This window comes from Pseudophryne corroboree, chromosome 5 (genome assembly GCF_028390025.1).
Source record: "Pseudophryne corroboree isolate aPseCor3 chromosome 5, aPseCor3.hap2, whole genome shotgun sequence".
NCBI classification, from domain to species: Eukaryota; Metazoa; Chordata; class Amphibia; order Anura; family Myobatrachidae; genus Pseudophryne; species Pseudophryne corroboree.
In genome coordinates, this window is record NC_086448.1 from 80,931,478 (window position 1) to 81,075,656 (window position 144,179).

The 144,179-nt window shown below is 46.9% G+C and overlaps 2 protein-coding genes across 4 annotated transcripts in view; one reads left to right on the forward strand and one right to left on the reverse strand.

Annotated features, from left to right (window-relative positions):
- The window catches only part of PPP1R9A (protein phosphatase 1 regulatory subunit 9A), a 367,558-nt gene extending 354,763 nt beyond the window's left edge, over nt 1-12,795 (forward strand). For both annotated transcript variants that reach the window (XM_063921405.1, XM_063921406.1), the window contains exons 16-17: nt 6,164-6,346; nt 7,200-12,795. In XM_063921405.1, coding sequence (XP_063777475.1) covers nt 6,164-6,346; nt 7,200-7,406 — 390 coding nt within the window. In that variant the 3' untranslated portion in view covers nt 7,407-12,795. The remainder of the gene's footprint in view (nt 1-6,163; nt 6,347-7,199) is intronic.
- Nucleotides 12,796-25,938: 13,143 nt separating this feature from the next.
- On the reverse strand, nt 25,939-114,615 carry LOC134927232 (serum paraoxonase/arylesterase 2-like). Of its 2 annotated transcripts, XM_063921407.1 has the most exons (9): nt 114,330-114,614; nt 89,066-89,136; nt 88,626-88,681; nt 85,719-85,887; nt 68,594-68,720; nt 54,265-54,465; nt 40,713-40,794; nt 31,839-31,967; nt 25,939-26,343 (listed from the first exon to the last, which is right to left on the reverse strand). In XM_063921407.1, the coding sequence occupies exons 1-9, from the start codon at nt 114,392-114,394 to the stop codon at nt 26,182-26,184; spliced, it is 1,062 nt and encodes a 353-aa protein (XP_063777477.1). In that variant the 5' UTR covers nt 114,395-114,614; the 3' UTR covers nt 25,939-26,181. The 2 variants fall into 2 exon arrangements, with proteins under 2 accessions (XP_063777477.1, XP_063777478.1); XM_063921408.1 differs by lacking the exon at nt 54,265-54,465 and having other exon boundaries at nt 114,330-114,615.
- Between the last annotated feature and the right edge of the window lie 29,564 nt (nt 114,616-144,179).

Below are 144,179 nucleotides of genomic sequence, written 5' to 3' on the forward strand. Positions count from 1 at the left end.
ATTTCTATGTAGTCCTGTTATCTGTCCCATACAATATGCAGTGGCTACGACATCCAGTACACCATCCTGTACTCTCAGCATTCTTCATGTGTTACCCCATCATCACTTTTCTTTTACACAATATCCCAATATTTGTTATTTCTCTAACGTCCTAGTGGATGCTGGGGACTCCGTCAGGACCATGGGGATTAGCGGCTCCGCAGGAGACAGGGCACAAAAAGTAAGCTTTTAGGATCACATGGTGTGCACTGGCTCCTCCCCCCATGACCCCCCTCCAAGCCCCAGTTAGGTTTTTGTGCCCGTCCGAGCAGGGTGCAATCTAGGTGGCTCTCTTAAAGAGTTGCTTAGAAAAAGTTTTTAGGTTCTTTATTTTCAGTGAGTCCTGCTGGCAACAGGCTCACTGCTACGAGGGACTTAGGGGAGAGAAGTGAACTCACCTGCGTGCAGGATGGATTGGCTTCTTAGGCTACTGGACACCATTAGCTCCAGAGGGAGTCGGAACACAGGTCTCGCCCTGGGGTTCGTCCCGGAGCCGCGCCGCCGACCCCCCTTGCAGATGCTGAAGATTGAAGAGGTCCGGAACCAGGCGGCAGAAGACTTTCAGTCTTCATCAGGTAGCGCACAGCACTGCAGCTGTGCGCCATTGTTGTCAGCACACTTCACACAGCGGTCACGGAGGGTGCAGGGCGCGGGGGGGGGGGGGGCCCTGGGCAGCAATGTATAATACCTGTATGGCGAAAAATACATCACATATAGCCCTTGAGGCTATATGGATGTATTTAACCCCTGCCAGATATCACAAACTCCGGAGAAGAAGCCCGCCGAAAAGGGGGCGGGGCCTATTCTCCTCAGCACACAGCGCCATTTTCCCTCACAGAAATGCTGGTGGGAAGGCTCCCATGCTCTCCCCTGCACTGCACTACAGAAACAGGGTTAAAACAGAGAGGGGGGGCACTGATTTGGCGATATGAATATATATTAAATGCTATAAGGGAGGAACACTTATATAAAGGTTGTCCCTGTATAATTATAGCGTTTTGGTGTGTGCTGGCAAACTCTCCCTCTGTCTCCCCAAAGGGCTAGTGGGTCCTGTCCTCTATCAGAGCATTCCCTATGTGTGTGCTGTATGTCGGTACGTGTGTGTCGACATGTATGAGGAAAATGTTGGTGAGGAGGCGGAGCAAATTGCCTGTAATGGTGATGTCACTCTCTAGGGAGTCGACACCGGAATGGATGGCTTATTTATGGAATTACGTGATAATGTCAACACGCTGCAAGCCGGTTGACGACATGAGACGGCCGGCGATCAAATTAGTACCTGTCCAGGCGTCTCAAACACCGTCAGGGGCTGTAAAACGCCCATTTACCTCAGTCGGTCGACACTGACCCAGACACGGACACTGATTTCAGTGTCGACGGTGAAGAAACAAACGTATTTTCCTTTAGGGCCACACGTTAAGGGCAATGAAGGAGGTGTTACATATTTCTGATACTACAAGTACCACAAAAAAGGGTATTATGTGGGATGTGAAAAAACTACCTGTAGTTTTTCCTGAATCAGATAAATTAAATGAAGTGTGTGATGCGTGGGTTTCCCCCGATAGAAAATTATTGGCGGTATACCCTTTCCCGCCAGAAGTTAGGGCGCGTTGGGAAACATCCCTTAGGGTGGATAAGGCGCTCACATGCTTATCAGAACAAGTGGCGGTACCATCTACAGATAGGGCCGTACTTAAGGAGCCAGCTGATAGGAGGCTGGAAAATATCATAAAAAGTATACACACACATGCTGGTGTTATACTGCGACCAGCGATCGCCTCAGCCTGGATGTGCAGAGCTGAGGTGGCTTGGTCGGATTCCCTGACTAAAAATATTGATACCCTTGACAGGGACAGTATTTTATTGACTATAGAGCATTTAAAGGATGCATTTCTATATATGCGAGATGCGCAGAGGGATATTTGCACTCTGGCATCAAGAGTAAATGCGATGTCCATATCTGCAAGAAGATGTTTATGGACACGACAGTGGTCAGGTGATGCAGATTCCAAACGGCACAAAGATGTATTGCCGTATAAAGGGGAGGAGTTATTTGGGGTCGGTCCATGGGACCTGGTGGCCACGGCAACTGCTGGAAAATCCACCGTTTTTTACCCTAAGTCACATCTCTGCAGAAAAAGACACCGTCTTTTCAGCCTCAGTCCTTTCGTCCCTATAAGAGTCATATCTGCCCAGGGATAGAGGAAAGGGAAGAAGACTGCAGCAGGCAGCCCATTCCCAGGAACAGAAGCCCTCCACCGCTTCTACCAAGTTCTCAGCATGACGCTAGGACCGTACAGGACCCCTGGATCCTACAAGTAGTATCCAAGGGGTACAGATTGGAATGTCGAGACGTTTCCCCCTCGCAGGTTCCTGTAGTCTGCTGTACCAATGTCTCCCTCCGACAGGGAGGCAGTATTGAAAACAATTCACAAGCTGTATTCCCAGCAGGTGATAATAAAATTACCCCTCCTACAACAGGAAAAGGGGTATTATTCCACACTATATTGTGGTACTGAAGCCAGAAGGCTAGGTGAGACCTATTCTAAATCTGAAATATTTATACACTTACAAAGGTTCAAATCCAGATGGAGTCACTCAGAGCAGTGATAGCGAACCGGGAAGAAGGGGACTATATGGTGTCCCGGGACATCAGGGATGCTTACCTCCATGTCCCAAAATTTGCCTTTCTCACCAAGGGTATCTCAGGTTCGTGGTACAGAACTGTCACTATCAGTTTCAGACGATGCCGTTGGATTGTCCAAGGCACCCCGGGTCCTTACCAAGGTAATGACCGAAATGAGGATTCGTCTTCAAAGAAAATGGACGACCTCCTGATAAGAACAAGGTCCAGAGAACAGTTGGAGGTCGGAGTAGCACTATCTCAAGTAGTTCTACGACAACACGGGTAAATTCTAAATATTCCAAAACCGCAGTTGTTCCGACGACACGTCTGCTGGTCCTAGGGATGATTCTGGACACAGTCCAGAAAAAGGTGTTTCTCCCAGAGGAGAAAGCCAGGGAGTTATCCGAGCTAATCGGGATCCTCCTAAAACCAGGAAAAGTGTCAGTGCATCATTGCACAAGAGTCCTGGTAAAAATGGTGGCTTATTGCGAAGCGATTCCATTCGGCAGATTTCACGCAAGAACTCTTCAGTGGGATCTGCTGGACAAATGGTCCGGATCGCATCTTCAGATGCATCAGCGGATAACCCTATATCCAAGGACAAGGGTGTCTCTCCTGTGGTGATTACAGAGTGCTCATCTTCTAGAGGGCCGTAGATTCGGCATTCAGGATTGGATGCTGGTGACCACGGAGGCCAGCCTGAGAGGCTGGGGAGCAGTCACACAGGGAAAAAATTTCCAGGGAGTGTGATCAAGTCTGGAGAATTCTCTCCACATAAATATACTGGAGCTAAGAGCAAATTTATAATGCTCTAAACTTAGCAAGACCTCTGCTTCAAGGTCAGCCGGTATTGATCCAGTGGGATAACATCACGGCAGTCGCCCACGTAAACAGAAAGGGCGGCACAAGAAGCAGGAGGGCAGTGGCAAAACTGCAAGGATTTTTCGCTAGGCGGAAAATCATGTGATAGCACTGTCAGCAGTGTTCATTCCGGGAGTGGACGACTGGGAAGCAGACTTCCTCAGCAGGCACGACCTCCACCCGGGAGAGTGGGAACTTCATAGGGAAGTTTTCCGCATGATTGTGAACCGTTGGGAAAGACCAAAGGTGGACATGATGGCGTCCCGCCCGAACAAAAAACGGGACAGGTATTGCGCCAGGTCACGAGACCTTCAGGCGATAGCTGTGGATGTCCTGGTAACACCGTGGGTGTAACAGTCGGTGTATGTGTTCCCTCCTCTGCTTCTCATAACCAAGGTATTGAAAATTATAAGACGTAGAGGAGTAAGAACTATACTCGTGGCTCCGGATTGGCCAAGAGGGACTTGGTACCCGGAACTTCAAGAGATGCTCATAGAGGACTAATGGCCTCAGGAGCTAAGAAGGGACTTGCTTCAGCAAGTACCATGTCTGTTCCAAGACTTACCGCGGCTGCGTTTGACGGCATGGCGGTTGAACGCCGGATTCTAAGGGAAAAGGCATTCCGGAAGAGGTCATACCTACCCTGGTCAAAGCCAGGAAGGAGGTGACCGCACAACGTTATCACCACATGTGGTGAAAATATGTTGCGTGGGTGAGGCCAGGAAGGCCCCACGAAGAAATTTCAACTAGGTCGATTTCTGCACTTCCTGAAAACAGGAGTGTCTATGAGCCTCAAATTGGGGTCCATTAAGGTTCAAGTTTCGGCCCTGTAGATTTTCTTCCAGAAAGAATTGGCTTCAGTTCCTGAAGTCCAGACATTTGTCAAGGGAGTATTGCATATACAGCCCCTTTTTGTGCCTCCAGTGGCACCGTGGGATCTCAAAGTAGTGTTGGGATTCCTCAAATCATATTGGTTTGAACCGCTCAAATCTGTGGATTTGAAATATCTCACATGGAAAGTGACCATGCTGTTGGCCCTGGCCTCGGCCAGGCGATTGTCAGAATTGGCGGCTTTGTCTTACAAAAGCCCATATTTGATTTTCCATTCGGACGGGGCAGAACTGGGACTCGTCCCCAGTTTCTTCCTAAGGTGGTGTCAGCGTTTCACCTGAAACAACCTATTGTGGTGCCTGCGGCTACTAGGGACTTGGAGGACTCCAAGTTGCTAGACGTTGTCAGGGCCCTGAATATATATATATATATATATATATATATATATATATATAATTCCAGGACGGCTGGAGTCAGAAAGTCTGACTTGCTGTTTATATTGTATGCACCCAAAAAGCTGGGTGCTCCTGCTTCTAAGCAGACTATTGCTCGTTGGATTTGTAGTACAATTCAACTTGCACATTCTGTGGCAGGCCTGCCACAGCCAAAATCTGTAAATGCCCATTCCACAAGGAAGGTGGGCTCATCTTGGGCGGCTGCCCGAGGGGTCTCGGCTTTACAACTTTGCCGAGCAGCTACGTGGTCAGGCGGGAACACGTTTGTAAAATTCTACAAATTTGATACCCTGGCTGAGGAGGACCTGGAGTTCTCTCATTCGGTGCTGCAGAGTCATCCGCACTCTCCCGCCCGTTTGGGAGCTTTGGTATAATCCCCATGGTCCTGACGGAGTCCCCAGCATCCACTAGGACGTTAGAGAAAATAAGATTTTACTTACCGATAAATCTATTTCTCATAGTCCGTAGTGGATGCTGGGCTCCCATCCCAAGTGCGGATTGTCTGCATTACTTGTACATAATTATTGTTACAAAAATCGGGTTATTATTGTTGTGGGCCATCTTTTCAGAGGCTCCTTCGTTGTTATCATACTGTTAACTGGGTTCAAATCACAGGTTGTACGGTGTGATTGGTGTGGCTGGTATGAGTCTTACCCGGGATTCAAGATCCTTCCTTATTGTGTACGCTCGTCCGGGCACAGTACCTGGCTGGGGCTTGGAGGGGGGTCATGGGGGGAGGAGCCAGTGCACACCATGTGATCCTAAAAGCTTACTTTTTGTGCCCTGTCTCCTGCGGAGCCGCTAATCCCCATGGTCCTGACGGAGTCCCCAGCATCCACTACGGACTATGAGAAATAGATTTATCGGTAAGTAAAATCTTATTTTTACCCTACACTGCTTTATATTTTATTAATCTCCACTGCATTGCTCTATCATCTCTTCTACATTCCTTCACTGATCCATCATTATGTCTAATCTCTTCTTTCTTATTCCATCCGGCCCTGCTCAATCACTACTGTTACTGTCTAACTCCTCTCCGCCACCTATTATAATTTCATGCACTGATTCATCATTAATCTACACTCCTGTGCTGCTGCTCCATCCTGCCGTCTACTCTCCTCTTCTTCCTTCCTGTCTACCATCTTGTACTGCTCAATCATTCCTGCTACTCTCTTACTCCTCTCCGCCACCTATTATAATCTCATGCACTGATTCATCATCCAGCTATGCTCCTGTGCTGCTGCTCCATCCTGCCGTCTACTCTTCTCTTCTTCCTTCCATTCTACCGTCCTGCACTGCTCAATCATTCCTGCTTCCAAAGTATCAAAATTGCTTCATGACTTTGTTCCAGATTCTCGATGAAGGACAGTCTCCCAAACATAACCCGTGGCAAAGCCGTACTGCCCTAGAATGGAGCACGCAGCAAGTGGCCAACTGGTTGACGACTCTTCACCTGGAACATTGTGTTGCTGAATTCACTGCCCACAATATCAACGGGGAGCAGCTGCTCCAGCTGGACAGTGCCAGACTGAAGGTAACAAAGTAGCTGCATCAAAATGACCTGGTGGCTTTGAGAAGCACCATTTAGTAGATCTACCCCGATGTCTCTTGCCTAGTAGCATATTTTGTCTGTTTCAGGGGAAGTTTTCAGAGTTGGTCACATATTTTGCAATCTTAACAAAATCTGTGACCACTAAAATCACATGCTGGCGGTCGCCCAGCATGTGTGGCGCCGCCCTGCGATACGGCGATCGCATTGCAAAAATCTTACATAGAGGTTGACCCCCGCCTATGCAGCACGACTGCGTACGCAGGCTGTTCAGCGTCATGTTTCCTATTGCAGGAAACGCAGGTGACATTATCGGGCCGCCCTGAAAATGGCTATGACGTCACTGCGTTTCCTGCTCTCCTCCCTTCCCCCAACGCCGTTCGGCGTCTTTGTACGCAACCGCTTTCAGCAACATGCCTGCAACACGCCCTTAAGCCTCAGCATCTATATTTGCCTGTCTAGCCACCCCTCTGTTACCTCCCAGCCACCATTCAAGGGCTCCCCTTACTTTTCTACTTCCGTGAATCTGTATTTGTTCTGCGACTCCGTACGAACAGAATTAGGACGTGCGACGCGACTAAGAGGCATGCACATACGTATAACATCTCTCCCCTGCGTCCGACATCACCGCTGCATCCGACTCGGAATCGGGCCACTACTATACATATAAATCACATATTTTCTGTTGAAACCGACACCAAGAACTTGTCCGTGTTACTTTTACATGTACTCATACAGAGCTTACTATTCTACCCTTACAAAATAATGAAAAAGTGATATTCACTTTAACCTGTGCCATCTAAGTAACCCTCGTGTCACAAATGCTGGTTTTCCTTAGGCTCTCGGGGTAAATTCTCAAGAAAGAGCGATCATAAAAAAAAAAATCAAAGACATGAAAGGAACAATCGACAGAGTCCGAAAGGCCAACGAGAAAGCGGAGAAGCAAAGAGAGCGGCTTCGGAAAAAGGAGCAAGACCAGCAGTTACTGAGAGCGAGGCGAGAAGATGGCTCAACGGAAGGTGCACAGAGCACTCCTGAGCCATAGCTAATGTACTATAAGTGTGAATAGGACAATTCCATGATAAGAGCTCAGTGTGCATCTCCAGGTACTGCACAGGCCTACTGAGATGCCGCTATTGGACAGGTGGGGAAGAGATTTCTGTAGTTATCATATCAACGTTTTGATGAACACCCTGGCACCATCCTGCACATAGCTGGGTCCTGCAAACATTATAGTATTGGGAGCTATCTGTCGCTGGGCGCCAACTCCTCTTCTTTCACTGATTTGTTCTTCATTCTAGCTCTGTATATTCAGCGTGGTTGCTTTAACAACCAGTGTTACTGTTTACAGGATGTTTGCTTGGTAAATGAATGAGCGTTTTATTTTTATGGATTAAGAAACTGGATAGAAGCTCATGTCTTTTATCGTATCTGTCACTGCCTATAAGCGGGAGAAATGGTCTCATTCTGTTCTGGAATAATATATGATATAATTTATTTAAATTTATGCAGTTCATTCACAAATAGATGACATTACGTTGATGATGTTACATAGTTTCTTTAGCACTTGGACAATTTGCAAGGGAGGCAATCAAGTTGACGGTTGCCAGGATCCTGGCGGTCTGGATACAGACGCCGGAATCCCGACACCCGGTGAAATACTGGCGGTCGGAATCCCGCCCGCCACCCGGAATCCCCACTCGGGTGGTGTTCCACGCCACCATCCATGCCACCGGGCCAGAAGCATGGCGTGGGGACACACTGCGCTCGCTGCCGGTATTCTGGCTGTCGTGATCTCAGCGTTTGTCTCCTGACCGCCGGGATCCCGACAGTCCACCTCTCTTGGGAAACGGTACAGTCCGTCTCTCTTGGGGAACGGTACAGCCCGTCTCTCTTGGGGAACGGTACAGTCCACCTCTCTTGGGGAATGGTACAGTCCACCTCTCCTGGGGAACTTTCCACGGAGATAGCCATCAAATAGGTGAACCATTGATGGCTGATGTTTTTTAACCATCAGGAGGAAGCCATGGATGATTGAACAGGCAGACTTGGGCTTTAATCTGACATCGGACATACGCGGGTGATGCTAAAACTATTTACCACTGGTGTCATCGATGGTTACCAATCATAAGTAGTTGAAGGCCATCCCCACTTGGAGATTGACCAGCATGGACAAGCGTGAACTAGGCCCTGGCCACCCCAGTAAGGTAGTGTAATTGTGAATGGGATTTTATTCCTAGTATAATACACATGCCTTTATTGGGCAGTGAAGAAAAAGAATAGAGGGCTGTCACAGTATTCCTAAACTGTCTATAACCGATGAAGGGATATATCCATTATTTGGATTAAAATTAGCATATTAATCAGGTATCGCCGTTTCCTCTTTCGGTAGATCCCATGTAGAGATTGGCACCATCTACTACAGGAGACAGGAGACACAGTGGGAGATGTATCAAACCTGAGAGAGAGAGAGAGAAAGTGGAGCATGCCATAGTAGCCAAGCTGATTGGTCACTCTGGATAACGTCTCCACAATATCTCCTCATGGCCTCCAGTCATATGACGCATTCACTCCCCACCACCTGTACTAGCCAAGTTTCTAGACTGGGGTGAGTCCTCCGGTGACCTCTCTTGCTCCTGCCAAGCTCTGAATTTTACATATGTTACAAAACCAAGATAACCTGTGTGTGGTTACTTGGATTATATAGGCCTAGCAGGACAATGCAGAGATAATTTATTCTAGGCCTAATATCCATTGACCATACATGTTCTTCAGCTGCCCCCATTCTCTGCCCAGTTCCCTGAGCCTGATGCTGCTGATGCATCGGCTGATTTTCCCCTCGCAAACCCCAAATACACATTGGACAGCGTCATCCTACTGAACTGGGAGTAGTAGCATTTGACTGCAGGGTACCATATAGTTTTCTCTGTATTATATACGTCCATGTAAAGTTGCTGTCTCATCTGTGTTTAGATTATTTTTGTTATTATGTGTTTTGTGAGCATTGGCATTTATTTCATGATTGGACAAACTCGTGAATGTTTTTGATACCTGTACTGTATATATTCATCGCTAAGGGATTCTCTGCATATCCTGTATATTTATCTTCATTGTCCACTGCTACTATATATAGGACTGTATTAAAGAAACGTGTGAAACACTTCTAAATCCAGCAACACCTTACATTTAGGGGCAGATGTATCAAGCCTTCTAAAGAGGACATGTGGTAACGTTCCCCAAAGCAACCCACCAGCTGGCATTTTTTAGAATGTACTATATATGATATATGATAGCGAGAACTTGTTTGGTTACTATGGGCAACTGCTCATCTTTTCCTCTTTAGAAGGTTTGCTACATCACACTGTAGCAACGGTTGATTTCTAAGCATATCTAGCATACTTGTGGTATCTAATTTAACTACACATCACATCAGTATTAAAGGACATTAAATAAAACTTGGACAGAGATAAAGTACCAGCCAATCAGCTCCTAACTGCCATGTCACATGCTGTGTTTGAAAAATAACAGGAGCTGGTTGGCTGGCACTTTTATCTCTCTACACTTTCTTTCTCTTTAAGGCATAGGGGGTCATTCAGATCTGATTGCTGGGCTGCGTTTTTTGCTGTCCTGCGATCAGATAGTCGCCGCCTACAGGGGGAGTGTTTTTTCTCTGTGCAAGTGTGCGATCCTACTGTATGTGTAGCAGAGCTGCTAAAAATCAGTGTGTGCAGCCTCTGCGCAGCAAAGGACTTATTCTTCCAGTGTGATTAAATCCTGCTGATTGGGGCCGTAGCTGACGTCGGACACCCTCCCTCATAAACGCTTGAACACACCTGCGTTTTTCCGGACACTCCCTGTAAACGGTCAGTTGCCACCTGCAAGTGGCCTCTTCCTGTCAATCACCTTGCGTACGCCCGTGCGAATGGATCCTTCGCACCATCCCGTCGCTAACCGGCGAATCCCGTTGCAGCTGTTCGATGCTCCTGCGCATTGCGGTGCCTGCGCAGTTTGGACCTGTTTGCCCACTGTGTGAAAACCCACAGCAACGATAAGATCTGAATTACCCCCATAGACCCCTAAATACTATACACTATTGTACATTTATGTTGTTAGAAGACTGCTCCTAACTGATACATCTATTGGAAGTTATAATCACTCATTTTACTGTATAATTTCTACTTGTGATTTGGTCTTTCATATTAATCCAATTTCATCTAATTTATGACTACATACTTCCAAAATGCTTAATTATATTGCAATCCCCCCGCCCCGAGCCCTTTTTTTTTTTTACTGCCTCACTTCTGCTGTAGAAGGTGCAGTCAGGGGGGGGGGGGGGGGATAATTCCAAGTTGATCGCAGCAGGAAATTTTTTAGCATTTGGGCAAAACCATGTGCACTGCAGGGGGCGCAGATATAACATTTGCAGAGAGAGTTAGATTTGGGTGGGTTATTTTGTTTCTGTGCAGGGTAAATACTGGCTGCTTTATTTTTACACTGCAATTTAGATTGCAGATTGAACTCACCACACCCAAATCTATCTCTCTCTGCACATGTTATATCTGCCTCCCCTGCAGTGCACATGGTTTTGCCCAACTGCTAACAAAGTTCCTACTGCGATCAACTCAGAATTACCCCCATTGTCATTAGTGACTAGTATAATCACAGTACTGCTGATATCCTTTACTTTCTGTCTAAACCTCTATTGGAAAAACTGGGAGCTTCTGACCCAGAGACGGCAGCCTGTATTAGCGGAGTCAGGGATTAACATCATCATTTATTTGCAAAGTGCCACAAAAGTCTGCACGCTGGACAGTCAGAATTACAAAATATAGACATACAATCACACATATAATGAGATCAAGAACAAATGAGGTTGATGAAGGCAATGCAGCATGAAACAAATGGTGGAGAGGGCCCTTGTCATAAGAGCTTACTTACTAGAACAGTGGTAGGCAAGGTGTGGCACTCGATCAGCTGTGGAACTACACATTCCAGCATGCCCGGACGCGTTTTTAGCACGCTATAACCGCAAACCTGTGGTATGGCATGCTGAAATGTGTAGTTTCAAAGCAGCTGGAAGGCCACACCTTGCCTACCCCTGATCTACAGGGAAAGGGCAATGCCGGGGAGCTAGTAGGACATGTAGTGGACATGGGTCTGGTGCTGGCAGAAGACGCAAAGGGAATGGTATAAAGTGGTGTGGAATAGGCTAAGATAAAGAGATGGGTTTTGAGACAGTGCTTGAAATATTTATGGTTGGGGAAGTGAGGTCAGGTGTGGTAGGGAGTTACATAGGTGGGGAGTAGTCTTGGAGGTGGGATTGAGAGAAGGAAAGGTGTGGGTCACAGGTAGATTGAAGAGATAACAGGGGACTGTGTATCCTGTGATGAGGTCAGAGGAAGTGGAGGAGTTAGTGAGGGCTCTGAAGGTGAGGGTGAGATAGGAAGCCAGTGGAGGGATATGCAGAGTGGTGCAGTTGAACAAGTTGTAGAAGGGAAAGGTGGGGGGCCAGGCCAGATAGTAGGAAGTTGCAGTAGTCAAAGGGGACAGATAGTCCTGGCAGATTCTGTACTGACCTGTTGTGATAAATTCAGTGCCAGTAATTATTAGGGTACTGTTATTTACCTTCATTACAATCCCTGTCTTAGTGCATCAAATGTTACACATGCCCTAAGTCTCCAGGTCAAGGGTTTCCACCTACAGTATGATGATGAGGCAATCTCAAGTTCTACGGGTCAGCAAAACGAAGGGAATTTATTTTTTCCCCACATGTTGGCGGGCACACCGCTGATTCTACCTTCTTGTGAAAGCAAGATGTTGCCCCACCCAGTAGAGGGAAGACAAAGTTCACTTAAGTACTGAGAACCACCTTTACAACTCACTGGTTTCCAATAAGAAAAACACTGTGTGATGCTAATGACCGTTGCAACATAAAGTAGTTTCCCAACAGAATTGGCTTTGGTTCCATTTGTTATGACATAGAACAAACCTGCCAAATCCCGCCACGTGCGATGAACTTGCAAACTCTATGTGCAGGGATCACCTCACCCAGCAGGTGCTTTATAGGAAAGTCATCACCGGTAGCATTCACATCATTCTGAGCGCCCTGTTAGAGATACAGAGATTAAGAACGACGTTGCGATTTTGCTGGCAGACTCTCTTTCATTAAAGTATAATAAAAGTAAACACATCAGCTGTAGCTCTGTGAAAGTCATTGCCAATGCCTAGTCGCTGACTTTGATCAACAAATAGACTGTTGCATGATAGCAAATTATTCTTTTAACCTTGATTCGCATCATCATTGCCACGCGCACTTTGCAAAATCCGGGGGAGGGTCACCTGTAATTCTGGCATCTCGGGATCCCCTGACATTTTGAGAGAGTTGGCAATAAATAGTCCTGGTTTATTAAGAGGGCAGCTGGGGCCCCCAGAATGACGGGGGGGGGGGGGGGGGGGGGGGGCACAGATAGCTTCATCACCAGTGTAGAGGGGGGCACTGTGGAATAATGTGAACACGAGGATTTCTATTCGGCATAATGTGAACATGGGGGCACTGCAGTGTGTTCAGCACAATTGTGGTGCTTGCTGCATTTGCACATTATACCGGTTAATAATATGGCCAGTATATCATATTGACAGTTGCATTGGGAGGAGCCCCCAGATGTCTGTTGCCCTGGGGCCCCCACTAACCTCAATCCAGCCCTAGCAAGAACACTTCCACTGTGAGTAGACGACAGGAACACTGTAATACTATTTTGTATATAGTGAAATAAAGCAGCTTTTCCATTAACAGCCATGTAGTCTTGGTCGTACTCAATACAGAATCCCAATTTTGTGACCAATAAACTTCATTTTCTGGGTTTATATTTATGATGAAAAAAATACTTTGTTTCAGAAACAAGTGTGCAATGTGAACAATTTCCGGTGCTTCTGTTTTTTGTTGTATATTTTATTTGCATGACTGAAACAGTCCGACATCCAGGATATTTTATATGTGTCTGATTATTATAGTGTTTTACTAGTTCTTTTATGCCTTTTAGGCACCCATCCCTATGATTTGTATTGGGTTTGGTGACATTTAAAGACCAGCCACCTGCTGTCATCTGATTGCTCTGCTAATGCCTGTGATAAAATGCCATTTGTTAATGTATATAAACCTCTTGTTAATGGGTATTTATCCTTGTTGGAAAATGAATGCAATAAAAAGTCATCCTGAGCAGTGTTTTCTTGTTAATTGAACGGCAGGTAATTGAAGCTTGTAGGCTTTAAATAATCATGTTGTATGTAGAAAGCAGAAATGTAATGTAATGCAGCAATCCCACATAAAAGAAGTTTGGCCCTCATTCCGAGTTGTTCGCTCGCAAGGCGATTTTAGCAGAGTTACACACGCTAAGCCGCCGCCTACTGGGAGTGAATCTTAGCTTCTTAAAATTGCGAACGATGTATTCGCAATATTGCGATTACCAACTACTTAGCAGTTTCAGAGTAGCTCCACACTTACTCTGCATCTGCGATCAGTTCAGTGCTTGTCGTTCCTGGTTTGACGTCACAAACACACCCAGCGTTCGCCCAGACACTCCCCCGTTTCCCCGGCCACTCCTGCGTTTTTTCCGGAAACGGTAGCGTTTTTTCCCGCACGCCCATAAAACGGCCTGTTTCCGCCCAGTAACACCCACTTCCTGTCAATCACACTACGATCGCCGGAGCGATGAAAAAGCAGTGAGTAAAAATACTATCTCCATTGTAAAATTACTTGGCGCAGTCGCAGTGCGAATATTGCGCATGCGTACTAAGCGGAATTTCACTGCGATGCGATGAAAAATACAGAGCGAACGACTCGGAATGAGGGCCATTGTTTTTTTCTTTATATAGCATGTTAAGTATCTGTTAAGTATGCATCTGCTGGTATTATTTTCTTATAGGCCCTACACACTGGCTGATAATCCTCAAAGATATGAACGATCTCGTTCATTATTGAACGGGATAACGTTCATATCTTTGAGTGTGGAGTCACCAGCGATGAACGATGCGCGGCCCCGCGCTCATTCATCGCTGGTGCCCCGTCGCCTATGCATGCTGGCCAATATGGATGATCTCGTCCATATTTGCCTGCACTTCAATGGAGCCGGGTGACGGGGGGAGTGAAGAAACTTCACTCCCCCCGTCACTGCCCGCCCGTCGGCCGTATCCGCCGTCGGGCAGCTCGGTGGCGGATCTTTAAATGTGTAGGGCCCTGACGCTGTCCTTCTACAACTCGTTATCTTTCCAGAATCTCTCTGGACAGAAAAGGCATGGCTGCCTAACACAGGCTCCCTGCATGCCATGTGATGGTAGTGGAAGGAGAAGGAGGGGGAGGATGTCACAGTGAAGACATTGGCCCTCATTCCGAGTTGAACGCTAGCTGCCGTTGTTCGCTGCGTAGTGATCAGTTAAAAAAAGGCAAAATTGTGCATGCACCGCAATGCGCACGCGCGGCATACGGGCACAAAGAGCATCTTGGTTTTGCACAGGTTCTAGCGACGCTTTCAGTCGCACAGCCGATCGCAAGGAGATTGACAGGAAGAGGGAGTTTCTGGGTGTCAACTGACCGTTTTCTGGGAGTGTTTGGAAAAACGCAGGCGTGGCCGGGCGTTTGCTGGGCGGGTATCTGACGTCATTACCGTATCACTCGTCGCAGCAATCATCGCACAGAATAAGTAACTACAGGGCTGGTCTTGTTCTGCACAAAATGTGTTTGCAGGCGTTCTGCTGCACAGGCGTTTGCACTCCTGCAAAGCGAATATACACTCCCCCGTGGGCGGCGACTATGCGTTTGCATGGCTGCTAAAAGTATCTAGCGAGCGATCAACTTGGAATGAGGGCCATAGTTCAAAGGGGTGTTCTGAAGCCTCCGCTCATGAAACCATGTGCCATGTGCATGTGGCTGCCAAGCTAGGCATATAACACTGTAGAAAATCTGCAGAATTATCAGTCATTAAAAGCAGCAGAAGAAACAAACCAAGGGAAAAGTAGCCACCAAGCTGTTTCTTATAATGATTTATGTAAAAAATAAAGGGATTGCTGCTTTAATTATGAGGTTTATGTTTGGGAAAAAAAATGGGTGCTAACTAAAAATCTGTATTATTGCTTACCACCAAAAACCCCACCACCACTGCAAGGACTATCTCGATTTCACCGGAAGCCTGAAGATGGCCTTACCTAGCGGAGGAAAGCCAAACTTTCAGCCTCTTGTTAAATTGAGCAATCATCGAAGACACTATAGCAGGCTATGGGATTGCAGTAGGTATAATGGTTAGCATTACTGCCTCACAGCACTGAGGTCATGGGTTCAATTCCTACCATGAGTAAAACTGTGTGGAGTTTGTGGCTTCTCCAATTTCCTCCCGCAACCCAAAAATATGCTGGTAGTGACTGTAGGGTGACCATATGCCCAGGTGTGCTATTCCTATTAGTCAGCATCCGTGCTCCTCATAGTGACTGTAGGGCAGTGGTTCTCGAACTCGGCAAGTTACCATAGGTGCAGGGAGTGCAGCTGCTATGGGGCCCAGAGCTGAGAGGGGCCACCTTCCCTGTCACAGCTACATGTGTTATATACAAGGGCGTAGCTACCATAATTGCAGGGAGTGCAGCTGCTATGGGGCCTAGAGCTGAGAGGGGCCACCTTCCCTGTCACCGCTATATGTGTTATATACAAGGGTGTAGCTACCATAGGTGCAGGGAGTGCAGCTGCTATGGGGCCCAGAGCTGAGAGGGGCCACCTTCCCTGTCACAGTTACATGTGTTATATACAAGGGTGTAGCTACCATAGGTGCAGGGAGTGCAGCTGCTATGGGGCCCAGAGCTGAGAGGGGCCACCTTCCCTGTCACAGTTACATGTGTTATATACAAGGGTGTAGCTACCATAGGTGCAGGGAGTGCAGCTGCTATGGGGCCCAGTGCTGAGAGGGGCCACCTTCCCTATCACAGTTACATGTGTTATATACAAGGGCGTAGCTGCCATAATTGCAGGGAGTGCAGCTGCTATGGAGCCCAGAGCTGAGAGGATCCACCTTCCCTGTCACAGTTACATGTGTTATATACAAGGGTGTAGCTACCATAGGTGCAGGAAGTGCAGCTGCTATGGGGCTCAGAGCTGAGAGAGGCCACCTTCCCTGTCACAGTTACATGTGTTATATACAGGGTGTAGCTACCATAGGTGCAGGGAGTGCAGCTGCTATGGGGCCCAGAGCTGAGAGGGGCCACCTTCCCTGTCACAGTTACATGTGTTATATACAAGGGTGTAGCTACCATGAGTGCAGCTGCTATGGGGCCCAGAGCTGTAACGGGCCCACCTTCCCTGTCAGAGTTACATGTGTTATATACATTTTTCACCATCAGGTGATCCATAGAGGCACTTGCAAACTTTTGCCTTGGGGCACAGAATATAACTAGTTTTGCCCCTGGACCTGCTCATTGTAATGTGGCATACTGTACAATTAACTGGAAGGCATTATCATATTACATAATATGAAGTGGGGCATTGTAATGTGGTCCAATATGAAGTGGAGCTAATATAGTGTTGTATAATATGACTGGGGCACTGTAATTTGGTATAATATGAACTGGGGACACTGTATGTCATAATGTGAATTGGGGTTACTATGTTGCATAATGTACACTGGCAGCCCTACAGTGTGGCATTATGTAAACTAGGGCTCTATGGCTCATAAAATAAACTAGGGCACTACTACGGGGCATGACATTAACTAAGGCACTACCTAGGTTCAGAAAATGAACTAGGGCACTGTTATGGGGCATACAATTAACAACTGCTGCAGGGAGGTGTCTGTCTAGGGGCATTGAGAAGCCCCTTCAAAATGTTGCTATGGAGCCCACAAAGTTCTAGCTATGTCCCTGATCACACGCCTACAAGAATTGCAAAAATTTTACTCTGGGATCATATCCACATTGTCCAAGTGGCTTCATAGTACAGATTAGGAACAATTCACAATTTCTGGAAATCATTATCATCCAAGTACATTTATAAGGTGCCACAGATTGCGCAACACCCCGCAATACATGTAGATTAGGGACAAACAATACGGCAACGAGAAAATAGCCCAAAACATATTTGAACCACCCTATTTAAAGTATTTAACTACACAATGAATTCACAGAATATTAAACGTTAAAAGCACTTATCTGTACAAATATATTTGCATAAAGGCATACCATCTAACTGTCCAGCTTTTGGCGAGGCAGTCCCGTTTTCCCACAGCCTGCAGGGGGGAAAAATTGTGGGGAGCGCTGCTGCCGCCGCTCAGGTGTGCTATATGTCCAGCATCTATTCACAATGCAGGGAGAGCCCGTGGGCAGCATGGCATCTTAGAGAGTGATGGGTTCGCCCCCACAGTGATGCAAGAATAGCACTTCCTGCTTTGCCCCTTTACTGAGGCGAAGCAGGAAGCTACATCGACAAGATGTATGAACATCTTGTCTGCCAACGTGGGGGAATAAAAATCCCCCCTCCAGCGATCCCCGCCAGACCACACAGCACATCATCTTAGTGCCGATGCACTGTGTCTCCCTGCCCGGCAGCTGCCGCAGCCAGAGACAGCACTCTCCCTGCTGTGAAGATAAGGCAACGCAACCTGCAGCTGTTGGAATCAATAGCTGCAGGCGTCGGAACAGTCAGTGCCACTGACCGTTATTACATTGCCCGGCATATCGGCGTGCTATCTTTTACATACCAGCGCTGATATAGACAGGGGCGATACATGGGAGAGAAGCGGTATCAGTCCACATATCATACACGGGAACTTCTCCCCTATAATGACACAGTTTTGGTGTGTCCTATGATACAATAATATTTTTTGGGGGATATGTTAAGAGACATTCGGTCAGTTATTTCCCCCTTTTTTCCAAGTGGGCCAGTTCATTGCGAAACTCATTTTTTATTTATTTTTTCTTCTCTAATGGGAACCCTGCGTGTGGGCAGTAGCCACTCTGCCTCAGGCAGTTATATTAAACATTTGTAAGTGAAAGTGAGCTGCGAAGCACCAGCCTAAGCCCCTCCCCCTCCACTCCCTTATAGAGCAACTATGGGGGGAGGAGTCTCGTGCCAGATCCTAAGCGCAGGAGACATCCGGGTTCTTAACAGAGAGGCAGATAATAAAAGGATCCCGCTCTAGCGCCCACTTGGCTGGCTCAGTAGCTCTCTCCTGAGGTAGTGCTCAGCAGGGAAAGGAGATGCACTGCACTGAAGAGAGACCCCTGGGGCTGTGAGAGGAGGGCTAGCCAGAGCAGCTGACTCAGCTGCAGTACCTCAGGACCCGGCCATTCAGAGTGTAGGCGGCTGTGAGGATTTGCATAGCAGAGCTGTCTGGAGCTGATGGCTGCTGATCCTGCCCTGAGGACGTCTGAGGTGTGTCACACCTTCATAGCATAGCCCAGTACCCCAAAAGGGACAGATTTACTGACAGCCCAATAAACAGTCTATGATGCATCCATTACCAGCTAGGGGCACTTCAGTTCAGACAGTATACCCCTGATCAGGAGGAGGAGATAAATATCTGCAGACAATGGGGTATATTTACTAAGAATCGTATTTACCCGTTTGAGGTCAAAGTTCAATCACGAATGACATCGAAAGTGTAAAGTTGCAACTTTTTGAATTTAGTACAACTAATTTACTAAGCTGCCGTATTCTGCATTTTCGGTTTTACCGATGTCGATGTCATTCGGGTTTTTTGGCAGTGTTTTACGTGAGTGACTTGTAAAACACTGCCGACTTTAATACAATGAATCTCGGCCGGATCTGAGAGATCCGTGCTGGGCTTCATTGTGCACCTTGTAAAAAAAAAAATCAGTGTTAAAATAAAAATAAAAATTGCGTGGGGTCCCCCCTCCTAAGCCAAACCAGCCTCGGGCTCTTTGAGCCGGTCCTGGTTGCAAAAATATGGGGGGGGGAAATTATAGAGGTTCCCCCATATTTAAACAACCAGCACCGGGCTCTGCGCCTGGCCCTGGTTCCAAAAATACGGGGGACAAAAAGCGTAGGGGTCCCCCGTATTTCTGAAACCAGCACCGGGCTCCACTAGCCAGATACATAATGCCACAGCCAGGGGACACTTTTATATAGGTCCCGGCGGCCCTGGCATTACATAACCAACTAGTCACCCCTGGCCGGGGTACCCTGGAGGAGTGGGGACCTCTTCAATCAAGGGGTCCCCCCCCCTCCAGCCACCCAAGGACCAGGGGTGAAGCCCGAGGCTGTCCCCCCCATCCAAGGGCTGCGGATGGGAGGCTGATAGCCGTTTTGTCAAAAAATGAATATTGTTTTTAGTAGCAGTACTACAAGTCCCAGCAAGCCTCCCCCGCAAGCTGGTACTTGGAGAACAACAAGTACCAGCATGCGGAGGAAAACCGGGCCCGCTGGTACCTGTAGTACTACTACTAAAAAAATACCCCAATAAAAACATAAGACACACACCTTGAAAGTATAACTTTAATACATACATCCACACCTCCATATACACATACTTACCTTATGTTCACACGAGGGTCGGTCCTCTTCTCCATGTAGAATCCATGGGGTACCTGTTGAAAAAATTATACTCACATAATCCAGTGTAGAAGGCTCTTCTTGTAATCCATTTGTAATCCAGGTACTTGTCAAAATAAAAAAAACGGACACCCGACCTCGCACTGAAAGGGGCCCCATGTTTTCACATGGGACCCCTTTCCCCGAATGCCAGGAACCCTCTCTGACTTATGTCTAAGACGGTTCCATCAGCCAATCAGGGAACGCCACGTTGTGGCATCCTCCTGATTGGCTGTGTGCTCCTGTACTGTATGACAGGCAGCACACGGCAGTGATACAATGTAGTGCCTATGCGCTCCATTGTAACCAATGGTGGGAACTTTGTGGTCAGCGGTGAGGTTACTTTCGGTCAGCCGCTGACCACAAAGTTCCCACCATTGGTTACAATGGAGCGCATAGGCGCTACATTGTAACACTGCCGTGTGCTGCCTGTCATACAGTACAGGAGCACACAGCCAATCAGGAGGGTGCCACAATGTGGCGCTCCCTGATTGGCTGATGGAACCCTCTTAGACATAAGTCAGAGGGGGTTTCTGGCATTCGGGGAAAGGGGTCCCATGTGAAAACATGGGGCCCCTTTCAGTGCGAGGTCGGGTGTCCGTTTTTTTATTTTGACAAGTACCTGGATTACAAATGGATTACAAGAGGAGCCTTCTACACTGGATTTTGTGAGTATAAATTTTTCAACAGGTACCCCATGGATTCTACATGGAGAAGAGGACCGACCCTCGTGTGAACATAAGGTAAGTATGTGTATATGGAGGTGTGGATGTATGCATTAAAGATATACTTTCAAGGTGTGTGTCTTATGTTTTTATTGGGGTATTTTTTTAGTAGTAGTACTACAGGTACCAGCGGGCCCGGTTTTCCTCCGCATGCTGGTACTTGTGGTTCTCCAAGTACCAGCTTGCGGGGGAGGCTTGCTGGGACTTGTAGTACTGCTACTAAAAACAATGGGGGTCATTCCGAGTTGATCGCTCGCAAGGCGAATTTAGCAGAGTTGCTCACGCTAAGCCTACGCCTACTGGGAGTGTATCTTAGCTTCTTAAAATTGCGACCGATGTATTCGCAATATTGCGATTACAAACTACTTAGCAGTTTCAGAGTAGCTTCAGACTTACTCGGTATCTGCGATCAGTTCAGTGCTTGTCGTTCCTGGTTTGACGTCATAAACACACCCAGCGTTCGCCCAGACACTCCCCCGTTTCTCCGGCCACTCCTGCGTTTTTTCCGGAAACGGTAGCGTTTTTATCCACACGCCCCTAAAACGCCGTGTTTCCGCCCAGTAACACCCATTTCCTGTCAATCACACTACGATCGCCGGAGTGAAGAAAAAGCCGTGAGTAAAAATACTATCTTCATTGTAAAATTACTTGGCGCAGTCGCAGTGCGATTATTGCGCATGCGTACTAAGCGGAATTTCACTGCGATGCAATGAAAATTACAGAGCGAACGACTCGGAATGAGGGCCAATATTCATTTTTTGACAAAACGGCTATCAGCCTCCCATCCGCAGCCCTTGGATGGGGGGGACAGCCTCGGGCTTCACCCCTGGTCCTTGGGTGGCTGGAGGGGGGGACCCCTTGATTGAAGGGGTCCCCACTCCTCCAGGGTACCCCGGCCAGGGGTGACTAGTTGGTTATGTAATGCCAGGGCCGCCGGGACCTATATAAAAGTGTCCCCCGGCTGTGGCATTATGTATCTGGCTAGTGGAGCCCGGTGCTGGTTTCAGAAATACGGGGGACCCCTACGCTTTTTGTCCCCCGTATTTTTGGAACCAGGACCAGGCGCAGAGCCCGGTGCTGGTTGTTTAAATATGGGGGAACCTCTATCATTTTTCCCCCCCATATTTTTGCAACCAGGACCGGCTCAAAGAGCCCGAGGCTGGTTTGGCTTAGGAGGGGGGACCCCACGCATTTTTTTTTCATAAAAATAACACTTTCCCATCCCCTTCCCACTGATAAACATGCACGGATCTCATGGATCCGTGCATGCCTATCCAAACACGGGATAAAAAAGCAGGTCTGTTTTTTTTTAGCACTTTTTCACGATTTGTATTTCAGCACGGCAGTGTTTGTGATTTGCACTTTTTAGTAAATTACCGATTTCTACCAAATGGCAGGCGTATTTGACCGATGGTGTATTGATTCGTGATTTTTTCCTAGGACTTCCAAAATATTACGAATGCCCTCATCACTGCCGAGATTTTTGCTTAGTAAATTACCGACATGACACTTTGAAGAAAAAACGGCATCTCGGTCAAAATCGGGACCTTAGTAAATATACCCCAATGTGCGGGATTCAAATCCTTTATCGCCCCTGATCTCCCATCTAAAGTGACGGGAGATCGCGGGACGATATTCTAATGACCCCCGTTTTCACGCTGATCGCGCCCACAAGAGAAGGGTTTAGCCGCGTAAAGCAGCTAAACCCGACTAAAGTCATGGGCGCGATCGCGAAAAGTCCCGTTTGGGCGTGGCGAGCTGAAATGCTGATATCGCGCCCATCGGCAGTAACATTTGAAGGGCGGGATTCAAATCTTCTCTGCTCCCTTCCGCCCCCGTCGCGCCCGCCGGCAGTATTCAAATGTTACTGCCGATGGGTGCAATATCAGCATTTCAGCTTGCCACCCTCAGGGTGGTGAGCTAAAATGCACGAAAAGTGACCCGTTTGGACGCCTAAACGGGACTTTTCATGATCGCGCCCATGACTTTAGTCGGGTTTAGCTGCTTTACGCTGCTAAACCCGTCTCTTGTGGGCGCGATCAGCGTGAAAATGGGGGTCATTAGAATATCGCCCCGCGATCTCCCGTCACTTTAGACGGGAGATCGGGGGGCGATAAAAGATTTGAATCCCGCCCGAATACTGCCGGTGGGCGGAAGGGGGCAGAGAAGATTTGAATCCCGCCCCATATCTTCCCTGACAGCTATGAACAGAGGGGATATTTGGAGATCTTTCTGACCATGGGGGGTCATTCCGAGTTGTTCGCTCGGTATATTTCTTCGCATCGCAGCGATTTTCCGCTTAGTGCGCATGCGCAATGTCCGCACTGCGACTGCGCCAAGTAAATTTGCTATGCAGTTAGGAATTTTACTCACGGTTTTTTCTTCCTTCTGGTGATCGTAATGTGATTGACAGGAAGTGGGTGTTTCTGGGCGGAAACTGGCCATTTTATGGGTGTGTGTGAAAAAACGCTACCGTTTCTGGGAAAAACGCGGGAGTGGCTGGAGAAACGGAGGAGTGTCTGGGCGAACGCTGGGTGTGTTTGTGAGGTCAAACCAGGATCTTTCGTTCGCAAAACGAATCTTTCGTTCGCAATTTTAAGAAGCTAAGATTCACTCCCAGTAGGCGGCGGCTTAGCGTGTGCAAAGCTGCTAAAAGCAGCTTGCGAGCAAACAACTCGGAATGACCACCTATGTTCTTATGTGCATATTATTGAATAGAAATATACAGGGCAGGATTAAGGGGGCTAGTCAGTGATGGATACAGCCGCTCCGTTCGTATGCAGCGGCCGCGTCCATAAGGATTTTGACCCTTCACCATGTGACCGCATCCTGGAAAGATGTGATTGCATAGTGATTGACAGTGGCGGCTGTCGGGGGCAGGGTGGCGTTTGTTGTGCTGGTCCGGACTGTTTACGGGGCGGCTGCATGAAGTCACACGCAGCTGCTCCAAGAAAAGAAATGGTGCTGGACTGCCTGCCAGCGCAGCCAGGGATCCTCCTCAAAGCAATGCATTTGCAATCACATTGCGAATGCATTGCGGGGCGGCACAACACACATGCTGGGCGGCTTCCAGCATGTGAGTAGATGGACGCAGATCTTGCTGCCGAAGCAAGATCTGCCTCCATCTCTGAATAACCCCCTAAGTCTAATGGGGACCAGGGGCGACTTTAGGGGTCATTGCGCATCTAGTCACAACAGTATTGGCTACCCCTGCCATCCAATTTTGTTATTTTTATTACTAATTTTGGTGATTGGTAGTTTAGCATAATATAACAAAAACCAAGTCATGCACTATGACATTTATTATAATTTTTTTATTATGTATATATATTTAATAAGTAGGACAGGTTAGAGGGCGGTCTGCACATGTCCGACCCATTTAAACTCAACTGAAGATGGTGTACAGCACATTAGAGAGGAAATATTTTGTAGTTGTTGGTAATTTCCGCCCCCTAAGAAGTGTCGCCCCTAGGCATGTGCCTAATGGGAAATTCGCCACCTGTGGGAGCTCCCACTACTGAATTTCCGTCCCCCCCCACACACACACACACACACACACTCAGTACCTGACAGTCACGGAACAGTGCCAGAACAGCAGGCGGCTCACAGTCACTGTCTTACTTGTCACTAGTCACTATCGCGCACGACTGAGACGAAGGAGCTCCTCGACGGCCGCTGTTAATAAACAGCTGAGCCGCTGGAGGGAGACTTCTCCAATAAAAACGCACTGTGTGAGGACCCCAGGACGGCCCCCCTGTCTTAATCCAGCCCTGAAGTTATATCAGTCTGTGGCTGATCACATACAGTATACAGTATCAATGAGAAAAAGCTGTGAGGCTTTTGTAAAAGTCTGATATAATTCAGTTTGTCATAGCTGACAATTAGCATTGGCGTTTCTGTAATGGGTGCAATGTATGCGGTGCGCACGGACCCCTTGGTCCAGGGGGGGACCACACTGTGTTTTATTACTTACTTTTCCAGAGTCCCGAGTCGGGCACTTCAGCAAAAATCTCAGGCAAAATGGCTGCCGCGCATGTACTGTAGTGAAATTAGTCTCTGGAACATGGCGAGCGCCATGTTTTCGGAGACCTGCGCATGCGCAGTAGACTCTGACCCAATTCCAGAATCTGCTGCACCGTGGAGAGGAGGGGACCCACCTGGAGTCTGCACATGGGCTGTCCTCTGTTAAAACACCCCTGCTAATTAGTAATCAACCAGAGTTGATTCCATTATATGAGACATAGGGGTATATTCAATAAGAGTCGGGTCCATTCCAACATGCAGTTGTCGGAATGGACCCGACAAGCCCTATTCAAAGAGCGGCCAAATCCGACTGTCGGACTTGGCCGTTCCCGGTTTCCTGACCTGCTGCTGCTGTCAGCGGCTGCGGGGGGAGCTGTTAGCTGCGCCGGGGAGGGGGGGGATGTCTGCGGCGCCGGGGAGGGGGGGGGGGGGGGCAGCGGAGAGAGCAGCAGAGGAGACGGATCGGACGGGGGGGGGGGGGGGGGGAGAGGAGGAGACGGGGTATAAGATGTGCAGAGAGAGTTAGATTTGGGCGGGTTATTTTGTTTCTGTGCAGGGTAAATACCGGCTGCTTCATTTTTACACTGCAATTTAGTTTTCAGATTGAACACACCACACCCAAATCTAACTATCTCTGCACATGTTACATCTGCCTCCCCTGCAGTGCACTTGGGGCCTAATTCAGACCTGATCACTAGGCTGCGTTTTCGTACAGCCTGTGATCAGATCTAAACTGCGTATGCATTGCAGTGCGCAGGTGCGTCGCACGGGCACAAAGCGCATCGCCACTCAGCGATGGGTTTGTGCGTTTTCTGGGAGTGTTTGGAAAAATGCAGGCGTGTCCAAGCGTTTGCAGGGAGGGTTCCTGACGTCAATTCCGGACCCAGACAGACTGAAGTGTTCGCAGCGGCTGAGTAAGTCCTGGGCTACTCAGAGACTGCACAAAATCTGTACAGCTCTGCAACACATGCGTTCACACACTTGCAAAGTAAAAATACACTCCCTATGGGTGGCGACTATGCGAACGCAGGACTGCAAAAAAAACCTAGCAAGCGAACAGGTCTGAATTTGGCCCATGGTTTTGCCCCACTGCTAACAAATTTGCAGCAGCGATCAGGTCTGAATTAGGCCCTTTGTGCATCAAAACTCGTACATATTAGAAACACAGGGATTACATCAATCAACGTTCTTTTCCCCCTTATGACCAAATCTGTGTGTTTGGATGAACTGATAACTGACTGCAGACATTGATGCTTTATATTGTTTTTATTGGTTCAATATTGCATTAAAAAGATTTTATCGAAGGTCAACAACAGTCCTATCCCTTGTGTCCTCAGTAACAGCTGTTGTACAGTAAGCGCAGAACCCCTCTGAGGACCAGCAGCCGCTGCAGGCAGACAATACCACATTACCACATAGTGCATTTTGTACGTTGTAATTCACAGAACGAGGTTCCGTTTGCCCCTTGGGCAGCGTCTGGGCTTGTTAAATTAGTCTAGCTCACAGAACAGAGCCTTATGGAATACTGAGCCCACAAGGAGCTTCTTCTTGTATCTAGCAGCGCAGGACGACGCCTGAAGCACTGACCCGTTGTTGGCATACACCATGGTCACGATGGGATTGTCAGAGTGAATGTTCTGTACGCGGATAACCTGCAACAGAATAATGTGTGTATTTGTTATATACAATGTGGTTCACCAAATGCATCACAGAAATGGATTAATAGGATTCTTAAATTGTACAATGTATACTGTATTCCCTACAAGACACACACACACACACACACACACACACACACACAAGCCATTAAACCTAGCAGTATGTTTTTTGATCATTGGGGGAACATGAACACTACATAAAGATTGTGTGTGTGTGTGTGTGCGCGCGCGTGTGTGTGTTGTGATGAGAGTGGTTGTCTCTCACCTGAATTGCCCACATTCCTGTGGGATCAGCTCCCTCCAAGGGAGAGGAAAGCAAAGACTGTATTTTGCAGCAGCAATAGTGGTTTGGAACTCTGGGTTTTCAAGGTTGCCCAGAGTCAGGAAAATGAACTGTAGGAAAATGAACTGTAGAAACTTTGGTGCTAGAGACTTTGGTGCTGGGTTGTTTGAGTACACCTGTTTAGTTAATTACTAGGCCTGTTTTCCATGCTACTATCTGTGTTTGCTGAAGTACAGTGACCGCTTCCAGTAAAAGACGCTGTTACATAAGGAACGTGCCTGTCCCTAACCCTGTTACAAAATATGTAGAAATATGTATATACAGATATATTTCTTGTCTTTTGTTGGTGCTTGTTTCTGTTTTCATTGTTATTTCTTGCTCTGATGTTTTATATTTGTGTGTGATATGGAGATACAAAACTGTATAATAGGTCCGTTATATATCATTCTATATGTGCATGGGAACTACTAATAGAAGTATTAATAGCAAAAGGAAGTGGACCATTATAGGTAATGAAGTGTCCACTGCGGTCTACTTCCGCCAGATATGTACAGAACATTTGTTACATTGGAATCTCTATAACAGAAAATATTTCTAAGGCGGAAGTGACATTAAACCGCCTTAAAGCACTATCCAAACTAAGGGTGGAAGCTACTATATCCTAGGGCAGAAGTGATGTTTGACATCTGCTGCTGAAGTTCCATAACCAGGGCGGAAGTGACATAATGAATACTGAACACAAGGAAGCGTGTCCTGACAGCACATCGAACCCTGCAGTAAGGGCGGAATTGACGTACTGGCAAAGACCGGCGGCGGGTTTAAAGAGAACAAGGAGATCATACACCCTGCACAGAAAAAATAAAAATGTATTTGCTCCCCTTGCATGGTCACATGGCCCTACTGTATATACACAAACTTTTTTCATGCACATAATTATTTAAAATATAGTATAAAATTACCTTCAGGCTATATGTGCAGATGCGTCTGTGTTACTCTTACCCACGAACAGGTCGCAGGTGCAAATTTGCAGTGATTGCGACTATTTGCGGGAGTGCCCACGCATACCCGCAAGCATGCTAATCATGGCCTACGAATAGGATGAGCAGGAACACATCTAAGGTGTATATGAAACAAATGCATTCTGAGTCTAGGCTTGGGTCCCATCCCCAAAATATCTTAATACGGTAAACAAATATTCCTCATTAGGAAAAATCTGAAATACAAAATACTCCTGGTCCCAAGCATTTTGCATATGGGAGACTCAACCTGTATTTATGTTTATGGACCCTCATTATTACCAGCCTTTATTTGCAGGGCGCCACTAAGTTCTGCAGCGCTTTACAGAGCTGGTAAATTAAGTAACAAAGGGGGTGATTCCGAGTTGTTCGCTCGCAAGCTGCTTTTAGCAGCATTGCACACGCTAAGCCGCCGCATACTGGGAGTGAATCTTAGCTTATAAAAATTGCGAACGAAAGGTTCTCAAAATTGCGAATAGAAATTTCTTTGCAGTTTCTGAGTAGCTCGAGACTTACTCTTCCAGTGCGATCAGTTCAGTGCTTGTCGTTCCTGGTTTGACGTCACAAACACACCCAGCGTTCGCCCAGACACTCCCCCGTTTCTCCAGCCACTCCCGCGTTTTTCCCAGAAACGGCAGCGTTTTTTCACACACTCCCATAAAACGGCCAGTTTCCGCCCAGAAACACCCACTTCCTGTCAATCACATTACGATCACCAGAACGAAGAAAAAACCTCGTAATGCCGTGAGTAAAATACCAATCTTCATAGCAAATTTACTTGGCGCAGTCGCAGTGCGAACATTGCGCATGCGCAATAAGCGGAAAATCCCTGCGATGCGAAAAAAATTACCGCGCAAACTACTCGGAATGACCACCAAAATGACGTGGTGACTGTCCTGCACGGACATAATTCCATGCAGGACGGGGAAGGGATGGAACAAGAGAAGGGAGGGCACAGCTTGTGAGACACAGAAGACCGCTGGGGCCGCCGCAGCCGTCGGGAGATGGTAAGTCACCACTGGTTCACCAGGGATGATATGTCGATATTCTAACATGTCATACCACACCCTAGCGACATACTGTAGCCTAAAATATTGGCTCTGTGCGCGGCTGTAAAACACTCTGTTCTGCTACTGGTGACCAGCTGAGCATGGCTAGGTGGCAGGGAAGGAAGGAGAGGTCTAACGTAAGCAGAGACGCACATATACCATGCACCTGTCAAAGCTACATCAATTACCGCCGGGGCCAGAGGCTGGTGCAAATACTCAGTGATAATGGCGGTTGTCAGCAGTAGCTACCTGCTCCTGATTGGCTGATTGCAGGTTTAAGGGGCTATTCAGGTTTGTTAGCAAACCAAAAAAGTAAGCAATTGGGGCAGCTGTAACATGAATAGAGTGAATACTGACTGCTTCATTTCTGCACTGCAATTTAGGTTTCGGTTTGAACACACCCCACCCCACCCAAATCTAAATCTCTCTGCACATGTTACATCAGACTTGCCTACTCTCCCGGATTCTGCGGGAGATACCCGGTTTCTCGGGTAGTCCCCCACAGCCCCGGAAGAGTGGGCACCCCTCCCGCATTCTGCCCACTTCCTAGGAAAGTGGGCAAAGTCGGGAGCTAAACAGTGCCGTATCGAGGACCCGACAGAGGGGGCGGAGCTTAATGACGCGATTATATTCTAATTGCGTCATTGAAACTCTGCCCATATGCAAATACCGGCCAATCGCAGTATTTGCTTGGACAGTGGGTGGGGCCTAATGACATCATTGGCCTGGCCCTGCCTCTGTCGCCGCCCACCTGCTTCTCCTCTCCGAGGATCTCCCAGAGAGGAGAGAAGAAAAGTAGGTAAGTATGTGTTACATCTGCCACACCTGCACTGCAGCATGGTTTTGCCCATTAGCATACCTCCCAACATTTCGTCCATGTAAAGTGGGACATCCACGCGGCGAAGACCGCGCCCAATTTTGAAAGGCTGCATGGCCTGTGCAAAGGGGGCGTGGCTTTGTTTCCGTCTCTGAGGGGGCATGCCCAGCGCTCTGTGAGCCGCTGGCATGCTGCCTCTGGCTTCAGTGAATAGACGCTGAACAGCACTGCCCGCGGGTGGGAGTCGGGACAGTCCCCAAAAACCGGAAATCGGGACAGTTGGGAGGTATGCATTAGTGTGCTTTTTTGCTTTGCTAACAGACCTGAATAAGGGTCTTATATCTGAAGTTGATAGGTGCTTTGTGCTACTCATACACATATTATATGATTTTGGCAGTGTATTGCTTACATGCAAGGGAGGTAAAGTTATACCTGTTGTCAGGGGCGTATTAAAAGAGTAGGGGGCCCGTGTGCAGTCTCCAACTGGGCCCCCTCTTCTCGCTCTCTTGCTGGCACCCAGGTAGCATAGTCAGTGTCTGGCTTTGCGCACTAGTAGACTCTAAAGTGGTGCTATAGTCTATTGCACATGCGCAAAATTCCGGGAAAAGAGCACGGCGACCATTTTCCTGATGATTCCCCTACTGCACATGCGCAAAACTCTGGGAAAAAGGATGCCACGCTATCTTCCCAGTGATTTTGCAGGGCTGCCATAGAAGACGCTGGACACAGGAGAGGTAAGTACTTAAGAATACTGCTTATTCCATTGGGGGTCATTCCGAGTTGTTCGCTCGTTATTTTTTTCTCGCAACGGAGTGATTAGTCGCTAATGCGCATGCGCAATGTCCGCAGTGCGACTGCGCCAAGTAAATTTGCTATGCAGTTAGGAATTTTACTCACGGCATTATGAGGTTTTTTCTTCGTTCTGGTGATCGTAATGTGATTGACAGGAAGTGGGTGTTTCTGGGCGGAAACTGTCCGTTTTATGGGTGTGTGTGAAAAAACGCAACCGTTTCTAGGAAAAACACGGGAGTGGCTGGAGAAACGGAGGAGTGTCTGGGCGAACGCTGGGTGTGTTTGTGACGTCAAACCAGGAACGAAACTGACTGAACTGATTGCAGATGCCGAGTAAGTCTGGAGCTACTCAGAAACTGCTAAGAAGTGTCTATTCGCAATTCTGCTAATCTTTCGTTCGCAATTTTGATAAGCTAAGATTCACTCCCAGTAGGCGGCGGCTTAGCATGTGCAATGCTGCTAAAAGCAGCTTGCGAGCGAACAACTCGGAATGACCACCATTATTCGCACAAATACAACTGGAAGCAACAAAACTACTTTGCTAAATTACACTGGTCAGTTTGATGTGTGGCGCTTGTATATCTGTGTGTGAGTCTGAATCTGTGTAAGAAGTGCTGTGATGCAGCAGCCGCGGCTTTTCCGTTGTGCTTCATCTGCAACTTCGTACATGTTTAAAACTAATTTCTGTGCACTTAAAATCGAATAAATGCAAACTTAAAGCAAAATCCGGTATGCTAAACCTCTGGAAGCGTCTCAGTCGCACCGTGTGGCATATTGAGGCTAGATGTACGAGCACACATCTGTATTGTAGAAACATATCATGAAAGGTAACAAAACACAGCACAGATAAATACAAAGCTGAAAAGATCATTTATCCCGATTCCAATAATCACATTGCACTATAATCCCAAAAACTGAAAGTAGAAACGCGATTCCTGATCAGAGAATAATTGGCCCTCATTCCGAGTTGTTCGCTCGCTAGCTGCTTTTAGCAGCATTGCAAACGCTAGGCCGCCGCCCTCTGGGAGTGTATCTTAGCTTAGCAGAATAGCGAATGAAAGAGTAGCAAATCTGCTACTAAATAATTCTTTGCAGTTTCTGAGTAGCTCCAGACCTACTCCTAGACTGCGATCACCTCAGTCCGTTTAGTTCCTGGTTTGACGTCACAAACACGCCCTGCATTCGGCCAGCCACTCCTGCGTTTTTACCTGGCACGCCTGCGTTTTTTTAGAAAACTCCCTGAAAACGGCCAGTTTCCACCCAGAAACACCCACTTCCTGTCAATCACACTACGATCACTCGAGCGATGAAAAAACGTTGCTCGAACTTGTGTAAAACTACTAAGTTTTGTGTTAAATAACTTAGCGCATGCGCATTTTTCACCTAATCGCTGCGTTGCGAAAAACGGCAACGAGCGAACAACTCGGAATGACCACCATTGCCCTTTACATGGAAAAACAAAAACTTGTAAGTGGAAACACTGTATAAGATTGTTTTTTTATTTATTTTTGTATACTGTCTCTAATACTGACCTCTGATCCAGGGAGATTGTCTTCATCATACAAAAACACACTATACATATTTGGATGCCCCGCCGTCCAAATATCCCCGGTAACTGGGTCTACTGACAGGTTATCCACGATTATATCCACATCAACCACCTTGCATAGACATCAGAAAATCAAATTGTTATTGCAGCATATAAAGGCCTAACACTATAATAATAATAATAATAATTATTAATAATAATTTTATTTCTATAGTGCACTTTCTCCAAACAGGACTCAAGGCGCTTTACAGACATAAAAAAAAAAAAAAATGCACATAATACAGACAATTAATACAGCAATAGACAAGCCACACAGACATAAAAATGAAAACATCCATCTTGGGTGCACCACGTTGGATTACGCTGGGTGGAATAGTCTACCCCTAGATGAGATGACACAAAATGGGGGTGATTGTAGCATCCGAATGCTCAGAGTAGGGTCCCAACATAACTATCGGGTCCATGTATTTTTCATCCCATCCACAAGCGTACTAGATGAGGCCGCCATGTTGGGCGCACTATGAAGGTTATACTGTGGGGATGCGGTCAGGATGCCGCCGGACGGAATCCCGGCGGTCGAAATACCGACGCCGGAATCCCGACCGCCACAATCCCGACCGCCACAATCCCGACATATTCTCCCTCCGTGGGTGTCCACGACACCCATAGAGGGAGAATATAATAGTGTGCCGAGCGTAGCGAGGCACCGTGCCCGCAGCGTGGCGAGCGAAGCGAGCCCGCAAGGGGCTTCGTTCCGCTCACCACCCCTGTCGGGATTGTGTGGTCGGGATTCCGGCGTCGGTATTTCGACCGCCGGGATTCCGACCGGCGGCATTTAGTACTGATCCCATACTGTGGGAGGTGAGCCATACAAAGGCCCAATGCATGTATGGGAAAACAGACCATTTTGTAGTAGTATGATATAAGCTGTATGAAAAAATCCACGTGAAGAACATCCTACCCGCGGAGGAGTTATCCGAGGCACCCATCTAGGGTGCACTGTGTAGGTTTCTGCTGGCAGGGTGTGCAATCAGTGAAGTTACACATTACAGGAACACCACCCAGCAGGTCACATGTTCCAGACCACCCAGCAGGTCACATGTTCCAGACCACCCAGCAGGTCACATGTTCCAGCTCACCCAGCAGGTACACAGGGAGAGTTCACCAACTATCATATTTTCCAGAGCACAATGGTGATTCATTGTAAATGGCAGCTGGATGTTTTGCCACATAACTCCGAAAACAAAGCAACCAGTTACAATGCCATATAATTCTGCAAATCTATGGACCAATACCTAAAATTTGGTATATGATGTGCCCAACTCAGGCAATGGCATCATAGAAATATGTCACTCATAAAAATCATCTTACTGCTTTTAATATATAGATAACGTATATTTAAAGTACAATATAGGGCGTCACAGGAGATCGTGGGGTGCAATTCAATTGATCTCTTTTATTGCGTAGATTGCAGCCATAGAAGTCAGGCTTAGCTGCGTAAAGCGGGTAAACCCGACCAAACTAATTGACATGATGCGAAAAAGTTCTGGTCACTTAAAGTTTTTGCACATTTAAGTTAGCCATCCCCGGGGGTGCGAGCTGAAATGCAGACGCCGGCGGCCTTCGCGCCTGATCGGAGTAACAATTGATTTGTTCCATTGGGCTCCATCTAGTGGCTGCTGGCACGATAACAATTGAATTTCGCCCATAGTCTTTAAATATTCTTTCTGAAGCGGGGTACAATGGTATTCCACAGGGAATAATATTGGGGGTGTAGAGTTGGATCTTGATCCGAGGCACCAACAGGCTAAAGCTTTGACTGTTCCCAGGATGCACTGCAACGCCTCCTCTATAGCCCCGCCTCCAGGCACTGGTGCTCAGTTTGTAAGTTGGTGCATGCTAACTGGTTGGGCTGCGCTAGGCAGCCCTAAAAAGAGCTTTTTAAGAAGAAAGAAGACTTCAAGGGCAGCAGTACAGGCATGTCAGGCTGACATTCTGTGCTGCAGCTCCATCACCTCCCCCAGCGGTGCTGCATACACCCGCGCCCTGGTTGCCGGGTACTTGCAGCGGAGGCGCTCCGGTCATCAGGCACACATCAACGCTGCTGCTCTCCCGGTGCACGTGGCCGCACTTCAGGGAGGAGGTAAGAGGGCCCCCTAGGTGGGATCTGCCAAAATCGCGATCCGTTCGTGGTCCCAGGAGACGGACCGCACCGCTGGTGTGGATACTGTGGCTGTGCAGGGACCCCAGTATATCCACCAGGGCAGAGATCACAGGTCGGATTTACAAAAATCCGTTTATTATAGGCTCCATAGTATCCGGTGGTGAAGTCCAGCAGAGGGAATAAGGCAGGGCCGTCTTTTCGTATGGGCTCAATGGGCTCTTGCCCAAGGGCCCCAGGAGTAAAAGGGCCCTATGCTGATAGCTGAGGGTCCCCTCTTTCCAGGGGTACCAGATTTTTGAAAATCGGCCGTGGGGAACCGGAGATATCCGACTTCAAAGCATTGGTCCCCATCCAAGCCTGTTAATTGTTCTTCCCAGCCAGATATCTCGGGTTCTGTCTGACATAGAGTTTTTCTGAGGGTATACTACAAAAGCTGGGATTCTCCCCTTTCGGTGGACACTGGCAGCTTGTCTCTACTATGCCCAGAACCAGAGATATCAGCCTTCAAGCAGCTGGTCCCTGCTCCAGCTCCACACGCTTAATATGCAGTTTTAGATTTTTGTTGGTGAATTGCTCTGGCTCCTGAAGTCTGATCCCCAAGTCCCCAGAACCTCCTGAAAGGTGAGACTCTCTAGTTTTTTTTTTATCTCATTAAAGCTAAGAAATCTATTTCCAGGAACTGAAGATATCTGCAGTAAAGCCAGCTGCCCTGGCCCCCGGAAAATGATGAATATTAAGCCCACTCCACTATCCACCCCTCCCCTGTGTAATAAACAGCCCCTACCACCCTGGAAGTCATGTACCAGGGCCCCGTCATTCAGCACAGTGTCCCCTTCTACAGTTTAGGGTTCTCCTTCCCGTCCCATTTGTGCAGTAAAGGAGTAATTAGCAGAAATTATTTCTCCAGGTCCTACATGCTGAGCGAAAGATAGAACCCCCCTACCCCCGCGTGACATCAAAGCTGCCGCTGATAGCACCCCCCACCCCTACCGCTGATGGATGGGTAGGGGCCCCAGTGCATTGCTGTGCCCAGGGGCCTACACTGCTGTTAAGACGGCTCTGGAATAAGGCGCTGATCTGTAGCCCCTCCCCCAGTTCCAGGCGCCATCTACAGCAGGTGTTCCCGTCCTGGAGCTGCATCTCTCTCTCTCCCTCACTCCCTGTCAGCGTTTGGGCGCCATTTCATATAGCTGCGCTGATCCTGGGACTGCTGGGCACTGTCTCCTCTGTAAAGCCACCTGCCTCATCAGCGCTGTACATTTACAGGACACTTAAGTATTCTACATGTCGTTCAGACAAAGTTAGTTAAGAACAAGTGCACTCTATATAAATATTTAGTACAAGTATTCTGTGATATACACCCAGTGTTTACTGTGCATTGTTATATCTGTATACATACATATCTCTATGTAGTATTACTAGTCCAGTGCAGTCTTATTGTTTATATGTAATAATTTCTGCTTTGTACCTGTGACTGTGTGTGCCTATAGCTGCTGTGTGGATTCTATTCTGTGTATCACACATATTGCTATCACTATATTCTGTACCCTGGGGGTCTAAGTGCGTCAGGTTCTCATATACCATATAGCGTTCCATTGGATATACTGTTTTGTATTTTTCACTGTGTGTTTCAGTCACCTCATACCACTTAAATCCTCTGTTTGTGCTCTGCAATTGCAGTCACATATCTTAGGGGTTTTTTGTCAGGTATTGTGTTTGTCTGGCTATATTGTACTGATATGCCCTGAGGCTACATTCCCAATAATGTCTGCTGCACAGGGCAGGAAATCCGCAGACGCTCCTGCATCATGCAGTGCTGGCAACACGGATTTACCTGAGGAAATGATTTCTGCTGAGGGTCCAGGTACTGGGTGTTCTGCACTCCCTAGTCAGCCCGCAGCACCTGTGGCAGATCCACCTTGGGCTGCATTTTCGAATATGCTGACTACGAAGACTTATGCCCCCTGTGGGACCTCCTGTGCCAATACAGCCACATATTGTACCTGTAGTTAATCCACCATAGGCGGATACTCTGTCAACACAGTTACAGCAATTAAATCATTCCTTGTTTAAACAAAAACCTAACCCTCGCCCTACTGGGACCAAAGGTCATCTAAGCGGTCCATTTCTTCCACACAATCCACTAATATTTCGGCTGATTCTTCTGATTCGAATGGGGAATATACTGATCCATCAGATGCTGATACCGCTGCTTCTGATGAAGATTCTACAACACAGGTTGATGTTCCTGACCTAGTGGAGGCTATCAAGCTGATTCTTCAGATTGATGATGAGATTGACCCTCCTGATACAGTATGTCTAAGAAACCTGATAAGTTCAAATGTCAGAAGGTTACTAAATTAGTCTTACCACATTCTGACCATTTAATTGACATACGTCAGGAATCCTGGTGTTCTCCACGAAACAAATTTTCCCTGTCTAAAAAGATGCTAGCTCATTATCCTATTTCTGCAGAGTTGAGTAACAAGTAGGAAACCCTGCCACCAGTGGACTCACATGTAGCCCGTCTCGTGGTGTCATCTACTCTGCCTGTCACCTCTTTGAAGGAACCGACGGATAAGCGTGTGGAGGGTTGCTTGAAGTCTATTTACACTCTTACAGGTGCTGTAGCTAGACCCACTATGGCTGCCTCTTGGGCTAAAAAAGGCATTGAAGCATGGATTCAAGCAATTGAGGAAGAGCTACCTCTGAATTTTTCTGACACTGCCAGACAATATCTGACCTATATTACCATGGCCTCCCACTATATTCAAGAGGCGGCCTCTGATGCAGGCATTATGGCGGCCCAGGCATCTGATACGTCTATCCTGGCTCACCGGATTCTGTGGTTACGGTCCTGTTCGGTGGACCTGGACTCTTAAGACGACCTTGGAGGTACTCCCTTATAAGGGAGATATACTATTTGGAGATGATCTGAACAAAATTGTGACCGACTTGGCGTTGGCCAAGACTGCGTTTCTCCCAAGTACTAATCCTTCAGTTCCGAAGGCTAAGAGTACTACTTTTCGTTCCCTTCGACTTCCAGGTAAAGCAAAGGGTCAGGCATACCTGAGACAGTCTCGCACTTTCAAATCCTCTAAGCCCAAACCTAAACGTTCTTGGGCCGCCTGTCAGCCTGCCTCTAAACCGGACAAGCCTGCTGCATGAAGGGGTAGGCCTCCCCCTGGGGAAGTGGGAGGCCAACTTCTGCGGTTCGCCCAGGTATGGTTAAAGACCAATTCGGATGCCTGGGTGCAGGAAGTGGTCTCTCACGGGTACGCGATCTCTTTCAAGAGACGTCCCCCTCACCAGTTTTGCTCAATGGTTATCACTTCAGATCCGTTAAAAGCACAAACTCTACATTTGGTTGTCCAATCCCTCCTGGATACAGGAGTGATAGTGCCGATGCCTCTGTCTCAGAGAGGCAGGGGATACTATTCAACGCTGTTTCTAGTTCCTAAACCGAATGGATCCTCCCGACCTATACTCAACCTCAAATCTTTGAACAAATTTGTGCCGGTGTCCAAATTACGTACAGAAACTCTGCACTCTATTGTACTGGCTATGGAACCCAAGGACTATACGGTATCCCTGGATATACAGGATGCTTACCTACATATACCTATTGCCATGTTGCATCAGCAATATCTTCGGTTTGCTATTGGCAACCTTCATTATCAGTTCCAAGCCTTGCCTTTTGGACTGACCACGGCTCCTCGGATCTTCACCAAGGTCATGGCGGTCATGACGGCCCTTCTCCGCCGTCAGCGTATCAGGATCCTGCCGTCTCTGGGCGACTTGTTGATCCCGGTGAACTCCCCAGAGGTTCTCCTCCGTCATCTGGAACTGATGGTCCAATTCCTGCAAGCCCACGGGTGGCTCATCAACTGGAAGAAATCCTCACTGGTCCCCGCTCAGAGCATAGTACACTTGGGGGCATTACTGGACACACACAACGAACGTTTGTTCTTTTCTCCAGTGAAGGTCCTGGAACTTCAGGACAAGATCAGATACTTCCTCTCTCACCAAAGAGTGTCGATACACTCGGCGCTGCAAGTACTAAGCCTCATGGTGTCGGCTTTCAACATGGTAGAGTATGCTCAATTTCATTCCCACCCTCTGCAGAGGTTAATCCTTTCCAAGTGGGATGGCCTGCCTCACCGGATCAGGTCTCAAATTATCTCCTTGACTCCGGAGGTTCGCCTGTCACTGAGTTGGTGGCTACAGCAATAACAATTGAGCAAGGGTCGTCCCTTCTGGATCTCCAACTGGGTCCTCTTAACGACGGATACTAGTCTGCGGGGTTGGGGGCGGGGTTGGAGCAACACTCTCTCCAGTGTTGGTGGACCAGGGAGGAATCTCTCCTCCTGAGAAACATTCTGGAATTGCGGGCAGTGTTCAATGTGTTGACACTGGCCCTGCCTTTCGTACAATTAGACAATGCCACCACGGTGGCATACATAAATCTTCAAGACGGCACACGAAGCCGCATGACAATGATGAAAGTGTCAAAAATTCTTCAATGGGCGGAATGCCATCTACCAGGGTCTTAAGGTCATTTTTCTGTTGGCTATTGCCTCTGCTAGGAGGATGTCTGACTTAGGCACTTTGTCCTGTCGTCCACCCTTTCTGATTTTTCAACGTGACCAGGCAGTTCTTAGAACTCACCCTGCTTATCTACCTAAGCTGTTGTCATCTTTCCACCTTAACCAAGAGATTGTGGTTCCGGCCTTTATCTGTCCTGATATGTCCTCCAAAGAGCGGTCTTTGGAAGTGATAAGGACTCTCCATATATATGTAGAAAGGACTGCCTCTATCAGGAGGTCAGATTCTCTTTTTGTACTTTTTGGTTTTCACAAACGTGGCTGGCTTGCGAATAAGCAGACCTTGGCCAGATAGATTAGAATGGTGATTGCACAAGCTTATGCGCAGGCTGGATTCCCAGCTCCTGCTGCTATCAAGGCCCATTCTGCTCGGTCTGTTGGACCTTCTTGGGCGGCCCACCGTGGTGCGTCAGCTGAACAATTGTGCAAGGCGGCTACGTGGTCCTCAGTGAACACGTTCATAAGATTCTATGCCTTTGATACTTCCGCCTCCCAGGATGCTTCCTTTGGACGCCGGGTTCTTGTGCCCGATACACTGCTTTATGACATCCCCGATGTTATTCCCTGTGGAATATCAGTGTACCCCGCTGCAGAAAAGGAGATTTATGGTAAGACTTACCATTGTAAATCTCTTTCTGCGAGGTACACTGGTTTCCACATGGCGCCCACCCTGACGCACTTGGGGGGTCATTCCGAGTTGATCGCATGTAGCAACTTTTTGCTGCTCGTGCGATCAACCTGACGCCGCCTATGGGGGAGTGTATTTCAGCATAGCAGGGCTGCGAATACTTGTGCAGCCCTGCTATGCTAAAAAAGTTTCAAGCAAAACAAGACTAGGGCTGCAGTTACTCACCTAGTGCGACGGATCCAGGGATGAAGGTCCCGGTCCTGACGTCAGACATCCACCCTCCAAACGCCTGGATCCACCTGTGTTGGGCTCACCACGCCTGGAAAACGGTGAGTATCCGCCCCGGAACGCCTCCCGCCTGTCTGTCTTCTTGAGATCGCCGCTGCAATCACATTTCTCGTTGGCTGCATCATTGCCGGCAACGATCGTTGCCAGGCAATTGCGTGCGTGCGCAATGTGTCCGCCGCGCATGCGAATTTCTGACCCGTTCGCACCGCAGCGAAGAACCGCTGCGTGCAAACGGGTCGGAATGACCCCCTTAGCTTTTTTGGGTTTGTATGGCATTAGCCGCTATTCCCTTCTCCTGTCATGAGAATGTGGGTCTATGTGACTAACATCTGCCATCTCTCTTACCTGCTACTGCATTGGACTGGTTAACAAAACTGAGCTCCAGTGCCTGGAGTGGGGACTATAGAGGAAGCGGTGCAGTGCATCCTGGGAACAGTCAAAGCTTTAGCCTGTTGGTGCCTCGGATCAAGATCTAACTCTACACCCCCGATGTTATTCCCTGTGGAAACCAGTGTACCTCGCAGAAAGAGATTTAACAATGGTAAGTCTTACCATAAATCTACTTTTATACTGCAGTGAGGTTGCATATTACAGTTTGTTAGATATGAGGCTTCCTCACGACTATTGGTTCAACACACAAAATGGCTGCCTTCATTGTATGTACTGTAGGCAATTGGTGCAGTTTCAGTTACATACAGTAAGATCATACAAAGATTACACAATATATGCTGTATTTATTATTAGAAAATAGGGTCCAGGACAATAGTTCTTCAGCTATATTATTCCCACCCATATCATCATTGCTAGTGTCCTCAATTTGTAGGCTAATATGCTTAGGTTTTGTCTGTCGCGCCACCTATGTTACGCATGAGCAGAGCTTTTTGTGCTTAACGGACTGCTATTACATAATGTATTATCTCAGTGCAGAACTGGGACTCACAAAGGGAAATGTTATATGGTAAAGGAATACACCTGAGCGTTTGATAATGTGACCAAGGTGGCATTAAGATCTTGTTAGGAAAGATGGCAGGAGAAGCATTCATGCATGGTAAGATGGAACCTGACCAATGACCCCTGACCATGACCCTTACTTTCCACAATTGGAGTCCAATGGGACGGCCCTCCACCAAAGTATACAAGTATGGATTAACACTATTTAATATATATTGTTACCTTTACTGAAGAAAGTGACCAGTTTGAATGCTTTTCAAACACATTAATTGTATGACCCGTGAGATCAGCAGCATAGATATACCTTTAAGAGATGTAAATGTATTCTGTTAAAGATGTTTCTCCCAGACATTCTCCATATACAGCATGTGTCCTAACCCAATGGAGCTCTATACCTGGCTCGGCCTAGGCTGGCAAAGCATGCTGGGATTTGCCAACAAATGTAGAACTACAAGTAACCTACTTCTGTTCTCTATAATCAGGGCTTGTATTCCAATTTATCACCTTGACATGGTATTTTCCCATGTTATATATAGTAAATTATAAACAGGGGATGACTCCAGGAAGTTGGCTGTATGAACATATGATAATTTAGAGGTACTGTACACACTACAATCTCCCTACACCCGTCTGACCGGAGCATCATATCATCCATGCTGTCTTCAGTGCTTAAATGCTCGGAGTATGGCTCCTACTGTGTTCAAATAATTGAAGACTTCCTGCAGTATTATTTTTAAATTGTTGGGACACCTGCATACTGGGACACCTATGTTTTTGATTATGTCATAAAATGAATTAGGTTGTTAGTCACGCTCCTCCCTAACATACTCCCCACCCCCACATTTCTACTGTACGTCTGTCTCATCGCCTACTCTGCAGATTGTAATCTAATAGGGGTCCCTCCTAGTCTGTGGCTATGGATAATGCCATCTTGAGATGCATCCTGGAACGTGGTAAATTTGGCAAGAGAGCAGCTTCTCTCTGGGGGCTGCTTTTGCAGTTGAAAACTGGGTTACCATAGCAGATATCTACAATATCTGCTGCAGTCCCCTGGAGATACATTTAAGAAATACTTATTATATGCGGGTACCCCATAAAAAACTGCGTTTCCAGGGGATCTCTCACAAATAATAATTGATACATAGGCACCTTAGTCACACAGGTAGACAGGTTCCTTTCTCCAACAAGACCAAGGGTCAACATATATCTCCTGAAATACTCTGTGCTTCTGAAAAGTGAATACAGTGTGCGCTCTAACCTTAGTTTAATGTAGCTAAACTTAAATGGGAATGCAGTAAAGACTAGAATCAAGACATCGGTGTATACTTCAATTGATGAGTCAACATAATTCAACTTGATAATGATGAGCTAGATATTCCCATACTGTGCTCCATGTGTCTAGATCTTGTACCAAATTTATCAATTGCATTTGTAATACTAGAATTATCAAAGATACATTGATTCCATTTGGGGGACACTGCTACCTTGGATATAGAGGACTCAGGCTGAGTAGACACTCCATTCTATAGCACTTTGCTAGCAGACAATCAATTTTTATACTTATAGGAGACTGAAAAATATCAAGCAAACCAGAACAATAACTCAATGCAACAAATACTCATTCTTAACCAAGCACAAAAAGGAGAGGGGGTGCAGTATCCCCACCCAAATCAGATAAATGAATTTAACGCAAGTACAAAAATCCTCTTTTCCTTTCTTTCACTTTGGGAGACACTACGACCTTGGGAATGTACTGAAGCTGCCCCATGGGGTATTATTATTATTATTATTATTATTATTATTATTACATTTTATTTATAAGGTGCCACATGTGTTTCGCAGCGCCGTACAAAGGACAAGGCGCTGGGTAGAGCATGCTGAGAAAGAGCCGCTTGTAAATATTTTCCACCAAAGCTCTAATCACGTCTAAACCATACAGAGACTCTTCCCCATCCACAGACAAGGTTTCACTATCCTCACAAAACATGAGGAGGAGTGACTTACATGATTTAGCAGCCAACACTTCTGGCCAAGAAAGTAACCAGTAAAAAGGTTGGTTTCCCAGTAAGGATTTTCTTTTTTATATCAACGATTTTTATTGAGTGTTTGCAATAGAACAGAAGCATGAGAGGTACATATAACTTAAATACCACAAACAATTGTAGAGACATCGCAACATAGAGCAGGCTATTCTCAAATAGAAGAGGTGAGATGGTATAAAGGAACCCACTACATGTGACAAGTGAAAACACAAACATAAAAAAAGGAAAACCATCCGAAACAGTTGTTGCAAAGGATGAGGTAATAGAATGTAAGTAATATACCACGGTATAGCGGGTCCGTAAAATATTACCAATACCTCAACATCCATCTTAAAACAGTCAGAACAAATATTACAATATAACATAACAATGTGAAAAGAGGAGGGGAGAGGTATTTTAAATTATTGGCTATAGAAAACTGGGAAAACGACGGGACCAATGAGGGTAAAGTATAATTGGGGTCAGTTATGGTAACCAATTCAGATTTAGCAATGTTTATCCTGACGCCCGCCACCTTCCGGAACCAGTGTATTAGAGCTACTGTAGCACCTGAGGGATCACAAGTGTCAGATTTGAAAGAAAGAGCAACATATCATCCGCAAATAGGGCCGCCTTCAGGACAACATTGCCAATCTGAATTCCTTCTACGAGTGATGAGTTACCAATCATGACAGCTAAGTGCTTGATAGCAAGGGCAAACAATAGGGGTGAAAGTGTGCAACCCTGACGTATACCTTTGTATAGAGTGAAAGGAGCTGATAAATGTCCATTACATGAAAGTTGTGATCTAGGGGAGGCATAAAGGGCTTTTAAAAAGGTAATAAATGGGGAAGGATAACCAAATTTTTCCAAAGTGTGGAAGAGATGAGGCCATGTAATGAGATCAAAGGCCTTTTCAGCCTCTACATTATGAGAGGTTATGGGAGTGGAGGAAGTGGTCAGGTAAGAAATAACTGAAAGTACTCGTCGAACATTTAAAACCGAATGGCGTCCACAAATAAATATCATATGGTTGGGAAGAATTACACGAGGCAAAGAAAATTTTAGGCGATCGGCAATAAGTTTTGTTAAAATTTTATAGGCAAGATTTAAAAGGGATATGGGACGGTAAGAAGCTGGGTTAGAGAGAGGACGGCTCTGTTTCGGAAGGATTTTAATGATAGCGGAGTTGAAATGAAGGGTGGTATCTAGGATATGATTGTACAAAGCCGTTAAGTGAGTATCTATTTTTGAGAGTAAACATTTATAAAATTCCCCCGAAAGACCCTCAGGGCCTTAGAGGGTTTCAAATTAGAAATTGCTGCTCGGACTTCTTCACAGGTAATCGGGGTCATTAAAGGAGGAAAATTATCAGTTGGAAATTGAGGAAGTGTTGGATATTCCCAAAGCGAAGAGGCATGGCGGGTGTCAATATTTGGGGAGGCTGATGAAGAGGGTTCAGAATACAAATTTTCATAAAAGGATCTCATGATATCCAAAATCTGAAGAGTAACAGTGGTTAAAGAGCCGTCTGCAGATATTAGTGGATGTACCAACATAGGGGAAAGAGTTCCTTTTAGGAGATTTGTCAACATTTTACCTGGTTCATTGCCGAATTTATGAAACCTAAAGTTGACCTTGAACTTATATTTATCGCCCATGGTATCTAAAAATTCATTAAAATGCAATTTTTGTGTAAGGTAAGAATGTTTGTTCGTCGGGGTAGGAGCGGATTTGTACTTCTGATATGCATCTGTGAGTGCTTGTTGTACAGACAGATAAGAGAGAGCATATTGTCTTTTCAATGCAGCGGTGTAAGAGAGGATTTCTCCTAGTTACGGCTTTAGATGCCTGCCAAAAAAAGAGAAGGATCAGAGACAGCATGTACACTATTAGAAAAAACGTATCGGTCCCAGGCTGCATGTAATATATCACAGAATTTTGAGGAATGAACCAGATGAGAAGGGAAACGCCATTGTGGTGGGGGTTTACAATCGGGCTTAACCAAAAAGGAAAACCAAATTAAAGCGTGATCTGAAATAGCTATTGATTCAATATCTGCATCTATAACTTTAGGAAACAAGTGGAGAGATAGGAAAGTGTAATCAATGCGTGACAATGGCAGCGGAATGTGTACGTTTTGTCAGTGGGGTGTAACGCCCTCCAAACGTCAGTGACCTGTAGGGAAGTGGATAAATGAGGAATACCTAACTTTGGCACGTGAACAGAGCCATCGGAGGTGTTAGACCGATCTAGATAAGGTGAAGTGATGAGATTGAAATCACCACAATTTAGAAACAATCATTTGGAAAAAAGATTTACTGTACATATTAGAGGCATATATGTTGCAGAATATGAACGGGACATCATGCAGGGTAACCTCAACCAAAAGGAACCTGCCAGAAGGGTCAGCGTCAGTCCGGATAACAGAGATAGGGATATGACGTTTGACCAAAATGACTAGACCTCAAGACTTGGAGTTATAAGGGGCCACAGCTAGTAATGTCCACTGAAGCATCTGAAGTTTAAGAGTTTCTGGATGTGTCACATGTGATTCCTGTGGAAAAATAATATCAGTATCTTGTCTGGTTTAATATTGAAGAATCTTACTCCTTTTGGTCGGGGAATTTTTGCCCACAACATTAAGGGAGCCCAGTTTAAGTTCTGTCATCTAGGAAACCACGAGTTGAAAGACAGCAGTAAACAATAGTGAATAGTCAGTTAATGTATCAGAGGCATAAGTAAGGGGAATGGGGAGGGACACAGGTAAAAAGAGAAAAAACATCACAAGTCAAATTATGTAACATGCCCGTGTAAAACAGCCAGAAATCCGGTGAGAAAATAACAAACGGAGGCATAAACCAATAAGGCATAACAACGGCAGAGCTGACATTTCGGAATACCTGAAACAGAAAAAGAGCTACCCAAAGATACATGCTATACAAACATATTGAACATGAGATAAAGTCCATGTTCTCACATAAACTGTATCCACATACAGCCTGGGAGACAGAGAAATCAGTAAGGATAGAGACTCAGGAGTAAAAAGACAGTACATCACATAAAACAATAGTCTTCATCCTGAATCGCATAGAAGGCAGTAGATAGATAACCATCTATGTCCCTATTCTGGAGCAGAGAAGGAGGGGTTATAGCCAAAGGGACATAAGGGTGAATTTATGTTTGTCTTTAACTAGCTTAGCACAAATGGGATTGAAAGCTTTCCTGGCTTTTTGGAGTTCCACAGAAAAGTCTTGGAAAAAAAACAAACGGGAGTTCTCCCACAGCACAAAACATTGTTTACGGGAGGCCGTCTAGAATGCCAGTTTATGTAAGTAATTAAGACATCGGAAGAGAGTGACACGGGAACGACTATCAGGTGTGCTTGGTGGGGGGGCCCACCCTGTGTACCCTTTTGATCACTAAATCCTTACACTCATCAGCAATACCCAGGAGAGATGGAAGCGTGATTTGTACAAATTTGGCTGAGTCAAGTCCCTTTACTGTTTCAGGGAGACCCACCAGCCTAATATTATTTCTGCGTGAACGATTTTCTGCATCCTCCAGACAATTCCATAAATGGTGGTTTTCTTTTTGCAAACGAATAATGTACTCTTGTGCTATGGCCATATCATGGCAAAGGGTGCCAATTTGAATGTCATGCACTGATACCTTATGGGTGAGGTGTTGTATCAGCTGTGTAATGTCTACCACTGCTTTTGTGAGGAGAGGACCCATGGTGCTGGTAATTGCAGCAACTAGGTCAGAATATGTAATAGGGGCATCCAGTGGATGACTGACCGGAGAGGTGCTCTGGCTGCGTCTCTTCTCTTGGCGTGGTGGCTGCGGGAGGGAGATCGGCTTTGCGGCTGCATCCGGGGCCAGGAATCTGTCCATCAGGTGTTGGGGCCGGACAGGAGAGTAGTGGGGCCCAATTGGAAGCTGCGGGGCGGCTGTTAAAAGCGAGGCAGCAGCATGCCCACCGGAGCTGTGCAGGGAGACGTCCTCACAGCATGAGAGCGAAACTGGAAGTTCTCCAGTAAGGATTTTTAACTCAAACAATTCCAAAGACTCTGTAAACTAAATTCAAGTCTGCAGAAGTTATTGATGGAACATACGGTGAGTGAATGTGTAGAACTCCCTGTAAAACCATTTAAATCGTAGGAATAATGGTTCATTTTATCTGACTTTTAAGACTAATTTGTAGCAAGGATAAAAGAAGCACCAAGCGAAAGGGAGAAGTGTGAACACACAGGTGTGCTTATCATACTCTGTGATAACTTATTTTTTTGCAGAGACTGGCTTCTTGGCTTTAATAGTTGTCTGGATGCTCTCCTTAGGAAAAACCATAGACCTAAGGATCATGGCTTCAACAGCAAGACTTCAGCTAGGAGTATTGAATCCTGGTGAAAAAAGAACCTAAATATAGAAGATCTCTTCTTAGAAAAATCTCCAAGATGGCTCTCCCATCATTTTCAAGAGGTTGGCGTACCATGATATTCTTGGCTAGTCTGGTGCAATGAAGATTACAGGAATGCCCGCTCTTTTGTACTATTTTAGATTCCAAGGTAGCATATTTGTCAAGCTAAAAGAGGTAAACTAACCACTAGTTCCACCAGTCCATCATGGCAACCACCAGGAACACCTTTGAATCCCTGGTTGTACTACAGCATAAGTCCATTTTTTAGATTATCCATGAGATCTTAGGGGTGTATTCAATTGGCATTGTGATTGAACTCTGGCTTGTCAGATCCTTTCCGATGGAAATCAATCACAATGCCAATCCAACTTTTTTAAAGTCGGATTGACATTGTCGGAAAGGACACTCCCAGCACCATGTATGTGTATATCACACACACAGCCCGCCAGCCTCTTCCGTCGGGCAAAGTCCCTTTAGTGAGCCGGCTGTGCTGCTGCCGCCCCCTCCCAGCGTGTAGACTGTCCCGGGCGGTGATGTAGCGGTCTCGTTATGATGTAACAGATGAGTGGGGTGAGAAAATCTAGCATTATTACATAGCGCACACATGGAGGGCGGGGAAGAGTGTGAGTACACAGGGAGTGCTGCCGCCGTCACTGTAGTAGGAAGAAGAAGCCGGTGACAGCAGCAGGAAGCTCGGTGATGAGCAGTGACATCCTCCGTGCTGAGCACAGCGGGATGTGCGCACTGTGCGCCTCCTCTCTGTGGCAGCAGCAGCCACACCACTCCCCAGTAAGGAGGAGGGCTCTCTCGCCGCCCATGCTGGGTTCCCTGGCCAGCCTCGGCTGCTGTCACAGTCTGGTTCAGTGGATCAGGGAGGCACCGGCTAAAGTGGTCTCCAATCAGGGCACACTGGTACCTACAGCAGCAGCAGGCAGAGCAGTGGGAAAGCAGGTTGAGCAGCAGCTTAGCAGGAGGATGGGACGCAGCCGCCAGACCTCACGGCACTCACCCGGCTCTAGCAAGCGATGTCCCGGCACCAGTCTCCTCCTCTCAGCTCCTCCTAACCCTCACCCATTCCCACTCCATCTCCTCTCCTGTCCTCCTCACCCACCTGCTGTCTCGTCCCCACACCCCTCAAAACATGTCCCCGCTCCCCCGTCTTATCTCCGCAATCCGACTGTTTTTAAAGTCGGATTGAGATTGACGGAAATGGGTCCAAAATCGGATTTTGGCGCGTTTCTGACAAAAGCACGTGGATCGGCGGCTATTCCAACGATCCACATGTTTTCTGAAAAGTCGGGAATTCCCGACTTGTCTGAAAAAATGGTCCGGTATTGAAAAGGTCGGAACTCCTTCCGACCTAAGTCTGTCAGAAACTGCAGTATTTCCGACAAGACGGCAGTTTCCGATAGGTATTGAATACACCCCTTAGTCTCTACCTCTGGCTGACCCCACTTCTATGACTGGAGAGACCACACTCCATGATGAATGATATACCTGCGGAGGAAATCAGACTCTGATTTGTCCAATCATGGAATGAAGACTGCAGAAACTGTACAAACATAGCATTCTGTCCAGCGCATACACTTAGCAGTCTCTCTTATCGCATTTATGAGTAGCTTTGCCCCCTTATGGCACAAAGCTTACTGAATTCAGGGATTTAGAGTTACCACTCCCCATCCTAGCAGGCTGGCATCTGTGGTCACTATGATTCAGTACCAGAGTGAGAAGTAACAACCCTTATTGAGATCTTTCTATCTCAACCACCATATTAGATATTGCCAAGTGACTTTGTGAAACCTATCCCATTAAGAGTGGGTTAGATCTGGATCACCTGGGTCACCAATCTACAATAGTAATCCCAGTGCTACCCCAGTTTACATATGGATGTTTTTGCACAAGAAAAAGTTATAGTAATAGCCTAAATTTGGGACTGGGTCAATCACTTCTATGGACTGGAAGAAACTATGGACTTGATGGCTACAAGATGAGCCATCCTTTTTGATTCCAACTCTTGGAAATAGGTGGAGAAAAAAAATGAATCGGTGGAGAATTAGCCTATTTCTAGTATACCTCATACCCACACGACTGAAGAGGATTTTGCCCACTGATCCCAAAAGAGCGAGAAGAAGGCTCCAACCACAGCCTTGTTGAGTAGGAAAGTGACCCATCATGCTTTTTTTCCCACTTGTTGATCTACTCATGGACAAGGGAGGGTATCCTTGAAGAGGAAAATCTTGATCTGCTTGGAAATAAAATAATCTTTGGGCCTGTGAACATTAACTGGAAGTGATGTTCTACAAAAAGTATAGAAATAAGAATTGTATAATTGTATTAGCAAATACTGCACTACCAAACAAAACAGTACCAAAACTAAGGCAAAGGAGAGGATAGTATCACCCATGAATATCAGTAAAATGTTTACATTTCAAATGTAATTAACTCTACAAGTGTCTAGATATGGTATACTGTCTTCTACTATATCTTTGTACAGCATTCACTGGAATTAAAGTACCCTTGACTCCAGCTGCTTTGGATGTTATTTTGTCAATTTCAGGACCAAAAAGTCAACTTCAACTGATTCTAGTCTCTGGACTCAGCTTCCAGTGTTTTCAGCCTCCGTGGAGGGAGCACGATCGCTACCCAACGCTCCTCCACTTCGGATCCTTTGATCCTACTTCCTGTGCCTGTTCCTTCTCACTGGTCGTAAGGAACCCCTGCACAGACTCCCCCCCCTTCTTCTTTTTTTTTCCCCTTTCTGACACCTCCCTTCTGTATCTATCTCCTCCTTCTCCCTCCCTCTTTTTCCTCTGTTGAGTCGGGGTCCCTCCCTCACTCTCGCCCCCCCCTTTTTTTATTATTATTATTATTATTATTATTATTATTATTATCTCTTTCTCTCCTACTTCCCTCTTCTTTGCCCCTTTTAAGCAATATTTAAGATGCCCCTGGTCTTGGCATCCCTGAACGCCAAGGGTCTCAATAGCCCTCAGAAACGTTCGTCCCTGTTCCGCTCTCTTCAAGCTCTTAAAGCGGGAATAGTGTTCATTCAAGAAACTCACTTTAAATCCCGGTCACATCCAACCCTGGCTACTAAGCGCTATCCAATGGTTTTTTACTCTTCAAGCCAATTGAAACACAATGGAGTGGCCGTTTTGATTCATTCCAAAATCCCATTCACACTACACTCGTCTCACACAGACACTGACGGCCGATATATCATTCTGACGGGCACACTCGGACAATTAGAATGCACGATTGCCACTGTTTACACCCCCAATTCCGGGCAACCCTCTTTTTTCAATTCTTTCTTCGCAGATCTGACTAAAGTCAGAAAAGGTTATTTAATATTAGGGGGGGACTTCAACACTGTTCCAGACATCGACCTGGATAAATCTTCTGGTCAGTCCCGCCCCAAGCGCGACTCGTCCTCACGTTCCTTAAACAAACATATCCATGAATCTGGCCTCTTCGATGTATGGCGGGCCCTCAACCCAACTGCTAGAGACTATACCTTCTTCTCGAACCCGCACCAATCTTACTCTCGAATCGATCTTTTTTTTTAGTGGCACACAGGCCTCCAAGCACGTAACGGACTCCTCTATTATTACCAACCCTTGGTCAGACCATTCCATCATCACTGCCACCTTTGACATTCTTGACACCCCGACAACTCGCCCCAATTGGCGATTAAACGAGACACTTCTGAAAATCCCTAAATTCCAGGAAAAAATCAATTTAGCCATCGCTGACTATTTCTCCTTAAATATCACTGATTCTTCTTGCACCCCATTAATCTGGGAAGCTCATAAAGCCGTCATCAGGGGGCACATTATTAGCTATGCGTCACACAGGAACAGGGATCGTAAGCAAAAAATATCGTCCCTCACAGTTGAGGTCCACACCTTAGAAACCCTACATAAACAACGACCCTCACGGTCTCTGTATTCAAAACTCACATCTACCAGGGCTACATTAAACGCTTTACTAGCCGAAAAAACTGAGCATTCACTCCGCTGGCTGAAACAAGAATTCTATGAGAAAAGCAACAAAGCCGACTCGCTACTGGCCAGCAGACTGAGAGCCCGGAAGGCTCGCACTGCTATCCCGGCTATTAAAGATGAGAATGGCTCTCTTCAATATAACCCAAAGACTATTAACTCTCTTTTTCAGACTTATTATAAGCGACTCTATAACTTGCCCGACACCTTACCCTCTTTGGACCCGACTCACCCCACGACCTCTGACTACTTAATGTCCTCCGATCTGCCCCTTATCGACCCAAATACCTCTTCGGACCTAGATGGACCTATTACCCCCGAAGAAATAAACCTCGCTATCAAGAGCCAGAAACCATCTAAGGCCCCAGGTCCGGATGGCTATCCGATGTCTTATTATAAGACTTTTCAACCCGCACTACTACCTCACCTCACGACAGTATTTAATCTTATTCTAGATGGGTCTCCCTTCCACCCCCACACTACTACGGCTGTCATTACGGTGCTTCCAAAACCCACTCGTTATGATGTAACAGATGAGTGGGGTGAGAGAATCTAGCATTATTACATAGCGCACACATGGAGGGCGGGGAGGAGTGTGAGTACACAGGGAGTGCTGCCGCCGTCACTGTAGTAGGAAGAAGAAGCCGGTGACAGCAGCAGGAAGCTCGGTGATGAGCAGTGACATCCTCCGTGCTGAGCACCGCGGGATGTGCGCACTGTGCGCCTCCTCTCTGTGGCAGCAGCAGCCACACCACTCCCCAGTAAGGAGGAGGGCTCTCTCGCCGCCCATGCTGGGTTCCCTGGCCAGCCTCGGCTGCTGTCACAGTCTGGTTCAGTGGATCAGGGAGGCACCGGCTAAAGTGGTCTCCAATCAGGGCACACTGGTACCTACAGCAGCAGCAGGCAGAGCAGTGGGAAAGCAGGTTGAGCAGCAGCTTAGCAGGAGGATGGGACGCAGCCGCCAGACCTCACGGCACTCACCCGGCTCTAGCAAGCGATGTCCCGGCACCAGTCTCCTCCTCTCAGCTCCTCCTAACCCTCACCCATTCCCACTCCATCTCCTCTCCTGTCCTCCTCACCCACCTGCTGTCTCGTCCCCACACCCCTCAAAACATGTCCCCGCTCCCCCGTCTTATCTCCGCAATCCGACTGTTTTTAAAGTCGGATTGAGATTGACGGAAATGGGGCCAAAATCGGATTTTGGCGCGTTTCCGACAAAAGCACGTGGATCGGCGGCTATTCCAACGATCCACATGTTTTCTGAAAAGTCGGGAATTCCCGACTTGTCTGAAAAAATGGTCCGGTATTGAAAAGGTCGGAACTCCTTCCGACCTAAGCCTGTCAGAAACTGCAGTATTTCCGACAAGACCGCAGTTTCCGACAGGTATTGAATACACCCCTTAGTCTCTACCTCTGGCTGACCCCACTTCTATGACTGGAGAGACCACACTCCATGATGAATGATAAACCTGCGGAGGAAATCAGACTCTGATTTGTCCAATCATGGAATGAAGACTGCAGAAACTGTACAAACATAGCATGCTGTCCAGCGCATACACGTAGCAGTCTCTCTTATCGCATTTATGAGTAGCTTTGCCCCCTTATGGCACAAAGCTTACTGAATTCAGGGATTTAGAGTTACCACTCCCCATCCTAGCAGGCTGGCATCTGTGGTCACTATGATTCAGTACCAGAGTGAGAAGTAACAACCCTTATTGAGATCTTTCTATCTCAACCACCATATTAGATATTGCCAAGTGACTTTGTGAAACCTATCCCATTAAGAGTGGGTTAGATCTGGATCACCTGGGTCACCAATCTACAATAGTAATCCCAGTGCTACCCCAGTTTACATATGGATGTTTTTGCACAAGAAAAAGTTATAGTAATAGCCTAAATTTGGGACTGGGTCAATCACTTCTATGGACTGGAAGAAACTATGGACTTGATGGCTACAAGATGAGCCATCCTTTTTGATTCCAACTCTTGGAAATGGGTAGAGAAAAAAAATGAATCGGTGGAGAATTAGCCTATTTCTAGTATACCTCATACCCACACGACTGAAGAGGATTTTGCCCACTGATCCCAAAAGAGCGAGAAGAAGGCTCCAACCACAGCCTTGTTGAGTAGGAAAGTGACCCATCATGCTTTTTTTCCCACTTGGTTGATCTACTCATGGACAAGGGAGGGTATCCTTGAAGAGGAAAATCTTGATCTGCTTGGAAATAAAATAATCTTTGGGCCTGTGAACATTAACTGGAAGTGATGTTCTACAAAAAGTATAGAAATAAGAATTGTATAATTGTATTAGCAAATACTGCACTACCAAACAAAACAGTACCAAAACTAAGGCAAAGGAGAGGATAGTATCACCCATGAATATCAGTAAAATGTTTACATTTCAAATGTAATTAACTCTACAAGTGTCTAGATATGGTATACTGTCTTCTACTATATCTTTGTACAGCATTCACTGGAATTAAAGTACCCTTGACTCCAGCTGCTTTGGATGTTATTTTGTCAATTTCAGGACCAAAAAGTCAACTTCAACTGATTCTAGTCTCTGGACTCAGCTTCCAGTGTTTTCAGCCAGTGCCCATATGGCAGCCACAACTAACGCTGAGATCCTGGACAGGCTACGACTGCCATCAGGGACAACCTCATCCAACAATTCTGATCTTGGCTTGCCAGAATGTAGGCCCTTACTAATCAGCTCACAGCACTTCTGCACAGCCTTGTGCTTCTTCTGAAGCAAAAATATATTTTAGAGTGACCTCAGGTTTCTTATTTGAGCTGTTTTTTTTTTTTTTTTTTAAATAGCAGCATTCAGAATTGAAATTGTGATAGACCAATGTAGGTGGGCAATGGGGGCATCCATCTTGGGTGGGATTTCCTGTGTACCAGTATCCATCTCAAGAGGACATTTGTCTGAAGGAAATGGTTACTGGGACTTCTGAATAATAAGGGCCTGAAAAAGTGACCGATTCTTGCCAAAGTGTTACAAAGTTGAGGAGCTTCAAATCAATGGAAAGATTTATCAAAGCTTGGAGATACTGTAAAGTGGAGATAGAGAAAGTATCAGCATATCAGCGCCCGTCATGTTATAGGCTGTTTTTGAAAAATGACAGGAGATGATTGGCTAGTACTACATCTCTCTCCTAGCTATGATAAATCTGCCCCTTAGCGCCCACTCCAGCACGAGATAGCTATACCTGAGGTAGCAGTGTACCCCATAGTGGAAGAAAGAAATTGCTGCCGACATTTTCCTCTAACTCACAGGTCGGCAAAACACATCATGAAAAGACAAAGCTGTAGTAAAAGACAATAAATACTTTTTATTGGTTGACATGGCAATTCCGTTTCCACTGTACAATCCTGATGCCACTTCTCTGACATCACCGGGACTGTAATATACCACGTTTGTCCACGTTAATCCAATTAACGTTTCCATTTCTTTCAGATTGCCATCCGTGAAGTAATAATCATTAGTGGCATAGAAGCTCTCAGGTCCAACTGCAACAATGTCATTCACACTGAAAATAAAAAAAATAAGAAAATATATATATATATATATATATATACTGTATTGCAATACAATTGTATATCAGTTTGCTCAGTTTATGTTAAAGTAACTAAACAAAATGTACCCATTTTTCTTTTGCATCTAATTGCCAAAAAAATTGCCTTATACGTTTTACTAGTAAACAGGGGCAGACTTAGGGCAAATAACTTGTGGGGTCCCTACCAATACAATTGTCACTAAGGTATATTGGTGATGTTCTTAAAAAATACATACCTCGGGGGGCGTGGTTTAGCAGCCTGTGCGGAAAGACGTGCTGTCCAGGGGCTCCTGCTATATCCCTGTATAAAACTATTTATATATCCCCCAGCCGCGCTCCGATCCCTCACAATCACTCTCCCCCCTCCCTACCTCCAGGAGTGCAGTGACTGCGGAGCCGGGAGAGGCACTAGGCCTCTCTGCAGGTTGCGGCCTGCCTCACCCATACAGCCCGGGACCTAAATTTTCGGGCCCACCTGCTGGAGGCTCTGTTGGATCTCTCCGGCCCGCCTGACCCCCTCCGGGACCCAGCAACACCCGGACCAGCTACCGCTGCACTCACCACCAGTGGAGCGGCTCGCTTCTGCCCGCTCTGGTCCCTCGCGGCAGCCGCGGCTCTCCCCGCTTCCTGGACGGGCGCCCGCCGTCTTGTTTCCGGAGGTCTCCCCCGCTACCTCATCTCCCGGCACCGCACCTCGGGTGGTGCGGCCGGGGACGGACGGCCCTGTCTCTGGGGAGACCCGGAGAGTGTGCCCCGACTCCCGCCCACGGCGATCCGCAACGGGACCTCCGCAACGGGACCTGGTGAAGCCTGCAGCCTGGACCGAGGGTGACTGCTGAGGGGAGGTAAGCTTCACAGCAACAAGCTGGTGCCCTCAGCGCTCCCCAGTTGCTGCTCCCCGATCTACTTTGCTCACCCCAGCCAGCAGACACCACTGAGTGGTGCTACATCAGACCACCCAGGCAGACCAGGGACACCAGAATCCCCCTGCCTTTGCCACATACTGCTCTGGATTAGGAGTTGCATTGCACTCTGGCCCCAGATCCACGTCTGCACCCCGGCCTTTATTTCCACCCCAGTCTCCCACATGATCTACAGCCTCCCCAACCCCTATAGCTGATCCCAGGTGGTGCACGGGGAACACCAGTAGAGCTCCAGCAGATCCAGGCACACCCGCCCCCTGGAGGCCATTGCTTCCTCTCCAGCTAATCGGAGGCTCCCGTGAGTGCGACGGACAGTCCACGCTCCCTGACCCCTTCCTCACGTACATCTGGACCTCCAACACCCGGTAGAGCCGTGCGTGCTTTACATCTCCACACCAGCTACCTGGCGGAGAGCATCCCCACACACAGCAATGCTCGAGAACCCCGCAACTGTTTGAGACGGCTACCAGTCCTCATGTTCCACTGATCACACCATAACTCAGCCCTCCAGTGGTTCTTTCTCCGGCTGTTCGGAAGCTCTACTTCATTAACCTACTCCAGTGTTTTGTTTAATCCTCCCTCATTCAAACTCATCTACCGAGGTACAACCATGTCTAAATCCAACCCGAATACCAGAAGACGTGCGGGTACAGATATTACCCAACATTTCACTAAAACCGACAAGAGCGACAAGCCCTCCCTACCCTCAGGCCCTCCCTCTCCTAGCCTATCCTCATCCGATAGAGATGACCCGTCCTCCTCATCCGTTCTATCGACCAAAGAGGATATCAGGGCCTTGCAATCGCTCATAACGGACTTCAAAGAAACGCTGGAATCCAAATTGGACAGAGCGGTCACCTCAATTAGATCGGACATCTCATCCCTGTCTTCCAGAACCTCTAAATTGGAATCCAGACAAGATGTTCTACAAAAGGATCACATAGAAACTGTCAGGGATATAGATCACCTTATCCAGGATATAGCGGAGCTGCGTGCCAAAAACGAGGATCTGGAAAATCGCAAGAGGAGAAACAATCTCCGAATCCGCAACATCCCAGAGTCCATTCTTCCAGCGGCTCTCGAAGCATACCTACAGAGGCTGTTCTCCTCCCTAGTGCCAAGTACGAACCCGTGGGATCTGCCCTTGGAAAGAGCTCACAGGGCCCTCCGACCTAGACCTCGTAATGGCGATCCCCCTAGGGACGTTATCATGTGCTTTCTCAGCTTCAAAGACAAAGAGTTGGTTCTCCTCCCGACCCGGGGCAAGCCACACATAATGTTTGAAGACTTTAAGCTGCAGTTCTTTCAAGATTTGGCCCCCTCTACCATACTTAAAAGAAGAGAACTCAGGGATTTAACCTCCGCACTCCGCACACGCGGGATCCGCTACCGCTGGGGATTCCCCTTTAAACTTCTGGTCGACTACAACAGTAAAACGATCGTCATCAAAGACCCGAGAGAAGGGGGAGACTTCCTGTCACATCTGGAGGACTCAGACCCGCCAATCGGGCAGAATTCTGACTCCCATCCGCCCTGACCACTCTTACACCAGCGGTTACGTGGACACTCTTCTCGTTAAACTGCTCTAGTACCGATGTTGACTATTTTACCTATCTCAGTTTCTCATACTGGTTGCTCCGTATGCCTACTGTATATTACTTGCCCTCACTTTTCTCAGCCTACCTTGCTAACCCCACCACTCAAAGACCCGCAGCTATATCTATTTTATTAGGTCTGCCCTCGTGGCACTTGCTACCACATATCGGCTGCTAATGCATACTTTATAATTGTGTATGGGCGCCAGGATATTTAGTTTAAAAATTTCTAGTAATTTTGTTTCTATTACCACGGTATTGCTATTACTGCAATCAATGTTTGGTTCTGTATACCACTCCCCTGTTAAATGTTCTTCACACACTGGTTCATACGCCTCTACTGTAAATTTCACATAGACCACCACTGGAGGGACGTGTTCCCCCACTACCTTTACTTACCACACAATCTCACACTATTGCTTTCTAGCGCCTCGACCCGCCTCTCCACCCTTTCCCCTCCGTGGAGGGAGCACGATCGCTACCCGACGCTCCTCCACTTAGGATCCTTTGATTCTACTTCCTGTGCCTGTTCCTTCTCGCTGGTCGTAAGGAACCCCTGCACAGACTCCCCCCCTTCTTCTTTTTTTCCCCCTTTCTGACACCTCCCTTCTGTACCTATCTCCTCCTTCTCCCTCCCTCTTTTTCCTCTGTTGAGTCGGGGTCCCTCCCTCACTCTCGCCCCCCCTTTTTTAAATTTTTTTTATTATTATTATTATTATCTCTTTCTCTCCTATTTCCCTCTTCTTTGCCCCTTTTAAGCAATATTTAAGATGCCCCTGGTCTTGGCATCCCTGAACGCCAAGGGTCTCAATACCCCTCAGAAACGTTCGTCCCTGTTCCGCTCTCTTCAAGCTCTTAAAGCGGGAATAGTGTTCATTCAAGAAACTCACTTTAAATCCCGGTCACATCCAACCCTGGCTACTAAGCGCTATCCAATGGTTTTTTACTCCTCAAGCCAATTGAAACACAATGGAGTGGCCGTTTTGATTCATTCCAAAATCCCATTCACACTACACTCGTCTCACACAGACACTGACGGCCGATATATCATTCTGACGGGCACACTCGGACAATTAGAATGCACGATTGCCACTGTTTACACCCCCAATTCCGGGCAACCCTCTTTTTTCAATTCTTTCTTCGCAGATCTGACTAAAGTCAGAAAAGGTTATTTAATATTAGGGGGGGACTTCAACACTGTTCCAGACATCGACCTGGATAAATCTTCTGGTCAGTCCCGCCCCAAGCGCGACTCGTCCTCACGTTCCTTAAACAAACATATCCATAAATCTGGCCTCTTCGATGTATGGCGGGCCCTCAACCCAACTGCTAGAGACTATACCTTCTTCTCGAACCCGCACCAATCTTACTCTCGAATCGATCTTTTTTTTTAGTGGCACACAGGCCTCCAAGCACGTAACGGACTCCTCTATTATTACCAACCCTTGGTCAGACCATTCCATCATCACTGCCACCTTTGACATTCTTGACACCCCGACAACTCGCCCCAATTGGCGATTAAACGAGACACTTCTGAAAATCCCTAAATTCCAGGAAAAAATCAATTTAGCCATCGCTGACTATTTCTCCTTAAATATCACTGATTCTTCTTGCACCCCATTAATCTGGGAAGCTCATAAAGCCGTCACCAGGGGGCACATTATTAGCTATGCGTCACACAGGAACAGGGATCGTAAGCAAAAAATATCGTCCCTCACAGTTGAGGTCCACACCTTAGAAACCCTACATAAACAACGACCCTCACGGTCTCTGTATTCAAAACTCACATCTACCAGGGCTACATTAAACGCTTTACTAGCCGAAAAAACTGAGCACTCACTCCGCTGGCTGAAACAAAAATTCTATGAGAAAAGCAACAAAGCCGACTCGCTACTGGCCAGCAGACTGAGAGCCCGGAAGGCGCGCACTGCTATCCCGGCTATTAAAGACGAGAATGTCTCTCTTCAATATAACCCAAAGACTATTAACTCTCTTTTTTAGACTTATTATAAGCGACTCTATAACTTGCCCAACACCTTACCCTCTTTGGACCCGACTCACCCCACGACCTCTGACTACTTAACGTCCTCCGATCTACCCCTTATCGACCCAAATACCTCTTCGGACCTAGATGGACCTATTACCCCCGAAGAAATAAGCCTCGCTATCAAGAGCCAGAAACCATCTAAGGCCCCAGGTCCGGATGGCTATCCGATGTCTTATTATAAGACTTTTCAACCCGCACTACTACCTCACCTCACGACAGTATTTAATCTTATTCTAGATGGGTCTCCCTTCCACCCCCACACTACTACGGCTGTCATTACGGTGCTTCCAAAACCCAATAAAGATCCCCAGCTTCTTTCTAACTACCGACCCATATCACTTCTGAACTCTGATCTGAAAATCTTTGCCAATGTACTGGCTAATAGACTTAATCCTGTTCTTCCCTCGCTCATACATCCCGATCAGGTGGGCTTCGTCCCCTCCAGACAGGCACTTGACAATACTAGGCGTGTTGTGGATATCATTCACCACATTAATCTTCACAAGATCCCGTCCCTGACTCTTGCCCTGGACGCAGAGAAGGCCTTCGACAGGGTTTCATGGCCCTTCATGCAGCAGTCTTTACAACGTTTTGGCCTTCAGGGTAAATTTCTTCAGGCCATAAAGGCCTTATACCAGAATCCATCAGCATCGGTCCACACTAACGGCCTACTATCTGACCCTTTCAAAATTTCGAACGGAACCTGCCAGGGGTGCCCACTATCCCCCCTCATCTTCGCACTTGTCATTGAACCCCTTGCAAACCGCATTCGGGCCAATCCTGACATATCTGGAGTCTGTGTCAACCAAATCCAATACACCATCTCCCTCTTCGCCGATGATATCCTTTTGACTCTGACGAACCCGACTATTTCCCTCTCGAACTTCTTCAGAGAACTATCCATATATGGCAACCTCTCGGGACACAAAATTAACCAGACAAAATCTGAAGCCCTCTCCTTACACATTCCCAAACTAATTAAGTCTCAATTACAAAAGAATTTTAACTTTTCCTGGCGCAGACACTCCCTCAGGTATCTAGGGGTCTCCATCACTAAATCCTACAGTTCTCTTTACAGGGCAAATTATCCCACACTCATCACATCAATCCTTAATGATATCCACCAATGGGAATCTTACTTTCTCTCTTGGGTAGGGCGCATTAACGCTATAAAAATGAATGCCCTCCCCAAACTTCTGTACTTGTTCCAGACGCTTCCAATTCCGATCCCCTCCCAGACTCTTAATACTCTCCAATCTTCCTTGTGCAAATTAATTTGGAGCCATAAAAAGCCTAGAATATGGCGGGATATCTTAGCTAAACACTCTCGGAACGGCGGTCTGGGCCTTCCCATCCTTCAACGTTATTATGATGCGACCAGGTTGAGCCAAATGGTTGCCTGGCATGCCCCAAAGCATACTAAAAGATGGGTTGACCTGGAGAGTGATCTCTCGGGAGTCCCATCGATCTCATACCTGCCTTGGCTCCCTGGAAAACAACGATCCTCACACCACTGCATCTCACCCACAATAGAATTAACACTTACACACTGGCGAAACCTGAACAAAAAGTTCAAATTGTCTACCCACCCCTCCCCTTTGACTCCCATCTGGAGCAACCCAGCATTTCTCCCGGGGCTCTCTCGAGGAATGGCCCGCCATTGGATCTCGGCAGGTGTTACTAGAATCCACCATTTCACAGGGACGCACTCCATTAAATAATTCTCCGACTTACAAACTACATACGATCTACCCCACTCTCTATTTTATCAATATCTACAAATCCGCCACTTCCTTTCTTCTCTACATTTACCATTCCCCCTATCGGTCCCCTCACCTTTCGAGAGACTCTGCATTTATAACTCTACTGATAGGGGCACTATCTCTCTTCTCTACAAAGCCACCCTCAACCCTGAACCTCCCCCTCTCGAACCACACGAGCTAGCGTGGGAAGCGGATTTAGGGTGTCACCTCGGGGAGGAAGGTTGGGACACAATCCGCACTACGATCTCACACTGCTCCATCAGCGTGGCCATCCGCGAAAATTCATACAAAATATACACAAGATGGTATCTGGTACCAGATCGACTGCATAGGATCTATCCTGACACCTCCGACCTTTGCTGGCGGAACTGCGGTCAAATAGGCACATTTTATCATGTTTGGTGGACCTGCCCGGTAATTGTTCAGTATTGGGCGATGGTCCGCTGGCTACTCTACCGATTAATTGATTTGCCAGCTCCTCTTTCACCCGCGAACCTCCTCCTTTGCGCACCACCCGATTACATTTCCAAAGACTCGAAAAGCCTGACCCTCTTTATCTCCTGCGCGGCCAAATATCAAATAGCGCGAAATTGGAAGAACCCCGAAGCTCCCAATCGCCAAGCACTTACGAATAGACTCTGGTTTGTCGCAAATATGGAGTATATTACCAGTCTCCGTCAAAACACAGTACAAAAATTCCACTCCATCTGGCTCCCCTGGTACAGATATCATGACCACCCCCTCCCTGGTTTAAACTAATTATGGACTCTGTTCTACGATTGTTACCCCTTCCCCTATACCCCCCCCCCTCTCTTTTTTTTTCTTTCTCTCTCTCTCTCTCTTCTCCTCCTCAGACCCCCGACTCTTCTGAGAATTTCTCCTTCCTCTTTATTTTCTTCCTTCTTCTATTAGTGATGAGCGGATTCGGTTTTACTCGGTTTTACTCGGTTCTCAAAACCGAATCTTATTGGCTCACTGATGTCACGTGTTTTGGATAGCCAATAAGATTCGGTTTTGAGAACCGAGTAAAACCGAGTAAAACCGAATCCGCTCATCACTATCTTCTATATCACTTGATCTCTCTTTTCTGATCCTCACTTCCCACATGCTTTTCCTACCCACTTCGCTACTTACTACCTCCACCACAGCTCGGAACCACACGACCCCACTACTCTTTCTGTTCCTACATCTCTCTACCCCCCGAAAACGTCTTACTACATATGTCTCCTGTTTCTTTACACAACGATTACCACACCCATCGCTTTTTCCTTTTTACTAGAGACATTTTTTGTATCTGTATTTATACCGGCCTTCCGGTCACCTGCTTATTGTTTATATATTTACCGCGCTCTTTTCAGCTGACTTGCTTGATTCTCTATCAAAATAAAAATTTATATGATTAAAAAAAAAAAAATGCATACCTCCCAACATGACCCTCTCCAGAAGGGACAGATTGCTCTGCCCCTGGACTTCCCTAACGTATGACTGCCATCACCTGTGCTGAAACACCTTTCTTATCCATTAACCTGTTTAACACAGGTGCCGAAAACCATAAATTAAGAGAAAAATCCAGTAGCAGAGCATTTTGTCCCTCCTGGAGAGGGTCAGGTTGGGAGGTATGAAAATGTATAGTGTGGTTGATAAGTTAATACCTAATTTGAATGTCTCTTCTTGGCGTGCCTCTAATATTCGAACTTTAGGCGATATCTTAGATGGAAAAACCCTACTTACGTTACCTCAATTACAGGACTGTATTTCTCTCCCACACAAGGAAATATTTCACTACTTTCTAATTCGACATTGGTTTAATAGTCTGCCCCAAAAACGAAACCTTCCTTGCCCTATAGCTCAATCTGTTCTGTCCCGTATATATTACTGCTTACATCTTCTAAGGACTTTTCTTTCTGGTATAGGGGTGTATTCAATTGTGGTTGGATTATCCGACCAGGTGAAAAACGGGCATTGTATGCTCCATTTTTTCAACTGGTCTGAAAATCCGACCCTGTTGAAAAAGTGTATTGTGGCAATGCGTGGCTTTTGTCGAATCCGCAGTCGTTTTCGCCTGTTTTAGGGTCCATTTTCGCCCATACGGATTCGACCAAAAAAGTATAATCTGCATGGTTGAAAATGTATTCAAAAATGGGCGAAAACGCCCGCAATTGAACACTGGCATGCCAAAAATACCAGCACTAATTGAATATATACCATAGTATACTTATAAAATTAGTCCCGTCCCAAAAATCCAATGCTCAGAAGCAATGTACAGTAAAACAAATTTAGATATCTCAATATCTGATGCACAATGGGAAACTTTATATCATATGACATTTCGCATGTCAAATTGTTAAATAGACTATACTGTACCTAACCCCAGACAGACTTCATACCTTCTGGCCCTCCTGATCTAAACACTGCCGGAGGAATTGTTTTTATGGACTTGCCCTATGCGCCGAGTTTTTTGGAACAATGTTTTATAAAGTTTTAAAGTTATCCCTTAGCCCGACCCCCACACTGGCGCTATTACACATTTACTCTCCTGAGGTGCCAGCTTATCACAGATACTTACTGGGTCATATGTGTATAGCTGCAAGAGCCACTATAGCCCAAGCATGGAAATAAACGGTAGCACCCCCTGCAATAAAGGTCTTCCATAAGATCCATTTCCATTTTACTATGGAAACTGAATATATGCCATATTCTTCTTCAGGTTCCGCCCCCTTTATGAAATGGATGTCCTGGCATGAATATATCACAGATGGAGAGAGCGCAGATCTCATACAGTATCACATACTTCTAGGACCTCTCCCTTGCAATTTAGTCTGAACGAGAATGCTCCCTCTCAATCTTAATGTACTGTTCCATGTTCCCTCCTATACCTCATTTTTTTCACATTATATACATCACTGTCACTGTAACTTGATACTGACGCCTTCATTTGAATGCTTGTAATATTTGCATATCCTTACCAATGGTACTGCCGTTTCAATGCTTCACCATTATTGTGGTCCGATATTGTATTTTCTTTTGTGTATATGACACGTTTGAAACTGTTATGGTGTACATTCCCAATTCCCTATACTGTGTTCCCATCCCCTATTCCCCTATTTTCTTTTGTGCCCCCCTACTTCCTTAAACCCTTAATAAAAACTATTGATGTTAAAAAAAATTATAATGTGTAAATAATCCCATCATAGTGCCCCCATTTCACATTATGCCACAAAGAAACCCCATCTTACAAATGTTACCAATGCTGAATATGTAGCTATATATGGGGCCCCCTGGGTGACCGCCCTGGCTGTTCTGTTGTTAATCCGGTTCAGCTAATAAAGGGACCTGCCAGGTCTCCTCAGTGTCTTCGCGCTGCTCCAACCTGACCCATCCCCCCTTCTGCCTTACCCCACTCAGTCCCTCTGAAGCTAGTAATTACCTTTCTGCCCCCCTCCCCTTGTTCCGTCCTCTGCTCTGCACCATCCACCCCTCCCACTCTGCCTTACTATGGGTCACCTCCATCTGCTTCTTCCACTCTGCCCCCTGCTTCATACTGCATTCATACTTACCCCTGTTCCTGGGAGTACGGTGGGTCCTCCACTTCTCTGGCACTAGGACTGTCCTATCCCCCTAGCAATAGGAGCCACTGGACTGTTGGAAGTCAAGACAAACCTTCGCAAATGTAACAATTATACTCTGCGCTCGACTTATATGGATAAATATTAGTTGGCAGCAAATTGCAGACGAGGTTAAACCCAAAGGGCCAATTGTAATAGAGTGAGAGTTTCAAAAAGTGAGAGATTTGGTAAAGTTTTGCAGTTTTTTATAAAGTGGTAATCATTTATACAGCAAGATCAACCTGGTTTTGCAGTGTAAATGATTGGCACTTTTAAAAAAAACTAAAAAACCTTACCAAATCTCTCACTTTCTGAAACTCTCACTCTATTACATTTGGCCCAAAACCTCAAAGACATAATGCAGAATGGGGGGTTTTGCAATTGCGCATGAAATGATGTGAACTGCAAAAATCATGTAAAATGACGTAAATTTAATTTTATTTGTAACAACAAGGGTGGTTGTACTCGAAGTGTAAACTATCAATCAAAATCAAGGATGTCATACGATAGACAAATAAATTAATCAATACTTGAAAGATGAAAAAACAAAGACACTGACAAAAACATGTACAGCCTTCTGATACCGAAAAAAAAAAGTTGTATCGGAAAAGCTGGCTGTAAATGGTTAATTGGTTGAAATTAAGAGTATAAATCCGTATCTTAGTGCAATAGAACGTGGCGTCACCCATCTCACTAATATGCCCTCATATTTGTAGCAAATGTCCATGTAACAGCACAGTTCCAAATGAATGATCACAATTGCAGGTTCATAATAAATAGATCCTTTTTGTTGATAATAAGAAACTGAAAAGTATATGTGTATGCTGGCCCCAGGAGTGGATGATTGATCAAGTGATTGGCGTGATTGGGGTACCCCTGTTGGATATGCAGGGGGGGGGAGTGGATAAGAGATACAGAGATGTGGGCATTGGGGCTCTGGACTGTCCACTGTCTGACCGGCTTCTGGAACACCAGAGGAAAACGGTGTTAACACAATGCTTCCTGGTAACCAGAACGCTGGGATGCGCACTAGTCTCTGGTGGGAAAAAGAACACTAACTTTGAGACTCAATGGGACTGTCCGTAGTGCCTTAGCAAATGACTATATAGATTGTCAGTATTTTAGGCTTTGATTTGAGGAGCAAGAGTGGTTCAGAGTGGAGATTGGGACCACTGTAAGGGTGTACCAGTGTGAGTAATACATGTGGGGGTAGAAGAATCTCTCTCTAAAAAAAGGGGGAGAATTCAATTAGCCATGGGACTTTTCATGGACTTTTAGCTCTCAGGTTAAGTGTCCGGAGCTATTCAACTGTATCCAGTGGCAAGTCCCGCTGCTAATGTACAAAAAGGCATAAAATCTGGGATAAGTGTGTGGAGAATTACTGCGCACAGTAAAGGTGCACTTGATGCAAATGTCTGTTTGCACCGTCCTAAGATGCAAACTGAAATTCGTGTTACTGTAAGTGCGCTCTCAGAGCTTACAGAAGACAGGAATTGAATAGCTCTGGGCTCTTAACCTGTGAGCTAAATGCCAGCTGTAAGTTCTGCGACTAACTGAATTCCCCCCAAAGAGTTGGAGTTTTTAGAGTACTTTAAAAGATTTGATGGTGGAGCCCTATGTGGCCACTCGTCATACTGCGGAGATTTATTGGCCACTGCCCGACCACCCATCACTGTAACTAGGAGAAATGGCAGTGTAGCAACTAATTCTCTCAGCACATAAGACAACAGTCCAGGCAGAGACATTTTAAGACTGGTGTGGGCCCATGTGCAGCTCTTCGTGGGTCCCCACCAACCTGACAATAAATGGTACTGTGACAAGGTCTGTTGCGCATGCACATACTGTATTCCCGGCGTTATCCTGTGAAGTATGGTGTGGAAGTATTTCTGAAAGTAATGCCGGAAAGAAGCATTAGGGTTAGGATACGTACCTGGCAGATGTCAGGATGCTGCACATGTGGATGCAGCTGTCGGTATTCTGACCACCGGGATCCAGATTCCATCCCAGCTGTCAGGAGGAGCAGTAGGTAAGCAAAGCAATGGGTGGATGGTGCGCAGTGTGTACCCACTGGACCCTAGGGCACACCTTGCACCTATTATAGGTACATGCCACTAGCTCCAGACTTCATACAGGTTCCATCTGTTTTGTTTTACTGCTTGTGTAGCTATAATTCAGAAGAGCAAAGGGCCTCATTCAGAAAAATCACACATCTACAACCCATTGCACTGACATGTAGGGGACGCCCAGCACAGGGCAAGTCCGCCCCGCATGCCGGGTCATAACAAAAATGACATTAAAGCTAATGCTATAGTATATTTATCTTCATAAATAGAGCCACAATTGCACGTGCTTGCCTTGAATTATATTTTAATTCGTCTTCAGAAAGTTGATGACAAAACCTCTTTGAATCCCTGGAGAGCAGACTGCCCAATGAAAGGGGGGGGGGGGGGGGTATATCGGGATCCGGTCTGAAGATCGACACTGTCTAGGTCAACAATATTTAGGTCGACAGTCACTAGGTCGACAGGGTTTCTAGGTCGACAGGGTTTCTAGGTCGACATGTTCTAGGTCGACAGGTCAGATGGTCGACATGAATTTTTCATATTTTTTTTCTCTTTTTGAACTTTTTCATACTTAACGATCCACGTGGACTACGACTGGAACGGTAATCTGTGCCAAGCGAAGCGAGCCATGCGAGGGGACACGGTGCACTAATTGGGGTTCCCGGTCACTCTACAAAGAAAACGACACAAAAAAAAACACCTCATGTCGACCTTTTGACCTGTTGACCTAGCACACGTCAACCTAGAAACTCTGTCGACCTTCCAACCCTATCGACCTAGTGACTGTCGACCTATAGTGGTCGACCTAAACATTGTCGACCTGGACAGTGTCGATCTAATGATCCACACCCGGGTATATCATGTGAGGAGGAAAATCACTTCATCAGGACCCGCCCACTTCAATGATTGGGCATGATGGAGGAGTTGTATGATGAAACAAACGCCTTGCTCCACCCACTGCATGATTTGACTCCATTGTGGATATCTTGAATTTTAGACTAATGGGTCGATCTTATTATCCGCAAAGGGTGCAATGTGCCGATGCCGCAGCGTTTAAATGCCAGTAACAGCGCCCGATCTCACACCCTTCGCTGGATGGTTTCTGCCCGATCACGCAAAAAAGTGCCCGGAGTCCTATGGCGCACTTTTGTGTGAATTCGGGACAGAGTAAACCTTGGCAGCTGCCGTGATGATTCGCACCCATCATATCATCACAGCTAATAGGATCACCCCCTAAGAAGTCATCTCCTTACTGATGTACTGATTAGCAGTTCTTACACTAGTTCCAAAATTTGTACAGAACAACATTAGGCCTGATTCATGTTTGTAAGTAAAGCACAAAAAAAAAGCATGTAACTTTGTGTCTGGAACAAACCATGTTTCAATGCAAGGGGAGCAAACACATTTATATTTCTTCTGTGGAGGATAAATACTGGCTAATTTTGCATGTAGCCCACAAATGTTAGATGGCTTCATTTTAACACTGCAATTTAGATTTCAGGGGGTGAGTCAGACCTGATCTCTTGGCTGCTAACTTTGCTGTCCTGCGTTCAGATAGGCGTCGCCCAACGGGGAGTGCAAATTCGCTGAACAAGTGTGCGATCACATGTGTACTCCGAGGTGCAAAAATACAGTGTGTGCAGTCTCTGCACAGCCCAGAACTTACTCCTACAGTGCGATGAGAAGAGGCTGATCGGGGCCGGAGCTGAAGTCACACACCCTCCCTGAAAACGCTTGGGAACACCTGTGTTTTTCTGGACACTCCTAGTAAACGCTCAGTTACTACCCACGAAGGACCTCTTCCTGTCAATCACCTTGCAAACGCCCATGCGATCTGAATTTTCGCACCATCCTGTTGCTGACCGCTGATGCATACGCATGCGCAGTCTATTGCCGATTGCCCGCTATGGAAAACGCACAGCAGCGATCAGGTCTGAATCACCCCCATAGTTTGAACATCCTCCACCCAATTCTAACTCTCTCTGCACATGTTACATTTGCCTCACCTTCAGTGCAGCATGGTTTTGCCCAGTTACTTGCTTTTTGCTTTACTTACAAACATGAATAAGGCCCCTGGTCTGTTTCTGCAGAAAAGTTTCCAGTACCTGTACAGGAGCCGGTGTTTAATTGTTTTCTGGTGCACAAGACCATTTTCCTCCGCTACAAATTTAAATATCTCAATGGTGGTTTTATGATGAGGATGATTCACCACAAAAAGATAGACAGCGTTGTCTGAAAACAAGAGAAGAAACAAAGATCTTACAATTTGGCATAGTACTGACACAATGACTACCTTATCATTTACAGAGTCCTATTTACCAGGAAAAATGGTGAGATAAACTTTCTACTTCAGCTTATGGAATAAAAGGCCACGCTCAGCTTTACTTTCAAAGCAAAGAAAACTAGCACACAAAAGATGGAACACAGAGCTTTCTCTACTGTTTTTTTTTTTTTTTTTTTTGGGGGGGGGGGGTGTCATAGTAGCTTGCTTTAACTTGGAATACTATAGTCTTGGCCATCAAAAACATCTTGGTCTGCAGCAAGTCATCTAAATCAAATATGGTACCAATAGTGGTAAGGAAAAGGAAACACACTGATCACATCACCTGTGTATACTATAGTCCTCTTAATCTATAATTGACACAAAACTCTAGCATGTGGCAGTGTCTATGCCAAAAAAAAGGACATATAAGGTTCATGGTAAAGGTCACGGTAGATGGGGCCTTGTGAGGATGTTCAATATGAGAGTGGGGAAATGTGAGACAATAGCAGCTAATGTGATGGGATTGTAGCAATGGCTTCGGTACGATATCCCCGCTGACGGGATGTCAGCAATCAGAATACAGACGCCAGCATCCCAATAGTGTAACTTCCGTCAGGGGGTAGGTACGACTGTTCCCCCCTCTCCGCAGCCTTACCTACCCCCTTAGTGCCTGACCCTAACCTCCCCCTGGTAGTGCCTAAACCTAACCCTCCCCCCTTCCCCACAGCCTAACCCTCCCCCCTTAGTGCCTAAACCTAAACCCCCATGATGGTGCCTAATCCCCCTCCCTGCAGCCTATCCCTAACCTCTCCCCACCCACAGTCTAACCCTAATCCCGCCGCCCCCTCCCCACGGGTGGCACCCAACCCACCTGCTATACATAAGGTCGGGATGCAAGCTGGCGGGATTCTGCCATCGATCTCCTGTCCCTGTCCGAATACTGGCGTCGGCATCCCAACTGCCGGGATCCCGACAGCCGGCATTTTGACCACATGCTGTAGCTATTGATATTTAGAGAAGAAGTATCAGATAGGGTAGGGTAGTACAGGTGTAGGTTTTTAAATTTCACCAGAAAGATTGAAGGCTGGGAGAGTTCTTGATTATAGAAAGCAGGAGAAGCACAGGAGAAGTTTTGGAGGTGGGAATGAAAGTTGCTTATCACAGAGGAGGCATGGGAGGATGAGGAAAAATTATTAACTCAGTTTTGGATATGTTCAGCTTTAAATGACCCTAGGACGTCCAAAGAGAGATGTTGGACAGATAGATTTAAGTTATTGTATGTATAAGATGGTAGTGGGTATTAAGGGACCTTAACTGAAATTGGGCTCCTCTACGCCCTCTTTCAGTTAAGGTCCCTTAATACCCACTTTGAACGTATAAAAAATATAGACACTGAAGGAACATTCAGAAAGGTAGGAGGTGAACCAGGGGGTACAATACCCCAAAGGGAAGGGAGTGTGCAGGAGAAAAGGGTGGTTGACTGTTTAAAAAATGGTGGAAAGGCCGAGGAGGACTAGTATGGAGAATTTACACAGGGCTGCTGATATGATGATGTAAGACGACATCTTATGGCTGTTTACATGTGAGCTGTGTGCCAATGTCCTAAAGTAACCTTAATTGTGTTACAATAGAGACCTTATTTCTTTTTCTTTTTTTTTTAAATTCTTTATTTTTGCGTGGTTAAACAGAATGGGCAAACAATACATTGACAAAAGGAACAGGCGGTCAGGAGAACCAACGTCCAACAGAAACCACAATTTTAGAATAAACAACGAAAATAATCAAAAATAGAACATTAGTAATCAAGTATCAAATTTGGGGGGGGAGGGGAAGGAGGAAGAGGGGGATAGGGGGAGGGGAAACCACGATATAATCCAATCACGGTACATATCCTGGAAATAGTGAGATCAGAAAAAAGAAAGGGAGGGAGGGCAAGGGAGAGACGAGAGAAGATAAGAAGGAGAAAAAGAAAAGGAGAGAAGAAGAGAAAAGAGAAGAAAAGGAGAGAGGCGATGGAGGAGGAGCAGTAGGCAATGCCCATGGGTCTGCGGAAGGAGCTAGGAACAAGAGGGGGGAGACGGCGATCTACGTTCAGCAGCGAGCCAGGGGGCCCAAACCTGCTCAAAAACGTGACCCCAGTCGTGGAGATAAATATGTAATCTTCTCCATTGATGCAATATGCCAAATTTTGGTTTTAAGAGACGGGAGAGAGGGTGGAGAGGGGTTCTTCCAATTAAGAGCTATCAGCGATTTTGCCGCAGTTAGAATATGTGTGGCCAGTTTTTGGGAGAATTTATTAAGCATCGGGGGAGGGTAACACAGCAAAAAGATCCAGGGATATTTCAGCACGGGGGAATCCAGAAGAGAGTTAAGGAGGGAGTGGACTAGATTCCAAAAGGAAACGATGGACGGGCAGGTCCACCCTATGTGTAGCATAGTGCCTCTAGATCCGCAGTTACTCCAGCAACTAGGGGAGGAAGACGGAAAGAGTTTAAGTCTGTCAGGGGTGTAGTACCAACGGTAGTAAATTTTGTAAGCCGTCTCCTTGAAAGCAGTAGCAGTAGCAATAGAGCATTTAGCAATCCCCAGTCTCATGTCCTCCCAGTCTTCGCTCTCCGGAGGGGGCCCAAGATCACGCTCCCATGTGAGTTCGTGGGGCCAGGAGGAGGGAAGGGAAGAATCTAGCAAAAGGGAGTAAAGTTGGGAGATTAAGCCTTTGGAGAGGTGAGAGTTAATGCATAAACTTTCAAAGGGAGTGAGGACTCGGAGCAAAGCGGAGGAGGGCAGAGAACCTAAGAAGTCCCGGATTTGTAGGAATTGAAAGGGATTAAGGGAGTACGAGGGGGTCTTCTGTTGGAGGTCAGGTAGGGACAACCATTGACCCCGATCGACAAAATTAGTTGGGAATTTGAAGCCCAGCGTTATCCATGTACGGAATCTCGTAATCGAGAATCCAGGAGGAAACATAGGGTTCTGCCAGATAGGGGTCAAGGGTGAGGGGGTAGTGGTAAGACCCATCTTCAGAGATTGGGAATCCCAAATTTTAAGATTAAAGTTAATAATGGGGAGGAGTTTGGAGGTTGGGGGTCGGGAGGTGGAGGGCAGACCCCATAAGGGGGTCATGTCCGATAGAGTTTGATATCAGGAAGATCTCTACCGCCAGCGGAGGTTGGCCGTTTCAGGGTATTGGCAGCAATGCGGGGGGGGGGGGGGGTCTGTGGTTCCAGATAAAACGCACGAGGGCTCGCTGGGTAGCACGAAGAAAGGAGGCCGGGGCTGCCACTGGGAGGGTCTGGAAAAGGTAGAGCCATTTGGGGACTATGTTCATTTTAACCGCTATGATCCTCCCCAGCCGCGAAATGAAAAGACTGTTCCAGGACGTCAGGTCAGCGAGTGTTTTGGTGAGGAGGGGTGGAAAGTTTTCCCGGAAGAGAGAATCGTAGCGGGAGGTCAAGTAAATCCCCAAATATTTGATCTTTGTAGGCTGCCATTTAAAATTGAAGTTGGCGCGAAGGGATTCAGCCTCTCGGTGGGGGACATGAAGCAGCATAGCCTCGGACTTGGAATAATTGATCTTGTAGCCTGATATAAGGCTATAAGAATGCAGGACTGAGAATAAATTTGGGAGTGAGATAAGGGGCTGGGTCAGGGAAAGTAGAATGTCGTCAGCGAACAGGGAGATTTTAGGATCGGTACGGCCTACTTGTATACCATGTATATCTGGGTGAGCTCTAATTTGAGAGGCGAGGGGCTCAATAATGAGGGCGAATATTAACGGTGAGAGAGGCATCCCTGATGTGTACCATTTGATATGCGGACCGGAGCAGACGGGACGCCATTGATTAAGACTGTGGCGGAGGGGGTGGAGTATAGTGCCAGAACACCAGTGAGAAAGCCACCAGACAAGCCATAGGCCTCCAGGGCGGCTCTCAGAAAACTCCAGGAGATCCGGTCGAAAGCTTTTTCAGCATCTAAGGAGAGCATGATAGCGGGGGATCCCCTGGAGTTCGAGATGTGTATAAGATCAATAGCACGTCTGGTGTTATCCCTCGCCTGGCGGCCCGGGATAAACCCCACTTGGTCGTAGTGGACAAAGGAAGGGAGATATGGGTTAAGGCGATTGGCAAGGATTTTAGCGAAGATTTTCAGGTCCAGGTTCAGGAGAGATATAGGTCGATAGCTAGCGCAGTTAAGGGTGTCCTTGCCTTCCTTAGGGATCACCACAATTCTAGCCTCTAACATCTCAGGAGGAAAGGAGTTGCCATGGATAATCCTATTAAACAGGGACTGAAAGTGGGGGGAGAGAAGATCGGAAAATTTTTGGTAACATAGGGCTGTGAACCCATCCGGGCCAGGGGATTTACCAATCTTTTGCATGAGTATAGTCTGGGCAATTTCTTCCACCGAGATCTCACTGTTAAGATGGTCCATGGCGTCCTGAGGCAATCTAGGCAAGTTAGAAGCTGAAAGAAAGTGAGAGACTAGGTCAGAGTGGGACGGAGAGGAAGAACCAGGTGAGGGGGATGGCAGGTTGTACAAGTCAGCGTAGTAGGATTGGAAGGCAGCCCTAATGGCGGCGGGGTCATGAACTAACTGATTGAGAGAGTCTCTAATCGAGACAATATTAGTTTTGGCTCTCGTGGAGCGGAGTCGTGCCGCCAGGATCTTGTCTGCCTTGTCTCCCTTCTCATAAAAAGACTGGCGAAGCCATTTGAGGCGTTTAGCCACCCGTCTGGAGAGAAGGAGATCAAGTTCCGCTTTGACAGTACGGAGTTCAGACAAGATAGCCCGGTCGGAGGACGCCTTGTGCTGGGTCTCGAGGGTGTGGAGTTTAATGGAGAGTTTGTTAAACTGGGTGAGGGACTGTTTTTTGGCTTTTGAGGCCAGGCTGATAATGTGCCAACGAAGAACTGCCTTATGTGCCAGCCAGAGAGTGGACCTAGAAATGTCAGGGGAGTCGTTCAGGGTAAAATAGTCGGAAATCTTGTCCCGAAGATGGGAACGTATCTCCGGGTTGTGAAGGAGAGAGTCGTTAAGACGCCATGCCATGGGGCGGGGGCGTGAGAGCAGGCCCGAGAGGTCACAAGAGATAGGGGCATGGTCAGACCAGATCAATGGGTGTATATGGGCAGCGTGGAGATACAGGGCAAGTTCATGGCTGAGCAGGACCATGTCAATGCGGGAGTAGGAATTATGAGGGGCAGAATAAAAGGTGTAGTCACGTGCAGAGGGATCTTTTATCCTCCAGGAGTCGTAGAGAAGCTGAGATCGCATGAGACGGAGGAGGGATCTAGAGCGGAGAGAGTCCAACGGGGAAGCAGAGGGCAGAGAGGGAGAGCGGTCTATCTTTGGATTTAAAACAGAGTTAAAATCCCCAGCAAGTATGAGGTCGCCTTGCCGGACTTGAGTAAGGAGAGTATCCAGTTTTGTAAAGAATAGTTCCTGTCGTTGGTTAGGGGCATAGATGTTAGCTAAGGTGCATAGTTTGTTGTTAAGTTTCCCCACCAAAACAAGAAACCGGCCATCCTTATCGGCATGGGAATCTAGAAGCTCAAAGGTGAGGTGACGGGCAAATAAGATTGCGACCCCCCCGTTTTTTGGCTGAATGATCACAGGCATGGAAAGAATCAGGGTACGGTTTACATTGTAGCGTAGGGTGGGAGTTATGTAGGAAATGAGTATCCTGGAGAAAGACCAGGTCGCCTTTATGGAGCTTAAGGGAAGCAAAGAGCTTACCTCTCTTTTGAGGGCTATTCAGGCCCTTCACATTAAAAGAGAGTACCCGGAGACCCATGGGCAAACAGCAAAGAGGTAGGCAGAATAGAAAGAGTGTAGAGCACTGAAAGTAGAGTAAGGAGGAAGAGAAATAGAGGAGAAGGATACAAAGCGAGAGATAACGTGGTCAGAAAGGAGGGGGGAAGGAAAGGAAACCGGGAGGGAGGGGAGGGTAGTTGGTCATCCAGCAGTAGGGGCCACGACCGGTGGTGCTGACAGGGGGAAGGGGTACTAGGTGTCGGGAAGGCACCTAGGTCAGCAAGAGGGCTCAAAGCCCTAAGGGGGTGCAGCATGGCATCCAGATGATGCATCACAAACTACGTAGCAATAGGTAGGAAGCAGACCACCCCTGGAGAGACCTGAGGGAAAAAGCTGGAGAGAAAGCAGGAACAAAGGACAGATGGAGCGCCAGCTCCAGAAAGAAAGGGAAAAGCAGGGCATAGAAGAAACAAATTATCACATTTAACATTTTAACAAGGGGTAACAACAGAACAGTCAAAAACCGACTAAGGGGTCGGGAAATCAGGATGTGGAAGATCTAAAGTTAAACAGCTCCACGGCCAGGGGAGTACGACCGGGAAAGGTCGACACAAATATAAAGAGAAGGCATCAAATCAGAGAGCTAGAAGTCCATCAGGGAACTGGAGGTGGAGCCGGAGAGGCCGTAGAAGCTGGGACCGTGAACCACTCCGAATGGGGAGGCGGAGGTGGGTTCTGCTGTGTCCGCGGCGGCAGGCGTGGGACAGAAAGATCCTGGTCAGCGGTGTGGGTACCCAGCTTGAAGAGGAGCGTTTGAGCCTCGGGTAGGTTTCTGGCCGTGAGCAGCTTCCCTTGATGCCAAACCAGGATACAGAAAGGGAAACCCCAGCGGTACTTAACATTATGTTGGGAGAACAGGGAAGTGATGGGCTTAAAGTCCGTACGTTTGGCCACAGTGAGCGTGGATAAGTCCTGGAAGATCTGCAGGGAGACATTCTGGAAAGTCACAGACCCCAGTCGCCGGGCTTCTCTCATAACGGCCTCTATCGCAGTGAAGTAGTGTAGTCGGAGAATGACATCTCTGGGCTGGGAAGAGTCTTGGGAGCGAGGTCGGAGGGCTCGATGTGCTCGGTCCAGGAGAAGATGGTCTTCAGGGGTGTCAGGTGATAGGTGGGCAAAGAGGAGCTTAAGGTAAAGATCAAGATGGGCCGCTTCAACCTCCTCAGGAATACCCCGAATCCTCAGATTGTTTCTCCTCGCCCTATTGTCCTGGTCCTCATGCTCCTCCCGCAATTAAGCAACATCTTGGCGGAGTTGATGGAAGTCGGTCTCGACTGATTGTTGGAACGACACCACCTATTCTACTCGCCACTCAAGTTGATCAGTTCTGGAGCCAATGTCGGCAATATCGGACTTCAGGGAGTGGAGAGCCTGGACAGAGGTTTTAACATCCCGCACCTCCTTAAGGAGGGAGAGAAAGTCCCTGCAGGTAAGGGGTGTGAGATCGTCATCTTCAGGATCGGAGTCGGAGGGACCATGGGGGAGTTCAGGAGCATCGGGCCTGTTCTTGGCCGGGGTGCTCTATTTAGTAAGGAATGGTGTAAGGTCAGACCCCTGTGATTTTTTGCCACCCCTGGGCATCGTGAACATATGAGAAAGGGGGTGGACGGCAGGGTGGGAGATAGAGAAGGCGCTCCAGCAGTAAGGCTTAGGACCAGGGGGGGTAAGGCGGGGGTTCTAGAGAAGTATCATGACGTGGCCAGCCAAGCAGTGTGGGTGGGACAGGGCCGGGGAGCTTCGGCAGAGAGGAAGGTCCACGTGGTCCCGGAGGGGAGTCAGACAGACAGAGGCTGCAGGAGACGGGCCGGGGCACTCCGGAGATCCACCCCCATCCAGGATCTGCGGGGATGAGACCCGGATACGGACCAGCCAGTGACCAGGGCAGGATCAGGCAGCAGGGAAGGGGCATCCGGTCTCGGCAGCAGTAAAGGCCCTTACAGGGACCGGGAGAGGCAGGAGCCTTTAGGTTGGGCAGGAGTGTGCAGGGCCAGAGAGAGAGCTGGGGCCCTCAGGCAGGCTGTAATATGGGCTCCGGAGAACTGCAGCAGGGGGACCTCCAACGTGGAGGCAACAGTAGCACGGGGGGGGGGTCCGGTTAAAAGACCCAGCAGGGGCAGGTTATACAGTGCAGTCCCAGGGGAGACCAAGAGCCAGCCCCAGGACAAGGATGCAGGAGGGATGGGATTGCGCTCTCCTCGGCGTCCTAATCAGGGCTCCCGGCGGCAGCCGCCCGCAGGGAGTAAGCACAAGGCTGCAGTGGGGGGGGAATCACCGCTGGGCAAGGGGACAGCTCACCTCGGCAGGAGGAAGCACCACCCGGACCGCGTGTCTCTCGCGGCTCCCTCCGGCTCCCGAGGTTTAAGATCGCCGCCGCCGCAGGGACTCCAGACCTCCCGTGCCTGCGTTCGGCCGGTCTCTCAGGCCCCCCGCAGCACCGTCGATCACAGCGGCCCAAGGGAGGTGGTCCGGGCGCAGGCTTCAGAGCGTGGGTCCCCGGTAGGCGCTCCACGGGCAGGCACTTTGAGCGGCCGGTACCGCCGGTCCCAAATCGAGGCCCCGGCTTCCGGATGGTGGACAGGCCGCAATCCGCAGGAGCCAGTAAACCGGCTCCCCTATTCCGCGGCACTAGTCCACCTCGGAGATGGGTCCACACAGCTACAGGGGCCGAGTCTAGGAGGGTTACAAAGCACGAGGGGAGAGGAATGAAGGTATTATCTCCACAGCTATAGTGGAGCTCCCTGCTCGTGCTGCCACTCCGTTCAGCGTCCAGGCCACGCCCCCAGAGACCTTATTTCTGACACAATCTATGGTTACAGTAATAAATTATTTCATATATTGCTGTTAGAATGATTGTTGTAGTTTAGGATCTGCAAAAACACATTGGCAAAATCATAAGTTATGTGACAAATAGAATTTCTGAAGTTGTATTTGGGATGTACACAAAAACAGGCTATTGTGATCTCAGATGCTCCAGCCCTATTGGCGCACTTATGCATAGGGAAACAGTCGCAGAAACTTTTTACCTCTTCATTTTGAACTTTGTCCTGGATGGGCCTCAGTGTGTTACTGGCTGGATGGGCCTCAGTGTGTGCCGGCTTCCATCAGCTCTTGGACACTGATACATGTCCTGTGGTATAATATCCTGGATGGGCCACGATGCTGAAGTTTGGATGGGCCTTAGAGTGTGACTGGCTGGAGGGAACTCACTGTGTGACTGGCTGCTGGCAGCTCTGGGACACTGACACTTATCCTGTGGTGTATTGTCCTGGAAGGTCCTCAGTTTGTGACTGGCTGCCGGCTGCTCTGGGACATTGACACATGTCCTGTGGTGTAATGGTGATGTGCCTTGAACTTGGATCAATAATATTTTACAACACTAGTGACCTTTAAAATTTGTTTAATTGCAAAACACTGCACAGCCCAATATCTACCATATTGTATATGCGATATTATGGCCAATTAATGTGTATACATTGTTAGAATAAGAAAACGTTACTGTGCAGTCTCCAATATGGCTCCTCTGCCTGAACTCCGCTCTGCTATAAGCTCTTTTTCATGCCCAATAAACAGTGTAACAGTGAGTACGACTGTACCATCCCCACCACCCAAATGGTAACTTCCTGTCACTCACTATACAACTAAAATCTCGCTGCGACTGAACTCGCAAATCACTCGCTGCGCACTGCGCCTCAGACACATGTGCACTGAGAAAACATCAATCAATGGTGGTCATTCCGAGTTGTTCGCTCGGTGCCGTTTTTAGCAGAATAGCGATCTGGCTAAAAATGGGCGATTCTGCGCATGCGTATGGGCCGCAGGGCGCACGCGCTAAGTATTTTCACACAAAACTATGCAATTTTACACAGGTCCGAGCGACGCTTTTCAGTCGTTCTGCTGATCGGTGAGTGATTGACAGGAAGTGGGTGTTTCTGGCCGGAAACTGAGTGTTTTCCGGGAGTGTGCTAAAAAACGCAGGCGTGTCAGCCTAAAACGCAGGAGTGGCTGGAGAAACTGGGGAGTGGCTGGCCGAACGCAGAGCGTGTTTGTGACGTCAAACCAGGAACTAAACGGACTGAGGTGATCGCAATCTGGGGGTCATTCCGAGTTGTTCGCTCGTTATTTTTTTGTCGCAACGGAGCGAATAGTCGCTAATGCGCATGCGCAATGTCCGCAGTGCGACTGCGCCAAGTAAATTTGCTATGCAGTTAGGAATTTTACTCACGGCATTACGAGGTTTTTTCTTCGTTCTGGTGATCGTAATGTGATTGACAGGAAGTGGGTGTTTCTGGGCGGAAACTGGCCGTTTTATGGGTGTGTGCGAAAAAACGCTACCGTTTCTGGGAAAAACGCGGGAGTGGCTGGAGAAACGGAGGAGTGTCTGGGCGAACGCTGGGTGTGTTTGTGACGTCAAACCAGGAACGACAAGCACTGAACTGATCGCAGATGCCGAGTAAGTTTGGAGCTACTCAGAAACTGCTAAGAAGTGTCTATTCGCAATTCTGCTAATCTTTCGTTGGCAATTTTGATAAGCTAAGATTCACTCCCAGTAGGCGGCGGCTTAGCGTGTGCAAAGCTGCTAAAAGCAGCTTGCGAGCGAACACCTCGGAATGACCCCCACTGTGAGTAGGTCTGGAGCTACTCAGAAACTGCAGGGAAATATTTAGTAGCAGAACTGCTAATCTTTCGTTCTCAATTCTGCTAAGCTAAGATACACTCCCAGAGGGCGGCGGCCTAACGTGTGCAATGCTGCTAAAAGCAGCTAGCGAGCGATCAACTCGGAATGAGGGCCAATATGCATACAATGCCACTTTGCATCTGCACCTGAATGACCACCAGTAATAAATGCCATTTTTTTTTAAATAAAAGATTCTCTTTATTATTTTATCTGCTATTTCAGCACGAGGTTTCTTAATTGAGTCTACCATTTTTTGAAAGGTGCATCAATACACAGAAACAACAAATTCATACATTAGTTTTCTATTAAGTCCTAGAGAATACTGGGGTCCACATTAGTACCATGGGGTATAGACAGGTCCACTAGGAGCCATGGGCACTTTAAGAAATTGATAGTGTGGGCTGGCTCCTCCCTCTGTGCCCCTCCTACTAGACTCAGTTTAGAAAATGTGCCCGGAGGAGCCGGTCACGCTTGGGAAGCTCCTGAAGAGTTTTCTGCATTTATTTTCCTTTTTATTGTTTTCAGGCAGGTCTGGCTGGCACCACACTGCCTGCTTCGTGGGACTTGGGGAGGGGGGAAGAACGGCCCAACCTCCCTAGGGTTAATGATCCCGTTCCCCGCTGACAGGACACTGAGCTCCTGAGGGTCCTATTCGCAAGCCCCACCACGGCGAGCGTACAGACCCGCCGCCTCCCCTAACAGAGCCAGAAGTAAGAAGAGTGGTAAGTAGGTGGCCGGCGTCCCAGTTAGCGGGTCGCCAGCTGTAATGGTGGCATAAGAGGTAGGAGCGCAGCGCTGGAAAGCAGGCTGTGGCTCCAGGCTTCAAAGGCATACAGGGGGCTGTGTGCTCCGCTGTGAGGGGCGAGCGGAAGCCACAACATGCATATACCCACACCGGCAGCAATTCTACAGGGGTTTTAACCCACTGTAGAACAGAAATTACCTCAGATAGTATTAAAAAACCAAGAAGACCGCGCGCCATTAAGGGGGTGGGGCTTAACTATGAGTGGATCCAGTAGCTCACCAGCGCCATTTTCCCTCTGCAGCTATACACAGGCAGACTGGCAGGAAAGCGCAGCTCCTCCACAAGGACTCCAGAGCACCTCAGTGGTACCAGGGGGTCATAGCAAGGGGGGGAGGGGGAGCAAGATTTGGTATACTAAACCCTAGTACTCAGTTTGCGACACAGCTAAACTTGTACTTTAGCTATAGGGGCACTGTGTGGCTGGCTCCATTATACTCTGTGTCTGCCTAGAGGGCTCTGTGTGGGTTAACTGTGTTTTACCCTATTTTTGTGTGTGTGTGTGTGTGTGTGTGTGTGTGTGTGTGTGTGTGTGTGTGTATTCTTTCACATTTACTATGTCAAAGGAGTGTGTATCATACAAAGCAGAGTGTTTTTCTCAATCTGGGGGTTCACTGCCGTGTACACATTCTCAGGCTAGTGGATCTGAACCGTTATGGTTAGATTCATTAAAAGGGATGATTTCAAATATTTCGAATAAATTATCCCAAAATGAGAAGGAGACGCAATACTTAAGGCAATCTGTTGATGACCTGATGAACAGAGATTCAGTGGTCATTCCAGCGTCTCAGACCCCTACCATTTGTCCACAGAAGCGTACTCTGGCCCAAATCAGGCAGGCTGATACTGATGATGATGATGATGTATCAGACCCGGAGGAGGGTGAGGTGGACTCGGGAGGGGGGGATGCAGCTTTGTCACAGGGTATACAGGTCCTGATAGAAGCTATTAGAGATGTCCTGCACATCCCTGATAAGGTTTCACAGGAGGAATCTTATTTTAATGTGAAAAGGAAATCCTCAGCTACTTTCCCTACACCTAAGGAATTAAATTCCCTATTTGAAACAACTTTGGTAAATCCTGACAAGAAGTTTCAAGTCCCAAAGCGGTTACTCACATCCTTCCCGTATCCTCAGGATGACAGAAAAAAAATGGGAAAACTAACCGATAGTTGATGCATTGGTTCTAGGCTGTCACGTAAGATAGTTTTACCTGTCCCTGGGGCAGCTTCCTCGAAGGATGCTGCAGACTGCAAGATTGAGACCACTCTCAAATCTCTGTACACAGCTGCGGGGGTGGGCCAGAGACCCACTATAGCTTGTGTATGGATCTCTAGGGCCATTGCTAAATGGTCAGGTAATCTAATTGACGGGTTAGATTCCTTATCCAGGGGGGAGATAATTTTACTCCTACAGCATATACAGGATTCTGCTAACTTTATGGTGGAGGCCATAAAGGAAATTGGTTTACTCAATGCACACATTACTACCATGGCAGTGTCAGCACGCAGGGGCTTGTGGCTACGCCAGTGGACTGCGGACGCGGATTCCAGGAAAGGCGTGGAAAGCCTACTTATCACAGGTGAAGCCCTTTTTGGAGATGAACTGGATACGTGGATATCCAAGGCTACGGCGGGTAAGTCTACATACCTTCCTTCTGCAGCAACCCCAGCTAGGAAAACCTACACAGCTCCAACTCTGCAGTCCTTTCGTACAGCGAAGTTTAAAAACCAAACCAAAGGTTCTTCTACAGCCTTCAAACGCAATAGAGGTAAACCCAGTAAACCAGCAACTGACGCACAGGAACAGAACCCTGGTTCTGCTTCCTCTAAGCCTTCAGCATGATGGTGGACCACACTGCCTGGAAGACAGGCAGGTGGGAGCCCGTTTGAGATTCTTCAGTCACATATGGGCAACGTCATGCCAGGATCCCTGGGTCAAAGATCTTATAGCCCAGGGCTATAGACTGGAGTTTCAGGAACTCCCACCTCACAGATTCTTCAAATCAGGCTTACCAGCTTCTCTAGAAGCAAGTATGACTTTACAGGAAGCAATTCAGAAACTGGTATGGACTCGGGTCATTGTTCCAGTTCCACTTCAGCTGCAAAATCAGGGTTATTACTACAACCTGTTTGTAGTTCCGAAACCGGACTGTTCGGTAAGGCCCGTTTTAAATCTCGCTTAACCCATACTTACGGGTGTTCAAGTTCAAGATGGAGTCTCTGAGAGCGGTGATCTCAGGTCTGGAGGTGGGGAAATTCTTGGTGTCTCTGGATATCAAGGATGGTTACCTTCATATTCCGAGTTGGCCTCCTCATCAGGCTTATCTAAGGTTTGCATTACAGGACTGTCACTACCAGTTCTAGGCCCTGCCATTTGGCCTCTCTACAGCACTGAGGGTGTTCACCAAGGTAATGGCGGAGATTATGTTTCTCCTCTGCAAATAATGAGTGAACATAATACCATACCTGGACAATCTGCTGCTAAAAGCACCATCCAGGGAGAGGCTGTTAGTCAACATTTCCCTCTCAACCCGACTACTCCAGGATCACGGGTAGATTTTGAACCTACCAAAATCTCATCTGGAACCAACACGGAGGCTTCCGTTCCTGGGGATGATATTGGATACGGAGGTGCAGAAGGTATTCCTTCCATTGGAAAAAGCAATGGTGATCCAGTCGATGGTGCGGGATGTTCTAAGACAAACCCGGACATTGGTGCATCTATGCATTCACCTTCTGGGAAAGATGGTAGCCGCTTACGAGGCGCTGCAGTATGGAAGGTTTCACGCAAGGACCTTCCAGCTGGTTCTGTTGGAAAAATGGTCCAGATCGCATCTTCCCATGCACCAGAGGATCCGTCTGTCGCCAAAAGCCAGGATTTCTCTTCTGTGGTGGCTTCAGACTTCTCACCTGATTGAGGGGCGAAGGTTCGGGATTCAAAATTGGATTCTGCAAACCACAGACGCAAGCCTCAGAGGTTGGGGAGCAGTCACCCAGGGGGAACAGTTCCAAGGAAAATGGTCAAGTCAGGAAGCCATTCTTCCAATCAACATTCTGGAACTAAGGGCCATATACAATGCCCTTCTACAGGCATCGCATCTTCTTCAAGCCATTCAGGTTCAGTCGGACAATGTGACGGCAGTAACGTACATAAACTGACAAGGCGGAACGAAGAGCTGGGCAGCAATGTCAGAGGTAACAAGGATTGTCCTCTGGGCAGAAAGACACACTGTGGTGTTGACCACGATCTTCATTCTGGGAGTAGACAACTGGGAAACAGACATCCTCAGCATACATGACCTCCACCCAGGAGAGTGGGGCCTTCACCCGGAGGTGTTCGAGTGCTTGAAACGTTGGTGGGGAATGCCACAAAACGACATGATGGCCTCTCGTCTCAACAAGAAGCTCCAACGGTTTTGTTCCAGGTCGAGGAACCCGCAAGCAGTGGCGGTGGACGCTCTGGATGACTCCATGGGTCTACCAGATGGTTTTCGTGTTTCCAAAACTCCCATTGATCCCAAAGATTCTCAAAAGATTAAAAAGGTTCAAGCAATTCTCATTGCTCCGGACTGGCCAAGAATGGCCTGGTATGCGGATCTACTGGAGATGCTCCTAGAGGAACAGAGCACAAGTAGACACTCGCTTAGGTTAGAGGGAGGAGATTCCGCACATTGCGGCGTAAAGGTTTTTTCACAGTAAGGACAATACGTGTTTGGAATTTCCTGCCTGAGGGAGTTGTAATGGCGGACTCAGTCAACACCTTTAAGAATGGGTTAGATAAATTCCTAATGGATAAGGATATCCAGGGTTATGATGCATAGTCACGCACTATAGTTACTATAAAAAGAGGAATAAAACACAACGGCTGACATCAGCATCAGACAAAATTTAGACCAAAATAATCCTGCATAGGAGACCACAAATAGGTTGAACTCGATGGACAAATTGTCTTTTTCAACCTTTGATACTATATTACTATGTTACTATGTAGGACCAGTCTTCGCGAGGATCTTCTCCAATAGGGGCCGTTCGTCTATCAAGACTTATCACGGCTATGTTTGACAGCATGGAGGCGGAGCGTCAAATTTTAGCCCGGAAAGGGATCCCGGATAGGGTTATTCCAAGCCAGAAAGGGGGTAACGTCTAAACATTACCACCATATTTGGAAAAAATATGTCTTTTGGTGTGAGTACAGGAATTTCAACTGGGACGTTTTCTCCTTTTTCTGCAGTCAGGTGTGGATGTGGGCCTACGTTTGGGCTTCATAAAAGTCCAGATTTCGGCCTTATCCATTTTCTTCCAGAAACAATTGACTTCTCTCTCTGAGGTTCAGACATTTTTGAAGGGGGTTCTGCACATCCAACCGCCCTTTGTGCCTCCTACTGCACCTTGGGATCTCAACATGGTGTTGCAGTTCCTGCAATCGGAATGGTTTGAGCCTTTACAGGACGTTGACATCAAGTTTCTTACATTGTAGGCCATCATGCTGTTGGCCTTGGTTTCTGCGAGGCGTGTGTTGGAGTTTGGGGCAGTGTCTCACAAAAGCCCATATTTTATTTTTCATGAAGATAGGGCTGAACTCAGAACTCGTCAGCAATTTCGTCTAAAGGTGGTTTCGGCGTTTCATATCAACCAACCTATTGTGGTTCCGGTGGTTATCGACACCTCTGCTACTTCAAAGTCCTTGGATGTTGTAAGGGCTTTGAAGATCTATGTGAAGCGAACAGCTCGTCACAGAAAATCTGACTCGCTGTTTGTTCTCTATGAATCCAATAAAATTGGGTGTCCTGCTTCAAAGCAGACAATTGCATGCTGGATCAGGCTTACTATCCAGCATGCTTATTCCACGGCAGGTTTGGCGTGTCCAAAATCTGTACAGGCCCACTCTACTAGATAGGTGGTTCCTGGGCGGCTGCCCAGGGTGTCTCGGCTTTACAGCTCTGCCGAGCAGCTACTTGGTCAGGTTTGAACACGTTTGCTAAGTTCTACAAGTTCGATACTTTGGCTTCTGAGCACCTTCAGTTTGGTAAATCAGTTCTGCAGGAACCTCAGCACTCTCCCACCCGGTTTGGGAGCTTTGGTACATCCCCATGGTACTAATGTGGACCCCAGTATCCTCTAGGACATAAGAGAAAATAGGATTTTAATTACCTACCAGTAAATCCTTTTCTCGTAGTCCGTAGAGGATACTGGGCGCCCGCCCAGTGCTTCATTTCTTCCTGCACTGTTACTTGGTTAAGTATTGCTGGTTCAGCAGTTGCTGTTCCTGGTTTAAAGTTTGGTTAGCTTGGCTTACCTCTAGTTTGTGTGTGCTGGTTTGGAATCTCACCACTATCCTTTTATATCCTTCTCTCAAAGCATGTCCGTCTCCTCGGGCACAGTTTCCTAGACTGAGTCTGGTAAGAGGGGCATAGAGGGAGGAGCCAGCCCACACAATCAATTTCTTTAAGTGCCCATGGCTCCTAGTGGACCCGTCTATACCCCATGGTACTAATGTGGACCCCAGTATCCTCTACGGACTACAGAAAAGGATTTACCGGTAGGTAATTAAAATCCTATTATCTTACTCATTGAAACAGGTGCCACAAGGACAGCAGGCAGAGCCCACACATCCAAGCTCTGGCAAGCAAACAAATGGTAAGTCAGAGCTAACCTGTACAAAATTAAGGACTTACCCTTCTCATCAATGTAAATGCTGAGTCCGTGAGGGTTAAATGTAGAAATGTCAAACCCTTTGCTGATACTCAGTGGAGTCGGATGCAGCTCTTCGTCATTCAGATCTACCAGTAATATTTCTGCGGGTCTGTCAGGTGCAAAGCTCTTCACACTAGGATGTTTCATTCCCTTTAAAGATACATAAATACACCTATAAATGGCCAGCAGATATCTGGACAGAGGAGGAAATGTACTAATTGTATCACTTGAGAGATGAATGCAGAATATGTCAGGAGCTACAGTACATCCCACTGAAGGAGACCTGGGGATCCGACATTATCAGTGGTGGATTTTACCTATGGGATGCAGGACAGCAGCCCCCCAGGTAAAATCTGCCACCCAGCTCAGTGAGCCAGATGCTGTCTGTGACTGCACTGGCTTCACTGTGACTGGCAGTGACTTCCTATTGGAAGTCTTATCTGTCAGTCACAGACACACAAGGCCATCCGATTGGGAGGTGTTTCCTTCCTCTGGGACTGTCAGATCAGCCTGTGATAAGCAGAGAGCTGGCTATAGGAAGCCACTCCCTGCCTTTGGTGCAGCTCAATCTGATCTGGTTTCCATGGACTGCAACCAATGCAGTCCATAGCAGCCTGGGGTTTGCGCATGCACAGTTGCACCACCGCATCTGCGCATGCACCTGCCGGAACCATTGTGCAGCTGCAGGGACCCAGGGCTGGCTGTCTCCTCTCCACTGCTCAGCACAAGGGTAGCGACAGTCCTCCTAAACGGGAGGAAGGAGCCGCACAAGATAATAGAGGTACAAAAAAACAGACAGCTAGGGATGAGTTCTGGGGCAAGGAGTAGGAATTGGAGAGTTGTGGGGGTGGGGGTGGGAGAAGAGCTCTCAATGATCCTCTATATACATGAGCACAGAGTATAAGGCTCGCTAAAAGGGACAGTAAAACTTTAGAAGCGCTTGAGGCATGTATATTGCTAGGGGCAGAAAAAGAGATGAGACACCTATCTAAGAGTATACATAATAAAAAGACCTCAACCATCCACATAATTTATGGGAGTAAAATGTATTATTAATTATTACATGAGTGGGTGGGTCTCTATTTGTCAGCAGCTTTGACAAACCGCTCTTTTGAAATGATAATCAGCAAGTTGTATTGTACTTTGTGGATCTGTTCAGAGAAACACAGGTGGATATATTTGATTGCTGGGATGTTTGTTATTCCACCAGTCCTGGAGATCTATAAAATATACACTGCTGGTATGGCGTAATGACAAGTTTGAGAATTACAGTACAAGAAAACAGTAGATGCACAATAGAATATTAATACGGCAAAGAGAACAGGGAACTGAAAATGTTTGCGCTCCAGAGATTTGCAGAATGCTATAGGAACTTAGGGAATAGATTTTCTTTTCTCTTAGCACAGGAAGGAACATTGCACACTACTTCATTTCACTGCTCCGATGTTCTCATAAATGACTCCAGTAAGAACAAAACAGGTAAAAAATTACATTTATAGACTAATTTAGCAATTTTGATATTCTAATGTCCTGACTGACATTAACTAACTTCCCAAAAGTAGTAACATGTCAGAAAGAAATACAACAGCAATTGAAAGGATATTTATCTTTATTGAAGCAGGTTGGTAGTTCCAAATAAAAGATTTAAGCAGAATGTGTTGGGGACTCTAGTGGCTGAGTGTTGGACCCCATTGCTGAACCGTGCCAATTTGTTTGTAAATTTACACTCCAGGGCAGAATAGTCTCAGTATAACCTTGAAATGCTGCAAATTAGTCTCCATAATAGCAAAAATCAGCTATGCAAGTATTCTCATTCAAAAAAGACCCAACCAAAAAATAAAAAATATTAATAATAATAATAATATTTAAAAATATATATATATAATCCCAGTCTGCCAGTTTTACAGCTTTATTAATGATTCAAAGAAAGGGATTTATATAAAGGTCATTATAACCTGGAGTTTATGTCAATAGAGGAACACAAATGTCCTTTGATATAAATGTAAAGTGATGTTTACTGTAACCGTACTGTTGTGTGTGCATGTGAATAGAATAATTTCTTATTCAATAATGCGGCTATTTGAGCATTGTAATTACAGCTAATCTAATAGTATTTTGTGAGTTAGTTTCCTGTTTGGTGGAAGTTGCAGTAAGACTAGAAATGGATTCACAACCAATATGAGACGATTACTCCTAGTAACCTCCCTGAATAACGCTTAAATAGTTTCTAGTAGTAATTTTATTAGTAACTGTGAATAATTCGGATTTAGGGGGTCATTCCGAGTTGATAGCTAGCTAAAAATGTTTGCTGCGCAGCGTTTACATGAAAAAGCAGCACTTCTGTGCATGCGTATGCGGCACAATGCGCACGCGCGATGAACTTTCACAACGGGCTAAGTAATTTTACACAAGGTCTAGCAATGCTTTTCAGTCACAATGGCAGCCGCAGAATGATTGACAGGAAAGGGGCGTTTCTGGGTGTCAACTGACAGTTTTCAGGGAGTGTTTGAAAAAATGCAGGCGTGCCAGGAAAAACGCAGGCGTGTCTGGGAGAACGCAGGCATGGCTGGCCGAACGCAGGGCGTGTTTGTGACGTCAAATCCGGAACTGAACAGTTTGAAGTGATCGCAAGCTAGGAGTAGGTTTGGAGCTACTCTGAAACTGCACATTTTTTTTTTTAGTCACTCTGCGATCCTTTCGGTCGCACTTCTGCTAAGCTTAAATACACTCCCAGAGGGCGGCGGCTTAGCGTTTGCACAGCTGCTAAAAACAGCGATCAACTCGGAATGACCCCCTTAGTGCTACACCAGTCTCCCATTCCCTGAGACACTGGCATCGTGCTTTGTAATGTGTGTATAGATATTTATCAAGAAAAAATGTGTACTTACAGAGCTGATGAAGGCCAGTCCGTTAGGGCTAATTTCTATGTCTTCTGACCCAAACTCTGCAAAATAATTAGTATAAACCATCAGAGATTTAACACAACTGGATATTCCTGAACTGAAGTAGTCTTTGATATTAGTGGTTCAAATGGTGGGGGACACTAACTACGGTCGTCTAGTTAAACTCTAATACTGGGGGGGGGGGTTAAAATACATTTGTTCCAAACCACTTCTCTGCATATAATAGGTTCTCATACTTACAAGTATACACGATTTTCTGTACTTATTGACTGTATACCTTGCTTTTGCAAAAAGTTTAGGGATAGGATGTCCCCAAGCCTGGTACTTTATCCTGGACAGTAAAAGGGCCAACAGACAGTATAGTCTACTATCACAGTAGAAGATGCATAGGCTAATGAGCAGTGTGGGGGATTACTTAGACATACCTATTCCTTTCAGTAGCTGGCACTTGATAAGCTCTATAGGTTCTGCCACACTGAATGGTTTAGTTCGATGACTGCAAAAATTAGATAAAAGTGAATTAGCACATACAGTAATACACACAGACTCAACACGTTTCCAGCATGTGCAGTAAATTAGTAGTTATCTGCTACTTATATGTCTTTAAAACTCCCCTCCCCTGCCAATATCCAATTAGTGAGATTGTGAACAGTTGGGGAATTGTAGCAGGAAGATCAAATTTATTATATAATAAATAATATAAATAATATATTTAATGTAAATAATGGAGTACTGAGGTTAGACATACTTTGATTGTAAACATAGGATAATGTATCCCTTATTGTAAATAATTCTGGATACTAATATGGTTATAGAATTAAAAATAAAAAAAAGATAATTATTCCCAATACAGTAAAAAAAAAAAAAAAATGTTTTATAGTAAGTGGCATAGAAAACATGAAGAGGTGTATATATGTGGACTCTGTGTAAAATATATCCATAGGCAGTGTCGGACTGAGGCATGTAGGGCCAGGGCCGGTGCAAGGTTTCTCAACACCCTAGGCAAATCTTCAGAGCACCCTGCCCCCCTTCCCCCCAATATCCAGCCTCTCCGGTGAAAAAGTGTGGAGGTTCCACAGCCACCGCTTGATAAATGTGAGTTAGTGCAGCACTAAAGAATATTTTCCTCACATAGGATATTCAATAAGCTCCAAAGAAATATCGGGTACGAAAAACTAAAGTTTTTCATGATTGTTTACAGATGTTTCTCTGATATTTTTTTGGGGGGTATCCAATTAGGTCACACGAAAAAAAAATTCTACTGAAAACACACAGGTTCAGTGAAACCTGTGTGTTTTCGCTAGAAACAGACCCGTTTTTGGATGAAAACTGGGCTGTTTTGTGGGATTCGGTTTCGCCTGCCTAAGGAGGCAGGTGAAACAAAATCCCTGATAAGCCGCGGCTCATGACGGCTTATTGGGGCTAACTGAATAGCTCCCGGCGACACAATTGAATACTAGTTATAGAATTTAACAGCAGATAAGAACCATATACCCCATCCAATCTGCTATTTAGGGTTAGGGGCTAGAGTATTAGGGTTAGGTTAGAGGTTTAGGATCAGGGTATTAGGGTTAGTTTGGGGGATTGGGTTAGGGTATTAGGGATAGGATATTAGGGCTGGTTTGTCAGTTTTGGTTAAGGTATTACGGTTAAGGGTTATGATTAGGGAGAGGTTTGGAGATATATATAGTCTATTGTCGTAATGCCCAGGTGCCATCCGTATAAAGGCGTAACAGACAGTGGCACTCAGGGTATTGTGTTGTAGAAAAATTATATTCAAACAAGTTGCATCAAATCGCCAATGTTTCGGGGTTCATATCCCCTTTGTCGAGGTGTGTGGGCACCCTGAGTGCTGCTACACCTATATATATATATATATATATATATATACATACACACAAATTTAGGAGAGCATCATCAGGGGTGGTTGTTCCCTGAAAAGAAGGAGGTTGGATCAATTGTGTAAAATCAAGTCCATGTTAGACATACCAGGATCACAGGGTTTTGACAAAAATGTATTACTGTTATTTCAATATGTTGCATGGATTAGGGATTACCGTTCCAGTTTTTATTTAATCTTCATGGAATAGCAGTGTGTTGTTGCTGGAAAGCAGATATTTCAGCGTGTGAGTAATGTAATGTACTGTAGACGTTGTTCTTACCAGGGAGACAGCGTGACATTGCCACTCACCAGTGCTAGTGCTCTGGCAGGCTTGCTGTGTGAGTCAGATCTGGCTAGGGTTGCTGTGGTGGCCAGATTGTTGACATGGTGGCGCCGACGGCACAGTGAGGGGAAGCAGCGAACTCCCAGGTCACCAGAATGAGCCCATACAGCATCCCGGGTGAAGGTGCCGCCCACCACCTCCTCCTCCAGCAGCTACGTAGATGACTTGTGGATCAGGCATGGGGAGCGGATCTTCTCGCCAGTCACCGGGGCGGGCAAAAGAGCAGTGCAGGATGGGGAGGCGGGGACAGGCTATGGACACACTGCCCTGCTCCGGCTCGCCAGATCCGACACCAGGTGATCGGAGCAGGCACCTCACAACCCAGGGAGCGGGCGCCTCACATCCAACACCGCTGCGCATATCCTGTAACATCCTTCATTTTTTTGTTCCATTCTGCACCGCCCTGTAAGTGCCGGCGCCCATAGGCAACTGCCTAAAGCTGCCTAGTGGTGACGCCGGCCCTGTGTAGGGCCCACCGGGGGAATGCAGTGGTAGGGGCCCATGTTTAAGGGTGTGGCCAGTCTGCAGAGGCGGTGTGGCCTGTCACCTCATTGGTTTGACTAACCATTAGAGAGTAGACCGTCTGGGCCCCTTCATAAATATATACAGTAAATTAATCTGCTGCATGCATGATAAATACCAGATTAATAACAACAATGCACTGTAGAAAATGCACCATAGTCCTGTATAACATAACATATGTATAATGTATAATTCAAGCGCACAGTCTGGAACCTGATTCTTAAAACAAAGGTGGGCCCCCAGGCAGTAGGGCCCAGCGTGCGTTGGTTTCACCTGTACCCCTGTGGGCCAGTCCAAGCCTGTCCATAGGTGAAGCTTGAAGACATGGTAACTGGACAAGTGTATGCTATGGCACCCCCTCCCGGGTAATAGTAATGACCCTTAATAGTAGCAGCATTTCTCAAACATTTTTCAACATGCCCCTTACACATCCTCCTTGCACATCTACAGACACCACCATGCACACCAACCTGCCTTCTTCCCATATTCACCCCTACACAACATGAACTCCCTGCACAACATCAGTCTGACCAGGATGTAGTTATGTGACCGGCGGTCTCCTGACTGGCAATACCGGCACCTACATCCCGCCCACTCACAAATCCTGACAGTCGGCATGCCGACTAACAGGGACTATTCCCACTTGTGGCTGTCCACGACACCCATAGAGTGGGAACAGAACCTGTGGCAAGCGAAGCTCACCACCGAGCCTGCAAGGGGTTTCGCTGCGCTCACCCCAGCCCTGCCGGGTATCTCGTTGCCAGGCTCCAGGCGTCGATATGGTGATCGGCGGTCTCAGGACCGCCGGTCATGCAGTACCAACCCGTCTGACTAGCCCTGCACACCAACATCCCCCCTTCACATATTCACTCTTATACAACATGCCCTCACTGCCCAATAGCTGTCTGACCACCCCCTGCACCAACATCCCCCCTTCACATATTCACTCCTATACAACATGCCCTCACTGCCCAATATCTGTCTGACCACCCCCTGCACCAACATCCCCCCTTCACATATTCACTCCTATACAACATGCCCTCAAAGCCCAATATCTGTCTGACCACCCTCTGCACACCAACATCCCCCCTTTACATATTCACCCCTACACAACATGCCCTCACTGCCCAATATCTGTCTGACTACCCTCTGCACACCAACATCCCCCCTTCACATATTCATTCCTGTACAACATGCCCTCACTGCCCAATATCTGTCTGACCACCCTCTGCACACCAACATCCCCCCTTCACATATTCACCCCTACACAACATGCCCTCACTGCCCAATATCTGTCTGGCCACCCCCTGCACCAACATCCCCCCTTCACATATTCACTCCTATACAACATGCCCTCACTGCCCAATATCTGTCTGACCACCCTCTGCACCAACATCCCCCCTTCACATATTCACTCCTATACAACATGCCCTCACTGCCCAATCTCTGTCTGACCACCCCCTGCACCAACATCCCCCCTTCACATATTCACTCCTACACAACTTGCCCTCACTGCCCAATATCTGTCTGACCACCCCCTGCACCAACATCCCCCCTTCACATATTCACTCCTATACAACATGCCCTCACTGCCCAATATCTGTCTGACCACCCCCTGCACCAACATCCCCCCTTCACATATTCACTCCTATACAACATGCCCTCACTGCCCAATATCTGTCTGACCACCCTCTGCACCAACATCCCCCCTTCACATATTCACTCCTATACAACATGCCCTCACTGCCCAATATCTGTCTGACCACCCCCTGCACACCAACATGACCCCCCCCCCCCCTGCACAGCATGGTTGAATCATACAGTGGGTGTGGCTGAGTCACGTTGGGGCGTCGATCTTGTTCCTGCTGATAATGTCGATATTATCTTAGACTGAAAAGCTATACTTCTAGATACATTATTACCGTGGAGCCGTTATGGCCGCTGGACTGACTGCACGTGCTACGCACTTTGTACGCTATTTGCGTACAGAGTCCCGCACGTGGTACGTACTTGGCGTACACACGCCGCGCTGAGTGTACAGAGTATGCTCAGCGTGCGCACACACAATGGATAACCTTTAAACCTTGTTAATGATACAATGTAATGATATGCTTACACTTTAAACCCTTAACAGCGAAGTACTGTAATGATGTAATACCTTTAAACCTCAAGTAGCGCTGGCGGTACAAAGTACCCGCAGTGCGTACACCTTATCAATGCTTATACACCTTATACAGATAAACCTACTTTAAAACCCTTGCAGGAAAGTGAAAACACAACACTGATTTGTAGTTGCAACCACAGGGTTCTAAGGCCACAGTGGATTAATTCCAAAAGGTGAAACAATACAAATCATACACTACAGGCTAACAAGTAAATCTAAACAGAATAATGGCTACAGAGAATGTACATACTTGAGAATGTTCGCAAGCGCAACCCGGCCGGTCCTCCGCTGGTTATACAGATAGCGTTCAGAGTCTTCTGACCGGCCAGGCAACAATGGGCTTTTTATACACAACATGCATACACAATACAATGGTCACTGTAATCTCATTGTCCATTGGACACAGGGATGTGTTTTTACATTACAGAAGAGGTCATAGGTGGATTTGAATAGGTGGGCGATGTCTTTCCCCAACTGCTCTTGTGGGTGGTATCCTCTGGATTCCCGCCGCATACATAATAAACAGTAAATACAGTTAATGTTCATATTCTACTTTTGTACATAACTATACGCAGGAACAAGCGATCTTTCTCTAACCAACACCGGAATGTTACCCTCAAAATACCCTACAGCTGGATACTAGCCATCACCTTCCAACCTTTATCTGACCCTTCCTATCATGCAAAGGCGAATCTCTCTGTCCAGGAACTGTTTAAACTATTAATACTCGCTGACATGGTCTAGGGGAGCTATATCTACAATGTACACTATTTGGGTTAAATATGTAATGTTCTAATAACCCTCTATGCGTTCACAAACTCTACCGTAAATGCGCATACCACGCGCTAAGGCGCATGGCCGTGAAAAGCTCCGTTACGCAAATTGCGGATATGTGCACGCATGGCAGACTGAGTGCACGCGCAGCGGGCATGTGCATGGGGTTAGTACAAGGCATATGCATTACAATATTTTTCGACTTTGACAGTCCACCCTTTGGCAGTCAACAATTACTGCCACTATCTAAACATTAAACAGAAAAATATACAATACAATCTCTATAAAATAATTGGATGGTAGGAGGAGAGGAGTAGGCGGGAAATGTATGACCTAGTGGGATAGTAAAAGCATGTATGTATGAAATCCATGTCTGAGGGGCATGTATCATTGTGCCGTACATGTTCTAGATAAGCTTCGAGGTATTGCAAAGTATACATTAAATCCTTCTCATCCCGTATTAAGGGTCTGTAAGTGGGCCAACAAACACTACCAAGCTCTTTTCGGCTTCTTGTTCCAACAAATGGGGTGCACATTTAGTTGATGATACTTGGATGGGGAACATATGTGAATGCTAATATATGGGTATTACCTATCGACTATGTGTGACACTACCTGAAGGTTGTAGAGATGAAGATAAGACACGTATCACAAATACATTCACATAACATTTGTGCAATCGTTCTTGGGTGTTGGTTGAAGTCTTGTCCGGATGGGTGTATCTTTGCCGTGAGTGTTAATCAAAGTCTTTAGAGTGTCCATCAAAGTCTTTTGAGTGTCCATCAAAGTCTTTTGAGTGTCCATCAAAGTCTTTTGAGTGTTCATCAAAGTCTTTAGAGTGTCCATCAAAGTCTTTTACGGATGGATGTATTTTTGCTTGAGGGAAAACAAAGGAGAAACGGGTGAAAGAAACGGATCGTGGAATCACGTCTTATCACAACATTGTCTCTATTGATGGGTCATAAATTAAATCAGTTGTTGTAACAATGCCCCCGCTCCTCAAACTCATCACTTTGGTTCTGCGCTTGCGCCGCGTTAAAATTCGAACACACCTAAATATCAAACCAATCATTATAACAACTCCCAGGATGCAAAGGAGGAACTTTCCTACACTCACGATAACATTTTGAGCCCATTCTCCTAAACCTGAGAACCAATTTCGTGGGTTCAACCATGAGACCCAGCCGGTCAGTTCATTACTCACAGCAGTAAGGGTAAGGTTGTGTCTCCTCCGGAACTCCCACTTCAATTGCAAGATATCGTCCATCTTTTGATCTATGACCTCGGTTGGGTCATCAGTGCTGTTTGTAATGTACGTGCAGCACTGTACACCATACTGAGTTGCCAAGGTGACACAGTACCCGCCTGTCACCGCTGTGATATAATTTAGAACCATCCTGTGCTGGATCAGTTCCGTTTTGTAAGCTTGCAATTCCCTCCCTGTATACCTGAAGGTGTCATCATACATCTCGGTGATATTATCTATCAGGTTCGCTAGCGCATGAATATACCTATAATGTATGATTCCTCTGGCGGTACGGGTGATATCTAACACGAGTAGGAATTGAATCCCGGTGGATTCGTGGATCAAATCAGAGGCTGCGTGCTCTGTCCTATCTATAAGGTGTCTCTTAACGATGTGTTCGTAGTGAGTGTGAGTGTAAGGAGCTTGAGCATTGCGGTGAACGTCTTTCATCTTATTATGGGTTATGGTCATTACTTCTGGCAACACTCTTCCAATGTAACACAATCCCTCTGAGTTTGGGGCAAGCCACTTATACGCCTTCCTCCCACATATGAAATATGCATCATCGGGGAGAACATATGGGACAGAATATGACATTACCATATTGCAAACCTTCCAAGTGAAAAATCCTATCCCTAACTCTCTCATCTGTTCAGTACACGTATCAGGCTGTATGATATGCGCACAGTATCCTGGTGATACTTCTCCAACCCGCATGGTCCTACTTCCTAGAGTATACCTGTACCAAAAATACCTTCCACCGTCGGCTATTTGGCGTATAAGTTCTGAGTCTACGGGCATTCTGTTGGCTCTGTGTGAAAATGCCATGGTTTGGTTATTCCATGTCACTTCCCAATTTCCCGGCTTTCGGGAATTGGAAATGTTGAAACATACTAAGGATCTATCCACATGATATTGGTGGAGCTTCAAACTAGGGGGCCTAGAAATATTAAATTTCTTGTCCACCGGTCTCCCACCCCTTAATTCAAGTACCTCATCTATTGTTAAAGTATACGGTACTAGTCCTGACTTGCTCTGACCTTGAGGTACTTGTGAGCACACCCAGCATTCTGTTTGGTTTAAAACCTTGCCCACTAATGAGTGATAATCACTCAATGGATGACGGTCCATGTTGATATTAAGGCTGTACTGACATCTCTGGATGCACCCGTCCTCAACTATATTTTCACAGTTTCTACAAATACAATTTTCCTCAGCTAATAACCCTTCACAGTGCCTCCTAGTTTCTTGACTACCAGATCGTTTTCTGATACTCGCCTTTGCTCGATGGATGTGTTGCTCTTGGAATTCTACAAATCCGTCCCTGTCATCAGAACCCATTCCAGATCCTTTCTCGACCTCTCTGGTACTCTCACCGAAATAGACTGCTCTGGTCAACAACAGGGTCAACAGGAAAACCCGGAATGCAGTCTCTTGGGGTAAGTCCATCTCGCTAAGGGAAGAGAAAAAGGAGCAAGGAAGGGGGGAAAGGAGGGTAATGGGAGATGGAGAAAATAATAAAAAGGAAAAAGAAATTTGATGCGACAACCGCCTCTGGTCTTGTAGTTCTCTGTGCTCAGGTGCTGTGACAACAGTCCTGCCTCTCAACCTTCCCGGAACAGGCACTCCAGTGATACGATTTCCTCTACACTCTGCTCTTTGTCACGGGCTTTCTCTGTGTCAGCGACCTTCTTACAGTGGGACGAGTGGACCCAAGTCTCTCTCTCGGCAACCTTCAATGCTGTCGTGCTGGTTAGTAAGACTTGGTACGGTCCTTCCCACTGGTCAATAAGGCAACCTGAGCGTAGAAAATTTCGAATCATTACATAATCCCCAGGTTCAATGTCATGACAATTATTGTTTGGTAGGTCAGGAATCACCAGCTTTAGATTGCTGTTTTGATTCCTCAACTGCTGGCTCATCTTAACCATATATTTTACAGTCATCTCATTATTGCATTTCAAATCATCCTGGGGGTCAATCATTACATGGGGTTGTCGACCAAAAAGAATCTCAAAGGGTGATAGGTTAAGGGGGGACCTGGGAGTGGTTCTGATGCTGTACAATACAAGTGGCAAAGCTTCTGGCCATAACAATCCAGTTTCAGCCATCACTTTGCTCAGCTTGTTCTTAATAGTGCTGTTTACTCTTTCCACTTTCGCACTCGCCTGTGGGCGGTACGGAGTATGCAGCTTACTATTAATTCCCATTAGTTTGCACATAACCTGAAAGACTTCACCTGTAAAATGGGTACCCCTATCGCTTTCAATTATCCTAGGGATACCATATCTGCACACAAATTCCTGCACGATTTTCTTTGCAGTAAACGTAGCAGTATTTGTGGCAGCGGGGAACGCTTCTACCCAATTTGAAAACACGTCAATACAAACTAACACATACTTTAAATTTCTGCAGGGTGGCAACTGTATGAAATCAATTTGTATTACCTGGAAAGGGCCGTCTGTTGGCAGGATATGGGATGGTTCTGTTGGTATTGACTTTCCAATATTCTTCCTCAAGCAGATAAGACATGTCATTGCTCTCTTACCCGCATGAGAAGAGAATCCTGGCGCACACCAGTAGGCTCTCACCAGCTTACACATACCTTCTTTGCCCAGATGAGTCAGACCGTGTGCCGCCTCAGCTAAGCTTGAAAGATATGCTCTGGGGGCTACTGGCTTACCCTGTCCATCTGTCCAGAGTCCTGAGGACTCCTGGATATATCCTTTTGACCTCCAGACTGCCTTTTCCTGTGGAGAGCACAAATTTTGCATTTCACTTAATTTTTGTGTGTTGACGGTATTGAATACCATCAATTGTGTGATGTCTGTCTGTATGGGGGTGCTGGCTGCTGATTTAGCAGCTTCGTCTGCCCGGCTGTTACCAAGTGACACTGGGTCTTGACTGTAAGTGTGTGCTTTGCATTTGATAACAGCCACTCTGTCAGGTTCCTGTATCGCTGTTAGAAGCCTTTTTATATGGGATGCATGCGCTACAGGTGTGCCAGCTGCCGTCATGAAATTTCTGAGGCGCCATAGGGCCCCGAAATCATGCACTACTCCAAAGGCATACCTAGAATCTGTATATATATTGGCTGACTTACCCTTAGCCAATTCACACGCTCTGGTTAGGGCGACCAGCTCAGCAACTTGTGCTGAGTGCGGTGGGCCCAGGGGTTCAGCTTCTATGATACCTTTGTCATCTACGACTGCGTATCCAGTACACAAGTCTCCCGAGTCCGTCTTTCTGTGGCAACTACCGTCAGTGTAAAAAGTAAAATCTACGACTTCCAGTGGGTTGTCACTAATGTCGGGTCTTGCAGTGAAAGTTTGGTTCAGATATTCCATACAATCATGTGTGTCAGTGTCTGTACTAAATCCTCCTTCACCATCACTCTCATCCTCCACCCTTTGTGCCTGTCCAGGCATACCCGGGAGGTAAGTTGCAAGATTTAGTGCGCTGCATCTCTTTATGGTGATGTTTACAGGTGCCATTAGTGCTAATTCCCACCTTGTAAACCGTGCTGATGAGACATGTCTGGTTTGGGCAGAGTTCAGTAAGGCTGATACTGCATGAGGTGTATGGATGGTCAGGTTGTGTCCCAACACTACATCTTCGCTTTTACTCACTAGCAATGCTATCGCTGCAACACTTCGCAAGCATGTGGGGAGAGACCATGCTACGGTGTCCAACTGTGCACTGTAGTAAGCTACCGGCCTGCTGGCATCACCATGTCTCTGGGTTAGGACACCTGCCGCACACCCAGCACTTTCCGTACCGTACAACTCAAAAGGTTTTCCATAATCTGGCATGCCTAATGCAGGTGCCTGTGATAGGCATTGTTTAAGTCTCTCAAATGCCAGTTTGGACTCATCTGTGTGAGAGATCCGATCTGGTTTGTTCGAGGAGACCATTTCCTGCAAAGGTAAAGCCAGTATGGAGAACCCTGGGATCCAGTTTCGGCAGTACCCACACATTCCAAGGAAAGTGCGGATCTGCTGCTGGGTTTGTGGCAGAGTCATGTCGCGAATCGCCTGTATTCTATCAGCGGTGAGGTGTCTCAGTCCTTGTGTCAAGCAATGTCCCAAATATTTCACCTTGGTCTGGCACAACTGTAACTTATCCTTTGAAACCTTGTATCCCGTATTAGAAAGGTGAAACAGAAGCTGTTTTGTGTCTTTCAAGGATGCTTCGAGTGAATCTGAACACAGCTGGTCATGTAGGTCATCTACATACTGTATTAATACTGATCCGCTCTCAGGTTGAAAGGATTGTAAACAGTCATGCAAAGCCTGGGAGAAAATACTTGGGCTGTCAATGAAACCTTGGGGTAGACGAGTCCAAGTGTACTGCACTCCTCTGTATGTAAATGCAAACAAATATTGGCTGTCAGGGTGCAGAGGGACCGAAAAGAAAGCGGAACAGAGGTCAATGACAGTGAAACATTTCGCAGTAGGGGGAATTTGCATGAGGATGACAGCTGGATTTGGCACTACGGGGAATTGGCTCTCAACTATCTTGTTTATCCCCCTTAGATCCTGCACTAGCCGGTAACCCCTCCCCCCACTCTTTTTCACAGGGAAGATGGGACTATTGGCAGTGCTGGATGTCCTAACTAGGATGCCCTGTCATAGCAAGCGCTCTATGACTGGGTACACTCCTAATTCCACCTCTGGCTTCAAAGGATACTGTGGGATTTGTGGAGCTATCCTACCATCTTTTACTTGCACAACTACAGGAGCTACATTTGCCATCAACCCAGTGTCTTGTCCATCTTTGGTCCAGAGGGATTCCGGTATCTGGGAGATCATTTCCTCTACCTTGGATGGACACCTGTATATAACAGCAGAGTGTGACATTAACCTTTGTGGGGTGTCTAACATATCCTGCACTTCCTGAACGTGATTCTCGGGTATATCTAAGAAGACACCCTCAGGAGTACAATATATGACACACCCCATCTTGCACAATAAATCTCTCCCAAGTAGATTAGTCGGAGCCGATGCAGCTAGCAAAAAGGAATGCTTGGTCTGCAAAGGCCCTATCGTAATCTCTGCTGGTCTACTTAAGGGATAATGTTGCACTACTCCTGTTACCCCCATTGCTGAAATTGTTTTACCCGTTGTTTTCATACCTACCGTTGAATTTAACACTGACCTGGCCGCCCCTGTATCTACAAGGAAAGGTAGTGATCTACCAGCTACATCAACTGTGACCTCAGGTTCACTACCAAGGCTAGCAATTAACTTCACTGGCTGCAAACTACAGGTGTGGCCTAACCCCTATTGTATGTTGTGACCCTCTCGCAGCGCGCTGGCAGCTACAATATGTGAGGGGGGTAGCTGAGAATTTCCAGAGGTCTGCCAGTCCTTCCTAGGTGGGTACCTTCTTGTTTCCCCTGCATGTGGCTCATAATTCCTCCTATGCGTTCCCTGATCCCAATTACGTGTGTTATGATGTGAGTCATGTTCTGGTCTAGGGAGTCGATATACATTACTTTTATAATTACAGTTCCGTGCGTAATGTCCTTCCCTCTGGCAATTATAACATTTTACTACATCCGACTTACCATCAGGGGCCTGGGGTTTTGGCTGATGTGCCTTCGTTGTCAGGGCTTTGATACTTACGGTCATCAGCTTATCCCCCTGTGACTCCCTGTGTTTAATGATTTTCCGATCATGTTCGATAGCGGACTCTCTTAATGCAGCCACCGAAATACCTCTCCAGTTAGGTTGAGTGATTTGTACCCTTGTTCTCAACATTTATTTCAAGCGTCCATTAATACGGACACAGCTACCTCTCTATGATGTAGATTTTCCTTAATGTCCTCGACCCCAGTGTATCTAGCCATTTCCTGCAGTGCTCGATGGAAATATTCAGAAGCAGCTTCACCTTCTTTTTGTCTTATAGAAAAGATTTTATTCCACTTGACAACAGTAAGGAAATATACTCCTAACTGCAGATTGATCTGTCGTACATTCTCCTGAGTGTATTCATCAGTGAGAGGTACCTCTGCGTCTAATTTACAATCAGCAATGAATTTCACAGGGTCAATATTGGAGGGCAAACATGCCCGTAGCACTGTCCGCCAATCTTTGTTTGTGGGTTCGGTGGCGTTACCTAGTTCTCTAATAAACCTCTGACATGTGGCTAGATCTTTTCTGGGATCGGGAAATTCAGACATAATTGTCCTCAATTCTGTCCGGGACCAGGGACAATGCATAGCAATGTTCCTGACGGGAGTGATTCCCTGAGCGTCAGTCTTTCCATTGGGGACTGCGATCACCCTGACAGGATTTAGTTCAATTACATCATTCTGGGTTGCTTCTACAATGTGAGGTGCAATTGTCTCTGCATAATGTACTGTACCGTACTTACCTGTGGACATGACCTCACCTGTCCCTTCGCTAGGGGCCTTTGCTACTGTTCTTACTGGTTGGGCCGTGCCCACTTGTGTGTCTTGTATGGTGGCTGCTAGAGAGAGTGCCGATATCGTGCTGGGCTCATCTTCTTGGTCGCAGTCCTGAGGGAAGTTTAAGATGGGATACAGCTTGCACGGGTTAGCATTAATACATTTATCAAGTTCACTCTTATCATATATTAGTATGCCATTCTCTGTAGCCACTTTCTCCCCTGTAATATACGGTGGTGGTGGTGCAGTTGCAATCCGTTTCCTGCTAGGGTTGGAACCAGCTGTGTGAGCTAGTTCCCTTTGCATATCACTCTCTCGTTGCCATAAATGTAAACAGTTTGAGTTTCTGATCCTTTCTTTTCGGGATTTTAACAGACATATCCTAATCCTTAAATTCTGCAACACTTCTGGATTAAAACTGCCTACCTTAGGGAATGGTTCCCTATCTTCCGCAGTCATAAGTTCCCATTCATTGCCTAAAACCTCTGCGTGTGAGCCATATTTCTCACACATTATGTACCTCGCCGACCCCTTGGGCCACGGAATATCAACCTGAACCCTGGTTGATCGTCCCTTACTTGAGCAACTGGGCCCCCATCTTTTGCAGGTATTACCTTCTCAGCAAATTCCTACAAAAAAACAAAATACTCAGTGGTTAGGCAACGGTGAAAGTTCTCCGAGTGCTCACACCCACTCACGCCCACGTTGGCCAATACACCTAAACACTGTCATCAGCGCCGGTCGTACCCAACCTCGGGCCCCTGTGTAACCTCTATTTACTGAGAGTGTGTGGGAGTGACTTACCCTTCCCAGTAAATATTGGTCGTTGGAGATTTCCTGAGTGACCAGCGAAACTCCCTTAATACAAAAAAATTGTTACACAAATCACGTTGCGTGTACTACACCTAGCGCCAATGATCCCGCGATTTTTACGCACAACTCGTAAAAGGGTATCGCGGTGGGCTAAGTATTGCACTCACGAACGCGCGTACAATCGCACAGCGTATAGGTAACTGTTACTTATCCGCTGTACGACCAATGGAATCGTTTTTCAGGCTGCAAAACCTCAGCCGGAGCGTATCTGAACGGGCCTATATGGGTACTACGCCAACCACCTGGGCTGCGCTCTCTACACAAAACCTTGCTGACCTTTTAGGCCGAGGTATTCAGAGCTTCGCTTGACTTTGTCAGCGGTTTTCTGACTTCGCTGACCTCTTGGTCTGCTGTTATACTAATTGCTCCTTTTTACCTTAATCAATGTTAACGTGAGCAAGTCACTCTCACGCCACCAAGTGTCCACTCACCTGGTGTTGTCTCCGACGGGATCCCGAATTCCCTGGGTCCACAAAACCTTTATTGTTTGCACACTCACGCTCGTTCACTCATATACACTTTGGTTTTTCTGTACAGAAAATTAACTTTCATTCAGGAAAACAGACCTAATTCCAGAGGTGATACAGTAAAAAAGGTATTTAAACTAAATATTGGACACTGATCAATTTGTGCTATTATCGCGTGGCTACCGTTTTGCGCCTAAACTAAAACAATGCTATTGTGTGCTTTGTATTTAGCGGTCGTACTTTTACGCACGTTGCGTGAACACGCCATGTGTGTATGCCTTTACGTTGCGTACGCAGTCCCGTACGCTATTCGAGACACGTGTACAATGGCCGTACGTCCGCAGTACTACAAATCCCACACTTCTATAAATGTAAGCGATATCTAACTATAATCACTTACTTAACACACACACAGTTTCTACTGTATAAACCTTTACAACTGGCCAGGCTGCGTGTGCGTCTTACACTTACTTCCTTAACTATTAACTCTATATTTTAACTAAATAGCAACAAATTTTCTCAGTACAGTTCAAAATGAATCTAGTAATCAATGCTTATTGCAATAAATGCGAGCAGATATGAAAAGTACAAAATACAGGTGTATGCGTGTGTTGCGTGCGCATTTGGCGCCAAAACAGAAATTTACAGATTTTAAAAAGAAAAATAGCTTTTGCGTTCTTACCTTACGGATGCCTCCAGCATCCCTTCAAACCATGCAGGGCAGACGCTTATCTAATCAGCACTAGTGTATCCACCTACCAAGAGAAGGCTTACAGGGGATACCTTTCCGCCCTTTGCTGATAGATAAAGTCTGCGAAACCCTGCTAGGCTGCGGGTATGAGGAAGAACCGGACGATGCCACCAATTGATAATGTCGATATTATCTTAGACCGAAAAGCTATACCTCTAGATACATTATTACCGTGGAGCCGTTATGGCCGCTGGACTGACTACACGTGCTACGCACTTTGTACGCTATTTGTGTACAGAGTCCCGCACGTGGTACGTACTTGGCGTACACTCGCCGTGCTGAGTGTACAGAGTACGCTCAGCGTGCGCACACACAATGGATAACCTTTAAACCTTGTTAATGATACAATGTAATGATATGCTTACACTTTAAACCCTTAACAGCGAAGTACTGTAATACCTTTAAACCTCAAGTAGCGCTGGCGGTACAAAGTACCCGCAGTGCGTACACCTTATCAATGCTTATACACCTTATACAGATAAATCTACTTTAAAACCCTTGCAGGAAAGTGAAAACACAACACTGATTTGTAGTTGCAACCACAGGGTTCTAAGGCCACAGTGGATTAATTCCAAAAGGTGAAACAATACAAATCATACACTACAGGCTAACAAGTAAATCTAAACAGAATAATGGCTACAGAGAATGTACATACGTGAGAATGTTCGCAAGCGCAACCCGGCCGGTCCTCCGCTGGTCATACAGATAGCGTTCAGAGTCTTCTGACCGGCCAGGCAACAATGGGCTTTTTATACACAACATGCATACACAATACAATGGTCACTGTAATCTCATTGTCCATTGGACACAGGGATGTGTCTTTACATTACAGAAGAGGTCATAGGTGGATTTGAATAGGTGGGCGATGTCTTTCCCCAACTGCTCTTGTGGGTGGTATCCTCTGGATTCCCGCCGCATACATAATAAACAGTAAATACAGTTAATGTTCATATTCTACTTTTGTACATAACTATATGCAGGAACAAGCGATCTTTCTCTAACCAACACCGGAATGTTACCCTCAAAATACCCTACAGCTGGATACTAGACATCACCTTCCAACCTTTATCTGACCCTTCCTATCATGCAAAGGCGAATCTCTCTGTCCAGGAACTGTTTAAACTATTAATACTCGCTGACATGGTCTAGGGGAGCTATATCTACAATGTACACTATTTGGGTTAAATATGTAATGTTCTAATAACCCTCTATGCGTTCACAAACTCTACCATAAATGCGCATACCACGCGCTAAGGCGCATGGCCGTGAAAAGCTCCGTTACGCAAATTGCGGATATGTGCACGCACGGCAGACTGAGTGCACGCGCAGCGGGCATGTGCATGGGGTTAGTACAAGGCATATGCATTACAATATTTTTCGACTTTGACACTGCATTGTTGTGTGCACCAATATCATAAGTCTTAAGAACCCCCTAACTGCAGTGAGCAGGACATACCACCATGTAGTCATTACAGGAAAGGTTATTTTCATCACCTGCCATCTCTTTACTATTTTGCCATTTCTCCAATTTTAACATTGCTCTGGACATCAGTACCTTCTGGCTGTTCCAGCACCATGGATCCTTCACTCATTACTTATCACAGTGGTGAAACTAAATAATGGCTTATTAAAGAGATTTACGGGGGTATTCAATTGAAGTCGGAAACTGTCGTCTTGTCGGAAAGACATCAGTTTCCGACTGTTTTAGGTCGGTAAGGGTTCCGACCTATTCAATGGGCCTTGTTTTTTTCCGACAAGTCGGGATTTCACGACTTGTTGGGAAACACGTGGATTATCGAAATCCATGTGTATTGTCGGGAATGTGGCCAAACTCGACAGGTTTTAGCCAGAGGTGTAGTGTGTAGCCATAGCATCCGGAGCAAGCTCATGCCATGGTGCCCCCCATACCCCCCCAAATATACATAAACACATCACCCTCACTTTCTTCAGCTACAGCCCCCTTCACCTTCCTCAGACAACAGACTCATCACCATCCTCAACTCCCAGACCTTCATCTTCCTCTGCCACAGCCCAATCTTCAGCCTCCATCACCTTCCTCAGCCCTTCTCCTTACTCGGCCTCCTGCTGCATCACCTTCCTCAGCCCCTAGCTACATCACCTTCCTCAGCTCCCAGTCCCCTCACCTTCCCCATATACACATTAAGCAAGATAGCGCTATATACACGTTATACCAGGTAGCCCCATATACACATTATGCCAGGTAGCCCCATATACACATTGCACCGGTATCCCTTACATACACATTATGCCAGGTAGCCCATTAGTCACATTATGGCAGGTAGCCTCATGTACACTGTATGCCAGGTAGCCCCATATACACTCTACGCCAGGTAGCCCCATATACACTGTACGCCAAGTAGCCCCATTTACACTCTATGCCAGGTAGCCCTATATACACTCTACACCAGGTAGCCCTATATACACTCTACGCCAGGTAGCCCCATATACACTCTACGCCAAGTAGCCCCATGTAAGCTCTATGCCAGGTAGCCCCATATACACTAGCCAGGAGAGAGTGAGATTGTGTGTGTCTCACCCTCCCTGCAGCCTCGGGACCCGCTGGTTCACAATTCATGGGACCCGTCGCTCTGCTACTTACCCTTCCTGCAGCTCTGGGAACCGCCGCTCTGCTGATCATGCTCCCTGCAACTCCGGGACCTGCCGCTCCGCTGACCACGCTCCCTGCAGCTTCGGGAGCCGCCGCTCCGCTGACCACGCTCCCTGCAGCTTCGGGACCCGCCGCTCCGCTGACCACGCTCCCTGCAGCTCTGGGTTTCGCTGCTCTGCTAACCACGCTCCCTGCAGTTCTGGGTTCCGCCGCTCTGCTGATCACGCTCCCTGCAGCTCCAGGACCCGCCGGCGCCCTCTGGAGGTTTCGGCGCCTGGCGCTTGCACTCTGCCTGAACCGCCCTCCCTACGCCCCTGGTTTTAGCCCCGTTTCCGACAATGTCAATCAGACTTTAAAAAAAAGTCAGATTGACATTGTCGGGAACGGGCCAAACCAGTCGAGTTTGGCCGAGTCATTTGAACACTCACATGTCGGATCCTTTCCGTCGGAAAGGATCCGACATGAATTGAATATACCCCTTAATCAGTGACTAAACTTGGACTGCCACATATTAATTTCACATACTGTATATCAAAATCTGTTAAAACTAATTAAAAAACAAACTGAGGAAGAAATGAAACTATTGTTAAAATATTCCCTATAGCAACCTGTATAATAAAATTACAGCTTAGATGTCAATATCTTGGGATATGTTTATGAAGCAGCGCCGTTTTTAGGCCACTGCTTGTATGCGGTTTGGAGTTGAAAATTTGCGCTGACTGCGAGTTCCGTTTTACATTTTCAGCTGTGATCCACTAAGAAGAAGCGGCTTATAAAAGCCATCTAGTCTAGTACAGTGTTAGTTTTTCTCTCTGCAATTTCTCTAGAAACACTTAATGCCTTTTAATTTTGGTAAAACTGTCACATCATGCTGAGATTTAACAAGAGCCGTGCTTAATAACAACATATTACATAATAAATAAGTAACTAAATAAACAAATAAAGTGCATTTTACAAGAAGATGTCTCCAGTGTTTTTGAAGGGACGGGGGCGATATAACGATGAGTAATTTGTTTTCTTCTAATTAATAGAATATACGTAAAGTACTGTAGCTCATACACATCTGATTGAATCTTGTACACGGCTGTGTTCTGCAGGATCACAATAAACCCTACACCGGGTCCAGCTGACATTGGACTTTGGATATATAGATATTTGTTCACTTTTCAGTGTTTCTGGCTCATCCCAAGCAAAGTACACATATATTGTATCAAGTCTAAAACTTTGTCCTCAGGCCGAGTTCCATGCCAAATGGCAATTAAATATTTCTCAGAAATTTCATATTGTGAAATGTGAAACGGGCATTTGCTGAAACGTTTCCTAATAACACAGGGCCTGTAGCTGGGTTGCTTGTAACCTGTCTCCAATATGCAGACCGTACATTTGTACAGGATAAAAAAGATGTGGTACATCTCTCTCAGTAGCTGTTGGGTACCGGTGACCGACGGTCAGATTGCCGACAAGGTGGCGAGCGCAACAAAGACCCTTGCGGGTTCGGTGGCTCAATGCGCTCACCACAGGTTCTATTCCCACTCTATAGGTGACGTGGAAATAGTCCTGGGCCCCCTACCGGCATTCTGGCAGCCGGGGTCATAACTACATCTCCTCAGCAGGGTATGCGCAGGGACATATGCAATTAGCGCAGGGTTTACCTCTCATCTAATTGATCACGCCATGCGGGGTAAAGCTATTTGATTACTAAGCCTTTCCCCCCGCCAGGTAATCACTGGGATAACGTGTGCTAACCCACTGGTTCCATGTAAAATGCGCCTTATAATGCAGAATCTGCCTCTGATAATTGGCGTGCGGGGCTTCCGCATCTATTTGAATCAGACAGCGCTGACAATTAGCTGAGGGGTCAATTTTGTAATTAATTGAATGCGCAATCAGGCGCCTCAGTGATTAAAACTTGATATGGCTTGAAGCACTTTCACAATGCAGTATAAACACTAGAGATGTGCACTTGAAATTTTTCGGGTTTTGTGTTTTGGTTTTGGGTTCGGTTCCGCGGCCGTGTTTTGGGTTCGACCGCGTTTTGGCAAAACCTCACTGAATTTTTTTTGTCGGATTCGGGTGTGTTTTGGATTCGGGTGTTTTTTTCAAAAAACCCTAAAAAACAGCTTAAATCATAGAATTTGGGGGTCATTTTGATCCCAAAGTATTATTAACCTCAAAAACCATAATTTCCACTCATTTTCAGTCTATTCTGAATACCTCACACCTCACAATATTATTTTTAGTCCTAAAATTAGCACCGAGGTCGCTGGATGACTAAGCTAAGCGACCCTAGTGGCCGACACAAACACCTGGCCCATCTAGGAGTGGCACTGCAGTGTCACGCAGGATGGCCCTTCCAAAAAACACTCCCCAAACAGCACATGACGCAAAGAAGAAAAAAAGAGGCGCAATGAGGTAGCTGTGTGAGTAAGATAAGCGACCCTAGAGGCCGACACAAACACCTGGCCCATCTAGGAGTGGCACTGCAGTGTCACGCAGGATGGCCCTTCCAAAAAACACTCCCCAAACAGCACATGACGCAAAGAAAAAAAGAGGCGCAATGAGGTAGCTGTGTGAGTAAGCTAAGCGACCCTAGTGGCCGACACAAACACCTGGCCCATCTAGGAGTGGCACTGCAGTGTCACGCAGGATGGCCCTTCCAAAAAACACTCCCCAAACAGCACATGACGCAAAGAAGAAAAAAAGAGGCGCAATGAGGTAGCTGTGTGAGTAAGCTAAGCGACCCTAGTGGCCGACACAAACACCTGGCCCATCTAGGAGTGGCACTGCAGTGTCACGCAGGATGGCCCTTCCAAAAAACACTCCCCAAACAGCACATGACGCAAAGAAGAAAAAAAGAGGCGCAATGAGGTAGCTGTGTGAGTAAGATAAGCGACCCTAGTGGCCGACACAAACACCTGGCCCATCTAGGAGTGGCACTGCAGTGTCACGCAGGATGGCCCTTCCAAAAAACACTCCCCAAACAGCACATGACGCAAAGAAGAAAAAAAGAGGCGCAATGAGGTAGCTGTGTGAGTAAGATAAGCGACCCTAGTGGCCGACACAAACACCTGGCCCATCTAGGAGTGGCACTGCAGTGTCACGCAGGATGGCCTTTCCAAAAAACACTCCCCAAACAGCACATGACGCAAAGAAGAAAAAAAGAGGCGCAATGAGGTAGCTGTGTGAGTAAGATAAGCGACCCTAGTGGCCGACACAAACACCTGGCCCATCTAGGAGTGGCACTGCAGTGTCACGCAGGATGGCCCTTCCAAAAAACACTCCCCAAACAGCACATGACGCAAAGAAGAAAAAAAGAGGCGCAATGAGGTAGCTGTGTGAGTAAGATAAGCGACCCTAGTGGCCGACACAAACACCTGGCCCATCTAGGAGTGGCACTGCAGTGCCACGCAGGATGGCCCTTCCAAAAAACACTCCCCAAACAGCACATGACGCAAAGAAGAAAAAAAGAGGCGCAATGAGGTAGCTGTGTGAGTAAGATAAGCGACCCTAGTGGCCGACACAAACACCTGGCCCATCTAGGAGTGGCACTGCAGTGTCACGCAGGATGGCCCTTCCAAAAAACACTCCCCAAACAGCACATGACGCAAAGAAAAATTAAAGAAAAAAGAGGTGCAAGATGGAATTGTCCTTGGGCCCTCCCACCCACCCTTATGTTGTATAAACAGGACATGCACACTTTAACCAACCCATCATTTCAGTGACAGGGTCTGCCACACGACTGTGACTGAAATGACGGGTTGGTTTGGACCCCCACCGAAAAAGAAGCAATTAATCTCTCCTTGCACAAACTGGCTCTACAGAGGCAAGATGTCCACCTCATCATCATCCTCCGATATATCACCGTGTACATCCCGCTCCTCACAGATTATCAATTCGTCCCCACTGGAATCCACCATCTCAGCTCCCTGTGTACTTTGTGGAGGCAATTGCTGCTGGTCAATGTCTCCACGGAGGAATTGATTATAATTCATTTTAATGAACATCATCTTCTCCACATTTTCTGGAAGTAACCTCGTACGCAGATTGCTGACAAGGTGAGCGGCGGCACTAAACACTCTTTCGGAGTACACACTTGTGGGAGGGCAACTTAGGTAGAATAAAGCCAGTTTGTGCAAGGGCCTCCAAATTGCCTCTTTTTCCTGCCAGTATAAGTACGGACTGTCTGACGTGCCTACTTGGATGCGGTCACTCATATAATCCTCCACCATTCTTTCAATGGTGAGAGAATCATATGCAGTGACAGTAGACGACATGTCCGTAATCGTTGTCAGGTCCTTCAGTCCGGACCAGATGTCAGCATCAGCAGTCGCTCCAGACTGCCCTGCATCACCGCCAGCGGGTGGGCTCGGAATTCTGAGCCTTTTCCTCGCACCCCCAGTTGCGGGAGAATGTGAAGGAGGAGATGTTGACAGGTCGCATTCCGCTTGACTTGACAATTTTGTCACCAGCAGGTCTTTGAACCCCAGCAGACTTGTGTCTGCCGGAAAGAGAGATCCAAGGTAGGTTTTAAATCTAGGATCGAGCACGGTGGCCAAAATGTAGTGCTCTGATTTCAACAGATTGACCACCCGTGAATCCTTGTTAAGCGAATTAAGGGCTCCATCCACAAGTCCCACATGCCTAGCGGAATCGCTCCCTTTTAGCTCCTCCTTCAATGCCTCCAGCTTCTTCTGCAAAAGCCTGATGAGGGGAATGACCTGACTCAGGCTGGCAGTGTCTGAACTGACTTCACGTGTGGCAAGTTCAAAAGGTTGCAGAACCTTGCACAACGTTGAAATCATTCTCCACTGCGCTTGAGACAGGTACATTCCACCTCCTATATCGTGCTCAATTGTATAGGCTTGAATGGCCTTTTGCTGCTCCTCCAAACTCTGAAGCATATAGAGGGTTGAATTCCACCTCGTTACCACTTCTTGCTTCAGATGATGGCAGGGCAGGTTCAGGCGTTTTTGGTGGTGCTCCAGTCTTCTGTACGTGGTGCCTGTACGCCGAAAGTGTCCCGCAATTCTTCTGGCCACCGACAGCATCTCTTGCACGCCCCTGTCGTTTTTTAAAAAATTCTGCACCACCAAATTCAAGGTATGTGCAAAATTCAGTGAACATAGGTAAGTATGAATGTTTGGAGGTGTGCATGTATGGAATAAACTTATACTTTCAAGGTGTGTGTCTCCTGTTTTTATTGGGGTATTTTTCTAGTAGTAGTACTACAGGTACCAGCGGGCCCGGTTTTCAACCGCATGCTGGTACTTGTGGTTCTCCAAGTACCAGCTTGCGGGGGAGGCTTGCTGGGACTTGTAGTACTGCTACTAAAAACAATATTCACATTTTAACAAAAAGGCTATCAGCCCCCCATCCGCCGCCCTTGGATGGGGGGGGACAGCCTCTGGCTTCACCCCTGGCCCTTGGGTGGCTGGAGGGGGGGACCCCTTGATCAAAGGGGTTCCCACTCCTCCAGGGTACCCCGGCCAGGGGTGACTAGTTGGGTATGTAATGCCAGGGCCGCAGGGACCAGGATAAAAGTGTCTCCCGGCTGTGGCATTATGTACCTGGCTAGTGGAGCCCGATGCTGGTTTAAAAAATACGGGGGACCCCTACGCTTTTTGTCCTCCGTATTTTTGGAACCAGGACCAGGCGCAGAGCCCAGTGCTGGTTGATTAAATATGGGGGAACCCCTGTCATTTTCCCCCCCATATTTTTTCAACCAGGACCGGCTCAAAGAGCCCGAGGCTGGTTATGCTTAGGAGGGGGGACCCCAAGCAATTTTTTTTTCTGATTTTACACTAAACAGACCCTTTCCCATAGATAACCATGCACAGATCTCACTGATCCGTGCATGGTTATCCAAACTCGACTGGATAAAGCAGGTCTATTTTTTTGCTGCTTTTTTTAACGAATCAAAAAAAAACAGACCCGCACTTGAGCACTCAGAAACTAACACCCAAATACGAATGAATAGTGAATGGCCGTATTCTATGAAATAACAGCTGCGTTTGGCCGATGGTCTATCCATTCGTATTTCGGAAGGCTGTCATTCAAATCATTACGAATAGACCAGACACTGCCGAGATTGGTGCTTAGTAAATTCCCGGATTGGGACTTAGAAAAAAAAACACAAATCGGCCAAACTCGGATTTTTAGTAAATACTGGCCCAGGACTTACTCAGCCGCTGCGATCACATCAGGTTGTTCGGGACCAGATTTGACGTCACACATCCTCCCTGAAAACGCTTGATCCCGCCTGTGTTTTTCCAGACACTCCCAGGAAACGGACAGTTGCCACCCACAAACACCCGTCCGTCGCGCCTGTGCATTGCGGTGCATATGCATGCGCAGTTCGGATCTGATCGCCCGCTGTGCGAAAATGCACAGCAGCGATCAAATCTGAATTACCCCCCTACATCAGCATCATCAGCTGTGCTGCAGGGACCGAAATGATATGTCTGTGAATGAGGTCATTCATAGACATACAGTATCAGATGTTCACACCCGCCCATGTGCTAGTGATACTTAATTCAAGCGCACAATAATTTTAAAAGCGTAAACTGTTGTTAAGAGAATAACAACACTTATGCAACAGTATAAAAATGTAACATTAGTCTGCCATGTCAGGAGGTATAACTATAGCTACAAAGTATTCGGAATGGAACACGGTGCAATGTGTGGGGCTACTGCATAAAACAATTGCTGTTATCAATATTGGAGGAAGTGTGAGAAAACCCCCAGCAGCAAAGGGGTTAAATATCCCTTTCCCAGTATAATAGGGATACAGGAAGTGGGTAGAATGGACCCGCTGGTCAGATATGTGTGCAGCATGAATGCAGCATCTGATTTGCAGGGCCAGTCCAAGGTGTTACATAGCTGCACTGGAAGTGTCTCTATTTCCCATCAGGAACATTTGCATAATTTATATTTTTATGCTAATCAAATATACACGGTCGAGTCACATTATTATGACCACCTCCTACATTTGACGTCGGCAGCGCGTAGCCCATGAAGTGCGTCGCGTGTCATGCGCTGGCTTGGTGGGTATATAAGGTGTGCGATAGGCCGCCTGCACACACGTTGCTGTCATCGGTAATAGGGGCAATTTATCCGAGTCACAAAAAAGGGATGATTATCGGATTTTGGGCCAAGGGCGGCAGTATTTCTGTAACAGCGCAGTTTGAAAACTGTTCACATGCTGCTGTGGTGAAGGTGTATCACAATTGGACAAAATGGCACTATTAGGAATAACCAACGTGGAAACTCCGGAGCACCACGTGCCATTGATGTAAAAGGTGAATGTCGGCTACGAAGGTGCGTGAGAGCCGACTGACATGCTACAGTGGAGCAGCTCACCGTCAGAATGAACCTGGGGGATACCAGACATGTGTCTATAACGCCGTCTAGCTGCTGTCCACGGCGGTCACTCTGGCTATTAGCTGGTGGCCATAATAATGTGACTCGACTGTGTATTTCTCATTATCTTATTGTCTTATTGGTATTCATATAAGTCAGGAAACATGTCGTATAATATAAGTAAGTCTTCCAGAGTTATTAGAAGTTGTACACAACTATGAAACTTCATCAGCTACAAGTGGAATACAATTAAAGCCGGTAACTTACATGAGATGAATCACATTTTGCCCCAGGAAAGAAAGGGCAGCTCCAAAGAGTATTAAATTCGCCATGTCTGCAGAGTTGTTACTGGATTCCTAGTTGTATATTACTAGTGGGAGTTGGGACTGGAGAAATATTTCCACTTTGATATCTCGAATTTCCCGCTTCCAGACTGCACCGTCCTGATCAAAACCTCAAATTTCCTGGTGTTCGTCGTCCCTATTTGTTTTTTTGTTACAACACTGCAATCGATGCTTTAATGATTTCCAGCTAGAGTGACTAGGTTATTGATGCTGCTTGTGCTCTTCAACTACTCCACCCCTCCCCTCTCCAATCCCTTCCCATCCAGATCCAGTCTCTAATCTCCTCCCCCTCCCCAATGCTAAATGGCCACATAGAATGGATTAGAGAAGAGAAGAGACATTGGTGGTCATTCCGAGTTGTTCGCTCTGTAATTTTCTTCGCATCGCAGCGATTTTCCGCTATTTGCGCATGCGCAATGGCCCTCATTCCGAGTTGTTCGCTCGCAAGGCGATTTTAGCAGTATTGCACACGCTAAGCCGCCGCCTACTGGGAGTGAATCTTAGCATAGTAAAATTGCGAACGATGTATTCGCAATATTGCGATTACACACCTCGTAGCAGTTTCAGAGTAGCTTCAGACTTACTCGGCATCTGCGATCAGTTCAGTGCTTGTCGTTCCTGGTTTGACGTCACAAACACACCCAGCGTTCGCCCAGACACTCCCCCGTTCCTCCGGCCACTCCTGCGTTTTTCCCGGAAACTGTAGCGTTTTTTCCCACACGCCCATAAAACGGCCTGTTTCCGCCCAGTAACACCCATTTCCTGTCAATCACATTACGATCGCCGGAGCGAAGAAAAAGCCGTGAGTAAAAATCCTATCTTCATAGCAAATTTACTTGGCGCAGTCGCAGTGCGGACATTGCGCATGCGCACTAAGCGGAAAATTGCTGCGATGCGATGAAATTTACCGAGCGAACAACTCGGAATGAGGGCCAATGTTCGCACTGCGACTGCGCCAAGTAAATTTGCTATGAAGATTGGTATTTTACTCACGGCATTACGAGGTTTTTTCTTAGTTCTGGAGATCGGAGTGTGATTGACAGGAAGTGGGTGTTTCTGGGCGGAAACTGGCCGTTTTATGGGAGTGTTTGAAAAAACGCTGCCGTTTCTGGGAAAAACGCGGGAGTGGCTGGAGAAACGGAGGAGTGTCTGGGCGAACGCTGGGTGTGTTTGTGACGTCAAACCCGGAACGACAAGCACTGAACTGATCGCACTGGAAGAGTAAGTCTCGAGCTACTCAGAAACTGCACAGAGAAGTCTTTTCGCAATATTGCGAATCTTTCGTTCGCAATTTTGATAAGCTAAAATTCACTCCCAGTAGGCGGCGGCTTAGCGTGTGCAAAGCTGCTAAAAGCAGCTTGCGAGCGAACAACTCGGAATGACCACCATTGTGGGTCATTCCGAGTTGTTCGCTCGCTAGCTAGTTTTAGCAGCCGTGCAAACGCTATGCCGCCGCCCACTGGGAGTGTATTTTAGTTTAGCAGAAGTGCGAACGGTTGTATCGCAGAGCGCCTGCAAAAAATGTTCGTGTAGTTTCAGAGTAGCTCACAACCTACTCAGCGCTTGCGATCACTTCAGAGTATTCAGTTCCGGATTTGACGTCACAAACCCGCCCAGCGTTCGCCCAGCCACGCCTGCGTTTTTTTCCTGGCACGCCTGCGTTTTTCCGCACACTCCCTGTAAACGGTCAGTTGCCACCCAGAAACGCCCACTTCATGTCAATCACTCTGCGGCAAGCAGTGCGAATGAAATGCATCACGAGACCCTGTGCAAAACGACATCGTTCGTTGTGCCCGTACGTCGCGCGTGTGCATTGCGCCGCGTGTGCAGAACTGCAGTTTTTTTAGCCTGATCGCTGTGCTGCGAACAAATTTAGCTAGCGATCAACTCGGAATGACCCCCACAGGGGGTCATTCCGAGTTGATCGCTCGCTAGCTACTTTTAGCAGCCATGCAAACGCATAGCTGCCGCCCACAAGGGAGTGTATTTTCACTTTGCAAGTGTCCGAACACCTGTGCAGCCGAGCGGGACAAAAAAGTTTTTTGCAGTTTCTGAGTAGCTCTGGACTTACTCAGCCGCTGCGATCACTTCAGTCTTTTTGGTCCCGGAATTGACGTCAGACACCCGCCTGCAAACGTTTGGACACGCCTGCGTTTTTCCAAACACTCCCTGAAAACGGTCAGTTGACACCCATAAACGCCCTCTTCCTGTCAATCACCTTGCGATCGGCCGTGTAAATGGATTCTTCATTAAATCCATCGCCCAGCAACGATCTGCCTTGTGCGCCCGTACGACGTGCGTGCGCATTGCGGTACATACGCCAGGGACATGCGGTGAGCTTAATGGCTCAGGAGGCACTGGCTAACCCCAGAACCAGATTTACATGCAATATATGAGCCAAAGGGTACATCTGGGCATTATATACAGGTGCAGCATTATAAACTCCTTGAAATCTGGTGAGTTTTGATTAGAGATGTGTGGAAAAGATAAGCAGGTGAGGCACTGCCTCACCTGCCATAGACTTTTTACTCCAGAGTTTGGGCTATAAAAATTATTAGAATAATGCAAAGAAGATATTTCAAACAAATTATCAGTATTTTTCATATATTTTATTCAGTCAAAACTCTGGTTTAAACGTATGTATGACAGGAAAGGCTCTGCCTCACCTGCCTCACCCCACCGCACGTCACTGGCATACGCATGCGCAGTAGTAACCTGTTTGCTACGCTGCGAAAAACGGCAGAGAGCGATCAACTCGGAATGACCCCTCAACCCTCTTAAAATCCCAGTTTACAGTAATTTTAAGCACAAGTACAGAGTTTGGTACTAATACCCTTTTCATACATGTAGCTATATCATGAGTTTTTGCATGTGAACGCGCATCAACCCTGGGATTTCTGCATGTGTAAATGCAATTCTTGCTGGGTCCACTACCCTGCTCCCAACTAGGGTCACGGAGCTAAGACCCAGGAATTTGCCGGCTTCCTAGACCCGTAAAATTCCCAGGTCACATGTCTGAAAGCGGCATAAGTTTTATATTTTGATGATCTTGCATGTAATTGTAAATGCAATTGATGTATGCATATTGGCCCTCATTCCGAGTTGTTCGGTCGCTAGCTGCTTTTAGCAACATTGCACATGCTAGGCCGCCGCCCTCTGGGAGTGTATCTTAGCATAGCAGAATAGCGAACAAAAGATTAGCAGAATTACTACTAAATAATTATTTGCAGTTTCTGAGTAGCTCCAGACCTACTCACAGATTGTGATCACCTCAGTCCGTTTAGTTCCTGGTTTGACGTCACAAACACGCCCTGCGTTTGGCCAGCCACTCCCCCGTTTCTCCAGACACTCCCGCGTTTTTCCCTGACACGCCTGCATTTTTTAGCCAACGCCGTAAAAACGCTGAGTTGCCGCCCAGAAACGCCCCTTTCCTGTCAATCATTTACCGAACAGCAGTGCGACTGAAAAGCGTCGTACGAACACCAGCAAATCTACTAAGTTTTGTGTTAAATAACTTAGCGCATGCGCGCTGCGTACCATGCGCATGCGCATTTAGCAACAAATTGCAGCATAGCTAAAATCGGCAACGAGCGAACAACTCGGAATGACCCCCATTCTCTTGGAGCATAAGATACAGATAGCACGCATAATTAATAAGTAACATCACATAACAATACTGTGGCAGTAAAGTGACGCTGGGTAAAATGTATCAAGTGTCAATTTGGTGTTTTCTGCATTGTTCAGTTAATTTAGCAAATTAGAGATTTACGAAAGGCAAATCCAGCAGCAAATCGCATGAAAAATCTGACTTTAATAATAATTATTTTTTTTTTATAGCGCTCTTTCTCCGGGATGCGTCAATTTACCTACAATCAAAATCCCTACGGTTAAAATCCCGACAACCATTGACCGGCGGTCAAAATCCCGACATCGTCAAAATTCTGACATTTAAAATACTGACAAGGTCAAAATACAGACATTTAAAATGTCGACAGGTCAAAAAGTCGATATGAGTCTTTAATGTTTTTTTCATTGAAACCGACTTGTTCGCACTTTACAATCCCATTGAACCTGGACGGGGGAATATAATAGTGTGCCGAGCGGAGCGAAGCACTGCGCCCAGAGCATGGCGAGCTATGTGAGGGGACATGGTACACTTATACGGTGTCCATGACGACCTGTGTCGACATATACACACAAAAACAATGACAAACTTGTGTCGACTGTTTGATCTGTCTACATTTTAAATGTTGTTATTTTGACCTTGTCGGTACTTTAAATGTCGATACTTTGACCTTGTTAGGATTTTGACCTTGTTGGGATTTTGACCGTCGGTCGGTGGTTGTCGGGATTTTGATTGTAGGTATTTCATACTAAAACCGTTTTTCCAATATGACTCAAGGCGCTTAACAGATAGAATGAATATAGGGGGTAATTCTGAGTTGATCGCAGCAGCAAGTTTGTTAGCAAATGGGCAAAACCATGTGCACTGCAGGAGGGGCAGATATAACATGTGCAGAGAGAGTTAGATTTGGGTGGGGTGTATTCAAACTGAAATCTAAATTGCAGTGTAAAAACAAGCAGCCAGTATTTACCCTGCACAGAAACAAAATAACTCAACCAAATCTAACTCTCTCTGCAAATGTTATATCTCCCCCCCTGCAGTGCACATGGGCCCTCATTCCGAGTTGTTCGCTCGCAAGCTGCTTTTAGCAGATTTGCTCACGCTAAGCCGCCGCCTACTGGGAGTGAATCTTAGCTTCTCAAAATTGCGAACGAAAGATTCGCAATATTGCGAAAAGACTTCTCTGTGCAGTTTCTGAGTAGCTCGAGACTTACTCTGCCAGTGCGATCAGTTCAGTGCTTATCGTTCCTGGTTTGACGTCACAAACACACCCAGCGTTCGCCCAGACACTCCTCCGTTTCTCCAGCCACTCCCGCGTTTTTCCCAGAAACGGTAGCGTTTTTTCAAACACTCCCATAAAACGGCCAGTTTCCGCCCAGAAACACCCACTTCCGGTCAATCACATTACGATCACCAGAACGAAGAAAAAACCTCGTAATGCCGTGAGTAAAATACCTAACTGCATGGCAAATTTACTTGGCGCAGTCGCACTGCGGACATTGCGCATGCACATTAGCGACTAATCGCTCCGTTGCGGGGAAAAAATAACGAGCGAACAACTCGGAATGACCAACAATGTCTCCAATATAGTGCCAGACACATAATGTGCAGTGCCAGCTACATATGACATGCCCCGCAGCAGTGCCAGCTACACATGACATGCCCCGCAGCAGTGCCAGCTACACATGACATGCCCCGCAGCAGTGCCAGGTACACATGACATGCCCCGCAGCTACACATGATAGTGTTCACTCTAGGATTTTTTTAGGGCAGGGTGCTGATCACGGGGAGGGCACATTTTGCATTCGGGAGGGCATATTTTTTTGTTAGAAGGGCGAAACTATGTGCATACCGTAATACTTGGTGCTCCTCCGGTGAAATCATGGACAGTGCGCGCCAAAGGCTTGCAGCAAAAATTTAGCGGCGTTGCTTCGTGGGGAAGGGGCGTGGCCACATAATAGTGGCAATTCGCATTACACCACACAGTAGTGCAGCTAATACACATTGCACCAGGTAGAACCTCCTATACACACTGCGCCAGGCAGAGCACATTATACACTTTGCGCCAGTCAGAGCACATTATACACTTTGCGCCAGGTAGAGAACTGCGACACATTGCACCAGGTATTGCACTGAGACACGGGAACACTACATGATATGCCTCCGAGCCGTGCCAGGTACGCATGATATGCCCCCCAGCAGTGCCAGATGCACATGACATGCCCCCCAGCAGTGCCAGATGCACATGACATGCCCCCCCAGCAGTGCCAGATGCACATGACATGACCCCCCCCAGCAGTGCCAGATACATAAATGCCCCACAGTGCCAGATATGCCCCCACAGTGCCAGATACATAAATGCCCCAAGTGCCAGATATGCCCCCACAGTGACTGATAGAGAAATGACCCCACAGTGCCAGATACATTAATGCCCCCCACAGTGCCAGATATGCCCCCACAGTGCCAGATACATTAATGCCCCCACAGTGCCACATACATTAATGCACCCCCAGTGCCAGATATGCCCCCACAGTGCCAGATACATTAATGCCTCCCGTGTCAGATATGCCCCCACAGTGCCAGATACATTAATGCCCCCATTGTCAGATATGACCCCACAGTGACAAATAGATAAATGACCCCACAGTGCCAGATACATTAATGCCCCCCACAGTGCCAGATACATTAATGCCCCCCACAGTGCCAGATATTCCCCCACAGTGCCAGATACATTAATGCCCCCCACAGTGCCAGATATGCCCCCACAGTGCCAGATACATTAATGCCCCCCACAGTGCCAGATACATTAATGCCCCCCCAGCAGTGCCAGATACATTAATGCCCCCACAGTGCCAGATACATTAATGTCCCCCGTGCCAGATACATTAATGCCCCCAGTGCCAGATATGCCCCCACAGTGACAGATACATTAATGCCCCCAGTGCCAGATATGCCCCCACAGTGCCAGATACATTAATGCCCCCAGTGCCAGATATACCCCCACAGTGACAGATAGATAAATGACCCCACAGTGCCAGATACATTAATCCCCCCACAGTGCCAGATACATTAATGCCCCCACAGTGCCAGATATGGCCCCACAGTGCCAGATACATTAATGCCCCCACAGTGCCAGATATTCCCCCACAGTGCCAGATACATTAATGCCCCCCACAGTGCCAGATATGCCCCCACAGTGTTAGATACATTAATGCCCCCAGTGCCAGATAAATGACCCCCACAGTGCCAGACACATTAAAGCCCCCACAGTGCCAGATATGCCCCCAGTGCCAGATACATTAATGCCCCCCAGTGCCAGATATGCCCCCACAGTGACAGATACATTAATGCCCCCAGTGCCAGATATGCCCCCACAGTGCCAGATACATTAATGCCCCCAGTGCCAGATATGCCCCCACAGTGACAGATAGATAAATGACCCCACAGTGCCAGATACATTAATGTCCCCCGCAGTGCCAGATACATTAATGCCCCCACAGTGCCAGATATGCCCCCACAGTGCCAGATACATTAATACCCCCCACAGTGCCAGATATTCCCCCATAGTGCCAGATACATTAATGCCCCCCACAGTGCCAGATACATTAATGCCCCCACAGTTCCAGATATGCCCCCACAGTGCCAGATACATTATTGCCCCCTGTGCCAGATATGCCCCCACAGTGCCAGATACATTAATGCCCCCAGTGCCAGATATGCCCCCACAGTGACAGATACATTAATGCCCCTAGTGCCAGATATGCCCCCACAGTGCCAGATACATTAATGCCCCCAGTGCCAGATATGCCCCCACAGTGACAGATAGATAAATGACCCCACAGTGCCAGATACATTAATGCCCCCCACAGTGCCAGATACATTAATGCCCCCACAGTGCCAGATATGCCCCCACAGTGCCAGATATTCCCCCACAGTGCCAGATACATTAATGCCCCCCACAGTGCCAGATACATTAATGCCCCCCACAGTGCCAGATATGCCCCCACAGTGTTAGATACATTAATGCCCCCAGTGCCAGATAAATGACCCCCACAGTGCCAGACACATTAAAGCCCCCACAGTGCCAGATATGCCCCCAGTGCCAGATACGTTAATGCCCCCACTGTGCCACATATGCCCCCAGAGTACCTGATGTGCCGGCGATGAGGGAGGGGGAGTGCAGCTGTAGGCAGGCGCGCTGTACGGCGCCTGTACCCTAGTGATCTGTGCGCGCTGTGCGGCGCCAGTGTCTTACACAGACGCCGGCGCCGAACAGCGCGGCGCGCGCACAGCCACAGTTCACTGACAGGGATAGGACAGGGCCGGCTCCAGGCTCCAACATGTCGGCGCCAGCGTACGGCGCCCTTTAAGGGTGGCGCCCTGCGCGGGCGCTCGACTCGAACATGCCTGGAGCCGGCCCTGCCTACCCCCCTAACCCTAACTCTCCCTTTCCGCATCCTAACCCTAACCCTCCCCCCATAGCCTAAACCGAACACCACTGAGATGCCGAACGCCAGTATCCTGAATGGATCCCAGATAAATCAGCTCCTAACTGCCACTTTATCTCTCTAAGGTTTAGTACATAGATCCTCTAATCATGCTATGTACTATGCAGAATGCAGATTAGCATTGAGGTTATTCTAGATTCTGTATGTATGTATGTATGTATGACAATTACTGTACATCTTTCAGGGTGAAGTTACATATCCTAAGAGATTAGCAAGTGACGGAAGACTCTATTTGTTATTCAGGGCAGGCCGGTACACTCTGAAACATGCTCTGTCTGTACAATGTCTGCACAATGGGCCTAATTCACACCTGATCGCTAGGATGCATTTTCGTACAGCAGGCAATCAGGTCTAAACAGCGCATGCGTATGCACCGCAATGCGCAGGCACGTCGCACGGGTACAAAGTGGATCGCGCTCAGCGATGGGTTTGTGCGAAGGATCCATCCGCAGGGGCATTCGCAAGGAGAATGACAGGAAGAAGGCGTTTGTGGGTGTCAACTGACCGTTTTCTGGGAGTGTTTGGAAAAATGCAGGCGTGTCCAAGTGGTTTCAGGGAGGGTTCCTGATGTCAATTCCGGTCCCGGACAGGCTGAAGTGTTCACATCGGCTGAGTAAGTCCTGGGCTACTCAGAGACTTCACAAGATGGTTGTACAGCTCTGCTACACATGCGTTCGCACACTTGCAAAGTGAAAATACACTCCCCTATGGGCGGCGACTATGCGAACGCAGGACTGCAAAAAAGGACTAGCGAGTGATCAGGTCTGAATTAGCCCCAAGGAACAGCCTGAGAAAGGCACCGAAAGCTTAGGAGGGAGGTGGAATTACTTTCAGTGCCACACATGCTGCTACAATCGGTGCAGGCAGGATCAAGATTACCAGAGCCAGTGAGTGCCCAGCATTAAACAAAAAAGTGCAACTCATGTGGCATATGGGATCATTTTGACAAATGCTGCAGATCAAGACCTAAGACAACAAGAAGGACCTTAGAATACGGACGGGTAAACTTACCAAAAGAGACAGGTGCTGACAGATCATCGGACACACAGAGCGTTAAAAGAGAACCGACAGAACAATTGTGCTATCAAAGCATTGCCCTCTTTCCAGAAAATGGAGAAAATGTCATACCCATCACCATTACTAGTAGCGAGAAATTAGAACTGACAAAGGTGCAAAGTGCAACTTTACCAAATTGATCCACAAGGAAAAAACAACCTATAACATACAAAAATACAAAATAATTCTACTAGCCTGTGGGGGTCAGGTCATCCAGACACTAGATACAGCAGACTGCCTGAAAACATCCAATTGGAACTGGTACAACTTGGGGCAGATGTACTCTCCATACAGTTAGAGGCCCCTTTGTTTAAAGTGTTTGGGATGTTGCTGGACTGTGAAATGAAAAGGGAAGCTTCCAGTCATCTATCAGATTCGACTGGATGACTAACTGCCCCTACAACCTATGTACCAAGATGCAGACAAAGAAGGGCAAAGTAATTGTAGAACTGTGCAGGGTGACCAAGCTTAGGTTCAGCACTCCTGCTGATGAAGGAACACACTCCAATAGGAAGATTTTCTCCCCTCCTTATGTTGTATGGAATACTGACAGGCAGTGAGGTATTTTAAAGACATATAGAGCAACTGTTCAGTGGCCAGCCATTTGAAATAGTTGATGACAACCTGATGGAGAAGCTCCATGCAGAAACATGCTGAGCACCTCCTTCACATCCTTTAGAGGATGATGTCAATCTAAAACTAAATCCAGACAAAGTTAAGAGTCACTGAGGTGCCCTACGTTGGACAGCTTATCACAGATAATGGCACCAAGGCTGATCCCAAGAAAACAAGGGCCATCTGCCAAATGCCACCACTAGAGGAAAAACCTTCCATCATTTCCTTATAATTACTCATTTTCCTAAAAAAAAATGTTCACTTCAAACTACAAATGTTCCATTATGCCAACTCCTGAGCCAAGACGTTGATTGGTTAGGGCAAGAGCCGTATAACTTCCAGTAATACTACCAGGCCAGCTGATGCATCCAAGCATGGACTTGGCATGATCTGTGTCATTATATACACAAATCAAAAAGAAACTCTTACCCTTCCTTATTAACTTTCCAAAAAATGTGTCTGACACACTCGTGTGCATTTGACTTATGCAGAACCTGTTGATTTTGAGGTCACGACCAGTGGCAGATTTTACCTATGGCCTGCAGCCTCCCCCCCCCCAAGTAAAATCTGCCACTGCAGGGAGTGAGCCAGTTTCAGTCTGTGACTGCACTGGCTACACAGTGACTGGCAGTGATGACTTCTATTAGAAATCCTACCTGCCAGTCAACCCCAGTACAGGCTGTCCCATTAGGAGGTGTTTCCTCCCTGCGGGACTGCCAGATTGGGCTGCGATCCCCTGGGGATCTTGATTGCTCATGCACAAACCCACACTTTTATGGACTGCAGCCAACACCGTCCATAGAAACAAGGGGTTTCCGCATGTGCAGTCAAGCCGCAGTCCATGACAGCCTACCTCCTGCACTGAACACATACTCAAAGATGGCAGATGCTTTTCATTAATTAGCCTAGCTTCTGGCTGACAAGTGATTGAGGCAAAACCTGGACTGGACCCTTCTGCTGCTGCTCTAAAACAAAGAAATCCTGCTGTCCCACATTAACTTCACGTGAAACTATGCTGTCCCTATCACATTATATACAGTATATATACCTTTTTTGCTATGAGGGATGAACTTATTTCCTATGAGGGCTGAAATCACAATAATACACGTTCAGATCTTTATTATACTTCACTCTTCACAGAAATTCTTAGTCAACAGCCTCAGAGACACCCCAGCCTGGAGGCCACTAAGTGCATGGTAAAGGAGACAGGGCAGCCAGAAAGTCATCTTCTATGACTAAGCTTTGAAGTGCTGCTGGTATGAATCCTACCAATCTACATACATTACCAGTAGGGTACAAGTATAGTTCTATCAGATGGGGAGGGGAGAGCGTAGGTATAAATAAGTACAGGGCAGGAGAAATTATACCGTAAAACATGGCTGTCCAACTGGTCTTGCCGTCTAGGGTTTTCCTGTATCCCTCAGAAAGGTCCATAGGCTCTGATAGCTGACATCGCTACATTATTTTTACATACGGCCTGTGACCATGTGGCTGTGGACCTCTTCATGGAAACACCTTACCTATCACGGGCGGCACTTACTCAGATGCGGCAGCGATATCAGTCATGTGGTCTGCCTGGTGTTGCCAGTGGGGACTCTAAATGTCTCCCATACCCAATGCGGGTGACTTGGTTCGGGCAGCTTGCTCTCTGGTTCCGTGGCACATACATTTATTGTTATGCTAAGTTTTGTCTCCCTGTACTGTCCTTTGTACCGTGCTGCTGTCAGCGTCCGGAGTCTTACCGGTACGCTGGGGCCGCGGGGCTGGCTTCCTTGGCGATGTGCGGGCAGCGGCGGAGGTGGGCTGCTGCACCGGATCAATGTGCAGCAGTAGCGGCAGTGAGGGGGTCTGCTCATGGCTGCGGGACACCGCTACAGCGGGTCGCTCTTGCTGAGCCGTTGCTAGGAGACCCGGGGCAGTGAGCAATGTGGCTTTGCAAAAAGGTCTGCATTACTGGGCGCCGCCATGTTGGAGACCAAGTTTTAAGCATAGTTCCTGTTTCCTGTTTCTTCCAGCCAATCCAGGGGAAGCTCTCCCTATAAAAGGGGGCTGGTTTAGGACAGGGACGCCAGTGCTTCAAGTTACAACCCTGTTGTAGGTGCTTTAGCCTGTGCTCCCAGGATTCCTGCTGTATTCTGGTTCCTCTTGATCCTGCTTGGTCGGTTCTCTGTTGCTGCTGCAGCCCTGCCGTTTCTAGCCTGCTACTGCCTGTGGAAGCGCTCCTGGAAAACCCGGTCCAGTAAGACTCTTTGGGCACAGTCAGCCCCGGGTCTTCTGCCTCGTCTTTCAAGCCACACTCCACAGATCTCCTTCAAAAGCCACACCTTTGTACCACCGACCACAGCCTGCAGATTATTATCTTCAGCTTCGTTTTCCAAACCACAGTCCACAGTCCTTGTCTCCATCCATGTCTTCACCATCCACAGTTCCACAGTTCATCATCTACAGTCTCGTATTTCAAACCACAGTCCACAGTTCTTCGCCTCCAGCCACGTCTTTAACCACTATCCACAGTTCCGCAGTTCTTTATCTGCAATTACATTCCTTAACCATCGTGCTCCAGCCTCAGTTCTCTACCTCAGCCCTGTACATAATAAATACTTTCTATTGACTCTCAAACCCCGCCTACGTTCTTCATTGCTCCGTGTCCCATGCGAAGGAACTATATCCAACCCCCTCATCTTGTTCATCCACAGCCTGCTACCTCCTCGGGCAAATCTCAGCTGCCGGATCCTCAAACTTTGCTAGACGTGACAGTAAGCAATGGCCCAATGGATTCGATGGGTGATCAGGCCTCAGGAGGGGATTCAACGGCATATATCTGGTCTCGCTTAAGTAAGCAGGAGGCCACGCAATCTCAAATCATGCAGTTCATGCAGAGTATGTCCAAATGTCTCGATTCTCTCTGTGTTGCCATGATGGCCCCTCAAGTATCTACAGCTGCTCCCACATTAACACCTCCGGTCCCGCTTCCTCCTGTACCAGTACCACTTCCATGGTTGCATTTGCCATCTCCCAGTAAATTTGGTGGGAATCCAAAACAATGCCGCGGGTTTCTTAACCAGTGCGAAATCCAGTTCGAACTACAGTCAGTCAACTTCCCATCAGCACGAACCAAAGTAGCCTATATAATTTCTTTACTTACTGGGCAAGCGTTGGAATGGGCTTCACCTTTTTGGGAGAGGATGGATCCCATCTTATCTAACTATCCAGAATTCGTGGCCACCTTTAGAAGAATCTTCGACGAACCGGGCAGGACTTCTGCCGCCTCATTGGAGATCCTGCGCCTGCGTCAGGGCACGCGTACGGTCAGTAAGTACGTGATCCAGTTTCGCACCCTTTCCTCAGAACTGAACTGGAACGAGGAGGCTCTCATTGCAGCTTTCTGGAGCGGTCTCTCCGAAAAGATCAAAGATGACCTCGCAACTCAGGAAGTACCTGATAAGTTGGATAAACTAATTTCTTTATGCAATAAGTTAGACCTGAAGTACAGAGAACGCTGTATGGAGAGTTTACGGTCAGATCGCCCTATGCCTAGAGTTGTTCTTCCACCAACACCATCATCACCAACTGCGGAGGAACCCATGCAGATTAATCGCTCCCGCCTCTCCAATAAAGAATGTCAGAGACGGCGACAAGGGAACCTCTGCTTGTATTGTGGTGCATCTGATCACTTTGTTAAAACTTGCAATCTACGTCCGGGAAACGCCCGCTCCTAGTTTGTGCTGGAGAGGTCAAGCTAGGAGAATTCTCAGAATTACATACCAAGAAAGAGTCTGTCTTGTTAACCCAATTGGAGCTCCCTACTTCTTCTCTTCTCATCCCTGCACTACTCAACTCCGGAACCGCCGAAAGTTTCATTACGTCAGCTCTGGTCAACGATCTGGAATACAAACAGTTCCTTTGGATCGTACCATTTCTGTTACCGCGGTGGATGGAAGTTATATCCCTGAGGGTATTATATCCTGTCGTACTATTCCTCTCAAGATGAAGGTCGGAGATCTCCATTCAGAATAAATCTCTTTCCTTGTAATTCCTAAAGCCTCTCATGAACTAATCCTAGGGTTTCCATGGTTAATCAGCCACAATCCCCACATACAGGTGTGTCCACTTACATCTTTGTTTTTTTACCAATTTGGCACAACATGCCAAACACGGCTAAGCTGTTTTTCACAAGTAGCGAGTGGATAAATTTTAAATTTTTTGTTTGCCATAATAGAATATGTATAAAGTAACATATTAAAGAAGCAAATTAAGAAAAATCACAAGGCATGGCTAAATCTCTGAGTCTATAGCATGCAAAACCGTGCCATATATGGCGGGATATAGCAAAGATGTATGTGGACACGTCTGTAGATTGGCAAACTATGGATGTTCTCTCTTGGGGACAAGACTGCTTTCAGAACTGTTTACCTTCAGTTAGACCTCTCTGTTCTACCAGACCTTCCAGCCTTGCTGTGGAGTACCAAGCTTTTCAAGATGTTTTCAGTAAGCATGGGGCGGACACCTTACCTCCGCTTCGTACTTGGGATTGTCCCATTGAGCTAGTACCTGGTAAGACTCCCCTCCCCGAGGTCGAATTTACCCTCTCTCACTTCCCAAGACACAGGCCATGTCGGAGTATATCCGGGAGAACTTGGAGAAAGCGTTCATCAGGTCTTCTACATCTCCTGCCGGAGCGGGGTTTTTCTTCGTCAAAAAGAAGGATGGGGGGTTGCGGCCCTGTATTGACTATAGAGGTCTCAATGACATAACAGTTAAGAACAGATATCCGTTACCTTTGATTCCAGAACTGTTCGACCGTGTTAAAGGAGCTACTATATTTACTAAGCTGGACTTCCGGGGGTGCCTACAATCTTATACGTATTCGCCCAGGGGACAAATGGAAGACAGCATTTAATACCCGCGATGGCCATTACGAATACCTGGTAATGCCTTTTGGCCTATGTAACTCCCCAGCTGTTTTTCAAGAGTTCGTCAACGAAACCTTCAGAGATCTCCTCTATGACTGCTTGGTAGTGTATCTGGATGACATCCTCATTTTTCTAGGGATCTGAAGACCCATCAGGAACAAGTCAAAGAAGTGCTAACTCGTTTACGAAGGAATCAGTTATTCTGTAAATTAGAGAAGTGCACCTTTGAAGTACCCACGATTCCATTCCTCGGTTACATTCTTTCAGGGCAGAGGTTACAGATGGACCACGCTAAAGTCCAGGCGATTCAGGATTGGGCGCTTCCAGCTACCCTTAAAGGAATTCAACATTTCCTGGGGTTCGCTAACTTCTACCGAAGATTCATTCAAAATTATTCTTCTGTCATAGCTCCTATAACCGCATTAACTAAGAAGGGAGCCGATCCTGCCAAGTGGACTCCAGAGGCTTTGGTAGCTTTTTCGTCTTTAAAGGAGGCCTTCATGACTGCTCCAGTTCTTCGACAACCCGATCTCAGCCGTCCGTTCTTGGTGGAGGTTGATGCCTCTACTGTAGGAGTAGGAGCAGTACTATCCCAGCTCTTCGAGGACAAGAAGGTCCATCTTGTGCGTTCTTCTCGCAAAGATTCTACCCCGCTGAACAGAATTACGGTATTGGGGAACAGAAATTACTGGCAATTAAGTTGGCCTTTGAGGAGTGGAGGTATTTGTTGGAGGGAGCTCAACATCCAATTTCGGTGACCATGGATCACAAGAACCTCCTGTATCTACAGTCAGCCCGATGTCTGAACCCACGCCAAGCAAGATGGGCACTCTTCTTTAACCGTTTTAATTTTAAATTCCGTTACCGACCAGGTTCCCTCAACAACAAGGCAGATGCATTATCTCGCTCCCTAAGTTCAGAAGAACCCTCTGACCGTTCAAAAGAGCAATTTATCCTGGAATCCACCTCTTTTTCTGCAACTAATACCTCTCCACTTCCTCCTCCAGGGAAGATCTTCGTTGCACCAAATCTTTGCAAAAAACTTCTTACATGGGCTCACTCCTCCTCCTTCATGGGCCATGCGGGCGGTCATAAAACACTTAAATTCATTCAGCGCTCCTACTGGTGGCCTCATCTCAGGACTGACATTCAGGAATTCATAGCTGCCTGTCCAAAATGTGCCCAGCATAAAAGTCCCAAAGGTCTACCAGCCGGGTTACTCCATCCTTTGTCGGTACCACTAAAACCATGGACGCATATTTCTATGGACTTTATTACAGATTTACCTACGTCTGGTGGGCGGAACACCATATGGGTCATAGTTGACCGATTCTCTAAAATGGCACACTGTTCCTCTGGCTAATCTTCCATCTGCATCCCAGTTGGCAAAATTGTTTATAGCAGAGATCTTTCGACTCCATGGTCTACCACAGGAAATCGTGTCTGATAGAGGTCCTCAATTTGTGGCCAAGTTTTGGAGATCGCTATGTTCTACTCTTGGCGTGAAATTAAACTTCTCCTCAGAATATCATCCCCAAACGGATGGTCAAACAGAGAGAGTGAACCAGGATCTGGAGACTTTTCTGCGTTTATTCATGTCCTCCTCACAGGATGACTGGCTGGACTTCCTCCCGTTCGCAGAATTTGCCCATAACAATCTTTATCACTCTGCCACAAAATCTTCTCCATTCTTCATTAATTATGGTTACCATCCAAGCGTTCCTGACTTCCAACTTCTGCCTACTCTCGAGGTTCCTGCCGCAGAGTCAACACTTCAACAATTTACTGAAGCCTGGAAACAAATTCACAAGACTTTACTCAAGACATCCAAGAGATATAAGACCTATGCAGATCTGAAACGAAAAGCTGTACCAAGCCTTAAGGTAGGAGATTGGGTTTGGGTTTCCACACGTAACCTAAGATTAAAGGTTCCTACAAGAAAGTTTGCTCCCAGATTTATTGGGCCTTACCCAATCGAAAAAAGTGTTGAATCCGGTGGCTTACAAAGTGAAATTACCTCCGCAGTTAAGAATTCCTAATGCATTTCATATTTCTCTCTTAAAACCATTGGTACTTAATCGGTTCAGAGCCGCTCTGCCTAAATCACCCAAGATCCAATCAGTACATGGAGACGAATTTGAGATTCACAAGATCCTCGATTCTCGCAGACGTTATGGTCGCATCCAGTACCTTGTTGATTGGAAGGGGTATGGGCCAGAGGAGAGATCTTGGGTAGATGCAGAGGATGTCCATGCTCCAAGACTTCTTCGGACATTTCATGCCAAGTTTCCAACTAAACCACATAGGTGTCCGGAGTCGACCCGCAAAGGGGGGGGGGGGGGGGGTACTGTCAGCGTCCGGAGTCTTACCGGTACGCTGGGGCTGCGGGGCTGGCTTCCTTGGCGATGTGCGGGCAGCGGCGGAAGTGGGCTGTTGCACCGGATCCGTGTGCAGCAGTAGCGGCGGTGAGGGGGTCCGCTCGTGGCGGCTGGATGCCGCTACAGCGGGTCACTCTTGCTGAGCCGTTGCTAGAAGACCAGGGGCAGTGAGCAATGTGGCTTTGCAAAAAGGTCTGCATTACTGGGCGCCGCCATGTTGGAGACCAAATTTTAAGCATAGTTCCTGTTTCCTGTTTCTTCCAGCCAATCCAGGGGAAGCTCTCCCTATAAGGGGGCTGGTTTAGGACAGGGACGCCAGTGCTTCAAGTTACAACCCTGTTGTAGGTGCTTTAGCCTGTGCTCCCAGGATTCCTGCTGTATTCTGGTTCCTCTTGATCCTGCTTGGTCGGTTCTCTGTTGCTGCTGCAGCCCTGCCGTTTCAAGCCTGCTACTGCCTGTGGAAGCCCTCCTGGAAAACCCGGTCCAATAAGACTCTTTGGGCACAGTCAGCCCCGGGTCTTCTGCCTCGTCTTTCAAGCCACACTCCACAGATCTCCTTCAAAAGCCACACCTTTGTACCACGGACCACAGCCTGAAGATTATTATCTTCAGCTTTATTTTCCAAACCACAGTCCACAGTCCTTGTCTCCAGCCACGTCTTCACCATCCACAGTTCCACAGTTCATCATCTACAGTCTCGTATTTCAAACCACAGTCCACAGTTCTTCGCCTCCAGCCACGTCTTTAACCACTATCAACAGTTCCGCAGTTCTTTATCCGCAATTACGTTCCTTAACCATCGTGCTCCAGCCTCAGTTCTCTACCTCAGCCCTGTACATAATAAATACTTTCTATTGACTCTCAAACCCCGCCTACGTTCTTCATTGCTCCGTGTCCCATGCGAAGGAACTATATCCAACCCCCTCATCTTGTTCATCCACAGCCTGCTACCTCCTCGGGCAAATCTCAGCTGCCGGATCCTCAAACTTTGCTAGACGTGACAGCTGCGAAACACTTGTGGCGCCCTATAGATAAAATTTAATAATAATAATAACAATGGTGCTCAGGCGTTTTATCACCAGCTAACCGGATGATGTCACTTGTTGTACTTAACAGAAACATAGGGGCTGATTCAATTGATATTATCGCGGCAGCCACAAGAGGGCGCCCAACGACAGTAATTCAATGGTTCTGCTGTTTGGGTGCCCAGCGACCACGGAGGACACATTTATTCTCGCAGCCTCCTGAGGTGCGGATAAAATATGTTGAAACTGGGCACTTTGGGCCCGTTTGGATGCCCAAAGCAGGGAGTTTAGAAGTTTTAGATGACTAAACTAGGTCTGATTGGCAGCAACATGCGCAATGTGCATGGGCGCCTAAATACAGTTGAATGTGTGACAATTGTTTGGGCGTCTAAAAAGTCCAGTTTAGATGGGATTTTTAGAGGGCCAGAACAATTGAATTGGCCCCATAAAATCTGACCGCAGATAAGAAGCACTTGGACCATCTAATCTGCCCTATACACATGTATGCACACACAAACATATTGGGGGGTAATTTTTGTCAGAGACTAATTAACCTACCAGTATGCTTTTGGATTATGAGAGGAAACCGGAGTACCCAGAAGAAACACACGCAAGCATGGGGAAAATATACAAATTCTACACAGTTATGGCCATGGTGGAAATCAAACCCATGACCACAGTGTTGTGAGGCAGTTATGCTCACCATTACACCATCCATGCTGCCCAAAACTGGTGATATGTGTGTACTATTTTGTGATGTACGCATCTGTTAAATAGTAGACACCAGCGGAAAGAAGTATTTGAGGGACACCAGGTGAATGGTCATAACCAGGAGCTTGGGTTTATTGCAGTGCATAGTTTGTACAGCCGTATTCACAGTAACATCAGTAGTAAGGGGAGTAGTACTGAGGCACTCAAACACAGTGGCAAGATGATGCAGTACATGTGCAGAAGACCTATCAAAGGACAGATGTTTTACTAATGGAGCATCATGGAGACAGTGTTGGACTGGGGCATGAAGGGCCCACCGGGGGGATACTGTTGTAGGGGCCAGCTTCACTGGGGCGTGCCAGCCACCATAAAAGTTTGTCTAACCATTACAGAGTACGTGTTCTGTTCCCCTTGGTAAATATATAATAAACCATATTCTTGTGAAGTATAATGTAACAGAAGTATAATGCATAATTCAAGTGCACTAGGATAGAGTCTGGAACCTAATCCCTAGAGGAGGAGGAGGGCCCACAGGCAGTGGGGCCCACCAGTGGTTTCCCCTGTTCCCCTGCGGGCCAGTCCAACCCTGCTTGGAGATCCATATACCAACAGTATTCCTGTTACCTCGATGCTGCCTTGAACACTGCCCTAGTCATTAGTGCCATTACCTATATATGTGTATACTGTGATATCAACTGGTGTATTTCTAAAAACTAGTGGCATGCGGTCAGTGGTGCAAGTAGAAATTTTTTCTTAGTGGTACTGATAGTAAAAATGGGTGTGGTCACGTGTCATGAGGGGGCGTGGTGACATGAAACTAGGGGAGTGGCTACATGACAATAGGAACATGGCCACACCGTCACGCCTCTTACACATTATGCCAAACACCGTAATGCCCATTACACATTATGCCACACACCGTAATGCCTATTATATATTATGCCACACACAGTTATGCCACTGACACCATTTTACAAAAAATGCCCCTTAGAAATTATGCCCCAGCGGTGGGCTGGTGGTACCACCACCATATTTCTTAATGGTACTCCGTACCACCCCGTACCATCCTACTTTCAGCACTGCATGCGGTGAGGTGAGGCAGAGCCTTTCCTGTCATACTAACGTATATGCCAGAGTTTTGACTATATAAAGTATATAAAAAATACAGAGAATATATTAGAAATATTTTATTATTCTTATAATTTTTATATCAGAACTCTAGAGTAAAAAGTCTATGGCCCCTACCTATTCCATACATCTCTTATCAAAGTCCGCAAATTTCCAACAGTATATACTGCTGCATCTTTGTATAATGCCCACATGAACCTTTTGGCTCATAAATTGTGTGTAAATCTGGCTCTGGTACTAGCCAGTGCCTCCTCAGTCATTTACCTCACCGCACGCCCCTGCTAAAATCACACTGAATGGGGCAAAGTAAAGTCCAGTTCCAATGTAAGTCATGTTATTTGCATTGGCAGTCATTTAACACACAGATTGTGATAACTTGCAAGAAAAGTAGCCAAAAAAAAAAAGAAGCAAGTTAACAAACCATCCTTCGGCCAAAGTGGTTTATTTGTAGATTTGACATATTTAATGATTGAATGGGTCGCCCACGCTGACAGTTCCTAGGATTATGAAATATGCAAATCTATTAAGATTCGCTTTATTCCCTATATCAAATCATCCAACCTCTACAGACTATGAGATAATATGTAAGGTTGTCAGGCCTCAGAGCAAGGTTGTACTTACAGTGGGGACATGGGAAGCCAATGCTATAGGTCTCGGAGGATTAGGAAGCCAACCTCTGGGACCAGGGGCGGATTGGGAACAAAAAGCGGCCCTGGAAAAATTTGTACTAGTGGCCCCACATGGCAAGCACCAGAGGTGTAAGGTCTAGCCATGGGCCATGGCAGCAGCACCCTCCCCCCAAGACTTTCCAGATAGTAGGCATGTCCAGCATCAAGGGGGAAGTTAAAAAGAAATAAAATTAAATATTATGAGCACATTATATGATACACCTTCAGAATTTAGGAAACTATATCATTCTTTAGAAATATATATTTTCTTGCTTATTACACCAACCGTATCCCAATCACTATTCACTCAATCTTATATGTCAGCCAAGCAGGCAGAGAGAGCATACACTAGATCATCTGCAATCACAGGCTAAGTGGCAAAGTAATTTTTATATATGCAAATTATTTTGCATCTTATTCATTATGTCTATAAAAAGGACCACATGTCCTCAAACAAAACAGGCCCCCACGGGTGCGTCGGCCCACCGGGAATCTTCCCTGGGCACCCTATGGCCAGTCCGCCTCTGTCTGGGACCCACTTCCCCTGTGCCTAGCTAACCTACAAGCCAAGTGCAGGTGCCGAGGGGCAGTGATGGTTCTTCCCCCTGGGTGGCAGCACTACAGTACTTGTACATTTTTTATTTATTTATTAACAGTTTCTTATATAGCGTAGCAGATTCCATTGTGCATTACAATTGATCCCTAGTAACGGTCCTGCTGAGACTTTTCTATACTATACATATATATTCCAGGATATGCAGCCAAAATATTAATACTTACTATGTTGACATTTATAATGTCAAGAATATTGAGAGAATGCACAATTTTTAGATAATTTGTTTGGACTTTGCATATATGATATAAGCATCTAAACGGCAGTCCTTTAATTCTGTATGGACTGCAAACAGAATTGAAAAGTAAATAACAATATTGCCCTGGCAACTGGTTGAAATGAAGTTTAAAAGGAACCTTTTAACAAACCATGAACACGCTCTAATGAAGCCCTATTTGGGTGAAATGCGTATGTGCACACCCACAACATACGACTAGAAACCTTGTTGTCTCTGGAGACCCTCCCTGCACACACTGGTAAGGAAGAGGAGAGAAGGAGTGTCAATCTGCCGTTTTAATACCTGCAGGATTATTGACGCTATAAATGTTATAGTTTTGAACAATATGTGACCATTGCTATGTTTTTTTCAGTTCAATTTATATCTATTAAGGGCCTTACACACTGGCAGATAATACTGCACAATATGAACGTTCTCGTTCATTAATGAACGAGAACTCGTTCATATTGTGCAGTGTGTAGGCACCAACGATGAACGATGCGCGGCCCCGCGCTCTTTCATCGTTGGTGCCCCGTCACTTATACGTGCAGGCCAGTGGCAAACGCAGGATTTCTAGAGGGGGGTTTCCAAATGCAATCTCCAAATATCCCACTCTGCGGAACATTATAGATGATCTATAGTGTAGGCTGTAATAAACATATTTAAATTATATAAATAATATAAGTGGTCAGGAAAAGGTTAAACATACTATAATAAAGGCACAAACATAATAGAACCAGTACTGCACTTTCTAAGCACACATTCTTCCACCTCATGGTAAGGCTCCTGTCTCTTCTTTCTGGTAGCTACTCTCTGGTCCAGTGCACTGAATGAGGGCTCAGAACCACACACACAGCAAACTTTGTAGGAGAAGCTGCCACCACTGGGCATGTGCAACAGCGTATTCTATATCATTGATATTGTTGTCATAATTTGCCACTTGCAAAGGGGAGGGGGGTTTCTGGGCAACCAGAAACCCCAGTGTCAAACGCAGGATTTCCAGAGGGGGGGTTTCCAAATGTAATCCACAGTCTACCACTCTGCAGAACATGGAATACAGTATTAATATGTGAGACTATAGACGGTCTATAGTATAGACTGTATCAAACATTTAAATAATATAAATAAGATAAGTGGTCATGAAAAAGGTTAAACATAGTTTAATAAATACATACGCCAACACAATGGAACCAGTACTACACTTTCTAAGCACACATTCTCCCACCTCATGGTAAGGCTCCTGTCTCTTCTTCCAACTAGCTACTCTCTGGTCCAGTGCACTGATTGAGTGCTCAGATCCACACACAGCAAACTTGATAGAGGAAGCTGCTACCACTGGACATGTGCAGCAGCTCTGCTCTGTCTCTTAACTTGCATGATGTGGCAGCAGCTCTAGTAATCGTATTATATACCGTTGCTATTGTCAAAATTTGAGCAAATTGCCAAGAGAAGGGGGGTTTCCGGGAAACCAGAACCCCCCCCTGCGTTTGCCTATGAACCCCCCTGCGTTTGCTTATGCAGGCCAATATGGACGAGATTGTCCATATTAGCATGCATTGCTATGGCGCTGGGTGACGGGGGGAGTGAAGAAACTTCACTCCCCCCATCACCTGCCCCCTGCCGCTGGGTTGCCCGTCTGCCGTATCAGCGGTTGGGCAGCTCGGCGGCGGGTCACCCAGTCTGTAGGGCCCATTATACTGTTATACATATATATATATATATATATATATATATATATATATATACATAAATCTACTATATAAAAGTGAAAATGTGTGTCCTTCCGTCTGTTTCTCTAACGTCCTTGAGGATGCTGGGACTCCGTAAGGACCATGGGGAATAGACGGGCTCCACAGGAGATAGGGCACTTTAAGAAAGCTTTGGACTCTGGGTGTGCACTGGCTCCTCCCTCTATGCCCCTCCACCAGACCTCAGTTTTACATTGTGCCCAGAGCAGGATGGGTGCACTGCAGAGAGCTCTACTGAGTTCTCTGCCTAGAAGCATTTTTGTTTGGATTTTTTTCTACTTTTTTACAGGGAGCACTGCTGGCAACAGGCTCCCTGCATCGAGGGACTGAGGAGAGAGGGGCAGACCTTCTTGTCTAAGATAGGCTCTGCTTCCTCGGTTACTGGACACCATTAGCTCCAGAGGGGGTGAACACAGGTTCTTACTGGGCGTCCACCCCCGGAGCCACGCCGCCGTTCTCCTCACAGAGCCAGAAGAACCGAAGTCAGAAGACGTCAGGCGGCAGAAGCCTTCAGCTTCACTGAGGTAACGCACAGCACTGCAGCTGTGCGTCATTGCTCCCATACACCTCACATACTCCGGTCACTGTAAGGGTGCAGGGCGCAGGGGGGTGGGGGGCGCCCTGGGCAGCAATATAACACCTCTATTAAGGCAAAAGACAATATACATGTACAGGTGGGCACTGTACATGTATATAAAAGAGCCCCCGCCATATTTTAGTAAGTTTGAGCGGGACAGAAGCCCGCCGCCGAGGGGGCGGGGCTTCTCCCTCAGCACTCACCAGCGCCATTTTCTCTCCACAGCACCGCTGAGAGGAAGCTCCCCGGACTCTCCCCTGCTTACACACGGTGAAGGGGTGTTTAAAAGAGAGGGGGGGGGGCACATAATTGGCGGATAACATATTATACAGCGCGGCTGGGGGAAAAACATTTTGTGTTGGTCTCCAGGGTTATTGCGCTGGGGTGTGTGCTGGCATACTCTCTCTCTCTGTCTCTCCAAAGGGCCTTGAAGGGGATACTGTCTTCAGAAATGAAGTGTGTCGGTACGCGTATGTCGACATGTTTGATGAGGAAGGCTCGCTTAATGTGGAGGGGGAGTGCTTGAATGTCATGTCGCCGTCGGCAACACCGACACCGGAATGGGTGGATATGCTGAATGTCTTGAATGCAAATGTCAATCTATTGCATAAAAGGTTAGACAAGGCTGAAGCTAGGGATCAGTCAGGTAGCCAGTCCATGCCTGTCCCTGTGGCGCCAGGCCCTTCGGGGTCTCAGAAGCGCACCATATCCCAGATCGATGACACAGATACCGACACGGATACTGACTCTAGTGTCGACTATGAAGATGCAAAATTACAGCCGAGGGTGGCAAAAGGTATTCGGTACATAATTATTGCCATTAAAGAGGTTTTGCACATTACTGAGGAACCCCCTGTCCCTGACACGAGGGTACACATGTATAAAGGGAAAAAGCCTGAAGTCACCTTTCTGTCCTCATTTGAACTGAGTGAATTGTGCGAAAAGGCTTGGGAATCTCCGGATAGGAGACCACAAGTTCCCAAAAGGATTCTTATGGCGTATCCTTTTCCACAAACGGATAGGATACGATGGGAATCTTCGGCCAAAAGTAGACAAGGCGCTGACATGCTTGTCCAAAAGGTGGCACTGCCTTCTCAGGATACGGCTTCCCTCAAGGATCCTGCTGATCGCAGGCAGGAAATTACCATGAAGCACATTTACACTCATTCAGGTACTATTGTTATGGTGTCGGCCTGGGTTTGTAGTGCGGTTGTGGCATGGGCAGATTCCTTATCTACGGAGATTGACACCTTAGATAGGGATGCCATTCAAATGACCATAGAGCATATCAGAGATGCTGCCTTGTATATGAGAGATGCTCAGAGAGACATTTGTTTATTAAGCTCCAGAATAAATGCTATGTCTATTTCTGCTAGGCGGCTCTTGTGGACCCGACAGTGGACGGGAGATGCCGATTCAAAGAGGCATATGGAGTCCTTGCCTTACAAAGGGGAGGAGTTGTTTAGAGACGGCCTCGCGGACCTTGTCTCTACTGCTACGGCTGGTAAGTCGAATTTCTTGCCTTATGTCCCCTTGCAGCATACAAAAAAGGCACCTCATTATCAAATGCAGTCCTTTCGTTCCAATAAAAACAAAAAGGTACGGGGATCGTCCTTTGTTGCCAGAGGGAAAGGCAGGGGAAAGAAGCTGCACACAGCTAGTTCCCAAGAGCAGAAGTCCTCCCCTGCGTCTGCAAAGTCCACCGCATGACGCTGGGGCTTCCCGGGGGGAGGCAGATCTAGTGGGGGCTCGTCTTCGGTTTTTCAGCCACGTCTGGGTTCACTCGCAGGTGGATCCCTGGGCATTAGAGATTGTTTCTCAAGGATACAGGCTGGAATTCGAAGACTTGCCTCCTCGCCGGTTTTTCAAGTCGGCTCTGCCGGCTTCCCCGTCAGAAAGGGAGCTAGTGTTGGCAGCAATCCAAAAATTGTATATTCAACAGGTGATTGTCACAGTTCCTCATCTCCAGCAAGGAGAGGGATATTACTCAACCCTGTTTGTGGTCCCGAAACCGGACGGTTCGGTCAGACCCATTTTAAACCTAAAATCCCTGAACCTGTACTTGAAGAGGTTCAAGTTCAAAATGGAATCACTCAGGGCGGTCATCGCCAGCCTGGAGGGGGGGATTGGATGGTGTCCCTGGACATAAAGGATGCTTACCTTCATGTTCCGGTATTCCCCCCTCATCCGGCGTTCCTGAGATTTGCAGTGCAGGGCTGTCACTACCAATTTCAGACTTTGCCGTTTGGGCTTTCCACGGCCCTGAGAATTTTCACCAAGGTAATGGCGGAAATGATGGTGCTCCTGCGCAATTATCCCATACTTGGACGATCTCCTCATAAAGGCGAGATCTCGGGAGAAGTTGCTGGACAGCGTGTCTCTGTCCATGAAGACGTTGCAGTTACACGGCTGGATTCTCAATATACCGAAGTCCCAGCTAGTCCCGACAACGCGTATAACTTTTTTGGGCCTGATTCTAGACACAGACCAGAAAAAGGTTTTTCTTCCAGTCGAAAAGGTTCAGGAGCTCATAGCCCTGGTCAGGAACCTATTAAAACCAAAACAGGTTTCAGTGCATCATTGCACGCGGGTCCTGGGGAAGATGGTGGCTTCATACGAGGCCATCCCTTTCGGCAGGTTCCATGCGAGGACTTTTCAATGGGACCTCTTGGACAAGTGGTCCGGGTCCCATTTACAAATGCATCGAAGGATCACCCTGTCTCCCAGGACCAGGGTATCTCTCCTGTGGTGGCTGCACAGTGCTCACCTACTAGAGGGTCGCAGGTTCGGCATTCAGGACTGGGTCCTGGTGACCACGGACGCAAGCCTCCGAGGCTGGGGAGCAGTCACACTGGGAAGAAATTTCCAAGGTCTCTGTTCAAATCTAGAGACTTGTCTCCACATCAACTTCCTGGAGTTGAGGGCCATATACAACGCCCTGCGTCAAGCGGAGGAATTGCTTCGGAAAAAAACGGTTCTGATTCAGTCAGACAATGTCACGGCAGTGGCTCATATAAACCGCCAAGGTGGAACGAGGAGCAGAGTGGCCATGGCATAAGCGACCAGGATTCTACGCTGGGCGGAAGGCCATGTAAGCGCGCTATCAGCAGTGTTCAGCCCGGGGGTGGACAACTGGGAGGCGGACTTCCTCAGCAGGCACGACCTGCATCCAGGAGAGTGGTGACTTCATCAAGAAGTCTTCGCACAGATCACGGGTCGGTGGGGACTGCCTCAAATAGACATGATGGCATCCCGTCTCAACAAAAAGCTAAAGCGGTATTGCGCCAGGTCAAGGGACCCTCAGGCGGTAGCGGTGGACGCTCTGGTAACACCTTGGGTGTTCAGATCGGTCTAAGTGTTTCCTCCACTTCCTCTCATACCCAAAGTGTTGAGAATAATAAGAATAAGCAGGGTCAGAACAATCCTCATTGTTCCAGATTGGCCACGGAGGACTTGGTATCCGGAGCTGCAAGAGTTGCTCACAGAAGATCCGTGGCCTCTTCCTCTAAGGCAGGACATGCTGCGGCAGGGGCCCTGTCTGTTCCAAGACTTACCGCGGCTGCGTTTGACGGCATGGCGGTTGAACGCCGGATCCTAGCTGAAAAAGGGATTCCGGAGGAGGTCATTCCTACCCTGATCAAGGCTAGGAAAGACATGACGTTAAAACATTATCACCGTATATGGTGAAAATATGTTTCTTGGTGTGAGGCCAGAGCTGCTCCTATGGAGGAGTTCCATTTGGGCCGTCTACTTCACTTCCTTCAAACAGGAGTGACTTTGGGCCTAAAATTAGGGTCCATAAAGGTCCAAATTTCGGCCTTATCCATTTTCTTTCAAAGAGAATTAGCCTCTCTTCCTGAAGTACAGACTTTTGTGAAGGGTGTGCTGCATATTCAGCCTCCCTTTGTGCCTCCGGTGGCGCCTTGGGATCTTAACGTGGTGTTACGTTTCCTCAAGTCACCTTGGTTTGAACCACTCAAAACTGTGGAGTTGAAATACCTCACGTGGAAAGTGGTCATGTTGTTGGCATTGGCTTTGGCAAGACGTGTTTCAGAATTGGCGGCTTTATCACATAAAAGCCCATACTTGGTTTTTCACATAGATAGGGCAGAGTTGAGGACTCGTCCTCACTTTCTGCCAAAAGTGGTCTCATCTTTTCATGTGAACCAACCTATTGTCGTGCCTGTGTCTACACGGGACTTGGAGGATTCCGAGTCCCTGGATGTGGTCAGGGCTTTGAAGATTTATGTGACCAGAACGGCTAGAATCAGGAAGACTGATGCTCTGTTTGTTCTGTATGCGGCCAACAAGGTTGGCGCTCCTGCTTCAAAGCAGACTATTGCTCGCTGGATCTGTAATACGATTCAGCAGGCGCATTCTACGGCAGGTTTGCCATTGCCTAAATCGGTTAAGGCCCATTCCACTAGGAAAGTGGGATCTTCTTGGGCGGCTGCCCGAGGGGTCTCGGCATTGCAATTGTGCCGAGCTGCTACTTGGTCGGGTTCAAACACATTTGCAAAGTTCTACAAGTTTGATACCCTGTCTGAGGAGGACCTCATGTTTGCTCAATCGGTGCTGCAGAGTCATCCGCACTCTCCCACCCGTTTAGGAGCTTTGGTATAATCCCCATGGTCCTTACGGAGTCCCAGCATCCTCAAGGACGTTAGAGAAAATAAGATTTTACTTACCGGTAAATCTATTTCTCGTAGTCCGTAGAGGATGCTGGGCACCCATCCCAAGTGCGGACTTCTTCTGCAAGACTTGTATATAGTTGTTGCTTACATAAGGGTTATGTTCTAGTTTTTCGGTTGAACCGAGGCTATGTTGTTGTTCATACTGTTGACTGGGTAGCGTATCACAAGTTATACGGTGTGATTGGTGTGGCTGGTATGGATCTCACCCTTAGATTTACAAAAATCCTTCCTCGTACTGTCCATCTCCTCTGGGCACAGTTTCCCTAACTGAGGTCTGGAGGAGGGGCATAGAGGGAGGAGCCAGTGCACACCCAAAGTCCAAAGCTTTCTTAAAGTGCCCTATCTCCTGCGGAGCCCATCTATTCCCCATGGTCCTTACGGAGTCCCAGCATCCTCTACGGACTACGAGAAATAGATTTACCGGTAAGTAAAATCTTATTATTTCTATACAAATCCACAGTTTACAAGCGAAGATCGTGAAATTGTACATACGAGAGTATTAAAACACGTCGGAGGCAACTAATTTTTTTTTAAATATCTAGCACCCCTAGGTGGGGAGACAGCAGCACATAGTATATCAGGAGACAGCATAACTCCGGAATTGCTGGAGCAATGTACTAAAAAATTGGTACACATATGCCTTACACTGTGGGGGGAAGACACTGTCAAAGTCTAAAAAATATTCCAGTACACACATCACGTACAAACCACACACACATGCCCGCTGCGCATGCACTTGTTCCGCCATGCGTGCACATATTCGCAAATTGCGTGTGGTCGCACCCACGGTCCTGCGCGGGTTGAGCCTGGTATGAGTAATTACAGTGGAGTTTGTACTCTCATGGAAAAGCCACAAAGACATATCATAAATCTAATATATATATATATATATTGTAAAAATCCCACACTGTCTGCGTTAACCTTTAAATAGCATGAAAATCAGTCACACATAAATTAAAACTCCCAGAGACTAAAATACAATGGCCTTATTTACACTAAGCTTTGAAATTCTATAAAGAAGGCATACACCTTTGTTTACTAAAATAGCCAAGTTTCTATTTAAAACAATGAGTACTGAATTGTCATTGTCTCACCTGAAAGTAAAAACAAACGAAGTGACAATACCCAGGAACCGATTCTGTTTAGAAAATCAGAAACAATAGCTAGCCACAACAAGACCAGACAGATAGAAATTTTAAGATATTAACATTCCTAGTCTAAAACCCATGGAAATGTAGGTGTCCATATATATATATATATATATATATATATGAATGAATAAATATATAATTCCTAA

What these genes read in the sequence shown, in the direction of transcription:
- LOC134927232 (XM_063921407.1), bottom strand. Translation starts at nt 114,394, where the DNA reads ATGGCGAATTTAATACTCTTTGGAGCTGCCCTTTCTTTCCTGGGGCAA. An exon ending in AAACACCGGCTCCTGTACAG is followed by an intron (nt 54,466 to 68,593) that starts GTACTGGAAACT and finishes TTTTATTTTCAG; the next exon opens with TGTGAATGACATTGTTGCAG. An exon ending in GGTCACTTTCTTCAGTAAAG is followed by an intron (nt 31,968 to 40,712) that starts GTAACAATATAT and finishes TGTCTATGCAAG; the next exon opens with GTGGTTGATGTGGATATAAT.